At 34.7% G+C, this 144,179-nt stretch overlaps 1 protein-coding gene across 2 annotated transcripts; it reads left to right on the top strand.

Annotated features, from left to right (window-relative positions):
• Positions 1–47,593: 47,593 nt before the first annotated feature.
• Positions 47,594–139,532, top strand: LOC101893076 (uncharacterized). 2 transcript variants are annotated; one of them, XM_005181417.4, is made up of 7 exons: positions 47,594–49,234; positions 105,788–106,010; positions 113,076–113,278; positions 119,917–120,127; positions 123,294–123,421; positions 123,530–123,698; positions 137,680–139,532. In XM_005181417.4, exons 2-7 carry the CDS (start codon positions 105,941–105,943, stop codon positions 138,021–138,023), a joined length of 1,125 nt encoding a protein of 374 aa, XP_005181474.2. In that variant the 5' UTR covers positions 47,594–49,234; positions 105,788–105,940; the 3' UTR covers positions 138,024–139,532. The 2 variants fall into 2 exon arrangements, with proteins under 2 accessions (XP_005181474.2, XP_011291651.2); XM_011293349.3 differs by having other exon boundaries at positions 137,662–139,532.
• The last annotated feature ends 4,647 nt before the right edge of the window (positions 139,533–144,179 follow it).

Here is a 144,179-nt window from a genome sequence, read left to right as displayed (position 1 = left end):
GTCCGAGCTCCACATGAAGAGCGACCTCAGTACCACATTTCAGATTTCAAGCACTGGTTGTTTACCCAATACCAAATTTAACTAAATGTTATTTAGTACTTTTCGTGCACTCGTAATACTCAATTTCCCAAACCAAATCGCAATCCCAACAGAGAACTCAGTATTAAATTTCAAAATTTTATCTCTATCCCATCACTCAATACCAAATTTAGTACCACTTAATACTTGTCGTAAGAAAATAGTATACATTTCCGAAACCACCTCCATATCACAATTCCATATACCAACAGAGACCTCAATATCAAATTATAGCACACATTTCCGAAACCACCTCCATATGTCCAGGCTATATATGAAGAGCGCCCTTAATGCCAAATTTAAGAATTTAAGCATTACATGTTAATCTAATATCAAATTGTTCTTAGCATAGCACAATTTGTACTTTTCTACTAACTCTATTTTCCGTTCACATAATTCTGAATGGTACCAAATTAAGTGAATTTTAGTACTTTTGGCATTAGCATTGTTAGAATTTTGAATAAGCCTTTTGTTTGTCTTATCTACAGAACATCAAAGTCTCTCATTCCAAGTTTAACATTTCCCGCTCTATTCCCCGAATACATTGGTACACATTCTCAAAAAAAAAAAAAAAAAAAAAAAAAACAGTAAAGAAAGTCTTAAAGTCGGGCGGGGCCGATTTTATGATACCCTACACCACTTTGTTAAATAAGTAGAGCTCCATAACAATTAAAAGTTTTTATGGGAGAATTCAATCATACAAGCTATGATTATTATAATTATAATTTAAAGTTCAAAGGACTAAATATGCCGAAGCATTTGTATCTTTTAAATTCGGACTTGTATTGCCCATTTGGTGCACAATTAATTTGAATTCGGATAAAAATATATATAGGAGCTATATCCAAATCGGCACCGATCTCTATAAAATTTGGCAAAGATATTTCTAAGCTCTATTTGATATATTTCCCTGAATATCGTTGTTACGGACTGCATATTACGGCTGTGGGTAACAAATACAAGAAATCTGATGAACTATATGTATGGGAGCTATAGCTATATCTGAACCGATCTTCACCAAATTTGGCATACTTGGACAAATATTAGACGTTTGGAGTACAATAAAAGGTAAATCGGACGAAGTTATATGGGAGCTATATCCAAATCTGAACCGATCTTGATAAAATTTAGCACATGTATTTCTGAGATGTGTTTGATATATTTCCCCAAATATTGTTGTTGCAGCGTGCATATTACGGCTGTGGAGGACAAAATAACAAATCGGATGAACAATATATATGGGAGCTATAGCTTTGTCTGAACCGATTTCGATCAAATTTGGCATACTTATTTTCAGGCCTAATTTAGGTGTACATGCATAATTCCATACAATTCGGGCTGATATTACACGTTTGATGCACAATAGAAGGCAAATCGGACGAAGATATATATGGGAGCTATATCTAAATTTTGACCGATTATCTCCAATTTCAATAGGGTTCGTCCCTGGGCCAAACAAATGATATGTGCAAAATTTCATCTGGATCGGGCAATAAATGCGACCTGTACTTTGTTTACAAAAATACATGGACAGACGGACGGACGGACATGCATAAATCGACTCAGAATGTGATTCTATGCAGATCATCAAAAGGAACTATGGGTCTATCTCGTTTCCTTTTGCCTGTTACAAACAAATGCACAAAGACATAATACCCTGACCACCTTGTGGTGTAGGGTATAAAAAGGTAAAAAACCTGTAAGTTCGGCCGGACCGAAATTTGGATACCCTCCATCATTTGAAACTAATTTGGAAATTTGCAAAAAAATAAAATCCCTTAAAAATTCTGTTAAAATCTGACAAAATGTAGTCGTCATATTAGGGCCTAAGGCGAATAGGGCGAAACTTGAAAAAAATCGGTGAATAATGAAGCTAAAACCATCAATATAGTGAGGTACTATTATATGGGGGCTTTACAGACAATTTTCTGCCTTAGGGTACAATATTCATAACGAACCTCAAATACCACATTTGAAACAATGCCTATGAATAATGTCGCTAATATCATCAAAATACCGAATGTCGGGAGGTACCGTTGTATGGGGGCTATACGAAAACGTGGACCTGCACAGACAATTTTCTGTCCTAGACTGTAGTATCTACTTCGAACTTCAAAATCCAAATTTAAAAGATTTCCGGTTAATAATGTAGCTAAAATCATCAAAATACCAAATATCGGAAGGTACCGTTATATGAGAGCTATACCAAAACCTGGATCTACATGGCCCATATTCAATACCAAAAGCCCTGCTTAGACAATATACATTTGACTAAAATTTTATCAATCTACTTCATTTCGTTCGGAAGCTCGAGAGATTTCCACAGACGGACGGACATAAAACGACGGACTAAAACGACATAGAATTTTACGCTGGGATCTTATGTATTCGAGGTGTTACAAACGGAATGACAAACTTAATATACCATCCATACTAGGGTGCATGGTTTAAACAATATTCTTAAGCAACCCGTAATAACTGATTGTTTGACTGATTGAGGATCGAATTTTAAGGTTAAGAAAAGTTCTTAAATATTACTGAACTTCTATAATGGTACCATTTGGTATAATATAAACGGATATAGTAAAAATTCTGAAATTTGGCATGAGAATTAAGGTTGGAAAAGTATGGTACTTAATTTGGAGAAGTTTGGTTTCGCGTGAACGGATAGAGCTACAATTTTGAAATGTTGTATTGGGGTCCCTCCTGTCGGTATAAGGTTTGTGAAAAATATGTGGTTTGGAAATGGGTACCACAACTGCACGAAAAGTATTAAATAGTACTTCATTTTGTATGATTTAGTATTGGCTGAACAGATGGTGTGTCAAATCTGAAATTTGGAATAAGGGCTGCTGTTCACGTACAGCCTGGAAATATGGAAGTGGTTTCGGAAATTATATAGTGCTATAATGCTACGAAAAGTACTTAATTTTGAAATTTAGTTATATTAACACTACTGCCCAAACTAAAATTTTATATCAAACTAGCTGAACCCGGTGCGCTTCGCTACCCCTTTTGATTTTATATGCATTCAAAATTTTATTTACGAATATATGTTGGATAAAGAAAAACAAATTTAAAAATTAAAAAAAAAAAAAAAATATTGCACTAATTTAATGCGTTAATAAACAAAATCATTACAAAAGCAGTAACATGACATGCATACACGAAGGGTTTGTCCTTTGGATTTATTTATTTCATAGCAAATACCAAGCGTGCAGGAAACTGCAATTTTTTTAAGTAGAGTGGTTTTTCTATTGCAATTAGTGAATTCGAGATAGCAACATACTTCGCCGTAATAAGCGTATTTCAAATAAATTGTTGTGTTGTTTTTTAGTGTTAGCCTAAGGCGTTGTGGGTCAATGGTTCTTATTAAAATCATACCCCAATCTGATCCGATTTAAATATAATTTTAAAAAAATTACTTTTACACCAAACTCCGCCACACCTTTCATATTTCATTGAAATTGGTGCGTCAAATATGTGAAATCGGCCAAGAATATATATATGGGAGCTATATCCAAATCTTAACTTATTTCCAATTAATTTATCACATTTATTATTATAAACAAATTCCACCACACATTCTGAATTTCATTGGAATCGGTCATATATATCGTGTTTGGTGCATAATATGTATGAAATCGGCCGAAATATATATGTTAGCTATATCCAAACCTCAACTGATTTCAATATAATTTGGCAATTTTTCCTGGTGCCAGATTTTGTCTCTCTCGCTTTGGGTGCATCAAATATGTGAAATCGGCTGAGTATATATATGGGAGCTATAATCACATCTGAGCGTATTTGAATATAATTTGTCAAATTTATTTTTGTACCAAATTTAGCCACTCATGCCGAATTTCGTTGGAATCGGAAATACGTATCGTGTTTTGTGCATCAAATATGTGAAATCGGCGGAAAATATGTATGGGAGCTATATCCAAATCTGGACCGATTTTAATATAATTTGACAAATATATATTTATTTTAATTTCCGCTACACATTCCAAATTTCATTGAAATTAGAGATACATAGCGTGTTTGGTGCATCAAATACATGAAATCGGTCGAAAATATATATGGGAGCTATATCCAAATCTGAACCGATTTCCATTTAATTTGACAAATTCATTTTGGCTCCCAATTCTGTTACTTATTTTAAATTTCATTACAATTGGAAATACATGTCGTGTTTGGTCCACCAAATACATGAAATCGGCCGAAAATGTATATGGGAGCTATATCCAAATCTGAACCGATTTCAATATAATTTGGGAAATCAATTTTTTAGATAAAATCTATCACACGTTTCAAATTTCATTGAAATTGGGGATACATAGCGTGTTTGGTGCATCAAATGCTTGAAATCGGCCGAAAATATATATGGGAGCTATATCCAAATCTGAACCGATTTCAATATAATTTGACAAATTTATTTTCGGATTAAATCCCGTCACACATTCCAAATTTCATTGGAATCGAACATTCATATTGTGTTTGAGGCATCAAATGAACGAAATCGGTCGAAAATATATATGGGAGCTATATCCAAATCTGAACCGATTACAATATAATTTGGCAAACTTATTTTTGATTCAAATTCCGTTACGTATTCCAAATTTGGAGACTGTATCTTCAACCAATCAATAGATATGTGCATATAAAATCTAAATTTTTGGGAGGTACCTCCGATTCTGATGCTATATCTCCAGTTCCAAGTGGAAATTCAAAAATGTATATAGCCTATGTTACTTTCAGGCGATGTTGCAGTATATATGGACATTTTCAGGAAAATCTATTCAGCGGTTTTCGAGTCCATAAATTACAAACAAACAAACAAACATACAAACATTTTCCTTTTTTATAGATATAGAAGATGGCAAGATTTTAGCTGTATCTCTTCACATAATACCAATACGTACGAAATTTAGTTTAGTAATTTACTTTTTTAGTACTTTTAGCACACTTCTTGTCCGAATTTCCAAAGACCAAGCCTTTTCCCACCCTTACACATCAGCATTGACCCACTTGCGAAATTTCCGACCCACTTGCGAAATCCTAGCTATAGCGGTTTAGCCTTAGTGTTAATGAATCAGTCAGTCACTTAGCTTTTACTCCTTTATATATTTGATGTTGGAGGTTCTCAGAGAACAAATTTTAGCTACCGTGCTTAAACTATTGAATGTTACAGATTCTTATTGATTTTTTCTCAGACTTTAAATCTGAAATTAAATGTTCCATATTTTTCTTATAATAAATCGTATAGAATTGTCCTCTTAACAATATTTTATTTGGTCTACATCGATGTATGCAGCCAATAAAAGTGTCTAGTATTTCATTCATATTTACGGCAAACATATAATGTATTCACTCTGTATTTTTTCTCAATATTATGAAAATAGCATTCATGCATATACATGTGTACATGCATACCTACTACTACTTCCATATCTATTAGCATAATATCGTATTCAATAAAGCAATTGAGTTTCAATTCTAGCATACATTTCACATGTATGTGTACACATTCACATTGAGTACAGGAAACCATTGAATCTCCAAATGATAAGAGTTATTGAAATTATTTTCCTCTTTCTATGGAAATCTACGGAAAATGACAATGGGAGAAGAAAAAAATCTTATTTTGTTTCTCGTCCTGCCATTAACCTTTCATAAGCCAAGAAGGTTTCCAGAAAAAATAAACTATAGTCTCGCTATCTCTCTTTCCCACAATCCCGTTTTTATGCCCGGTCTTGCCATTAAATATTGACATTTTAAGCTTTACACTTATTTTCCCTTTTGCTGCTCAGGGATTATGCGCCAAATTGACTTAGGTAGCAGTTAACTGTCACTACTAAGATTTTCCCCATATTGGCATATTCCCATATAGTACATAAATCTCTTTTATTCATAAAATTTGAAAGTGAACGTTTGCCCATAGAAGCCATTGGCTTCTACTGATCACAGACATAATGGCAACAGCAAAGGAGAAATGAGAAAAACAACAAGTAAGAAAAATGTGGTGAGCTAGGTCGAATGTCTGAGGCTATACCAATAGCATTAAAGTGTATTCACATTTGATAAGCAGATTCAGTTTATGGGGTTCAAAGAATATTCGAATTTTTAAAATTTAAGGAATCTTACAGGACCATATGAGCTTCGAACTACAATTGTTTAAAAATAATTTTAATGACTTTCAAATGGGAATTTTAAAAATTATTTTTAAAGGACTTTCAGAGTTATAATCGTGGATTTTTTAAAAATTATTTTAAAGGACTTTCAAAGGTATAAAAGTGGATTTTTTAAAAATTGTATTTAAAGAACTTTCGAATCTATAAGCGTGGATTTTTTAAAAATTAGTTTTAAAAGATTTTCAAAGCTATAAACGTGGATTTTTAAAAATTATTTTTAAAGGACTTTCAAAGCTATAAATGTGGATTTTTTAAAAATTATTTTTAAAGGACTTTCAAAGCTATAATCGTGAATTTTTAAAATATTATTTCAAATGGGAATTTTTAAAAATTATTTTTAAAGGACTTTCAAAGCTATAATCGTGAATTTTTTAAATATTATTTCAAATGGGAATTTTTAAAAATTATTTTTGAAGGACTTTCAGAGTTACAATCGTTAATTTTTAAAAAAAAAAATTGTAAAGGGCTTTCAAAGCTATAAAATTGATTTTTTAAAAATTGTATTTAAAGAACTTTCGAAGCTTTAAGCGTGGATTTTTTAAAAATTAGTTTTAAAAGACTTTCAAAGCTATAAACGTGAATTTTTTAAAAAATTATTTTTAAGGGACTTTCAGAGCTATAAACGTGGATTTTTTAAAAATTATTTTTAAATGACTTTTAAAGGACTTTCAAAACTATAAATGTGTATTTTTTAAAATTAATTTTAAAGTACTTTCAACACTATAAACGTGGATTTTGTTAAATTAATTTTAAAGGACTTTCTAAATTTTGTTAAATTAAGTTTAAAGGACTTTCAAAACTATAAACGTGGATTTTGTTAAATTAATTTTAAAGGACTTTCAAAACTATAAACGTGGATTTTGTTAAATTAATTTTAAAGGACTTTCAAAACTATAAACGTGGATTTTGTTAAATTAATTTTAAAGGACTTTCAAAACGATTTCAAAAATTTTTTAGGGATTTTTAAAGGACGCTCAATGCTTTAAAGGACTTTTTGAGCTATAAACGTGGATTTTTTAAGGATTTTTAAAAGACTTTCAATGCATTAAAGAACATTTTGATCTAAAATGTAAAAATAATATTTAAAGGACTTTTAAAGGACTTTCAAAGCTTTAAGAGACTTTTTGAGTCATAAACGTGGATTTTGTAAAAAAAAAATTAAGAATTTTTAAGGGACTTTTTGAGCTATAAACGAGAAATGTATAAAAATATTTTTTTAATGATTTTTAAAGGACCCTCAATGATTTAAAGAACTTTTTGAGCTATAAACGAGAAACGTATAAAAATATTTATTTTAAGGATTTTTAAAGGATCCTCAATGCTTTAAAGAACTTTTTGAGCCATAAACGTGAATTTTTTAAAAATAATTTTTAAAGGTCTTTCAAAGCTTTAAGATGTTTTTTTTAAATGTAAACGTGGAGTTTTTTAAAATAATATATTAAAGAATTTCAAAGCATTCAAGTACTTTTTGAGCTAAGAACGTGGATTTTGTAGAAAAAAAATTTAAAGACTTTTTTTTTTTGGATTTTTTAAAAAATAATGTCTGAGCTATGAAAGTCGATTTGTCAAGGATATTTTTTAAGAACTATGTATCTGAGATCATCGGTCTAACTGTTACAAACTAACTGAAAAACTAAACTTACCTCTTTCGATTCTATCACTGCGGACATCAAAATATTTACTTACTTTCCGGCTGCCTTTCCTCTGGCTGGTTGGATTGGCTATATTATAGTAGCGTATAAATTCCACAGGCTTGTTTGTCAATGCGACATTATGCATTCCATCGACAAGATATGTGAATATGTAATGAGAAACCAAAAAAGGAAAGAAAACTTAACTATTGAAACGAAAGAAATTCACCCTCGTCAGTCATATATTTAATAACAATCAGCTGCGGGAGGGAGAGAACGAGAGACGATGAAGAAGGTCTACTATATTCAATAGGTTTTTGACATCAATATAATGGGGATTATTTACATCAGCCTGAGCTTTACGGGTGCAGACTATGATTTTAGCCAAAGCTAAAAATATAAAAACGAGAGCTATATAAAAATAGATAAATAATGTGAAAGTAAAAAAGTCTTGGGAATGTGTCATAAAATCATCTAATTTAAAGCTGTTTTAAATATTTATAAAGTCGTTCAAACATAACGGAAGTTTTGCAGTTTGTTTAGTCTTTATGAAAAGTGTTGCAAATTCTTACGGAAATTTTGAAGTTTTCAGTAAAATATTAATGAAAAGTTAAGTAAAGTGTAATGATGTATATTTTCGGAGTAGTACAATTTCTTTAAAGGTAGAAAGAAAAGCTGAATATTTTATTCTCATTCCGATTGCAGATGTTTTTTTGTTCTTTGAATATCAATTTAGTTAAAACTTTGGAGCAAAGATATTTCTGTGACAAAACATACAAATAACCTTTATGACCCTAAAATGGTTTCTCAAGCTCATCAAATTCAGTTTTAAATAAGATATTCGATCAAAGTTATGGGAAAACAGTAAATAAGGTACAACTATTGCGATATAGACATTTTGCGAAATCGGATCTACAGGGTGAGATAAAAACTGCAACAAAGTCAAACGCCATAATTTTTACATTTTTATACCCTACACCACATAGTGGTAAGGGTATTATGTCTTTGTGCATTTGTTTGTAACATGGAGAAAGAAGCGAGATAGATCCATAGTTACTTTTGAGGATCTCCATTAGAATCACTTTCTGAGTTGATTTATGCATGTCAGTCCATCTGTCCGTCCGTCCATATGTCCTTGTGAACAAAATGCAGGTCGCATTTATTATCCGATTAAGATGAAATTTTCCAAACAGCATTTGTTTGGCCCAAGGACGAACCCTATTGAAATTGGTGACAATCGGTAAAAATTTAAATATAGCTCCCACATATATCTTCGTCCGATTTGCCTTTTATTGTCCACCAAACGTGTAATATCAGCCCGAATAGTATGGAATTTTGCACATACAACCAAATTAGGCCTGGAAATAAGTGTGCCAAATATGATCGAAATCGGTTCTGATATAGCAATAGCTCTCATATATATTGTTCATACGATTTGTTATTTTTGTCCTCCGCAGCCGTAATATGCACTCTGTAACAGCAATATTTGGGGAAATATATCAAATGCAGCTCAGAAATACCTTTGCTAAATTTCATCGAGATCGGTTCAGATTTGGATATAGCTCCCATATATAACTTCGTCCGATTTACGTTTTATTGTGCACCAAACGTGTAATATCAGCCCGAAGAGTATGGAATTTTGCACATACAACCAAATTAGGTCTGGAAATAAGTGTGCCAAATTTGATCGAAATCGGTTCAGATATAGCTATAGCTCTCATATATTGTTCATCCGATTTGTTGTATTTGTTACCCACAGCCGTAATATGCACTCCGTAACAACGATATTCATGGAAATATATCAAATACAGCTCAGAAGTATTTTTGCCAAATTTTTACGAGATCGGTTCAGATTTGGATATAGCTCCCATATACATCTTTACCGGATTTCAAATTAATTTTGCACCAAATGGGCAATACAAGTCCGAATTTAAAAGATACAAATGCTTCGGCATATTTAGCTTTGAACTTTAAATTATAATTATAATCATAGCGTGTATGATTGAATTCTCCCATAAAAACTTTTAATTGTGATGTGGAGCTCTACTAAATTAGCAAGGTGGTGTAGGGCATCATAAAGTCGGCCCGCCCGACTTTAGGACTTTTTTTATTGTTTTTTTTTTTTAATTTTTTTTTGAATGAAAGCAAAAAATGTCGAAAATTGCATCAAATTTTTGAATAAGTTTAGATTTGTTCGAATAGGTCACATTTGTCACCTTATGGCCGTCAAACGGCCAATGAAACCGTCACACGCTGCCCGAATGTTGCTCTGCGGTATTTTGGCCCATTCCCGGCCAAGCGATTGCTTGAGGTCTTCGACACTTTGATATTTTTAGTGCCAAACTTGCTTTCCAAAATACTCCAGACACAATAGTCCAACAGCTTGGTATCCGGAGATTTTGGTGGTCATTGTGCGCTGGAAATGAAGCGAGGAACCTCTTTTTTGAACCATTCAAATTTAGTACTTTTCGTACACATAAGTAAAAATTTCGAATATCCCAATTCTACTCTCCGCAGTAATGGTAATTTCATATCCCGGATTCCAACTCCATCCGTTCTTTCAACTCTATCCGTTTCTCCAACTCCATCCGTTCCTCCAAATTTAAATTGTACTACATTTAGTACCGTTTAGTACTTTTCGTATTCGTGGGTACAAACTTCCAAAACTACCTCCTTACATCGTCTCTACTTCTCAACCTTGTTTCCCATTCCAAATTTTTCGCTTTAACCATACGAAATGGTACAAAATATAAGACATTTTAGAACTTTTCGTACAATTAAAGTACAAATTTCCAAAAATCTTTTGGTACATGTGTCATAAGCTCCAACGGCGACCCTCATTTAAAATTAAAGAGTTTTAGGTCTACTGATTCCTCAAATACAATGGGTGCCATATTTAGTACCTTTTAATACCCTTCGTACCGTTATAGTAAGAATTTTCAGCCTTATATGACCCCTTCGGATCAAGAAGTACCCTATCCCACAATTTCAGTACATGAAACCTTGTTGACCTTGAAAATAACATTCCAACAGCACAGGTTATGTATACTAAATTTGATAAGGCAATTTATCATTGAAATGTACCCCCCCCATTTCCTTTCACCGCATTTTTCCCAAATCGAAGCAATAAAAACTATTTAAAAATACTACATCTCCTTGAGATGTAACCTTTCCTTTCCTAACATTTTTCCCCCAAATCGAAGCTATAAGATATATTTAAAAATACTCATTTCAACTGAAATTAGTTTATGAAAGATACCCCGCCTCTAATAAAACAAATAACAACATTTACATTTCGCGATATGACATCTGAAATAATACACACAAAAACCCCCCAAAAAATCCGCCGTGTCAAAAATGATAATTTAAAACTACAAAAGGCACAAATGTTGTGTCAACAACAGCAAATCCGAGAAGAAGAAAAAACAGTCCTCTTAAAAATGAACATAACCGGCAAAATATTATGCAAATTTAAACAGTCATGAACAATGTTCTGGCCTGTAAGGCGTACAAGCGACCAAACACACGCACACACACACACAGCCACTCACACAAGAACAAGCAAAACAGAAACAACAATAATAAAGGATTTTTCAATGCCTTTTTGGCGTTTTTCGTTCTTTAAAGTTCTTTGCCAGATATCCTGCTGGGCATCTTTCTTAAATGGCAATGCAAATAATCAGGGCAAAATGTAGATTACAAACACCCGCAGTACATATACAAACAAACACCGGGGAAGAAGTAGTAGAAGATGAAGAAAAAGAAAGAAAGATGCCGTAAATTCAATGTTCGCAAGACACCAAGAGCACACTTTGTTTGTTTGCTTGTTACGAACCAATCTTAAAGGCACACTGCAAGGTTTTATATTTTTACAGACAAAAATAAAATAATGTCTGGACCATTCAAGATGAAGAGCAAGAGATAGCAGGCAATGGCAAAAACAACACTAACAACTTTAGCCTCAAAAGCATTTAATATCATTTATTTAAAGTTCTTGCCCGAGAATGCAGAGAGATTAGTTAGATTTGAATTAGCCACAACAAACACAAAAAAAAATTGAAAAAAAGAAAGGATTTCTAGGTAACATGTCTGCAGCAAACACAATGCCTATGTAATATTTCCAACTAAGCCTGAACAATATACAACGACAAGAACAAAAAATCGCAAGGGAAAAATAGAAAACGTTTTTGCAAATACGACCTTTGCTTAGATGCTTCTCTCGATAGTTTCTGGCACAGCAGACCAGGTGGAAGAGACAAATGTTATTCTTCTGCTTCGTTTTTTCCTCGTTCACAAGGAAGCTTTGCAATGAGTTTATCCTGCCCTATTAACATTTAGGCTTACTGAAAATAGCAAATGCTGATAAGAAAGTAAAACAGAGAACGACAAAAAAAGTGTAAGAGGAAGAAGAAAAAAGAAACGTACATTAAGAGGTTGTAAACAATGGTTGTGTGCCTGGGCGATTTCGAAAGTAAAAATTCAATTTAATTGACTGCTAGCGTGAATTTTAGAATACGAGAGGTGCACATTAAATTCAGAAGTTGTAGAATAAAATTTACTGAATGAAAAAATAATGACAAATTCCTCCGGGCTCTATATTTTAAAATCACAGCTTTAAGAAAAATAAACCAATTTTTTTAACAATTTCCATTGATCTGTTTTTATTTATTTCGAATCGTAGGAAATTGTAATAAATTTGATATATAGTGTAACATTGGTATTGGGATCATATTGAGTGTGTAGCTTTTGGATGATGAGGTAGTTTGAAAATGCGTATTTTATGAAAAAATTCTAAATTGTTCTATATTTGGTATATAATTTGGTAGGAAAATCCATAGAATTGTGAAATTTAGTTTTAGGATCACTGTAAATATGAGGCGTGGAGGTGGTGGAAATTCCCATCATACCAAATATAACCCAAAATTTATATGAATGGACCAGATCACCTCATGTTGATTGTTAAGGGTGTTTTTTAAGCCCGAAATTGTAAAAAATAACACAAAAAATTAAATTTTTATCAAACATTTTTTATTCGAAAGACCAATACGTGACATTAACTTTTGAAAATGTTTTCGGGCATATGGGCAGCGCGGCTGTTCTTGACGAAGTGCATTCTCGACGTCCAATTTTTGGCCACTTTTTCGAGCACTGCTGGCCGTATGTCACGAATAACACGAACAATGCTGGCCTCCAATGAATCAATAGTTGCTGGTTTACAAGTGACTTCACGTAGCCATACAGGAAATAATCGAGAGGCGTCAAATCGCACGACCTTGGATTCCAATTGACAGGTCCACTTCTCGAAATCAACTTATCGCCAAATTTTGATTTCAATAAGTCGATGGTTGCGTTCCCCGTATGGCACGTAGCGCCATCCCGTTAAAACCACATCTCCTCCGGATCAATGTCATCCATATTATAAAAAAAAAAAAAAATCGTTGATCATGGTGCGGTAACTATCTCCATTGACCGTAACGCGAGCTCCGGCCTCATTTTTGAAGAAATACAGGGTTGCCCATATTCGACGGACCCATCTGGCAACGCCATAACTTTTGACAGAGATGTCACATCGCTTAATGACATACCGCGTTTGAAGCGTCAGTCCAAGCAGATTTTTACCATGAACCAATACACGCCAAGCGAGCGCTCTGAAATAGTCGAAATTTACATTCAACAGATGAAGTCAATTGTGAAAACTCAACGTGCTTTTAAAACATTAAAAAATGTGAGAAGTGCGCCTTCTAAGAACACCATTAAGCGTTTATACGAAAAATTTTCGACTGATAAGGCTCTTTCTAATCCGAAGAGGCCATATAAAAGTCGACCAAGGCGATCGGCCGAGAATATCGATGCCGTACGAGCCAGTGTTGAGAGATCCCCAAGAACACGCCATTCTCAGCAGCTGGGCATGGCTCGGTCCACTTTACAACGGATTATTCGCATTGATTTGCATTTGTTCCCGTACAAAATGCAATTGACGCAAAGAATGTTGCCTGCGGACAAGCCTCGTCGATTGGAATGGGTCATGGGTCCGTCGAATATGGGCAACCCTTTAAGGTCCGATGAAGCCACCAGCGTGAAAACCGCACCATACGATGCATTTTTCTGGATGTAATGGAGTCTGTAGGGTCTCTTGTGGATTAGTCTCACTCCACATGCGGCAATTTTGTTTATTAACAAACGCGTTAAGCCAAAAATGCGCCTAATCGCTGAACACAATTTTGCGATAAAACAACGGGTCATTTGCCAACTGGTCTAGAACCTGATATTCAAAGTAAATTTGGATAATTTTGTAGCGTTGTTCAATCGTGAGTCTATTCATAATGATTTGTCAGAGTATACAAACTGAAACAAATAAAAACCAGTAAAGAAAGTCTTAAAGTCGGGCGGGGCCGACTTTATGATACCCTGCACCACTTTGCTAATTTAGTAGAGCTGCGCATAACAATTAAAAGTTTTTATCGGAGAATTCAGTCATACACGCTATGATTAAAGTTCAAAGGACTAAATATGCGGAAGCATTTGTATCCTTTAAATTCGGAGTTGTATTGCCCATTTGGTGCAAAATTAATTTGAAATCAGATAAAGATAAATATGGGAGCTATATCCAAATCTGAACCGATCTCGTTAAAATTTGTCAAAAATACTTCTGAGCTGTATTTGATATATTTCCCTGAATATCGTTGTTACGGAGTGCATATTACGGCTGCGGGTAACAAATATTACAAATCGGATGAACAGATGAACAGGGAGCTATAGCTATATCTGAACCGATCTTCACCAAATTTGACATACTAGCTTCCAGACTCAATTCGGTCGTATGTGCCAAATTGCCCAATTTGGGCAAATATTAGACGTTTGGTGCACAATCAAAGGTAAATCGGACGAAGTTATATATGGGAGCTATATCCAAATCTGAACCGATCTCGATAAAATTTAGCACATGTATTTCTGAGATGTATTTGATATATTTCCCCAAATATTGTTGTTGCAGCGTGCATATTACGGCTGTGGAGGACAAAAATAACAAATTGGATGAACAATATATATGGGAGCTAAAGCTATATCTGAACCGATTTCGATCAAATTTGGCATACTTATTTCCAGGCCTAATTTGGTTGTATGTGCAAAATTCCATACTATTCGGACTGATATTACACGTTTGGTGCACAATAAAAAGCAAATCGGACGAAGATATATATGGGAGCTATATCTAAATTTTGACTGATTATCTCCAATTTCAATAGGGTTCGTCCTTGGGCCAAACAAATGATTTGTGCAAAATTTCATCTGGATAGGGCATTAAATGCGAATTGTACTTTGTTTACAAATCGACTCAGAATGTGAATATATGCAGATCATCAAAAGGAACTATGGGTCTATCTCGTTTCCTTTTGCCTGTTACAAGCAAATGCACAAAGACATAATACCCTGACCACCTTGTGGTGTAGGGTATAAAAAGTTTCATCAAAATCTAATTTTTTGTGTTTTTTTTTTACAATTTAAAGTTCTACCTAGCTTAAAACCACCCTTTATCTGGAAGTCTTACTAAAAAAATTTATGATTTCGTCTTTAATTTTTTTATACCCTACAACACTATGTGTTGAGGTTATTATAAGTTTGATTGAACCGAAAAAAATATGTAACACCTCGAAATATTAATCTCCGACATAAAAAACTATATATGGATCTTCCTATCTCGGCAAGCTGAGTCGATGTAGCTACGTATGTCCATGTTAATTTGTAATCAAACTACATGTCGCAATTATGGCCCAACCTCACGGAATTGAAATTTCCTGATTTTAGGCCAAAATAATAAAGCAATCGACACGGATTTTTTCATGGCATTAGAGTTAAGGGCTGGCCAGAAGCCTACCAATTTGGATGGCCATCGGACAATATTTAGCGGGTTGAAAATAACCTAACTTTTTTGAGTGAAAATACGAAAATTTTCAATAAACAGCAAATATCTTCAATCCTGCCAAAATCTGAAAGACACGTAGAAGTCACTTCTGACCAATTTATATTGATGCTGATATCCAAAAATCGGAATATAGCAAGTTAGGTACAATATATATGTAAAAGAAATTGAAATTGCTGGGCTGATTTTCATAATTCTCACCAATTTGGAATGGCCTCATGCCAGAAAAATATGAAATTTAAGAAATTCGCTGAAAATATGCCCAGAAAAGTGTGCATATTTTATGTTACATTGTCAACAACAACCACGATACAGCCCACATTATTTGACGTAGAGCGCCAAAAATTAGGAGAGCAATTTGTATTGTGTCTAGGATGGTTGGTATTGAAAATGTGATATATCGGTTCACGTTTTGGTATAGCCTCCATACAACAATACCTCCCAATATTCGGTATTTTGATGATTTCTGACACATTTTTACACGGATCTGTCTAGGTCATAATAGGTTCTAGCTCGCATTGTGAAACATTATATGTATAGGTCCACGTTTTGGCATAGCCCTCAAAATTTGTATGTATAGATCCACGTTTTGGTATAGCTTTCATACGACGGTACATCCCGGTATTCGGTATTTTGATGATTTTTGCCACACCGAAGCCAATTCGAAAAGATTTGGACTAAGAATCACTGATGAAGTGCAGGATAAATGTACCAAAGACTTTTTGGACTTTGGACCAAACTTCAAAAATGTACCATTTGGTATAATGTGAACGGATAAAGCTAAAAATCTGAAATTTGACATACGAATCAAAGTAAGTTTTATATCGGAAGGTGGTTTTTGGAAATGTATGCTAAGTAGGCGAATTGTATTAAATGGTACTAAATTTGGAACAGTATGGTTTAGGTTGATTATTAATGGATTATTAAAATTATTTAGTGAGGTTTGTGATAAAGAGGTGGTTTTGCAAATGGGTACTACACATGCACGACAAGTACTAAATAGTACTTTATTTTGAAAATTTGGCATTGGGTGAAAATTCGCCTTTGATGCTACACATCAACATATAGAGGTGATTTTTTTAATGTGTACTATAATTGTACGCAAAGTACTGAATGGTATTACTTGTTGTGTTGAGAGAAGGTCTAGCGATAGCATTATGATATTTCTCATTTAGATTACTGATGGTATTGGTGTTTCAGATTTAGCTGTGTTTTGAAAATGTGTGCTTTAATTGTACGAAAATTAATTTGGTATTGGGTGAAGGAATAGAGCTGAATTCCTGAAATTTGATAAAAATGTCACTGTTGGTGTCTGTGGTTGATTTGATTTTGAAGAACGCGTACTATGAACGTACGAGAAGTGCAAAATGTGCCGTTAGGTGTTGGGTAGATTTAGAATTCTGAAATTTGGTATCGAAGTCACTATTGGTATCTAGGGAGAGAGGAAGGTGGGTTTGGGTAGTAGTTGAGGCTCAGGATAGAGCTGGAATTCTTTAATTTGCTATGGAGGCTACGGTGGTATATACTTTTGTTGAAATTGTTTTGGCCAGAAAAATTGGATGCGGTAACATTGTGCAAGGGTTTCAATAATATCCTCTTCGGTAAACTTAAAAACGAAAGATTTTTAAGACTTTTTGGTGCAAAATGTAATAATTTTTCGATTAGTCTTTTAAATAAAAAAAAAAACTGGAATATGAATCGTGTATTCGAACTGATGCATCTGAAAACTTAGTACTACTTATAAAGTTTTGTTTGGAAATTTTGTCCACTGAATGAAGAACAAAACCTGCATTTTGAGTAAAAAAATAAGTAAAAAACATTAAGTTCGGCCGGGCCAAACTTTTAATACCCTCCACCTTACTGTAAAGGAAATATTAGAAGAAATGTGGCAAAAACCATTAAGATGCCGAATATCGGGAGGTACCGTTGTATGTGTCTATACCAAATCGTGGACCTACACATGCAATGTTTCGCCAAAGGAGCTAGAACCCGTTATGACCTACAAAAACCAATTTTCAGACAAATCCGTGAAAAAATGTGGAAAAATCATCAAATTACCGAATATCGGGAGGTACCTTTATATGGGGGCTATACCAAGACGTGGACCTATAATTACAATGACTCGCCACACGAACAAGGACCCATTATGATCTACAACTACCAATTTTTAGACATATCCGTGAAGAAATGTGTTAAAAATCATCAAAATACCGAATATTGGGAGGTACCGTTATATGGGACCATACCAAATCGTGGATCCATACATGCAATGTTTCGCCACCGGAACTGGAACCCATTATGACCAACAAATACCAATTTTTAGACAAATCCGTGAAAAAATGTGGAAAAAAATCAAAATACCGATTATCGGGAGGTACCTTTATATGGGAGTTATACCAAAACGTGGACCTATACATGCAATGTTTTGCCACACGCACAGAAACTCGTTATGACCAACAAATACCAATTTTCAGACAAATCCGTGAAAAAATGTGGCATAAATCATTAAAATACCCAATATCGGGAGGTACCGTTATATGGGGACTATACCAGAACGTGGACCGATATATGTCATTTTCAATACCAACCATCCTAGACACAATAAAATTGCTCTGCTAAATTTTGGCGCTCTACGTCAAATAATGTGGGCTGTATCGTGATTTCAACAGACGGACATCGTTAAATCGACTTAGAATTTTATGCTGATTATGAATATATATACTTTATGGGGTCTACGACCAATATTTAAGGATGTTACAAAAGGAATGACAAAGTTAATATACCCTCCTTTCCAAAGTGGAGAATATAAAAATGAACTGGTGGAACGAATCCATTTTTTTAGGGTGGTATATATATTTTGAAGGTCCTAACGTCGCGTCTTTAACCTTTAGACCTCCGTATTTTTACAGGTTTTGACACATAGTCGGTGTCATGGTTAAGCTTCTAAGGTTTTCCGGCATGTACTTTCTGAATACACGATCAGTTTTCCGAAAAAATCTTTTTAAATACTTTTATACCTTTAACGACCTACCTACCTTTAAAGACGAAGAGCATATTAAATTTGTCATTCCATCTAAAACTCCTTTTCATTGGATACTCGATGTAGTAGACCGATGGATAAACCGACATGCATCTATACAGAGGATGGAATTTTCAAAATAAATGAATGAAATTTTCCACAGATGTTTGTAGATTTTTGGGATTGCAAGTAAAATGTATCCACAAAATAGATCCACATTTAGGTGTAGCCCCCATATAATGGTATTTCGAAAGTTTCTCCATATTTTCGAAATTTGAAGCTTTTTGTGATTAGATTAAATTCTTTTCTAAATATATTCTATTAAAATATTATATCAATCTATTAAATAATTTGAAATACGTTTTTTTCACAACAGCAAATGGTGCACTAAACACGATATGACTTAAAGCTCAAATGGTGGAAAGCATTCAAAATTTGTCCTAGGCTAGTCGGAAGCTTTTTTTTTTGGGAATCCTTATTATAATTTGGCACTACAAAAACTATTTTAAGCTCAGTCCACACCTACAATATAAATTATTCTAATATTTGGGACTGTAAGCCCCTGTTATTGTGTCTCTGAAAACAACAAGAACGAAGGTTACGGAAATAATGTCAAAGTTCAATATCATACTTATGTTGGCTAATAACAAAACAAATGCATCCCACTCACACGTCTAGTATGTTATTGCTCAGGGGTAACATTTCAAATTTTCCATTTCCATTAATTTATTCTGCAAAAAAAAAAATATCTCCATTGTTTTCAAATCTTTCAAAACAATGCTATCAACTAAGAAATGAAAACTTGTGTGTTCAGTCAGACATCTGTGCAACAACCTACAACGACTGTTCATCACCCTCGGGTATTAAATGTCCAGTCAGTTGAAATTATATTTTCCATTGCAAAATGTCTGGTGCATTACGGAGGGAACCTTGAAGATTTTTTTGTTTTTGCAAATGGCAAAGTGGTCGTTTCAAGGTCTTTTGTGAAATCAAAACTCACACACACATACAGCCAAACACAAAAGATGACACAAATATGCTCGGGAGATTTCATGTTGGCGCGATAACAATAGTGTCACATCTTTAAAAATCATAAGCTTGTTTAAAATGAGTGTTAACATACATATGAATCCGTTCTAAGAAAGAAAAAAAAAACAATAATGGGTAAATAAAAATAAAACAAGTTGGGAAGTACCATATGGACGAGTATATACTAATATATTTATACATACAAAGTATATAAAAATTTCGCGATGGTATGGCCTTTAAGTTTTTGACACCCAAAATTATCTTTTTTATCAAAAAGTCTCTAAAATGTTTTAAATTTGTTGTTTACGTTGTTGGGTTACTTCAAAAAAAAAAAAAAAAAAAAAAAAAAAAATAAATGTTTAAAGAAAGTTCCCGCTGAATTTGCTGAATTTTATATCGGAAATCTCAAATATGTATGTACTAAAATGTACAAAGAAGTAGTAAAAATGTGTTATTGGGCTACACCTCTGCACTTTTAGATCTGGAATTTTAAAAATTTAGCATATGGTTAAATTTATATGTGACACTTTAGAAAAGGTGGTCCTTTTGGAGATTAGGACTATAAACTGTTGGTCTAAAGTCCATCCTTTTAGGGCTAGAATTGTCACATCTTGCATGTAGCTCACAATTATGCCGGAATCTTTGAGGTGGTGTTTGTACCTAAAAAATGTGCTAAAAATAAAAAAAATATTGGTCACTAATATCAGTGCGTGATACTAGATAAGCAGTTCCTTGAACTTTACTAAAATTAATTTAATTCTGAACTTATATGGTCTGAATTGTGAAATTTGACGTTTAGGTCAGTTTTGATGCGGGATATTAGATAAGGCTGTGTTTGTGCAAATTGTAAAAATTCTTACTTAACAATATACTAAAATGTATTTTGTATTGAAATTTTAGAGCCAGAATGGTGAAATTTGATATTTAGATCACTGTGGCTTCGGGGTATTGGACAAGGTGGTGGTGGTGCAGTTCACTTTTCGGCCAAGCTAAGCAAGTCTTTGGCTCCTTTGAGTCTATTTTCTTTCTCTTGCGGTGTAAGTTCTTCCACTTTTTGGAATTTCAATGGCTTTACACCGAGCTCACTTTTCAATATTGGCCGAATGGAATATTACGATATATTCAGCTCACGAGCCATTTTTCGGCCATTGCGACGCAGGTTTCAATCAAGTTGCTACTTTACTTTTCGAACCATTGTACTGATGTTGCTGTTTTCTTCCAACAACAACTTTTTTTCTGGAAAATTCTCAGCAAAATGCTTCTGTACGCTTGTAAACAATATAATAATTTTAACAGCTGTCGGACGAGTGGCTTAGAAATGACAGTAGTCTGAACTTGGTTGCAGTTTTTTCATCTTACCCTGTATATAGCCCATTTTCAATACCAAAATTTATGCGGACCTAAAATGAATCTCTACACAAATTCACTAACCTTCTTCTTTTCGATTAGAAGCTACGAATCTAATTTCCAAAACGTCAATACTTTATTTTTGTTTTGAAAATAGGAAGTTTTGTTGAAATGTCGTTCTTACACCCACCATGTATTTTGCCGTGCTGAGTTGTCTGCACCACTCGTATGCTTAGTTTAATTTGTACAGCTCGCAATTATAGCCCAAGGCAGGTCTATTGTCAAAATTAAAAACTAATACTTTTGGAGATGATGGAAAAATATTTGAGGGATGGACTTATTTTTTTATTTTTTTTTTTTTTTGTTTTTGATTTTGTAATTAAAACAAGTTAAAAAGTATCAGTCGGTATTGCCGCCAGAGATATACCCTCAGCCTATGTTCGATTATCTAAATATATTTTGACTAGTGATAAGGTTATACAAACGTTTGACCCTCTATGGAGCAGATCCCGAAGGAATGGGCCAATATTACCCATTTCCTATTGGACCCAAAATATGATATAAATATTTCGACAGATGTGCCAAGTCTAAATGGAATCGGATGTTAATTTGGCGATTTATGAGCTTCATGCGTACTCAAAATTTCAAATTCGGATTAGACTTTCTCTTTCTGTGCAAAGAATATATTTATTGAAAATTTCGACCTTTTGTGGGGGAGGTACCAGAAGGAGTGGGCCGATATTGTTCATCTTAACACAAGACCTTGGGTTAATATAAATATTGGGATATGTGAAATTTGAAGACAGTCGGACTCTTACATAACATTTTATGAGAGTTGTAATTATTCAAAATTTTTAACATTTGTGGGGGAGGTACTTGATGGAGTGGACCGATATTGCCCATTTTCACACTTGACCTAGCACTGACGCAAATATTAGGATTTGCAAAGTTGGAGCAAATTCGGATTATCCTTTCTCTTCCTGTGCAAAAAATATATTTTTTGAAAATTTCGACCTTTTGTGGGGGAGGTACCAGAAGGAGTGGACCGATATTGCCCATCTCCGAACTCGATCTAAGTTTGACAAAAATATTACGATGTACTAAGTTTGGACCAAATCGGATACTCCCTTCGAGAGTTATCGTGCGCACCAGCCAGCCAGACAGACAGACAGACGGACGGACGGACGGACATCGCTAGATCGACTCCAAATGTTCTGAAACGGATTTGGTCCAAAGAGATCTAGGGTCTAAAACCGTTATTTCGACTAGGCACGTTTTGGCCGTATCAAATGATATATACCCTCTGTAGCCATATGGCTGAGGGTATAATTATTGTTCAATCGAATTTTTAATGGAATAAAGTTTAGAACGGAGAAAAAGCCTACCATTAAGTGGTGAAATGAAATACCAAAATTTATGATCAACCTCGAATATTTTTGATGGTCAGTTTTCGAAAAAAAACCAGTAAAGAAAGTCTTAAAGTCGGGCGGGGCCGACTTTATGATACCCTACACCAGATTGCTAAATTAGTAGAGCTCCACATAGCAATAAAAGTTTTTATGGGAGAATTCAATCATACACGCTATGATTATAATTATAACTTAAAGTTCAAAGGACTAAATATGCCGAAGCATTTGTATCTTTTAAATTCGGAATTGTATTGTCCATTTGGTGCGAAATTAATTTGAAATCGGATAAAGATATATATATGGGAGCTATATCCAAATCTGAACCGATCTCGATAAAATTTGGCAAAGATATTTCTGAGCTGTATTTGATATATTTCCCTGAATATAGGAGTGCATACTACGGCAAATCGGATGAACAGTATATATGGGAGCTATAGCTACATCTGAACCGATCTTCACCAAATTTGACATACTACCTTCTAGACCCGATTCGGTCGTAAGTGCCAAATTCCATCCCATTTGGACAAATATTAGACGTTTGGAGCACAATAAAAGGTAAATCGGACGAAGTTATATGGGAGCTATATCCAAATCTGAACCGATCCCGATAAAATTTCGCAAGTGTATTTCTGAGCTGCATTCGATATATTTCCCCAAATATTGCTGTTGCAGAGTGCATATTACGGCGGCGGTGGACAAAAATAACAAATCGGATGAACAATATACATGGGAGCTATAACTATATCTGAACCGATTTCAATCAAATTTGGCATACATATTTTCAGACCTAATTTGGGTGTATGTGCAAAATTCCATACAATTCGAGCTGATATTACACGTTTGGTGCACAATGAAAGGCAAATCGGACGAAGATATATATGGGAGCTATATCTAAATTTTGACCGATTATTTCCAATTTCAATAGGGTTCGTCCTTGGGCCAAACAAATGATCTGTGCAAAATTTCATCTGGATCGGGCAATAAATGCGACCTGTACTTTGTTTACAAAAATACATGGACAGACGGACGGACGGACATGCATAAATCGACTTAGAATGTGATTCTATGCAGATCATCAAAAGGAACTATGGGTCTATCTCGTTTCCTTCTGCCTGTTACAAACAAATGCACAAAGACATAATACCCTGACCACCTTGTGGTGTAGGGTATAAAAATCTGAAATGTGTTCTTATGATTTTTGCAGGAGATGATGCTATGTTTGATAAGAATACTATGCTTTACCAAGTTTGGACCCAATTGGATAGTGCTTTCAAGATCCTATAGAAAGTTGAAGACTGTGTCTCCAATACATCCCTATGGCGGTCATATGTGATCCCTCCGCTGCTTAAAACGCTTTGATTAGAATATAGAGATATGCGTATTGCTACCTATCGATCATTGTCAATTATTTGTTAAAATTGTATTTCCTAAAATATGGAATGTAACACTATTCCAGGTGATTAACAATAGTATTCACAACAACCACATCATAACACAACCTACACATGTACATCCATATGCATTTATCAGCACCATCTAATATTCCACCTCCCCTCCACTCCTGTGTGGTTTACTATCCAAATGTCAACATGGAATTCCTGCAACGATGGTAACACTATTCCAGGTGATTAACAATAGTATTCACAACAACCACATCATAACACAACCTACACATGTACATCCATATGCATTTATCAGCACCATCTAATATTCCACCTCCCCTCCACTCCTGTGTGGTTTACTATCCAAATGTCAACATGGAATTCCTGCAACGATGGTTGTATGTGTGTGTTTGTATGTGTGTGTAGATACTGACCATTAGAAAATATCAACAAATACGCGGAAATCAACATGCAAAAGTCTCAACAACACGGGTCAATATGGCATCCCGCAAACCGTAAAACATTCTACGGCAATCTCAGTAGCCAATGGCTATTAGAGATGAGAATACAAATGCCCACATTCCCCACTGATGTTGTCCACAGAACAGTATCAGTGTCGTACCACAGAATTTCTGGTAAGTACAACTTCTATTTGGTACAGACGTACATGTATGTATGTAGGTACATGTATGTTTGGACATGGCTTGGGGCTAAATCCCTTATCACTCTACGTCATTTGAATTTAAAGTCTCGGCCGGCGCGCACACGTCCCCCCTGGTCACTGATTAGAGTTACGTATGAAATATTTTCGTTATTTTAACATGCATCAACATGTTTGCATTGCAAAACATTGCCCAGTTGTGGGATCGATGCTTGTTTTGTTTCCCCGCTATGGTCATGACAACAAAAACAGCAACAGCAAATACTCTGTGGTTTTCACATCTTGTTGCACTTTTCCACATCCATATATGTATGCATATGTAAATATGTATGTGTGTAGAATGTTTACTTTGTTGTCTTTGTGTGTGTGTGTGCATTCGCAGTCGTTTTAAATGTTTTGTGAAAGCGTTTAATTTTAGCGCGAATAGATTCCCCTCGTTTTTTTTTATTATTTTGTATAAAATAGAAAATATGTAAATATTTTTTCTTTCGGAAAAACCGCATCGCTTCTCAAAGAAAATTCAATTAAAACGCGCATTTCAATTTCCGCACAAGTAAATAAGGCAATTTGTGTGTAGTGGTATTTTGTGGTACCGACAAAATTGTTTTTTTTTTTTTTTTTTTTTTTTTTTTTTTTTTTTTTTTTTAACGGAAAGCGATATTTGTTCTAGACGGGATAGAGGGGGTTTTTATAGACGAGGTGGGGGTGAAAACCTTCTTGACGAGATTAATGTGGTATTTATATGCCGGCCTGAGCGAGTCAGGTTTATAGCCGAGCTGAAAGGAATATGACGGAGAGAATGTGAGATGGACTGAATGTGAGTCTTTGCAGATGATCGGGAGAGAGGCTTTTAGGGTGAACCGGACATACCTCAAATGTGAACTCGACAGAAGCTTCAGGGATGAGCTGGAAAAACGCTTTAAAGTCGAGCTAGGGAGAAGTTTAAAATATGAGCATAGATCGGCTTTTTTGCCTTTAAAGTACAGACTTTAAAGGCCAGTTGGAGGGAGGCTTCAATGACGAGCTAGAGAGATATGCTTTAATGGAGAGCTAGAGAGAGGTTTTAATAGCAGTCTTGCTTGGTGGTTGCAATTTATTTTATGCTCCATTTAACTTTAATTGTTTACATAATGATTTAATGCAATTATTAGTTTTTTATTTATGAAACTCTAGTCTTTTATTTATTTTGTTCGGTATTTTTTGCGTAGAATAGATAACAGTCAGTTAGGGTCCGTTGTGTCAGCTGGGAATGGCGTTTGATGGCATATTCTTTGTTTTAAATAATAATTTATGATAAAATATTTCAAGTTTATGTTAGGGTGAGATGAGTGCCAGGGTAGAACAAAAAGTCAAATAGCATGATATGGATTAACTCTTTTATGGCAATTTATTCGTATTTCTAGTGGGAATTAAGGAACAAATTAACTGATTTGAAGTTGTATGTAATTTTTTATTGTCATTTGCGAATGCAGCAAAGAAAAAAATATAAATAAACGTCTAGACCTAATATAACCGCGCCCAGCCGAAATATTAAAAATGGCTCCCTCTATTCCAAGAACATGTTCTCCTCAGTGCACCAATCTAATTTTTTTTAGTTATTTTTTTTTTTTTTAATCTATTTCCATGACCTTTCTACTCAACATTTTCTTGTAGATTTAATTATTTTTTTCTCTCTAATTACGTTCCATTCGATCAGGGTCGACTGGCAGACAGGCAGCACTTAATGAAATAACTTTTCTAAACTTTTACAAAACTATTTTAATTTTCATTAGTTATTTGTTTTCAGTTCCTTTTATACATACACATGCACACACATACTCACCGCTTCACAGATGTTACGGATTGATTAGTTCTTTTTTGTTTAAATAAAAATAAAAAATAAAATAAAACATCCTCATGAATATATTTAACTGGCAAACAAGGAAATACAGTGCGTATTTGCATTAAAAATAACAAAAAAGGATAACTGCGTTTTTTTCTCTTTTGCATACACACACAGACACACAAATGTGAAATCGGATTAATTATAGTTATTATATATTTTGTGAGAAGAAATGTATTTATTTAATTAATTAAGGCTTTAAAAATATAAACATATTTTCCCATACGGATATCAGGTCAAGTGTGCAGCGCCGGCAAAAGATAACTGGATAGGAATAACAAAAAACGGACTAAGTTTTTTTTTAAATAACTCTTTTTTTAATAGAAACACTTTTAATTGTTATGACAAAAGCTTAAATGGACAGCATGCAAATGAATAGGAAACCATTCATTTGTATATAATGATAAAGGACATCGGAAACTTTATGATTGCCGGTTATAAAAATAGGTAACTAAAAAAAGCTATTCTGGGATAAATATTTGGAAAAGAGATTTTGGTCAGGTGACATAAGGATGTCATCTATGCGGAAAAAGAAATGTTATCTCAAAACAATTTAGAAAATATTAGACGGTTTTGCGACAGGGTATACACCCACCGCCAATGTTTGATTATTAAGATATATACACTTTGACTTCTGTTATGATTATTCAAATTGTTGCCCTCGAATGGGTCAATATTGTCCGAACCAAATAAATATGTTATAAGTATTATGGCGTGCCAGATTTCGACTATATTGATTACTTACTTCGCTTTATATGAGATACGTGATACTTTTTTGAAAACATTAGAATATGTGTAAGTTACCAGATATAGTCGATCGAAGTATTCCATCATTTAATACAGATAAAAATCTTGGTATGTGCAAAATTACAAGAAAATCGAACATTTATCTCCAAATTTATGAGAAATTACAAATTCCATATTCATGTCAGGTTTCTGAGTGAAATATTTAGATATAGCAAGAATGATAGATAACAAGTAAAAAAGCTGTATGTTAGGCCGGGCCGAACTTTTAATACCCTCCACAATTTGGTACAAATTTGGCAATTACCAAAAAAAAAAAAAAAAATAAATAAATAAAATCCGTTAAAAATTCTGTTAAAAAAACCAAATTTGGGACGATTTCGTTAAATAATGTCGCTAAAATCATCAAAATACCGAATATCGGGGGCCCTTATATGGGGGCTATATGAAGACGTGGACCTACATGGCTCAATTTTTGAGTTTGGATGTAATATTCATTACGAATCTCAAATACCAAATTTGAAACAATTCCGGTGAATATTGTATCTAAAATCATCAAAATACCGAATATCGGAAGGTGCCGTTTTATGGGGCTATAAGAAGACGTGGACCTGCACAGACAATTTTCTCTCTTAGGCTGTAGTATCCATTACGAACTTCAAATGCCAAATTTGAAACAATTCCGGTGAATAATGTCGGTAAAATCATCCAAATACCGAATATCGGGAGGTACCGTTATATGGGGGCTATATGATAACTTGGACCTACATGGCCCATTTACGAACTTAACCTGCCTACTGGCAAAATATACATGTGTGCAAAATTTTAGCCTTCTATCTCAATTTGTTCGAAAGATAGCATGATTACAACAGACAGACAGACAGACGGACATGGCTAAATTGTCTTAGAATTTTATTTGTATTTCGAGGAGTTACAAACGGAAAGACAAAATTAATATACCCTCCATAGTATGGTGGAGGGTATAAAAATATTAACAATTGTAACTCTTTGTGGGTGAGGTGACAGAAGGGGTTCGCAGATATATATCGTTTTCAAAATTTTAGTATGTGTAAAACATTTTTAATAAAATTTTTATTTTCAAAATCTTGAACCCTATGTGGGCGGGGTACCAGAAGAAATGGTCCGATCTCTACCATTTTTATAACAGATCCTGTGTTGATAGAAATATTTAGATGTACCAAGTCTGTATGGAATCCGATGTTAATTTCGCGTTTCATGAGCTTCATAGTTATTCCAAATGTTGACCCTTTGTGGGGGAGATACCAGAAGGAATGGACGATGTTGGGTCAACAAGACCAGACGTTGAGTCAACGAAAAAAAAATTTGGATATGAGCACTTTAAAGACAACCGGACTCTTACGTTATATTTTGTAGCAGATATGATTATTCAAAATGTTGACCCTTGGTGGGGGTGGTATTTGATGGAGTGTACCGATATTGTCCATTTTCTCACGTGAGCTAGCACTGATGCAAATATGATGATTTGGAGCAAAATCGGATTATCCTTGTCTGTCTGTGCAGTAAAATATATTTTTGAATATCGGTCCTTTGTATGAACACTCCGCGTATGGGTGATATTAAATTTATGAAATCACTCATACGTTAGGTGTATTGAGCAATGAACTAGATTGACACAGCTCTAATAATAAATTATTTGTTCTTAGTTTATTAAGGATTTTTTATTTCGTGAAATGAACGAGTCACCATGACAATAACCATACCAGTCATCGACGTCTAATTGCAGCGAAATAGGAACGAAATACAGTCGATATCCTAACTTTAAGTCTGCACTATCGATCTGTAAATTACATAAATGACAAGGATCGCTTAATTTGTTTTTAATTTTCCTGGCTAAAACCGAATTTTTGTTATTATAGACATCTATTTATATAAAAGAGTAGTGAAATAGCTCATTGATCTAGAATCAACATCAAGACGAAACGACTGAAGCTAGAATCTTGATATTTTGCACGATGTTTAGTCTTGGTACGTAGGGCTGCGTTTTTGGAAATTCGTATTAAAAGGGTACAAAAAGTACTACAATGTACTAAAATTGAATAGATTGTACTTGAGATACAGAATTTGGTAGAATTTTACAATTTTCATTGAAAGTCATTGATGGATAGCAGCAGAGATATACCAAATTGGTTTTGGCCGTTCGAATTTCAAGTTACAAAAAGTTCTAAAATGGTACTGTGCTGTATTATGTGAAGGAATATACCTAAAAACTTGAAATTGGGAAAGTATGGGTGTATATTTCGTGAAAGGATGAATGGATCGAAAAGTACTAAATAGTACTAAAAGTGGTATTGGTGAAGCAAAACTCCTGAAATTTAATATAGATCTCACTGTTGGTATCTGTGGATAAAATGTCGATGAAATGTATACTATAATTATTCGAAAAGTACCAAGTGGTACTAAATTGGGTATTAGATGTAGGGATAGAGCTGGAATCCTGAAATTTAATATTGAGGTCCTTGCAGGTAGTTATGGAAATGTGTACTTTAACTATACGAAGAGTACTAAATTTGGTACTGCGTAAAGGATTAGAGCTGAAATTTGATAAATATACCGCTGTTGGTGTCTGTCGTTAAGATATGGAGGTGATTTTGGAAATGTGTTCCATAATTGTACAAAAGGTGAAAGAATTGGGGTGAAATCGTCAAATTTGATATTTAGATATCTGGAATTGCTTTGGAAAATGTGTACTATAATTGTACGAAAAGTACTACATTTGGTATTGGGTGGAGGAATAGAAATTTGATATTGCCATAACTGTTTGTGCATGGGATTGAGATATAGAAGTTTTTTGCAAATGAACACTAAATTTATACGAAAAACAAGTAAGCAAAATGTCACAAAATGCTACAAAATCTATAATAACACCGTTATTGGCACATTTTTAAGCGATTTTTTTTTAGATTTTATTCTCTTATGCCAAAAGGGCATTCTGAATTGACAAAATTTGTCAAAATCGGTTCAGCCATTCTTGAGATATAAGCATTTTAGCTAACATCCCCTTCCTTTGTATATATGTATTGTACATATTTCGCTATATATATCCGATATATTTACTATCGGCATCTACGTAACGGTCAGGATTGACCTGTTTGTCTTTTTGTGATTTCGCCGGGATTAAAAATATTCGCGGTTTAATGGGAAATTTGATTTTATTTAACACAAGTGTCATGGCCTTTTCACCCACTAAATACTTCCAAAATTGGAAGACTTCTGCCCAGCCTTAAGCTCTAGCCACATGCTAACTTCCACATCTATTGGTCTATAACTGTGACCTGTAGAGCAACTGCAAACTCAGGAAATTTTTCAGTATTTGGTCCATTTCAACCCCTAAATATAATGAGATTATCTCCAAAAGAAATAGGGTTCTATTCTGGCCCAAACCCCACCTTCATTCTAAATTTCATGAAGATTGGACTATAATTGCGACCTGTAGAGTGATTACAAATTAACGTGGACAGACGGACATACATAGCTAGATCGACTCAGTTCGGCGAGATAGGAAGATCCATATATACTTTCCTATGTGGGAAACCAATATTTCGTGGCGTTACATAATTTTTGGCCCAATCAAACTTATAATACCCCCAACACATAGTGTTGTAGGGTATAATAAATTTGTAATGACAAGCTTAATATACCCTCCATTGAAAGGTAGAAGGTATAAAAAGGCCAGTTGAAACGAATCTAAAACTATAAAATGGACTTTTCGTTGACGTAGGGGCAGGCACTTGCTTGTCTTAAATATTTTGGGATCCTGTCGTGAAAAGTAAAACGAAAATAGCCTCAAAATATTTGAAGACGTGGGTGTGGCGTCATCCTAGGACACCATGATTTATAATTGTAGAACGAACTTTTTTTGTGTATATTTGTGAAGGAAGAGTTTCATTTATGTTTGTTAGCGGACTAAAGCATTTAGTGTATGCAAGGTGTGGAGTAACATTCTTGTGGGAAACTACTTCAGAGCATCTTTCTTTCAGGCCATTTTTTCATTGCGATTAATTCCGTGTCGTATTAAGGATTATATGCAGTCAGAGGCTTGAATAGAGTATTCAAAGAATACTTCACATTTTGATATGAATATTGAATGTTTATTTCATAATACAGAGAGAATTTATGCCAAAAATTATGAAAAATATTGTGTTTTTCACTTGTGTACCTCTAATGGTTACTCTCCATGTCCATCTATGATAGTTTTATTTGGACTTTATCATCATCAAAATTTATTTACATAGAAGAAACTTGCCGGGCCCTTAGACGTCAAAGTCCGTTTTTGGACCAAAACTATTATTGTTAAATATATGCCTTTGCCTCAATTTCAAGACACCTCTTATACATACATACACTACACTTCACATACCAACACACCAACGCAATTGCAGAAACACACACCCACGAATTGACGATCGTCATTACAGTATCCATGTTAATTATGAATATTCATTTCACTAGAACATCATCCATCCATCGACTCTTCTATTTCAGGTGATTAATTATGATTCAACAAGAAGTGTCGTCAGCCGGCTATGCTGCTGAAAGGGAAAAGCCACCTCATCGGCAAACTCAATGTTGGTTGGTGCGAAATGTAGATTTGGCAATTTCTGAGAAAATTGACACATGTTCCATTGAATACGGACGGCCCTGGATATATGTGGCATACGAATTCATGACTTGGTTTGAGACATTAACACGTTTGGTAAAGTGTTCATCAAATTGAAATCCGTGTTCGGCAATAAGTCAGTGAAAATGATGTGATTTTATGAATGATGACGAATGGGCTTAAATTTCATGGCAGATTTAAATTCGACTTAAAATCATTAAAATATGTTTATACATAAGTATGTATGTAAGTATGTATTTATAGTTAATTGTTTGTGTAAAGAGGATGCACCATCTTTTGTGTCCCTATGCTACTGGTATTCCGTACCCATTTGGTCATGGTCAATTAAATCTCGACCAACCACTGCATACACGACCACTTGCACTTTCACTGTGGCGACCTCCACAACAGATTTCCTTGAAATTTAAGTACTTTCCATTGAAATGTGAAAGGATTTTCCAGCCATTGCAAGTGTGCGAGTGTTTGTATGTGCGTTGTGGTAATTCTTGTTATCTATGCCACAGTGTATAACCATAGATGTAAACCACTCCCATACAGCTGCTATTATCATATAGATGAGTAATATTCGTTCATGATATTGTGCTATTTAAAGAAAATTTCAAGAAGCAGAGTAAGACTTCCGTGGTGAGCATGAAGCCATACCAGACTTGGTGTAGTTAGTTTCCACTAATTGAGAGTTTTTTTCTTCTAATGAAGTTTGTAAAGACTTCGTTAAGTTATGAAAGAAATCTAATAAAATTTTCTATAAACCTACATCATGCAGAGAGTGAAAACAAGGAAATGTTCATAATTAGGAAGCTGTTGGTGGTAAAACGGGGATGATCGATTTAATAATGATATTTTTAATTAATTCTAAATGACAGTCATACATGCACCGGAAGGGAGAACTTTCGGTCTAATCTTTTGTGAGGACGTAACCTTGAAATTATATCCGTTTTTTTCCCCAAAATACAAGAGCTTGATTTGCATAACAAGTGGTGTCAACAAGACGGTGCCAAATGCCGCACAACAAGCTTAACAATGGACTAACTGAGAAGCGAGTTCAGTGAACATTTTATCCTTATAGGATGTTTTTTTTTCACGAACTAAAATGTTCGACAAAAATAATCCCTGTATTTTTATACCCTACAACGCTATGTGTTAGGGGTATTATAAGTTTGATTGGGCCAAAAATTATGTAACAGCTCGAAATATTGGTTTCCCACATAGGAAAGTATATATGGATCTTCCTATCTCGCCGAGCTGAGTCGATCTAGCTAGTATGTCCGTCTGTCCATGTTAATTTGTAATCACTCTACAGGTCGCAATTATTGCCCGATCTTTACGAAATTTAAAATGGAGGTGGGGTTAAAGTCAGAATAGAACCCAATTTCTTTTGGAGATGATTGCATAATATTTAGGGGTTAAAAAGGACCAAAAACTGGAAATTTTCCTAATTTTACAGTTGCTTTAGAGGTCACAATTATAGACCAATCAAAGCGCAAGTTAACATGGGGCTGGAGCTTTGGGCTGGGCAAATCCTTCCAATTTTGATGGTCATCGGGCTATATTTAGTGGGTGAAATAGACCATAACATTTGTGAAAAATAAAAGTCAAATGTACCATTGAACCGCGAATAATTTTGATCCCCGCATACCGAAACCACAAATAGACGAACAGGTCAATTCCGGCCGTTACGTCGATGCCGATAGTAAATATATCGGATATATATAGAGAAATATATACAATGTGTATATACAAAGGAAGGGGAGGTTAGCTAGAATGCTTATATCTCAAGAATGGCTGGTGCGATTTTGACAAATTTTGTCAATTCAGAATGCCCTCTTGGCATAAAAGAATAAAAACAAAAAAAAAAAAAATCGCATTAAAAGATGCCTATAATGATGATAATATAGATATTGTAGTATTTTGTGACATTTTTTTATTTTTTCATATTATTTATCGCATGCGATTTTTTCAATTTGACTTAAATTATGGAAATGTATATTTTGTGATATTTTTTCACCTTGCAACACAGGTTGGGATTATTATATACAGATTTCAATTATGGTCCGATCCTCACGAAAAGGGTAGGGTTAGGCTCAGAAGGGCTAGGCCTAGTGTTTTCAAAGATGCCCGCAATATATTTAGGGGTTGAAATGGACCAACAACTAAAAATGTTCCAGATTTTGCAGCCGTTATAAAGATCACAAAAAGAAACCAAAGTACACCAAATCTCGCATGAGGTTAGAGTTTCGGACAGCGGGTAGAATGTACCACTACTTTTGTGTGTAAAAATACCAACATTACTTACAGGCGATATCCGAAATACACAAATGGCGAACTTCTGGCTCTTTATGCTGATTTCGTTGACGAATATAGCCAAATATCGTAGACCAGCAAATCATATAGATAAGCCTAAATTGGGAGATACAGAAAGACATCTTGCTTTTGGAGAGGTCTCAAAATATTTAAACAGAAAAAATGCTTGATCACACAATTGAAGCCACCTGGGAAGAGAGTTAAGGGGACAGGGAAGAATTCTAGCATTTTGGATGATAATTGGATTATATTTAGCTGTAAATGCTCAAAATGCTAAGGGTAATATCTGGGCAGTGCTCCGTGATATAATTTCTAAAGCGAAATCTTCCAAAATAGATTTAGATATAAGGGAGCTTCTAACATATTGTAGTATTGTAGGGTATCACATGGTCGGCTCGCACGACTATAGCCTTTGCTTATTTGTTATCTGTAATATTACCAAACCTAAAATGTATCATGGCTCCCTCCATTTAGGTTACAAATCGTCGATTCACGTGTCTTCAATTTTTAGCCCTACTTTCATGAACTGCTGGATTTTTTCTGGACTTTTGTCATATGTTAACAACAGAGTACCTTATATAACTTTCTCAAGTCGTTGATGCATGTAACTTATCAGCCAGTCGCAACTATAATTAACTGCACGCTTGGAATTATTAGCTCTATGCCTTCGAGACCATGTAAGCCATTATTGTGAAGTTTCCCTTTTTATACCCTCAGCAATATGGATATAGAGGGTATATATCATTACATACAGCCTAAACGTGGCCAATTACTTTATTAACCCAAGGTCTGGTTAAAGGCGGAATACATCAGCCCACTCCTTTCTGGTACCTCCCCCACAAAAGGTCGAAATTTAAAAAAAAAATATATATATATATATTTTCTGCATAGAAAAAGAATCAATAATCCAATTCTGATCCAACTCTGCAATTCCTAATATTTACGTCAGTTCTAAATCAGCTGCAAAATGGATAATATCGGCCCACTCCATGAAGTGCCTCCTCCACAAAGGGTCAACATTTTCAATAATTACAACTCTTTTAAAATGTTATGTAAGAGTCCGTTTGCCTTCAAATTTCACGCATCACAATATTTTTATAAGATGGACTATATCGGTCAGCTCCTCATGAAGCGCGAAATTAACATCCGACTCCATTTATTTTATTTTGAATATTTCTATCAACGCAGAATCTGTTATAAAATCTTTAGAGATCGGACAATTCCTTCTCCCCACAAAGGGTCAAATTTTTGAGTAACAACAACGAAATAAGCATCAGGTTCTCCTTATATTTCACAAATCCCATTATTTCTACTAACACAAGATCTGTTATGAAGATGGGATATATCGGTCTACTCCTTCTGGTAACCTCCACACAAAGGCTCAAAATTTTGAATATCCATGAAGCTTATAAAACGCGAAATTAACTTCTGATTCCATTCCATTCCTGGCACATCTCAATATTTGCATCAACACAAAATCTGTTATAAAGATGGTTGAGATCGGAACAATTCTTTTGCTATCTGTAGCATAAAGGGAAAAAGAAACGAAATAAGCATCAAACTCTCTTCAAATTTCACACAGACAAACATTATTACTAATACAGGGTTGCCCATATTCGACGGACCCATCTGGCTACGCCATAATTGTTGACAAAGATGTCACATCGCTTAATGGCATACCGCGTTTGAAGCGCCAGCCCAAGCAGATTTTCACCATGAACCAATACACGCCACGCGAGCGCTCTGAAATAGTTGAAATTTACATTCAACAGAAGAAGTCAATTGTGAAAACTCAACGTGCTTTTAAAACATTAAAAAATGTGAGAAGTGCGCCTTCTAAGAACACCATTAAGCGTTTATACGAACAATTTTTCGACTGGTAAGGCTCTTTCTAATCCGAAGAGGCCATATAAAAGTCGACCAAGGCGATCGGCCGAGAATATCGCTGCCGTACGAGCCAGTGTTGAGAGGTCCCCAAGAACATCCCAAAAACTCCGTTCTCAGCAGTTGGACATGGCTCGGTCCACTTTACAACGGATTATTCGCATTGATTTGCATTTGTCCCCGTACAAAATTCAATTGACGCAAATGATGTTGCCTGCGGACAAGCCTCGTCAATTGGAATGGGCCCAAAGAGTCATCGAAATGGCCGAAGATGACGAGCTATTTTGGAACAAAATTATCATGTCCGATGAAGCACATTTCACATTGAATGGGACCGTAAATAAGCAAAATTGCCATTTTTACGCCACTGAAAATCCTCGGGAGATTCAAGAAGTGCCTCTTCATGACGAAAAAGTCACAGTTTGGTGCGGCGTTAGTGCGAAAACGGTCATTGGGCCGTTTTTCTTCCAAAATAAAAGAGCCATGTTACCATCAATCAGGACCATTATCGCGACATGATGACCAATTTTGTGAAGCCAATTATTCGTCGAAAGCGTATGAGACAGTTCTGGTTTCAACAAGACGGCGCTCCACCGCACACAAGTCGCATAACAATCGATTTTCTGAAAAATTTGTTTCCGGGCCGTTTGATGTCGAAAATTGGTGATTTGGACTGGCCACCGCGTTCGCCCGATTTGACGCCGCCTGACTTCTTCTTGTGGGGATATTTGAAGTCAAAGGTTTACGCTAACAAGCCAAGGACCGTAGAAGAGCTCAAGGACAACATTCGTGAAGAAATAGCCGTTATTCCGGCCGAAATGTTGGCAAAAACGATGGAAAATGCAGCAAAAAGGGCACAATACGTCATCAACGCCAGAGGCGGTCATTTGAGAGATATCATATTCAAAAATTGATGTAAACAAATCTACTTGGAACAAATTAAATGATTAACATTGCCAACCGCCAAATTTTTATTTTTTTCTTTGATTTAAAAAAAAAAAAAAAAACATGGGTCCGTCGATTATGGGCAACCCTGTACAAGATCAGTTGTGAAAATGATATATATTTGCGAACCTCTTCTGGTACCTCACCCACAAAGGTTTATAATTTACAATACTTTTATCTGTTATAACTTGCGATAGGAGTCAGCGATTCTTTACAATTAAATGTTTTCTCAACTTGAAAACTGAGATTAATATGGATTTTAGTGTTTCGTATAAAATGGAATATAAACGTTCGATTTTCTTGTAATTTGCGCAAAGCAAATATTTTTATCTGTATTAGCTGAATTAAGAAGATGGAATACCTCGGTCCACTATATCTGGTCCATCACGCACATTTTAACATATTCTAAATATTATCACATATCTCATATAAAGTGAAGGAAGTGGTCGATTACATCATATTTATTTAGATCTGTTAAAAAACGGGCAATATTGAACCATTCCTGCAGAAGCTACACCATAGTGGGTCTATATTTTGAATAATCATAGCGGAAGTCAAAATATATTTAAATAACCGAATATTGGCTGAGGGTATACATCTGTCGGCAAAACCCACTAAAACTTTTTAATCTGCTCGAACCTAATTTCTATTAATTAAGACTAAAATGTCTATGCACCACATTACACTTGCTACAGGGCATCATGTATTTGTTCGTTTGTTTGTAACATGTATATGAAAATGAAATAGGAAATCAAAATCTCTTCAAGCAGCACTATTCCCTAGTTTTAAAATATATTCCTAGGCGTGGATAATCTTAAAATCATTCCCTGGTTTTTAGATAATTATTTGTGTTTGTACTCATTAAATATTCACCAGTAATATTTGCATGGAGTTAGCTAGAGCCTTTGAATAAACACGAATCCCTTAACTAGCTGCAGAAAAAGAAATTATCTCCCCATTAAAAGCAAAATCTCTAAAATTCTCCTCCTTTCAACTGATAAATAGTCATGTTATTTGGCCTTAAATTCAATTTTAAACCACCATGGACTTAATCCCACACAACTCTGACAAAACCTGCCCAAATTCAATAAATACAATTTTCAAAGCCATGAACGAACAACATCCTACGAGTACATAATTGAATAAGCTCTGACTTTCCACAAGTATTGCTGTATTGAATAGCAAATTAATGAAATTGTTGCAAATTGTTGCCCATTCAAAAGTGAAATTTATTTGGCGCCAATGACAATCGCATAAATATTCAATTGGTTGCTGTTGGAACAGAATTCGAATAACGTCATTACTACCGCTATTATTATTATTATTATTATGATTATTCGTGTTATTACAATTATCGATCACGTTGACAAATAGACGGCTTTTAATCCGAAATTGACAAATGGACGCCGACATGAATTTTAAAAGTATTGTGTGTAATCAATCCTACTGTTGATGAGCAGCATAATTGGATTGCTTTATGGCTGGGCTTCAAGGGTGGTTTGTATTCATCGCTGATGACGCATTTCATTATAACTTACAATTTATTGCATTAGAAAACAAAATTTTTGTTGTATAGTGTAATTAGTCGTATCATCAAAATAACGACATTTATCTGCATGTTAGTGATATGTAAATATGAAAATTGTTTGATATTGGCGGCGGTGTGGGTGAACGAAGTTGTTGTGGTAGATAATGAAATAATCTGAAATTGTAGTGATTACTTTTTCGCTTGTCTGAACTTTAGGATAGCATGCATCATGTTGAACACAGTGGTGTCAAAAAGAAAAAAATATTGAAATAAAAACAACGACTAAAAATATTACAATTCCAAAAATTTTGAAGTTTCGTTATATGAAATATATACAGGATGAGATAAAAAAGGTTCAACAAAGTCAAAAGCCATAATTTTTACATTTTCCTATAAATTTTGTTGAATGAAAGTAAAAAATTCGGAAATAGCATCAAATTTTAGAATAAGTTTAGATTTGTCCGAATTGGTCACCTTCTGCACGAATTATGGCGTTCAAACGGCCAATGAAACCGTCACACGCTACCCGAATGCTGCTCTGCGTTATTTTGGCCCATTACCCGCGAAGCGCTTGCTTGAGGTGATCGACACTTTGGTATTTTTCAGTGTATTTAGTTTTAGTGCTACAGACACAATAGTCCAACGGATTGGTATCCAGAGATATTGGTGACCGTTGTGCGCCGGAAAATGAAGCGATTTTTTTGATTTTTTTGCTGAGTGCGATCTTGCTGAGTCCTGTTAGAATGTCCAAGGTCTGCGGTCGATTAATACGAGCGGAGAGCGACCATCGGCTTTTATGGCGGCCCACACCATCACCAACGCCAGCGCTTGAGTTTTGGTGGCCACGATCATTCTGTTTGTTTACAAACTGCAGAACAACGTATGTTTTCTCATCGGAGAAAACCAAATTCGACAGTTCACCACTTTCGGCCAAGCGAAGCAACTCTTTAGCTCTTTTGAGTCTATTTTCTTTCTGTTGCGACGTAAGTTCTTGCACTTTTTGGAATTTCAATGGCTTTACCCCGATCTCATTTTTCAACATTTGCCGAATGGAATATTGCGATTTGTTCAGCTCACGAGACATTTTTCGGCCACTGCGATGCGGGTTTCTATTAAGTCGCTTCTTTACTTTTCGAACCATTTCTGCTGATGTTGCTGTTTTTTTCCGTCCACTTCCTTGACGTCGGGCAACGCTACCTGTATCACGGCAACGAGCGATGGTACGAGACACAAAAGATTTATTCACATTAAAATGCAGGAGTTCTCTAGCGATAGCCACACGCTTGAATTCCCCCACGAATAACTTTTTTTCTGGAAAATTCTCACCAAAATGCTTTTGTACGCTTGCAAACAATATAATGAGCTGCCACTGGAATAATTTTAACAGTTGTCGGACGAGTAGCATAGAAATGACAGCAGTCTAAAGTTGGTTGCAGTTTTTTCATCTCAGCCTGTATATACTGACAGGCGTTGTAAATATTGACACTTTTAACCTTTTATGGGTTAGGTTCCGAAACGGTTGGCTGACATTGTTCATATCGTATCTGACCTACACTGGTGGCCAAAACTAAAGCAACTGAAATTATAAGGAGAATGAATGCTCTGTAACTTTTTAAAAAATTAGGAAAATGAGAAAGTTTTTTGTAACTTTAAATTAGGCACTTTATGCACTTTTACAAACTTAAAACAAAAAATCAAAATTAATTTTTATATAAAGAATAATGTATGATAAAGTCAATTAACCCGATATTGGCGTGGACAAAACAAAAGCAACTCTTTTGAACATTCGTATGATCGCTGCAATTTCAGTTGTTTTAACTGTTATATTTATCGTTTTTTCTTCTCTCAACAATTTGGCTTGTCATAAATCATTTTTGAATTTTTTTTTTTTTACAACAACACGTGTTTGTTTTTGCTTTTTAGGTACTAATAAAAAGAGTTTAAAAATGGCTAGAAGCAAATGCTGTATATGAATAAAACAGCAAATTATCAGTGTCTATGAAAACAAGTTATCGCAGAAAATGATTTCCGAGAAATATTTAATAAATATGTCTATGATTTCTCGTATACTAAGTCGGTTTTATGAAACTGAATCAGTAGTAACAGTCTTTAACGGATGAAGGCCGTGAAAACTTCATCCCGTTCTGATCAACAAATTGTGAGAGAAATAAAAAACAAGAGTTCAACTGAATTGGTGAGAGAGCTATCATTGGATATAAGCTCGAGATCAGTGCGTAGACGAGTAGTAGCAGCTGGTCTGCATGCCCGTAAGCCATTTATATCTGAAAACATCGGAAAGCTGGGATGGCTTTCGGAAACGATATTATTAATAGGAATCCTGCTCAATGGAAAAACGTTTTATTCGACGTTTAATATTAAAGGCTCAGACATGAAAAATTTTACGATGAGAAGACCAAAAAAAAATGAAAGACTCAAGCCGCAGTGTTGCAAGGGTACAGTGAAGCATGAGGGAGGTTTAAAATGGTGTGGCGCTGTTTTTCTTTCTATGGACTTGGACCTGTCCATGAAATAAAGGAAGTTATGGATCGGTTTGTTTGCAAAGATGTGTTGAACATCACATTGTTCCTTTCCGCTGAGGAAAATATTCGGCTTATTTGGGCGTTTCAGAATGACAATGATCCCAAACATGCATCAAAACTTGTCAAAGATTGATTGCGGCAGTCAAAAATCGGTGTTTTGTCATGGCCGGCACAATCATCTGACCTAAACCCCATAGAAAACCTTTAGAGTATCGTAGACAGGAAGATCAAGCTAGATTCGGAAAGAAATAAACACAACATTTTCCAAAGAATTCAGGGTGCCTGAAAAAGCATACCCAAGAATCGAATTGAGCGTGTTATAGATTCAATGCCGCGTAGGGGTGCAGCTGCTATCAAAAATAATGGATGCTATCGACTACTAGTCAAAATTTAATTATTTTAAAATAAAAAGTTAAAAAGTTGCTTTAGTTTTGACCATGCAAAAATTGGATCATGTTAATTTTCCATATATTATTTTTCATTCATTATTATTTTTTTATTTTTATTTTCAGTTTTTTTAAAGTGAATTTCAAACTGGAAAAATAATTACGATTTATTTATTTTTGTAAAAGTTACAGGGCATTTATTGTCTTTGCGATTTTAGTTGCTTTAGTTTTGGCCACCAGTGTATGTCTGATAAAAATGATTACAACGAGCCAGATTTGCCCTATATCGACTACTTCCCGTACTTTACATGAGATTTGAGATAATTTCTGGAAAATGTTCACATGTGCGCTATGTACCAGATACAATGTACCAAAGTATGCTGATAAAATTATAGGAATGTCCAAAATTTAAAGAAAATCCAACGCTTATTAACAATTCTATAGGGATAATTGTTACTCCAAAATTTTACCATAAGGAGTGGACCGAGATATCTAGTAGGTCTATGGTTAACAGAAATATACAAGAATATACACGAAGTTCGATAAAAATCACTGATTTGTTTCGCACGTTATAAGGGATATAACTATTCGAAATGTTGAAAAGTTGTAAGGGAAGTACCGGAAGGAGTGGACCGATAAATTCTATCTTTACACCAAATTTTTTATAGAATATATAAAAAATTAGAATGTATGAAACTCAGAGGAAATCGGATGATTTTTTCAGTTTATTCCAAATTTGGTGGAAGTACCAGAAACAATAGTCCGATATATGTCACTCTCCACCGGATCTTCGGATATTGGGATGTGTTAAATTTGAAGACAACTAGATGCTAATTTGCATTTTATGAAATATACAATTATTCAAAACTTTTACCTTTGTAGGGAATTTAAAAGAAGAAGTGGGCCTATATATCCCACCCTTACAAGATCTTGTGTTGATAGAAATATTGAGATATGCTGAGTTTGCTGGGATTCGGACATACAGATGAACGGATACCCCTAGATCGACTCCAAATGTCTTAAAACGGATTTGGTCCAAAGAGACCTAGGGTCTAAAACCATTATTTCGATGAAGCAAGTTTTGGTCATATCAAATGATACGACCTGCTAAAGCTAATTAATAAAAAGCTTCAATGGCCTCCCAAAGATCTTCTTGTAGTTATAGATATTTTAAAGGTCTTTATTGATAGGATACCTTCTACAAAACTTTAATAAAATCATCCTAAAAATTATTTTCGAATATGAAAATATTTAAAACTTTATATTCAAAAATATTCCTTATTCAGAACTGCTTCATGTTGTTGTCTATTGTTAGAAGACTTTAAGTGACTGTCTATAGATAGCTTCAATTTAAAAGGTTTCTAAAAGTTGAAGATCTTTAATATATTTTCTACGGATAAAATAACTGAATACAGAACCTTTTAAGGGTCTTCCATTAACAAAAGAACTTTCATAAATCTTCCATGAATAGAAGATATTATAAAGAGCTTCTATGGGTGGAGGCCTTCCAAAGTTCTTCATTAGCTAAAATACCTTTGAAAGATTTTTTACGTACATAAATCCATATAAGGGATTTTATGAATAAGATAACTTCGAAAGATTTTCTATGACTAGAAGAACTTCTCTGAGATTTCGCTGAACAATGTTAAGTTGGATAGAAAAACTTTCACAAATCATTTTTTTAAGAGAAGACCATATATAGACCATATTTATAGAGAAAGCCCTCAAAATGAATTTTTATGGACACATGACTTACTACACGTCTTAGGTAAACGAACTCCTTAAAATCTTCTATGAATATAATAACTTTTTACATTTTTTCTACGTATAGAATACCTCTTAGGGGTCTTCTATGGATAGAAGAGTTTCCAAATGCCCTGTGTGAATTGAAAACCTTTTAAGGGACTTGTGTATAGAAAAGATTTTCTAAATGCACTTCGTGGACTGAATGCCTTCTATAAGTCCCGTGTAACTAAACCACTTTTTTATCGATGAATGAAGTTTTGAACGTGTAGACCAATGGAGGAACTGGTTTGGATTGAAGATCCTTGAGATGATCAGAAAATCCTTGAAGATTTTCTATGAATCGTTTTTATAGAAGAATTTCTAAATGCTTACTATGTTTGGGAGATTTCTATAAGTCTTCTACGGACGTATGTGCTTCGATGTATGGAACCCACAAAAGATATGTCCACCGAATGCCTTTAATTGATATATATTTGATAAAAAGTTATCCTTAAATAGTTTTAACGTCTAGAATATCAATTAAAGGCCTTCAATGGATATATCTTTTATGGGTCCAGAAGATCTTAATATACTCTTCTTTTAACCTTAGCAGTGGAAGATATTGCGTTTTTATCCACAGGATTTCTCATGACCATAACTGCAATTCATTTCTTTTTATTTCCAATGTATTATCTTATTTTTTTTTTTTTTTTTTTTTTAAATCACTGTGCTCCCTAACAGAAATGACGCTACGTCTGTGCAAGACAAAATTGAAAAATAACAAGAATTTTGTAGGAAATATGCACTTTTAGATATGCTAGTATCTTCTACACGAACTCGTATATTTCCGGCGCAGAAAATCCGGGGATAAGTGAAATATAGGGACACATAGTGTAATACATAATAATTATATTACTCAACCAGACGATTTTTAATACAGCAAAAATTGAATTTATTTTTAACGCCATGGCTTAACTTTGGAAAACAGCATGTGATATTTGAGAGAGTTTCTGTACGAGTCATTGTTAGAATCCATAATAATAAAATGTCTACAATCTAATAAGGTCTGAGGCTAGACGCAATTGTGTAAGTATGTGCATGAATATGTCATCCTGCAAATGAAAGTCAGTTTTGGTATATCAAAACGCGAAATTCAGATGGTGTTGTAACTTCACTGACATTTGTTTCTAACACATCAGCATTTAGTGTTTTTTCATTGCAGCCAAAATATTATTTGCGCCCAGATAAACTTAAATTCATTTGAGTTTGTTTGTCAGCAACATGGAAAATTGAGTTTGACCAAAACAAAAAATATATATGAATATAATTAAAACTCTAAACAATTTACCGAAGCCTTTACAATTTTAAACAAACATTTTGTAATTTTTTACTACATGGAGATTCCATGAAAACTGTTTTTGGTTCGTGACAACAAGACTCCGAATGGAATTTTTTGTCACACAACCAGAGTTAAATTACTGCTGGTATTGGTGTCCATTTTAAAAATTTTATTCAATTAAAATTTTGCAAGTGAATAATTTCATAGAAGAATTAAAATTGATTTTGAAATACTTTGTTTAGATGATATCATAAATTGACAATAAAGCGATACAAACTTTGAAGTTAATTTTCAGGTGGTTTGTTGAAATTGGGGTTTTCAGTAATTCTTTGTATTTGACATTGGGAAAAATTCTGTGGAAATTGCATTAAACGTTAATAATAGAGTTTTTGATGTACTCCATTCAATTATGTTTAAAGTGATTCAATCGTGCGTATAAGTATACGGGTCATATCTGTGCGTTAATAATACGGCACATGATACCCAAAAATAGCCTTATAATATAAATCATACATATATCTTCGGTTTTATGCGTTAGTACTGCATACGCTATTTACTTGATAATATAGAGAAGAGAAGTAACTAATATAATCATAACTTATCTAATCCAATTTTTAATATCTATTTTTGACATAATATGGTGTATTGCCTAAAAATGACACACAAACATTTGTCTAAAACCGAGACATACAGGGTGAAATGAAAAAACTGCAACCAACTTCAGACTGTTGTCATATCTAAGCCACTCTTCCGACAGTGGTTGAAATTATTCCAGTGACAGCTCATTATATTGTTTACAAGCGTATAAAAGTATTCTGGTGAGAATTTTCCAAAAAAAATATTCGTGACGGAATTTAAGTATGTTTGTGTGATTTCTTTATATTTGGCTGGAAAACCACAAGTGGCTATCCTTTAAGCACGCCCGCATTTAAATGTGAATAAATCTTTTGTGTCTCGTAGCATCGCTCGTTACCGTGATACTGGTAGCGTAGCCCGGAGTCAAGGAAATGGATGGAAGAAAACATTAACATCAGCAGAAATGGTTGGAAAAGTAAAAAAGCGACTTGATCGCCCGCGTCGCAGTGGCTGGAAAATGGCTCGTTAGCTGAACATATCGCAATATTCCATTCGGCAAATATTAAAAAATGACCTCGGTCAAAAGCCATTGAAATTCAAAAAGTGCAAAAACTTACACCGCAACAGAAAGAAAATAGACTCAAAACAGCTAAGAGGTTGCTTCGCTTGGCCGAAAGTGGTGAACTGCCGAATTTGGTTTTCTCCGATGAGAAAACATTCGTTGTCCAGAATTTTGTAAACAAACAAAACGATCGTGGCCAGCTTAAAATGTGCACCTTCGGTTGGCCACCAGAACTCAAGCGCCGGCCATGGTGATGAAGTGGGCCGCAACAACTGCCGATGGTCGCTCTCCGCTCGCATTAATCGACCGTGGCATCAGAATAAATTCCGAATATTACCGCGAAAATATTCTGGAGGGTGTATTATAGCTTTAGGCACGCAAATATTTTGGCCGCAGATCTTGGACATTCTAACAGAACTCAGCACCATCGCACTCAACACGCGCCAACCAAGAATGGTTACAAAATGAGGTTCCTCGTTCTTCATTTCCAGAGCACAATGGCCACCAAAATCTCAAAATATACCAATCCGTTGGACTATTGTGTCTAAAGTATTTTGGAAAGCACTAAAAAATACCAACATTTCGATCACCTCAAGCAAGCGATTCGCCGGAAATGGGCCAAAATACCACAGAGCAACATTCGGGCAGCGTATGACATTTTCATTGGCCTTTTGAAGGCCATAATTCGTGCCAAAGGTGACCAATTCGAACAAATCTAAACTTATTCTGAAATTTGATGGTACTTCCGACATTTTTTGCTTTCATTCAATAAAATTAAAAGTTATGGCATTTGACTTTGTTGCAGTTTTTTTTTATTTCACTCTGTATATCTGTCGAATTAAATTACGTTTGAATATGAGACATGTCGGCTCATTTATATAGCCTTAGCCGCATGAGTACATTTAATAAGGCCGAAAGGTGCCTTATCGAAATAACAGTGTAAGGCTCTATGTCTCATTGGACAAAATTTGTTTCAGGATATTTAGAATCGATCTAGCCGTACCCGTTCTTCCGAATGGCTGGTGTGAACGATAACTCTTGAAGTAAATATCCGATTTCATTTATAATTGGTACACTTAGATCGAGTTTGGAGGTGGACAATATCGTTCCACTTCCAAGTGAGCATTAGATTCTTTTAATGGCATGTATAGAAACACTTCTTCCGGTACCTCCTTCACAAATGGTAAATATTTGGAATAATTATTACGCTGAAATGAGCATCAGATTCATTCCATACTCGGCACATGCGAATATTTCGACCAACACATGATCTGGTATTAAGCTGGTGTACAGTAGACCATCCCCTCTGGTATCTCCCCGCAAATGGCCACCATGGATGGTGTAGTTCAAACCTTTATGGTACGTCAAAAAAGGTTTACATAAATGGTCAAATAAATTGAACAAATTCAAATATCACATATAATTCGGATGTGTTTATCGATCAAATTCAAGCTTAGCCGGTTATAAAATTTCCTCGGCTAATACGCTCTTAGATTTTTTTTGTTTCACAGTGCATTGTTTTTAATTCATTGAACTTACCCTAATGTATGAAAGTGGAAAATTCCCCATTATTCATATATACATTGGAAATAAAAATCTAGATAACTCAATTGCAGATAAAAATATCTATAAACCGGCATTTATAGCAGCAAACGAGAGAATATATTCCCATACATAACTAAAAATTTTATTTCAAAAAAACTAGAGCGCACATGCGCATTTGAATTTTCCATGAAAAACAATCTCATCTCTCCCTAACAAAAGGTACCATGGAAAATTATAGCAAACTGCTGGCTTCGCTCAGGCAAAAACAAGTAAACAGAATTTGGGTTTAGTATTGAAGACGGTGACTGAGAGTACGTTGCGTATGAGCGGATTTAACGGAAAATCTACTGAAACCAGATTCATATTTTTGCATGAAGTGAAACCAAAAACGTCTGCATAACAAATAATAAAAATTGTAATAAACACCAATAAGCGTTAATTTATGCCAGAAAAGAATGTTCACGAAAGTGTCGTAAAAGTGGAAATAACAGCTCTTGAAGTAGAACAACAAAAGTGAAAGAAACATAAAATAGATAACAATTGTAAAAGTGAAATGTGGAGGCTTCAAAAAGCAAAAGCATAAAAGAATAAGAAAAAGAAAAACAGCAACAAAGTTAATAATACCTTGGTAAACATAAGCGTAATGCTGCTGCTGCTTCCAAGATGGTGATGATGATGATGAAGATTGTGTTCGAAGAGAAATACACAAATATTTGCCAGAGAATGGCCTAAAGTAAACACACATCTCTTGCCAGTGAATAACACAAAAAAGCAGATGCCAAAGAATAATCAGAAAAAAAGTTCACCGGCTGTAAATGAAATGAAAAAATAAATGTATTTTGAAGTTTAACTAAAGATTTTTTTGAATTGAGAAAAGTATTCCAAGAAGAAAAAGAATCGATAAGAATTGTTTGCTTTTGTTTGGACCTTGGCCAAGGGTGAGGACGAGACACAGTGTAAACACAAATCCTTTTCCATTCCTTTTCATTTCTACGTATCTAAACAAATATTTAAAAGCAAACATAAATAAGAGCCCCAACCAAAAAAAATGTTTTGTGGAAATGGAATAAAATAGAAAGAAAATTAAAAAAAAAAAAAAATAAGTAAAGAAGCAAAACAAAACAACCACGACAAAAGTCCTTTAAAAATATTTGTAAAGTGCGAAGAGAAACCAGCAAAAAAAAAAAGTTTACCAACACCAAAACATGTCAAGTATGAAGTTATAGTTGTTTTCCATTTTTTTTTCGTTGCGAAAACATGTGAGAGTACACACAGTAACAATAATAACAGTAACAACAACAGTAACAGCAGCAACGGCAACAAAAACAACAAACATACAAAGTACACTTGCCTGCGTTGGCATCAAGTTTGAAAACAAAAGGGAAAAATAAATGTTATGCATGTGCTATCGAATCGGGTCAAAAGTTCGCAAAAATAGCAGCAGCAGTGGCAACAACAACAACAGCAACAGCAGCAATGCCAAAAAGTGAATAAAATACAGATGACTAACATTCAGCTGTTGTTGTTGTCTTTTTTGGAAATCGTTATCACAGTTGTGCACGCATACAACCCACCCACACGACCACCCAACGGCCAACTCCCACACCCATACTCAACGAAAACACACACACACAATGACTGTGCTTTGTCTGTCGTCTCGATGTGAATTCCTTGGCAAAAAGGATATGTGATAATACCACTAAACACCAAGTAGATAGGTGAATTTGTTTCCAATACAAACGATTATTGTTGTTGTTGTACTTTCTTGTTCTTGGCTTTGACTAGAATAGTTTCTTTTGCGACAGTGTTCGGTCTGTGAGCTTGGGCGTGTGTGCGTGTGTGCATGTGGATGACATGTAACTACAAATCTTAGCCAAAATAAGGACAACGACAACAGAGGATACTGCTGTAGCTGTACAGCGTGTGAGTGTGTGAGGTTGCTTGTGGTACGTATCGTCTTATGTATGTATGTCCCAATGTTATTTTGAAATGGCAACAGTAGATTTTCCAGTAAAAGGATTTTTCAAATGCTTCTCTAACAAGATGAAAATATATGAGATTATCATCGACGAACGGTTAGTTTGGTAATATTTTTACCCAAACGAAAAAAATATGTTTTGCTTGTTAGGTGGTTTATTTCCCCTTCGAAGCTAGTTCGGGTGTATTGTGATTAATGTTTTATATCGAAAGTAAATAAAAATGGATAAGTAAGTTCTCTATGAGAACAATGATGGGAAGTAGATTAAAATCATGTAATGGGTTAAAATAAAACAAAATTTGAATTTTTAAGACTTAATATATAGTAAGACACTGTTGGAGGGACAATATGAAAACGTGGTAGAATGATGATATGCATGTGACCGTCTGCTTGTCAGTTTTGCCGACAATTATATACCCATTATCTATGTCTTATACACAGATCATGTGAGACTATTGCGGAAATGATACTAAGAAATCATTTTAATGAACGTTTTCATTCATCATTTGATTTCCTTTCTTCGGAAATCACTAAATTTTAAAGAAATATACTTCTTTATTACATTTCATTTTTTAAACCCTACACATACATAGTATGGAGTTAACAGGGTTGCCCATATTCGACGGACCCATTTTTTTTTTTTTTTTTTAAATCAAAGAAAAAAATAAAAATTTGGCGGTTGCCAATGTTAATCATTTAATTTGTTCCAAATAGATTTGTTTACATCAATTTTTGAGTATGATATCTCTCAAATGGCCGCCTCTGGCGTTGATGACGTATTGTGCCCTTTTTGCTGCATTTTCCATCGTTTTTGCCAACATTTCGGCCGAAATAGCGGCCATTTCTTCACGAATGTTGTCCTTGAGCTCTTCTACGGCCCTGGCTTGTTAACGTAAAACTTTGACTTCAAATATCCCCACAAGAAGAAGTCAGGCGGCGTCAAATCGGGCGAACGCGGTGGCCAGTCCAAATCACCACTATTCGACATCAAACGGCCCGGAAACAAATTCTTCAGAAAATCGATTGTTCTGCGACTTGTGTGCGGTGGAGCGCCATCTTGTTGAAACCAGAACTGCCTCATACGCTTTCGACGAATAATTGGCATCACAAAGTTGGTCATCATGTCGCGATAACGCTCCTGATTGATGGTAACAGCATGGCCATTTTCATTTTGGAATAAAAACGGCCCAATGACCGTTTTTGCACTAACGCCGCACCAAACTGTGACTTTTTCGTCATGAAGAGGCACTTCTTGAATCTCCTGAGGATTTTCAGTGGCGTAAAAACAGCAATTTTGCTTATTTACGGTCCCATTCAATGTGAAATGGGCTTCATCGGACATGATAATTTTGTTTCAAAATTGCTCGTCATCTTCGGTCATTTCGATGACTCTTTGGGCCCATTCCAATCGACGAGGCTTGTCCGCAGGCAACATTCATTGCGTCAATTGAATTTTGTACGGGAACAAATGCAAATCAATGCGAATAATCCGTTGAAAAGTAGACCGAGCCATGTCCAACTGCTGAGAACGGCGTTTTTGGGATGTTCTTGGGGACCTCTCAACACTGGCTCGTACGGCAGCGATATTCTCGGCCGATCGCCTTGGTCGACTTTTATATGGCCTCTTCGGATTAGAAAGAGCCTTACCAGTCGAAAATTTTTCGTATGAACGCTTAATGGTGTTCCTAGAAGGCGCACTTCTCACATTTTTTAATGTTTTAAAAGCACGTTGAGTTTTCACAATTGACTTCTTCTGTTGAATGTAAATTTCAACTATTTCAGAGTGCTCGCGTGGTGTGTATTGGTTCATGGTAAAAATCTGCTTGGACTGACGCTTCAAACGTGGTATGTCATTAAGCGATGTGACATCTCTGTCAAAAGTTATGGCGTTGCCAGATGGGTCCGTCGAATATGGGCAACCCAGTATTTTAAGTTTGTCATTCAGTTTGAAATTCGATTATTAATCGAAATAATCACGAAGTATATTTTTATACGTGAATGTAGAATTCACACTATTGTCCACGTTTTCCTATAGCCGCTATATAACGGTACATTCCCATATTCGCCATTTTGATCAGTTTAGCCGCAGTTTCTAACGTATTGAAAAAAAAATTCCGTACTCACAGCTCACAATGGGTTCTACCTACTGTGGCAGAACATAGCCCTCACATAACGACATTTCTCTCTATTCGGTAAGCAACACTTTCTAACGAAATTAATTAAAATTCGATATTTGAATCACATAAAGGGTTCCCTACAGTTATTGCAGAATTTCTTTTATATAGGTCATCGTTTTTCCATCACATCCTCCCGATATTCGGTATTTTGATAACTTTAGCCTTACTTTTTGAACTGTTGAAATTTGGATTTCATGTTTCTATTGACAGAAAAAAAGAACAGACATATTTTTAAAGAAGTAAGCAAATGCTATCGTCGTGCGGAGCCGACCATGTGATACCCTACAACACTACAATATGGTCTTTATAGAAGTCCCCTTATGTCCAAATCCATTTTGGAAGATTTCGCTTTTGAAATTATGTCAGGGGGAACTTCCCTTAGCTTTTCGAACAGGGACAGGTCAGGATCTTTTTTCTGTTTTTGGTGCATTTGAACCCCTAAATATTATGAGATCATATCCAAAAGCAAGAGGCCCTTCTGTATCTCCAAAGTTAGACTCATCTATATGATTTGTTTGCCTACGATATTTGGCTATATTAGTCAACGAAATCAGCAGAAAAAACAGAAGTTCGCTTTTGGTGTATTTCGAATTGCAATCTGTATACAAAACCCCAACCTGTGTTGTAAGGGGAAGAAATATTACAAAATGTACACTTCAATATTATAAGTCAAATTTAAAAAATCGCATGCGATAAAAAATATGAAAAAATAAAAAAATGTCACAAAATACTACAAAATCTATTATAACATCATTATTGGCATATTTTTCTGCGACTTTTTTAGATTTTATACTTTTATGTCAAGAGGGCATTCTCAATTGACAAATTTTGTCAAAATCGGTCCAGCCATTCTTGAGATATAAGCATTCCATCTAACATTCCTTTCCTTTGTATATACACATTGTATATATTTCGCTATATATATCCGATATATTTACTATCGGAATCTACTTAACGGTGAGAATTGACCTGTTCGTCTATTTGTGATTTAGCCGGGAAAAATCAAACTTATAATACCCCCAACACATATTGTTGTAGGGTATAATGAGCTCTTTTCCAACTGGTGAAATGTATTAGAAATTCGGCCCGGCTGAACTTAACTTTTTATACCCTCAGCCATATGACTAGAGGGGATATATATTATTGGATACGGCCAAAACGTGCATAGGCGAAATAACGGTTTTAGACCCTATGTCTCTTTGAACCAAATCCGTTTCAATACATTTGGAGACGATCTGGCGATGTTAGTCCGTCCGTCTGTCTGTCTGGCTTGTGCGCACTATAACTCTCGAAGGGTGTATACGATTTGATCCAAACTGGGTATATCGAAATATTAATATCAAACTTAAATCGAGTTCGGAGATGGGCAAAATCGGTTCACTTCTTCTGGTACCTCCACCACAAAAGATCAACATTTTCACAGAAAATAATTTACCACATAACACGAAAGGATCATCCAATTTTATGCAAGCGTTGCAAATCCCAATATTTGTATCGGTTCTAGGTAAGGTGTGAAAATCTAATATATTGGTTCAACATAAACCTCCCACACAAAGGGTCAAAAATTTTGAATTATTATAACACCTATAATATGCGAAATAAGCATCCGATTATCTCCAATTTTCGCACATCATAGTACTTCTACTAACAAAAGATTTCGAACATGGACTATGTCGGTCCACCCTTTCAGGTACTTCGCCCACAAAGGGTTACAATTTTGAATAACCATAAAGCTCTTAAAACTCGAAATAAGCAACCGATTCCTTTCAAATTTCACACATACCAATACTTCTACTTAAGCAAAACCTGGTGTGAAGATTGTAGATATCAGATCACTCCACCTGGCAACTCCACCACAAAGGGTCAAAATTTTGAATAATTATAAAGCATATAAAATTTGAACTAAAAGTCCGATTATCTTCAAATTTCGCACATTTCAATATTTCCACTAACACAAGGTCACTGATTCTAGAATCTCCGCCACAAAGGGTCAAAATTTGGAATAGCCATTAAACACATAACACGTGAAATGAACATCCGATTACTTTCAAGCTCTGTACATCCCAATACTTCTATCAACACAAGATGTGTTGTGAAGATGGAAAATATCGGACTGGTCCCTCTGGTACCTCATCCACAGCGGGTGCAAAATTTTAAAATATAACACTCACATATAGAGTGTCGATATAAAAATGGCTTCCAATGTGGGGATTCAATGTTTCTTTTTTTAGCACTTTAAATGGTGAAGATATGATATTGGTTTGAAATGGCGCCCGACGTGGGGATACATTTTGTGTTTTGTAGAGATACTGATTTTATCATAAAAATGGCTTTGATTTGATGATTCAGTGACAGAGTTACTATGGGAGTGGAAGTAATGTGTGAGAAAGAGGATTATATGATCACTTGAAAAATGGCACCCAATGTCAGGATTCAATATTTCTATTTTTTGCAAATGTCTTCGATTTAATGATTCAGCAACACGTGGGTGGCGATTTAACGGGTTTTCTTTTTACACTTTAAAGGGCGAAGATATGATATTTGTTTGAAAATGGCGCCCAATGTGGGGTCTAAATAATATGGTATATCTTCTATGGAGACCCTGATTCTATCCATTTTATAAAGGAAAATTAATTTGGCCCGTATCAAGTGGAGGTGGGATTTATGTGATTAGTAATAAAATGGCGCCCAATATGATTCTTAATAGTTTAAGTCGAGTAGTCGATATAAAATCCAAATATTATACGTTTAATAAATAATGGTCCACTCTTCGGAACCTCTCCCAAGAAGGTCTAATAGGTCTAATTTTGTGCAGATCTGAAACAATTTTGACTAGATTTAAGATCCCCCTAAAATTGAAAATCCACATAATAAACGCAAAAGTTGAATCTAATTACTCATATTTTAAATAATCGCCATAGATCTGGATCTAACATCTTCCAAGGACGTACAATCTAATACCCACATCGCTTTTTCGGAAAAAAAATTTATGATTCCGATATATATCAGAGGTGCGCCCATAATGTTTTGAGATTATTTTAATTTTGGTAATTTCTGGCATGCAATTGTGGTTCATTTCACTAGCTAAATATTTTCCGATTCTCTTCCAAATTGCTTAGCTTCAAAGTTGTCCTAAACTTTAACCTCATAAAAAAGTCCATGTATATTGGCCCTTAGTTGAAAAATGTAGGCCGGCTCCAAAATCTAGAGAATTTTTCAGGGTTTGGTCTATTTAAACCTTACCCTATATTTTATATTTTTAACAATGGACCAATTAATTTTTTGAAAATTGTCAAAATGTCGCCAGGCGTTTTTGAGTCATAAGCGGTCTAACTAACATTACCTCCTATAATATATGAAATTGTATATATTTTGTTATACATGCAATATCTTGGAAACGGTCACTTCTGACCTTTACAGTGATGTTGGCCGTAAAGGTCAGAAGAGAACTTTTCGTGTATTTGTGATTTCCGCATATTCGCATTTTTTTACAAAAAAGTTATGGTCCTTTTACTTGCTAAATATTATACGATAACTATTCGAAATGATAGGCTTCTGCCCAGCCCGCCATGCAAAATCAATAATATTTTCTGTTTTTAGTCTATTTTAACCGTAAATAAATATTTTTCGATCATCTCTCTCAACAATAGGCTTCTACTTTCACCATAGTTTAAAATTTCCATTCCATTGTCATTCCACACCAAATTATAAAATGGTAATTTTTTTATTTGGTATATAATTTTTTTGGTCATTTAACATTAAAATATTATTTCGGGCATATGGCCACCACCCGTCTTATTTTCACAAATGTCATTCTGGGGTCGCATTTTCGATCAGGGCGTATTTAAGCAATGACACCATGAATACTGACGTTAATCGTTGATGATTCGTCAACATATCCCCAGAAAAAATAATCGAATGGCATCAAATCCCACGAACGCGGATGCTAATTAACCGGTCCATTTCTTGAAATTATGTTGTCGTTGAAATGTTCAAAAAGTCCATTGTTTCTCTCGCATAATGGCAATCAACCCATAGACCACACCAGACAGTACCTTAATAGGGATGAATTGGTAATTCTTGCTTCAAATACGGCAATTCGTATTAATTACGTTCTTTATGGTGTTTTCAGATAAACGCTTATGTGCACCATTAAATTCACGAAGTGAAAGCGTTCTTCTAGAGTTAAACTATCCATGACGACTTGCCAAACAATATTGAGTAGAGACGTCACTTAAAATTTTCAAAAAACGAATTAAAAATTTTTGCCGACAAATATTTGGCTGTACCCTCAGCCAATATTCGATTATTTCAATATAAGGGTGTTTTTTTTAAGCCCGATAGAACTTCAAAATGTACAAAATACCGCAAAAAAAAATAAATTTCAATCAAATTTTTTTTTATTCGAAAAATCAATATTTGACATTAACATTTGAAAATGATTTCGGGCATGTGGGCACCGCGGCTGTTCTTGACGAAGTGCATTCTGGACGTCCAATTTTTGGCCACTTTTTCGAGCACTGCTAACCGTATGTCACGAATAACACGAACAATGCTGGCCTCCAAGGCTCCCCAGGAAATAATCGAGAAGTATCAAATCGCACGACCTTGGAGGCCAATTGACAGGTCCACTTTTCGAAATCAACTTATCTCCAAATTTTGATTTAATTTTTTTTTATTTAATTTTTTTTTGTTTTACTTTTTACAATTTAAATTTCTATCTAGCTTAAAAAACACCCTGTATATTGACTTATTTTATGATTATTCAAATAGTTGACCCTCTATGGTGCAGGTTGAAATGATGACCATTTGTGGGTGAGGTACCAGAAGGAGTTCGCAGATATATATCATCTTCGCAACAGATTTTGTGTTAGCAAAAATGTTTATGTGTAAAATTTCAAAAGAGTGGGATACTTATTTCGGCGTCTTTGAGCGTTTTGTTTTTCCAAACCTTGAATCCTATGTGGGTGAGGTAACAGACTTAAAAGTCCAATCTCTAAAATCTTTGTAACAGATTGATGGAAATATTAAGATGTACCAAGTCTGAATGAAATCGAATGTTAATTTCACGTTTCATGAGCTTCATGGTTATTCAAAATGTTGACCCTTCGTGGGGGAGGTACCAGAAGGAGTTCGCCGGTACATATCCAATTTTCAGAGCAGATCTTTTGTTAGTATAAATAATGAAATGTAATGTAATGAAATATGAAGAAAACCGGATGCTCATTCCGTATTTTATGATCCTTTTGTTTATTCAAAACTTTGACCCTTTGTGTGGGAGGTACCCGTAGAAATGGCCCAATCTCTTCCATCTTTAGAACAGATATTGTGTTGATGATATTATTGAGATGTGCCAAGTCTGAATGCAATCAGATGTTAATTTCGCGTCTTTGGAGCTTCATTGATATTCAAAATGTTGACCGTTTGTGGGGAAAGAACCAGAAGGGACCGATAAATCCCATTTTCAAACCAAACCTTGGGCTAATAAAAAATATTGCGATGTGTCACATTTTATAAGAGTTATAATTATTCATAATGTTGACCCTTTGTGGTGGAGGCACTTGATGGAGTCGGAGCTAAATCGCATTATCGTTTCTTTTTCTGTGCAGCAAAATATATATTTTTTTAAATTTCGACCTCTTATGGCGGAGGTACTTGATGGAGTGAACCGATATAAAAATCTTCTATAGTGTGGTACTAGCTTTGGCAAGAATATTGCGATATACTAAGTTGGGAGTTATCAAGCGCACCAAGCGTCCAGATAGACAGACTGTCGAACACGAACATGTATGTCGAACATGAACATGCTGCACTTATTTCGCTGTCCAGCCAAGCCTATTCACCTAACTCCAGTCTCGTTATGGACACAACCCATACAGGTTGCATCGTTTTTGCGACTGGACTTAGAGGTATAAACTGATTGAATGGAGTCAGAAAAATGGAAACCGAACGAACACAGATGTATGAGTTGCTACAACAACAATAGGTAGACTGTCAGACTAGATCGACTCTGAATGTCCTGAAACGTATTTCGTCAACATAGACGTTTGATTTCTAGGTAAAAAAGGGATATTGTTCTAGGGTAAAAAAGTGATAGTTCGTATTATGATATATACCTCCTTTAGCCAAAAAACTGATTGCTCTTAACCTATTTGGTATTAGATTAGGGTCTTCGAAATAGAACCAATTTTAAGCATGCTCCAAAATCTTTCAGAACGACATTAATCAGGATTTTCCATATTTGTGATTCGTACCAAAAATTTATTAATATTGTAAATTATATCCTTTGAGAAACTGACTCGTAAAATCACAGTTTATTTAGTTAAAAATCTTAATTTGGTAGATGGCACTGAATGGGGCCAATATTGACAAGTTTTCATAAAAATAGAACCTCTGAAACAATTATTGTAGCGAAACGCAGGAGTCACCCTTATATGGGGCTATACCTAAACGCGGATCGATGTAGCCCATATTCAATGCCAATTTTAAAGCTACAAAAAAAGTAAAATAACCTTCCCTAGATTTTAACATACCGCAATTTTTCATTGAATTTATCAAGCGCATACCTTTCAGCTTGTTTCCTTACTCATACAATCTTCAACGCACCATTTCGTTGTCCACATCCCGTCTGAATGCATAATAAACTACAGTAGAAAAAAAGTTCCTGTTTTTAATTTAACTTTTTAATTCGTGTTTTTTGATAAAAACAAAATGTGAATAGCAAAAAGTCGCTCTAAGCTAATTAATTTAATTATAAATTCCAGTCATTTTCTAACACAACTACAAACGTTGTTTTTCCCCACTGCCATTGTTCTAGATTTAATTAAAAATATTATGATATGTGCAATGAATAATGTATATTGATAAATTCCATTGGTTTCACCAAATACCCGGCAACAATGCGAGCACTGTAAATCAATTCCCTCCCCCACTACTCTTTGGCATTTTTATGGCTAGATTTCATTAACATTTCTATGTTCTACCGCATTAGCTTTGCCAATGAGCCATATCCTGCTCAGCAGAAGGCATGCCATGCCATCGCCCGCAAATGTTACAATGGCCACCATTATTATTGTTAATTGTTATTGTTTTAAAAAAAATGAGGCAACAGCAACATTGAAGTGATTAAAATTTAATTTTACGAAGGAGCTGGAAGAGAGAGGAGTAACATTTTTTTTAGGAAATTATTTTAATGTTTTTTTTTTTTTTTTTTTTTTTTTTTTTTTGAATGTAAAGGAAACAAAGAAGTCCACATGGAATGTTGAAAAACAGACATTGTTAATAATTTCTGAAATTATTGTCTATTTTTCTAGTAATTTCCAGGAATTTGAAAGAAAAATAAAAATATTATAAATTGAAACAATTATATTTAAAGTTAGTAGAATACCCAATGGTTACTATGAAGAATCGGCGAGCTCTTTTTTTCCAAGAGATGTTCAGCAGACTTAAAACACTAAATATAAAATCAAAACCAATTAATTGGAAATTGCTAAAACGTATCAGTCGGTTTTGCTGACATATGTATAGCCTCAGACAATGTCTGTTATTTAAATATATTTTGACTTCTGGTATGATTATTGAAATTGTTGCCTCTCTATGGAGTAGGTTTCGGAGAAATAGGCAAATATTGTCCAGTTCGTATCGGATCTAAATATATATGATATAAATATTGTGGCTTGCCAGATTTGGAATATGTGATAATTTTTTAGAAAATGTTAAAATGTGCGTGATGTACCAGATATAGTGGACCGAAGTATTCAAAATTTCGACCCTTTGTGGGGGAGGTACCAGAACGTCTTGTATTAGTCGAAATAATGCATGTGTGAAATATGAGGAGAACGGGATGATTATTTCGGATTTTATAATCGTTTTTTTAATCAAAACTGTTACATTTTGTGGAGGAGGTACCAGAAGGAGTGGACAGATATCTACCATGTTGAAACGGACCTTGTATTGATGGAAATATTGAGATGTACCAAGTCGCAATGGAATCTGATGTTAATTTCGCGTTTTATGAGTTTCATGGTCATGTAAAATGTTGACCCTTTGTGGAGGAGGTACCAGAAGGAGTGAACTCATGTATCCCATATTCGCACCAGACAATGGGTTCATAAAAATATTGTTATGTGTGTAATTTGAAGATAATCGGACTCTTACATCACATTTTATAACATCTTTAATTATTAACAAGTAGAAAAGCTGTAAGTTCGGCCGGGCCGAGCTTTTAATAACCTCCACCATTTGGCACAAATTTGGCAATTTCCAAAAAAAAAAAAACGAAAAAAAATCCGTTAAAAATTCTGTTAAAATCTTAAAAATACCGAATATCGGGGGGTACGGTATATGGTGGCTATACGAAGACGTGGACCTACATGGCTCATTTTCTGTTTTATGCTGCACTATCTATTACGAACTTCAAATACCAAATTTGGAACGATTCCGTTAAATAATGTCGCTAAAATCATCCAAATACCGAATATCGGGAGGTACCGTTATATGGGGCCTATATGAAGACGTGGACCTACATGGTTAATTTTTTGATTAAGGATGTAGTATCCATTACGAACTTCAAATACCAAATTTGAAACGATTCCGGTAAATAATGTCGCTAAAATCATCAAAATACCGAATATCGGGGGGTTATATGAGGGATATACGAAAACGTGAACCTGCACAGATAATTTTCTGTCCTAGGCTGTAGTATCCATTACGAACTTCAAATGCCAAATTCGAAACAATTCCGGTGAATAATGTCGCTAAAATTATCAAAATACCGATTATCGGGAGGTACCGTTATATGGGGGGTATATGATAACTTAGACCTACATGGCCCATTTACGAACTTAACCTGTCTACCGGCAAAATATATATTTGTGTAAAATTATCTATCTCAATTTGTTCGAAAGATAGCGTGATTACAACAGACAGACAGACAGACAGACGGACATGGCTAAATCGTCTTAGAATTTTACGCTGATCAAGAATATATATACTTTGTTGGGTCTGACATGAGTATTTCGAGGAGTTACAAACGGAATGACAAAATTAATATACCCTCCATACTATGGTGGAGGGTATAAAAACTTTAACCCTTTGTGTAGGAAGGTACTTGTTGGAGTGGACCAATATTATCCATTTTTGCACAAATACAAATACTAGTATTTGCAAAGGTGGAACAAAATTGAATTATCCCTTTTCCATCTGTGCACTAAAATATTTTTTTGATATGTTCGACCCTTTGTGGGGAGATACCAGAAGGAGTAGACCGATATTGACCATTTCCGACCTCGATCTAAGTTTGATAATAATATTACGATGTACCACATTTGGACCAAATCGGATACTCCCGTCGAGAGTTATCGTGCGCATCAGGCAGCAGACCGAGGGATGGACGGACACCATTAGATCGAATCAAAATGTCATGAAACGGATTTAGTCGAAAGAGACTTAGGGTCTAAAACCCGTTTTTAGATGAGGCACGTATTGGCCGTATCAAATGATATATACCCTCTCTAGCCATAAGAGTGAGGGTATAACATTTTTAAAATTGAAAATATTGCAATTTTAGTAGTAACCATTCTATCAAAATTTGTGTATCTCTTTTTATTTTTTTTTTATTTTTTTTTTTAAGAGTTTCATCCGACTTAAAACACTGAATATTAAATCAATGTTTATTTATTGGAAATTGTGAATTAAAAATAAAGTACAGCCACAAACATGTGGATTTCAACTTAAACATCCTACAAACGAAGGCATTTATTTCCAAATTATGTTAGGATTGAAAAGAATGTCTATTGTCGAAATTTTTTGCACCATTACCTTCACATAAAGAACAAATTTCTTTTATTTCTCCTGACAATTGCTTCCATTTGAATATTGCAGATAAGAGAATGTCTCTCTCTCTCTCTTTCTGTGTGTGCTGTGAAATCCCCTTTATAGAGCCAGCTAAAATAAATATTAAGCATATCGCACTCTTTCACTCTGTTAATAGCCATGGAAATGGCCACCATAAAAACACATCCTAAAAAATAGGCTTTTACCTAACTAACACAAATTCTAAAGAACGAAACGGAAAAAAACCCTAAAATACAATTGTATGCAAATGAAGATGCATCGGATTTATATTTTCATAACGACACGACACCATCAACGAATAAGAAAAAGTGTATGGCAAAAAAAAAAAACAGAGAAGAATACATGAAAGGTTTCTGTATGAACAAAATTCAAAGCAATTGAGATTTCGTTTTTCCTTTCTGTTCACATGTTTCTCAATTATGTTGTTGGCAGTGTTGCCATTTTTTTCAGAATTATTTTGAAGATAAATGCAAAATATTAAAGTGGATGTATTAACATTATGAAAATACTTGAAAAATTTTGAATTTGTATGTACTCCTAAGGACAAAAATATTGTGTTATAAAACCACATTTCTTTCAACTTTTCCTTTCTAATCATTGGGCCGATGGGTCTACTAAGAAACCAAAATTATGTCAAAATACCTTATATATCTCAAAAAAAAAAAAAAAAAAAAAAAAAAAAAAAAAAACAGTAAAGAAAGCTTTAAAGTCGGGCAGGCCGACTGTGTGATACCCTACACCACTTTGCATATTTAGTAGAGCTTTAAATAACAAATACATGTTTCTATGGGGAATTTGTGAGAACTAAATTATACCAACTATAATTATAGTTATAATTTAAAGTCCAAAGGAACTTATATATCGGAAGAATATACTCCGCTGAATCAATTTCTACTAAATTCGTGCCTTTACAATTTGTTTTATCCATTTGGTGCACAACAAAAAAGTATTTCTGAGCTATATTTGTTATACTTTCCCGAATATTGTTGTTGCAGAGTGTATATTACGGCTGTTTAAGACAAAAATAACAAATCGGAGGAGCAATATATATGGGAGCTATAGCTATATCTGAAGCAATGTTCACCAAATTGGACATTCTTGTTTCTAGACTCAATTTGGTCTTATGTACCAAATTCGATCCCATTTGGTCTAAAATTACACGGTGCACAATAACAGGCATATCGGATGAAGATATATATGGGAGCTATCTCCAAATCTGAACCGATCTTGATAACATTTATCAAAGGCATTTCTGAGCTGTATTCGACATATTTCCCCAAATATCGTTGTTGCAAAATGTGTATTACGGATGCGGAAGACAAAAATAACAAATCGGATAAACAATATATATGGGAGCTATAGCTATGTCTAAGCCAATTTCGATCAAATTTGGCATACTTATTTTCAGGCGTAATTTGGTCGTATGTGCAAAATTTTGTAATATTTGTGTTGATATTACACGTGTGGTGCACAATAAAAATCGGACGAATATCTCCAATTTCAATAGGTTTCGTCCTTGGATCAAATAAACGACTTGTGCAAAATTTCTTTTGGTTCGGGCAATAAATGCGACCTGTACTTTGAATACATGGACAGGCGGACGAACAGACAGACGGAAGGACGGACATGCACAAATCGACTCAGAATGTGATTCAATGCAGATCATCAAAGGGAACTATGGGTCCATCTCGTTTCCTTTTGCCTGTTACGAACAAATACACAAAGATGTAATAACCTGACCACCTTGTGGTGTGGGGTATAAAAACAGGGGATGGATTCCAGTTCTATGAAAAGTTGAAATGGAAAACCTTTTCATTATAATACTTTTCATTTGCCAAGATATTTTCCTTATAAATGTTTCCATTTATTTTTTTATTGAAAAAGAATTTTGTCCCACGGGCGACAAAATTTCAAATGTTTAGCACACCAAAATTTCTGTCGTTTTGTTTTGCTTTGTTGGCCTGACTTACATCTTAACAATTCTAGGAAAGGTTGCAGATTTTGGGTGAATATATATCTAAAAGTAATAAAATATTTCATTCCGGTTGTTTTGTGCAACATCCCTTCTGGTCGGATTTCATGGAAAAAGTTAAGAAAAATTTAAAAATCCTACCAGCAACACTGTCTTCTGGTCGTTGTTTTTTTTTCTTTCTAACAAAATAATGAAAACAGAGAAAGGAGGAAAAAGAAATGGAAAAACAAAAAGGCAAAACAGCAAAAGTCAACACTACATCTGAATAAAGGACATAAACAAAGGGTTTGCATGAAGAAACCTGTGGAAAGGGACTCAAATGTTGGGCTGCAGAAAAAGCGAGCTTACAACACCAAGCAGGAACACCAACCAACCAGAAATACAAAAAGAACAGAAAAGTGCAAAAATGAAACAAACATTCCGTCTTTGTTTAAAACGAGGCTGAAGTGAAAGACGAAACCAGACACATTAACAAAAGAATCGTAAAAAAACATTTTTTCTCGTTTTTTTTGTTTTTGTTAAGATTAGGTGGTAAACAAGGACCAGTAAATTTTACAATGCACAAGATTTAGGCCATTCAGCCTAATTGGCACAAACACCATTAGTAAGGAAATAAACAAGAACAACAGCCACAGCAGCAAAAACAGAGGAAAAGATGAAAGTCATAAATGCTATTCATATCTGCTGGCAAGTGAGGATAAGAGAAATGAATGAATGATATGATTTTTGGTTTTTAATGAACACAAACACACACAAATGTGGGCACAAATTCCATTATCATTTGGATGAACAGAAGTAAATGAAGACAGATTTGTTTTTAGGGAACAGAGAGGTATATTTGAAATCTTTGATTCATAATTTTTCATCTTTGGCATGTTTAAAATATTTTTTACCTACAATAATGGTACAACAATAGAAGCTATTCGACTGTTTATACCACAGACACTATGTGTTGGGGTTATTATAAATTTTGATTTGGCCAAAAATTATGTTACATCACGAAATATTGGTCCACGACACAGGAAACTCTATATGGATCTCCCTATCTCGTCGAGCTGAGTCGATCTAGCTATGTGCTTTAGCCGTAGGTCTGTTTATGTTAAATTGTAATCACGCTGCAGGTCGAAATGAAATGGCCCAAAAACAGAAAAACTTCCTAATTTTGCAGCTACTCTACAGATGGCAATTATAGATGAACCGAAACGGAATTTTGCGTGGGGCTAGAGTTTAGGGCAGGGCAGAAGCCTAATACTCTGTTTGGTCAACGGACAGTACTTAGCGGGTAAAATGTACCATAAATTTAGGTACAACCTATATGTATAAGAAATGGATGTTAGTTACTCTGCTTATAAGTCAAAATAAGTCGAGTACTCGCCAATTCGGAATAGCTTATTGCTAGAAAAGGATAAAATCTAAGAAAATCGCGCAATATGTCAATAAAAAAGTAATATAAACATACAGGGTAAGATAAAAAAACACCAACAAAATGTTTACATTTTTTAATTTTTTTTAAATGAATGCAAAAAATGTCGGAAATAGCATAACATTTTAGAATAAGTTTAGATTTGTTCGAATTGGTCATCTATGGTCTTCAAACGGCCAATGAAACCACCACACGCTACCCGAATGTTGCTTTGCGGTATTTTGGCCCATTCCCGGCGAAGCGCTTGCTTAAGGTGATCGACACTTTGTTATTTTTTGGTGCCAAACTTGCTTTCCAAAATACTCCAGACACAATAATCCAACGGATTGGTATCCGGAGATTTTGGTGAGGAACCTCATTTTGTACCGATTCTTGGGTGGCGCGTGCTGAGTGCGATGGTGCTGAGTCCAGTTGGAATGTCCAAGGTCTGCGGCCGAAATGTTTGCGTGCCCAAGGCTTTAATACACCCTCCAGAATATTTTCGCGATAATATTCGGTATTTATTCTGATGACATAGTCGAATAATACGAGCGGGGCGACCCACACCATCACCAGGCCGGCGCTTGAGTTCTGGTGGCCAACCGAAGGTGCACATTTTCAGCTGATCTCTTTGGCAAGTAAACACGATCAATTTGTTTGATTACAAACTGATGGACAACGAATGTTTTCTCATTGGAGAAAACCCAATTCGGCAGATCACCACTTTCGGTCAAACGAAGCAACTCTTTAGCTCTTTTGAGATACGTTCTTTCTATTGCGGTGTAAGTTCTTGCACTTTTTGGAATTTCAATGGCATTGCCGCGAGCTCATATTTTAATATTTGTCGAATGGAATATTGCGATATGTTCAGCTCACGAGCGACTTTTCGGCCACTGCGATGCGGTTTTCGATCAAGTCGCTTCTTTACTTTTCGAACCATTTCTGCGGATGTTGCTGTTTTCTTCCGTCCACTTTCTTGACGTCGGGCTACGCTACCAGTATCACGTCAAATTTAGTGAAAAACGAAACGAAACTATAACTGTTCTACAGCCAAATATTGATATGTTACGGGACCTTTACTAAGTATGCATAGTGGTGTAGGGTATCATATAGTCGGCCCGCCCGACTTTTGACTTTTCCTTACTGGTTTTTATCTAAAATTATTTTGAAAACCATTCAGCACGGCAAAGATGGTAGTTTTTCTTAGATTAATTTTTTCTTATTTGGCAAAAGTTTGTATGGAGATACTCTTGAAGTCATTACTACTCCAAATTATGTACTTATTTACCTAGGATCCACCTTTCCTCTCTTTTGTTTATATATCCTCAAATACTAAACGTAGTATTTGGCTTCACAGATATAACATACTTCTAATTTAATTTTAATGAACTGAAAATCCCATTAACACATTTCCTAGTAGTCTCTCATTCTCTGGTATCCAGTTGATTTTTTTACACATCAAAAATCGCATTTGGTTGGTCAAACAAACTTCTGCTAATGTTTCACTTTCCAAATTACATAGAATAATAGAATCGACGGCTAGGCACAAAAACTGCACGGTTAGACGGTGCAATTCGTGATAATTACTTTTTTTGGTTAATATGTTTGCAATGGCAAAAATATATTTACACAGAGATTGAAATGGAAAGAGGGATGGATACTTGGCATACCGAATTTGTTATGCAAAACGCTAAATTACATGCTTCATGCGATTGAAATATACCCACTTCATAATCCAACTGAGTTGGAGATCTGAGTATTTATCTGTGTATTTGTATGTCCTTAAAATATTTTCCTTTAAAATAAAAAAATAAAACAAGTAAGCAAAGGCTATAGTCGTGCGGGGCCGACCATGTGATACCCTACAACATTACAATATGTTAGAAGCCCCTTTATGTCCAAATCAATTTTGGAAATTTTTGCTTTTGAAATTATGTCACTGAGCACTGCCCAGATATTACCCTTAACATATTGACTAGGGATATTTGCTCAATATTTACACACTCCGTCGTGCTGTTAGTTTTTGTGGCCCATTCTACAGCTAAATATAAACCAATGATCATCTAAAATGCTAGAATTCTTCTCGGTTCTTAACTCTCTTCTCAGGCTTGTCGATTGGCTTCAATTGTGTGATCAGGAACTTTTTTCTGTTTTTGGTTCATTTGAACCTCTAAATATTTTGCGATCATCCTCAAAAGCAAGACGCCGCTTTGGATCTCTAAATTTAGACTCATCTATGTGATTTGTTTGTCTACGATATTTGGCTATATTCGTCAACGAAATCAGCATAAAAAGCCAGAAATTCGCTATTTTGGTATTTTGGTTTCGCTACCTTTCGAACGAATTAAGATAGAATGCTAAAATTTTGCACACATGTTTATTTTTTCCAGTAGATAGGTTAAGTTCGTAAATGGGCCATATATTCATATAGGCACCTCCCGATATTCGGTATTTTAATGGTTTTAGCGACATTATTAACCGGAATTGTTTAAAATTTGGAATTTGAAGTTCGAAATAGATACTACAGCCTAAGACAGTACCTCCCAATATTCGGTATTTTGACGAGTTTAGGTACAATACCCACCGAAATTGTTTGAGATATCGTATTTGAAGTTCATAATGGAAGCTACAACCTATAACAGAAAATTGTCTATGCTGGTCCAGGTCTTCGCACAGCTCCAATGTAACGGTACCTCCCTATATACGATATTTTGATGATTTTAGCTACATTATTCACCGCTTATATTAACTTTCGATTTTGAATATGGTAATTACTTAAGACAAACAAGGCCTATGTAGGTCCACGTCGTATAGACCCCAATATAACGACTATGTTCAGTATTTTTAAAATTTTAACAAAATTTTTTGAGGATTTTATTTTTGGAAAATTTCCAAATTAGTTCCAAATGGTGTAGGGTATTTAAAGTTCGGCCTAGCCGAGCTTACTGCTTTTTAACTTGTTGAGATATAAGCATTCTAGCTAACATCCCCTTCCTTTGTACACACATTGTATTTATTTCGCTATATATATCTAATATATTTACTATGGGCATCTAACGTCAGAATTGACCTTTTAATCTATTTACGATTTCGTAGAGATTAAATATATTCGCGGTTTAATGGAAATGTTGACTTTTGTTTAAACCAAATGTTATGGCCTATTTCACCCACTAAATATCACCCGATGACCGTCAAAATTTGAAGGCTTCTGCCCAGCCCTAAGCTCTAGCCCCATTCTAACTTCCGCTTCGATTGGTCTATAATTGCGACCTGCAGAGCATCTGCAAAATCAGGAAAATTTTCAGTTTTTGGTTCAACCCCTATATATTATGCGATCATTTTCAAAAGCAATAGGGTTCTATTCTGGCCATAACCCAACCTATATTCTAAATTTCGTGAAAATCGGGCCTTAATTGCGACCTATACAGTGAGTGTAGCTAGATCGACTCATACAAAACAAGTTAAAAAGCAGTAAATTCGGCCAGGCCGGGGCGAATATTGTAATTTTTTTAAAAAAAGAAATAAATAAATAAAAAAATAAATAAAATTAAAAATTTGGTAAAATCTTAAAAATATCGAATATGGAGTGTTATAATTGTATTGTGGTTTATACAAAGACATGGACCTGCATAGCCCATTTTTGTCATAGGCTATTACAATATTCTAATACGGCATTTGAAAGAATGATGGAGAATAATTTCGGTGAAATTATCAGAATACCGAATACATCGAGATACCGTTATATGAAATATGAAAAATTTGAAACAATTCCGTTGAACAATGTCGCTAAAAAAAATATTGAATATAGGGGGTACAGTTGTAGGAGGACTATACCTAAATAGATATGTCCGCGAAGAAGGCGAATTTGATTATAATTCTCTATATGTAGTCTTAATGGGTTCTGCCGACCGTTATTGGGGTTTTCATTACTGGCCGAATTTTTTATTAAATTTGGTATATATAACTCGCCATATAAAACATTCTTTCCAAGAAAATTGTTTATATAGGTTCACGTTATGGTACTGCGGCCATTGTATTTTTTAAAATTTAATTCCATTCTCCTACAGATATCACTGGTGTTTTTATAGCTTAAATTGGAAACCGTTTAAATACAGATGGTTTTATTCAAAAATGTTTTTTACCTAATTGTGGAAGGTGTTGAAATTTCGGACCGGCCGAACTTAATTTTTTGATGCCTTTTTGGTTAGTTGAAATTTCACAATTCTACTGACCGAAACTTAATTGTTGACGGTGCTTTACCACAATTTTGCTGCTAGCTGTAGCTAGTAACACTCTTTTTTGAACCAGCAATGTCTGCTGAGCGAGACCTGCTAGATTTGGTAATATGATATTGTCATCATCTGCCGTTAGTATTCGTCACTTGGGGAATAACAACTCCCTCGCCACTGATACAATAAAAAGTCTAAAACCTCTTCGCTCGCAACCAACCCCTTTTCCAACCCCAGCCTTTATAATCACTCAAGCATTTGTTGTTGCTAATTTGCGGAAATTGCCAGCCATTAGAATTTTATAACCTCAACGCCATACCATTAACGATAACAGAATCAGTTCAATTTGGCCACTTCCGGTGGCAGTTGGTCAACTTATAATTTGTCTTCTTATTTTTTTTACAGCAGCTAGTTTAAACTTTATATTAAATTTAATGTTTGTTTGTTAACGCCCAGCAGCAGCAACAGCAACAACAATAGCAATAACAGAATAAATATGCCTTCAAGCGGAAATAGCTCACCTTTGACAAAACTAGCTATAAAGCAGGAAATGAGTTTTCTCTGAAAAATACAAAGCGACAACGAAAACAACAACAAAAATGATGACAACAATAAAATTTTTCGAGAAAATATCCAAAGAACAAAAACAAAAATGGGATGGTTAGTTGAAATAACTTCTTAAATTGTTGAACAAAGCAAAGGAAGAGGTAGTTGTTGCTGTTGTTGTTGTCAAAAATTGTTTTGACCTTCGTTTTGCAGCGCAATTGTTTGTCGTTAAATCATGGACGATGGGGGTATGCGGGAGACGTTTCTCTAAATAGCAAAAAAGCTGTGGTATGGTTGGAAGTATTCAAGAAATAATCATATTCGTTTGAAATGAAAGTATTTGAAATTCTGATGATATTTTATGCTCTTCTAATATTGCATTACGAAAAAGGGACGCGACAAGGGGTTGAAAGTAATTTGCAAACGGAAATTGTTCAATTTTAAAAATTCAAATTGCTGTAAATATTTAGAACTAGAAATATAGATATTAAAATTTTGATAATTATGGAGATATTTGTATACCCTTCCCTGCACATACAATATTTGAATTTTATATTTCAATTTAACAGAAAACACTTTGCCATTGTATTCTAGAAATCTCAATAATTTTATTTTACAAATGAGCAACATATTCTTCATTGCTCCGCTCCACTGCCTACCCGCCCAGCAATAATCACAAAAGCCAAAGGATGTTCTTCGCCATTATCGCTTTGCTCGGAAAGGACTATTATTTATTTGGGCAATTTGTAAAGAGCATTATTGTTGCCATGCTCTCGTCATGGCCTTTAGAATTTCCAGATACTTCAACTTTTTGAAGAGCCATTATTGTTTATGAATCCTTTCATCCAGCCAATTCAGGTATTCGTGGTGAATGATGAAAACAATTTATAGCAATTTTTTGTACGCCCTGCTTTTTTGCTACAAGAAAACAAAAGGCAATAAACTATTCCTTTGATTTGGGAAGCAGAGAAAAAATGGAGCCTATGTTAGTTCACTTTAAAAAAATCACAATTGTTACCATTTTCATCTTTTGTGCTGGTTACCATTAGAAGTGGGGAGTACAATTTTTCGCAAGCAATGGACATGTTCCGGCATAATATTTTACTTCCTATTAATGTTAATTAAGCTATTTAAATTCCATGGTTATTCATCTCTGTGGAATAACATAATGAAATAAGACACAAATACAAAGGAGAAGTAAGCATTTTCATTTAGTTCTTAAATACAAAAAGATTCAAAGCAAATCTACAGCATCACAAACATTTTTTTTTGGGCTTGCCAGACAAATAAATTCGGGGTTCTACGCTGAATTTCGACCTTACATATCGGTGGAAATTCAGCGTAGAAATTTCAAAATGTATACTTTCAGTCTATGATCAAATTCAGATTCCAAATAAATTCTTAAGATATCAGGAAGAGTGCATCTGCATAATCCATATTTACTCTAACTTTTATAATTTTATAAATAGTAAATTTACTATTTAAGTTGAAAAAAAAAATATTTTTAATTAATTTTTGTGTGTTTCAAAATATGTTAAATTTTTATACCCTTCAACACTATGTGTTGGGAGTACTATAAGTTTGTTTGGGCCAAAAATTATGTAACACCTCGAAATATTGATTTCCCACATAGGAAACTATGAATATGGATCTTCCTATCTCGCCGGGCTGAGTCGATCTAGCTATGTATGTCCGTCCGTCCATCTGTCCATGTTAATTATTAATCACGCTGAAGGTCGCAATTGTGAGCCGACCTCACGAAATTGAAAATGGAGGCATGTGGCTTTTGGAAATGATCGCAAAATATTTAGGGGTTGAAATGGGCCAAAAATAAAAAAAACTTTCTTGATTTTGTAGTTGCTCTACAGGTCGCAATTATAGACCAATCGACGCGGAAGTTAGCATGAGGCTGTTGATGAGGGCTTGGCAGAAGCCTTCCAATTTGGATGGTCATCGGGTAATATTTAGTAGGTGAAATAGTCCATAGCATTTGTGTTGTTGTTAGTTTTAATCCTGGCGAAATCACAAATAGACGAGAAGGTCAATTCTGTTCGTGACGTAGATGCCGATAGTAAATATATCGGATATATATAGCGAAATATATACAATGTGTATATACAAAAAAGAAAAGGTTAGAATGCTTATATCTCAAGAATGGCTGGACCGATTTTGACAAATTTTGTCAATTCAGAATGCCCTCTTGACATAAAAATATTCGCGGTTTAAAGAAATAGGCTTCTATTCTGACCCAAACCCCACCTTCGAGCAAAATTTCGTAAGGATCGGGCCATAATTGCGACCTGTAGCTTGATTACAAATTAACATGGACAGACGGATGGACGGACATACATAGCTAGATCGACTCAACTCGGCGAGATAGGAAGATCCATATATACTTTCCTATGTGGGAAATCAATATTTCGAGGTGTTACATAATTTTTGGCCCAATCAAACTTGTAATACCCCCAACACATAGTTTTGTAGGGTATAAAAAGGGGTATGGCAAGGGGTTGAAAGTAATTTATAAACGGAAATTGTTCAATTTGAAAAATTCAAATGGCTGTAAATATTTAGAACTAGAAATGTAGATATTAAAATTTTCATAAATATGGAGATATTTGTATTCCCTTCCCTGCACATACAATATTCGAATTTTATATTTAGATTTAACAGAAAACACTTCCCCATTGTATTCTAGAAATCTCAATAATTTTATTTTACAAATGAGCAACATATTCTTCATTGCTTCGCTCCACTGTCACCCGCCCAACAATAATCACAAAAGCCAAAGGCTGTTCTTTGCCATTATCGCTTTGCTCGGAAAGGACTATTATTTATTTGGGCAATTTCTAAAGAGCATTATTGTTGCCATGCTCTCGTCATGGCCTCTAGAATTTCCAGATACTTCAACTTTTTGAAGAGCCATTATTGTATATGAATCCTTTCATCCAGCCAATTCAGGTATTCGTGGTGGATGATGAAAACAATTTATAGCAATTTTTTGTGCGCCCTGCTTTTTTGTTACAAGAAAACAAAAGGCAATAAACTATTCCTTTGATTCAGGAAGCAGAGTAAAAAATGGAGCCTATGTCAGTTCACTTTAAAAAAAATCACAATTGTTACCATTTTCATCTTTTGTGGTGGTTACCATTAGAGGTGGGGAGTACAATTTTCTGCAAGCAATGGACATGTTCCGGCATAATATTTTACTTCCTATTAATGTTAATTAAGCTATTTAAATTCCATGGTTATTCATCTCTGTGGAATAACATAATGAAATAAGACACAAATACAAAGGAGAAGTAAGCATTTTCATTTAGTTCTTAAATACAAAAAGACTCAAAGCAAATCTACAGCATCACAAACATTTTTTTTTGGCTTGCCAGACAAATAAATTCGGGGTTCTACGCTGAATTTCGACCTTACATATCGGTGGAAATTCAGCGTAGAAATTTCAAAATGTATACTTTCAGTCTATGATCAAATTCAGATTCCAAATAAATTCTTAAGATATCAGGAAGAGTGCATCTGCATAATCCATATTTACTCTAACTTTTATAATTTTATAAATAGTAAATTTACTATTTAAGTTGAAAAAAAAAAAATATTTTTAATTAATTTTTGTGTGTTTCAAAATATGTTAAATTTTTATACCCTTCAACACTATGTGTTGGGAGTACTATAAGTTTGTTTGGGCCAAAAATTATGTAACACCTCGAAATATTGATTTCCCACATAGGAAACTATGAATATGGATCTTCCTATCTCGCCGGGCTGAGTCGATCTAGCTATGTATGTCCGTCCGTCCATCTGTCCATGTTAATTATTAATCACGCTGAAGGTCGCAATTGTGAGCCGACCTCACGAAATTGAAAATGGAGGCATGTGGCTTTTGGAAATGATCGCAAAATATTTAGGGGTTGAAATGGGCCAAAAATAAAAAAAACTTTCCTGATTTTGTAGTTGCTCTACAGGTCGCAATTATAGACCAATCGACGCGGAAGTTAGCATGAGGCTGTTGATGAGGGCTTGGCAGAAGCCTTCCAATTTGGATGGTCATCGGGTAATATTTAGTAGGTGAAATAGTCCATAGCATTTGTGTTGTTGTTAGTTTTAATCCTGGCGAAATCACAAATAGACGAGAAGGTCAATTCTGTTCGTGACGTAGATGCCGATAGTAAATATATCGGATATATATAGCGAAATATATACAATGTGTATATACAAAAAAGAAAAGGTTAGAATGCTTATATCTCAAGAATGGCTGGACCGATTTTGACAAATTTTGTCAATTCAGAATGCCCTCTTGACATAAAAGCATAAAATCTGAAAAAATCGCAAAAAAGATTACAATAATACCACTTTTGTGGAAAAGTGAAATTCTTACGTTCATGGTAAGCCTTTTTAAACCCACCTCTTTTTTCTCAACTGCACACACCAACTGTGCCATAAATATCAAATTTCATGATTTCAGCTCTATCCATTCACATAATACCAAATTTAGAATTTAGTTTTTCTCCTACACTTAAAGTACGCATTTTCAAATCAATATCCCTCTCTCAATCTTAGATACCAACAGTGACCTTAATATAAAATTTAAGAGTTTCAGCCCTATAAATTCCCCCATTACAAAATCTAGTACTATTAAGTACAGTTATAGTACCCATATACAAATTTAGATCCTTCTCACAGACACCAAAAGTGTCAAACACATTAATTTTTAGGATTCCAGCTCTATACCTTCATCCAACACCAAATTTAAGTCAATTTAGTACTTTTCTTACAATTATAGTACACATTGCCAAAAACACATTCATATTTCAACTCCAGATACCGGCAGAGATCTCAATTTTAAATTTGAGGATTATGGCTCTATTTCTTCACACAATTCAAAATTTAGTACCATTTAATACTTTTCGTTCAAATATAAGACGCATTTCCAATACCACCTCCATATCTTTAACACACAACCAACGGTGATATCTATGTAAAATTTTAGCATTTCAGCTTTATTCCTTCACCTAATACTAAATATAGTACTATTTAGTACTTTTTATATAATTTTAGTACACACAAACCACACAGTCTAGGATTTCACCCAATACTAAATTTAATACATTCAATTTAAATTGCAAAATTTATAACATGCATTCAAAAACCACCTCCATATCTCAGTTCCAGATACCAACAGAGACCTCAATATTAAATTTGAGGATTCCAGCCCTATCCCTTCACCCAATACCAAATTTAGTACCATTTAGTAATTTTCGTAAAAATATAGGAACCAATTTCCAAACCACCTCCATATGACCAGGCTACACAGGAACAGCGACACACATTTCAAACACTATCTGTTCACCCACTATTATTTGCAAACCACCACCAAATCTCGTACAAAGATACAATCGATAGTCTAAGAAAATGCAGAATTTTATGTCTATCCCTAAACTCAATACCAAATATAGTACCATTCAGTACTTTTCATAAAATTATAGTATACATTTCCGAAACCACCTCCATATGTCCAAGCTCCACATTAATAGCGACCCTAATACCAAATTTCACATTTCAAGCACTATGTGTTCAACAAAAACCAAATTGTACCACATATAGTACTAATTAGTACTTTTCGTGCACTTGTAGTACACATTTCCAAAACCACCTCTTTATCACAAACCCACCTCCACTGTTCAGCCTAAATCAAACTGTTACAAATTTAGCACTAGTGACTCTCATTCCAAATGTCAGAGTTCTAGCCCATTCTGTTTACCCAATTCACAGTATTCAGTCTTAGTACATTTTATTACTTCTCGCACTCTTTTAGTACGAATTAGAAATTACTCAGCCTTATTACACCCCCCAAAATTCTAACTTCAGCCTTTGTTTAAGTTGCATTTTATGTTCTCTGGAACATATGACTTCAATTCTAATTAATTTCAGTGGGTTACAGTAAATATTAAAGGTACTTTTCGATCTTAACCCGTATTTTTAATACTGCGTAATATTTTAAATTCTTGTACTACTTTAATTTATAATCCATTTATACCCTACACCTCAAGGTGGTTAGGGTATTATGTCTTTGTGCATTTGTTTGTAGCAGGCAAAAGGAAACGAGATAGACCCATAGTTCCTTTTGATGATCTGCATAGAATCACATTCTGAGTCGATTTATGCATGTCCGTCCGTTGATCTGTCCACGTATTTTTATGAACAAAGTACAGTTCGCATTCATTCTCCTATCCAGATTTTGCAGAATTTTGCGCAGATCATTTGTAGTTGCTCTACAGGTCGCAATTATAGACCAATCGACGCGGAAGTTAGCATGAGGCTGTTGATGAGGGCTTGGCAGAAGCCTTCCAATTTGGATGGTCATCGGGTAATATTTAGTAGGTGAAATAGTCCATAGCATTTGTGTTGTTGTTAGTTTTAATCCTGGCGAAATCACAAATAGACGAGAAGGTCAATTCTGTTCGTGACGTAGATGCCGATAGTAAATATATCGGATATATATAGCGAAATATATACAATGTGTATATACAAAAAAGAAAAGGTTAGAATGCTTATATCTCAAGAATGGCTGGACCGATTTTGACAAATTTTGTCAATTCAGAATGCCCTCTTGACATAAAAGCATAAAATCTGAAAAAATCGCAAAAAAGATTACAATAATACCACTTTTGTGGAAAAGTGAAATTCTTACGTTCATGGTAAGCCTTTTTAAACCCACCTCTTTTTTCTCAACTGCACACACCAACTGTGCCATAAATATCAAATTTCATGATTTCAGCTCTATCCATTCACATAATACCAAATTTAGAATTTAGTTTTTCTCCTACACTTAAAGTACGCATTTTCAAATCAATATCCCTCTCTCAATCTTAGATACCAACAGTGACCTTAATATAAAATTTAAGAGTTTCAGCCCTATAAATTCCCCCATTACAAAATCTAGTACTATTAAGTACAGTTATAGTACCCATATACAAATTTAGATCCTTCTCACAGACACCAAAAGTGTCAAACACATTAATTTTTAGGATTCCAGCTCTATACCTTCATCCAACACCAAATTTAAGTCAATTTAGTACTTTTCTTACAATTATAGTACACATTGCCAAAAACACATTCATATTTCAACTCCAGATACCGGCAGAGATCTCAATTTTAAATTTGAGGATTATGGCTCTATTTCTTCACACAATTCAAAATTTAGTACCATTTAATACTTTTCGTTCAAATATAAGACGCATTTCCAATACCACCTCCATATCTTTAACACACAACCAACGGTGATATCTATGTAAAATTTTAGCATTTCAGCTTTATTCCTTCACCTAATACTAAATATAGTACCATTTAGTACTTTTTATATAATTTTAGTACACACAAACCACACAGTCTAGGATTTCACCCAATACTAAATTTAATACATTCAATTTAAATTGCAAAATTTATAACATGCATTCAAAAACCACCTCCATATCTCAGTTCCAGATACCAACAGAGACCTCAATATTAAATTTGAGGATTCCAGCCCTATCCCTTCACCCAATACCAAATTTAGTACCATTTAGTAATTTTCGTAAAAATATAGGAACCAATTTCCAAACCACCTCCATATGACCAGGCTACACAGGAACAGCGACACACATTTCAAACACTATCTGTTCACCCACTATTATTTGCAAACCACCACCAAATCTCGTACAAAGATACAATCGATAGTCTAAGAAAATGCAGAATTTTATGTCTATCCCTAAACTCAATACCAAATATAGTACCATTCAGTACTTTTCATAAAATTATAGTATACATTTCCGAAACCACCTCCATATGTCCAAGCTCCACATTAATAGCGACCCTAATACCAAATTTCACATTTCAAGCACTATGTGTTCAACAAAAACCAAATTGTACCACATATAGTACTAATTAGTACTTTTCGTGCACTTGTAGTACACATTTCCAAAACCACCTCTTTATCACAAACCCACCTCCACTGTTCAGCCTAAATCAAACTGTTACAAATTTAGCACTAGTGACTCTCATTCCAAATGTCAGAGTTCTAGCCCATTCTGTTTACCCAATTCACAGTATTCAGTCTTAGTACATTTTATTACTTCTCGCACTCTTTTAGTACGAATTAGAAATTACTCAGCCTTATTACACCCCCCAAAATTCTAACTTCAGCCTTTGTTTAAGTTGCATTTTATGTTCTCTGGAACATATGACTTCAATTCTAATTAATTTCAGTGGGTTACAGTAAATATTAAAGGTACTTTTCGATCTTAACCCGTATTTTTAATACTGCGTAATATTTTAAATTCTTGTACTACTTTAATTTATAATCCATTTATACCCTACACCTCAAGGTGGTTAGGGTATTATGTCTTTGTGCATTTGTTTGTAGCAGGCAAAAGGAAACGAGATAGACCCATAGTTCCTTTTGATGATCTGCATAGAATCACATTCTGAGTCGATTTATGCATGTCCGTCCGTTGATCTGTCCACGTATTTTTATGAACAAAGTACAGTTCGCATTCATTCTCCTATCCAGATTTTGCAGAATTTTGCGCAGATCATTTGTTTGGTCCTAGGACGAACCCTATTGAAATTGGAGATAGTCGGTCAAAATTTAGATATATATCTTCATATATATCTTCGTCCGATTTGCATTTTATTGTGCACCAAACGTGTTATATCAGCCTGAATAATATGGAATTTTGCACATACAACCAAATTGTAAATAAGTATGCAAAATATGGTCGAAATCGGTTCAAATATAGCTATAGCTCCCATATATATTGTTCATCCGATTTGTTATTTTTGCCTCCGCAGCCGTAATCTGCACTCTGTAACAACAATGTTTTGGGGAAATAAAGCAAATACAGCTCAGAAATACATTTGCTAAATTTTATCGAGATCGGTTCAGATTTGTATATAGCTCCCATATATAACTTCGTCCAAATGGGATGGAATTTGGCACTTACAGCCGAATTGAGTCTAAAAGCTAGTATGTCAAATTTAGTGAAGATCGGTTCAGATATAGCTATAGCTCCCATATATATTGTTCATCCAATTTGTTATATTTGTTACCCACAACCGTAATATGCACTCCGTAACAACGATATTCAGGGAAATATATCAAATACAGCTCAGAAATATATTTGTCAAATTTTATCGAGATCGGTTAAGATTTGGATATAGCTCCCTTATATAACTTCGTCCGATTTACCTTTTATTGTGCACCAAATGGGCAATGGCATATTTAGTCCTTTGAACTTTAAATTATAATTATAATCATAGCGTGTATGGTTGAATTCTCCCATAAAAACTTTTAATTGTTATGTGGAGCTCTACTTATTTAGCAAAGTGGTGTAGGGTATCATAAAGTCGGCCCCGTCCGACTTTAAGACTTTCTTTACTGTTTTTTTTTTTTTTTTATTGTATAACAAGAGAGTCGGTAAAGCATTTTTATAGTTTACATAAAAAGATCCATGATTAAAATCAAATTGACTTCAGAGAGAAAAAACAATCTTGCATACACAAAACGTACTCAAAACTTTCATTCCCCAATGGAATCTTCCTCTCCAGGACACATATAATTATAATCCCACATAGAATTATAATCCCACTTCATTTTGAACCTCATACCACTTGATATGAAATTTCCATTACCCTACTTAAGCCATGTAAAAACATATTTCACGTATAAATATTGATATTAATAATTTGCTCTTTCCTCCTCAAATCCAAAGCATGTGCTGTAACATTTGTTGTATCTCAACCCCCGACAACAAAAAAAAAATCCACTTGAAAACTACCACCAACACATTCATCAGGAACAAAATTGGACATTAATGCCTTCTGTACAACACTATTAGTCAAGATAAATGTCAGCGTTATGATGATACAGTGGGGAGTGAGGGGCGAATAATTTCTATATACAATAAATAAAGAATATATATTTTTTGGAAGATGAAAGCAAAAACCCACACACACACACACACTGACGCAAAACAAACAAACAACAGCTGTTGATTGGTTCCTTATGTTGGCAATGGTCAATTATTAAAAATAAATTGAAAATACTTCCATAAACAAATATTTATGGTCAACGTCTCTGTCTCCATCCGTATTCATTCATATATATTGTTTAATTTTTTTTTTTTTTTTTGGTACACTATTCTGTTCATTTTGGACGTGCCAATATGTCCATGTCATGTTCAAATTCAATAAACATACAAATGCCCATATATGTATGTATACAAACACACACACACGCACATTCACTCATACATATTTATTCTCTTTTGAACAACGAATGGGCAATAATTACAAAATATTTGGATGCCATTTCCAGTTTTCTTTATTTATTTTTGTGGCGATGACAGAAACATACAAAAACGTAACAATTTATATTAACATATACAAAAGTCAAGCATTATGTGAATGTCCTCACATCGAAATCTGCAATATGTACACATATTTCGATATATATATTCGTAGATGCCAATAAGCAATAAGCTTGCAAGAAAGTTTGAGTGAGAATTGATTGTTTTTGTTACTGCTAATACGCTCACATAAATACAAGTTGTAAGCTATTCATGACGTGGTCAAAGGAACTTCGATTGTGAAAATGAAACTAGATGAAATGAAATAATTAGAGCAGAAATCCTAGATTTAAAACTGAAGCACTAGTGATAGCACAAACTGTTTTCAATGTTTGAAAGTCATACAAAATTATCTAAACAAAATTGACAGGACATTTTAAGAAAAGTCCTTAATTTTAAATGGCTAAATGTTTATTAATCCATAACAGAATTCAGGACTTAAAACTACGAATTTAATCCAGGGCGACATCGAACTGAATATAATACATAAATTGGCATATATACAGGGTGAGATAAAAAAAATTGCAACCAACTTCAGACTGCTCTCATTTCGAAGCCACTCGTCCGACAGCTGTTAAAATTATTCCAGTGACAGCTTATTATATTGTTTACAAGCGTACAAAAGCATTTTGGTGAGAATTTTCCAGAGAAAAAGTTGTTCGTGATGGAATTCAAGTGTGATAGTGTTTTTTTATATTTGGCTGGAAAATCACAAGTGGGTATCGTTAGACCACTCCAGCATTTAAATGTGAATAAATCTTCTGTGTCTCGTACTATCGCTTATTACCGTCAAACTGGCAGCGTAGCCCGACGTCAAGGATGTGGACGGACTGATCGAAACCCGCTTCGCATAATCGAAAAATGGCTCGTGAGCTGAACATATCGCAATATTCCATTCGGCAAATATTGAGAAATGAACTTGGGGTAAAGCCATTGATCTTCCAAAAAGTGAAAGAACTTACACCGCATCAGAAAGAAAATAGACTCAAAAGAGCTAATGAGTTGCTTCGCTTGGCCGAAAGTGGTGAACAGCCGAATTTAGTTTTCTTCGATGACAAAACATTCGTTGTCCAGCAGTTTGTGAACAAACAAACTGATCGCGTTTACTTGCCAAAGAGGTCAGCTAAAAATGTGCACCTTCGGTTGGGCAACAGAACTAAAGCGCCGGCCATGGTGATGATGTGAGTTGCTCTCCGACCGTAGCATCGGAATAAATGGCGAATATTATAGCGAAAATATTCTGGAAGGTGTATTAAAGCCTTGGGCATGCAAACATTTTCGCCGCAGACCTTTGACATTCCAACAGGACTCAGCACCATCGTACTCAGCACGCGCCACCGATGAATGGTTACAAAACGAGGTTCCTCGCTTCATTTCCAGCGCACAACGACCACCAAAATCTCCAGATACCAATCCGTTGGACTATTGTGTCTGGAGTATTTTGGAAAGCAAGGTTGGCACTAAAAAATACCAAAGTTTCGATCACCTCAAGCAAGCGCTTCGCAGGGAATGAGCCAAAATACCGCATAGCAACATACAGGCAGCATGTGACGGTTTCATTGGCCATTTAAAAGCCATTATTCGTGCCAAAGGTGACCAATTCGAACAATTCCCACATTATTTTCATTCATTCAATAAATTAACAAAAAAAAAAAAAAAATAAATAAATAAATAAAAATTATGGAGTTTGACTTTGTTGCAGTTTTTTTATCCCACCCTGTATGCAAATAACATTGAGAAATCGCGTGATATTTGACTATTATTCCCGAAAGATATAAACAATGTAATATTTTTTCGAAATTGTTGTTTTATTTGGAAGCATAACTCTTCCGCGCTGCCTCGGATGGCTATGCAGTAATCCACACGATTGGTCCAATTTTAAGGCACATTTTCCAATATGCGCAGCTGTATTTATATTTACATTTAAAGCCTCAATTGTTTCTGACTTGTCGGCTTAAGATTTGTCTTCGACGGTTCCCCAGAGATCCGTGGCTGATAACGCGATCTTCAAAATCAGCGAGCAAGACATCAAGTGTAGCATCTTATTTTTTTGTGAGCAAAAATTCGTTCAACTTGGTCCGCTTGCTCATTTAAGAAAAAAAATTTCCAATTATGCTTCTAGACCAAAATTTGCAACCAAAAAGGTGACTCGCTTTAGGTGCATGGGCTTCTGTGCCACAAATGTAAATAAGATTGTTTACATACGGATCTGACGGTACGTTTCTTCTTCCGATGCTGTACGCAATTTTTGCACACATTCTGCAAATTTACCACGATATTTAAAGTTATGTCTTAATATTTCTTCCAGCATTGTTCAAGCGTATACCCAACCATTTTCATTGGGCGGAAGGAAAAAACTAGCTATCATTCAACGATACGGTACGATATAAATATTGCGATATTGGTAACTTCATCATAAAACCCATATTCATGCCAAGTTTCTGGTTGAGAGAAATATTTAGATATAGCAAATTATAAGGAATCGCTGACTTGTTTAGCAAGTGAGATATAAGAATTGTTTCGCAGATACGCATATTTCATCTTCACAACAGATTTTGTGTCAGCGAAAATGATTGTATATGTGAAATTTGAAGAGAGTTGGATGGTTATTTCGCTTTTTTTTGAGCGTTTTGTTTTCAAAATTTTGCACCCTATGTGGGGAGGTACCTGAGGAAATGGTCCGATCTATAGTATATTTTGTAACATATCTAGTGTTGAAAGAAATATTCGGATATGCCAAGTCTAAATTGAATCGGATGTTAATTTCGCGTTTTATGAGGGGAGGTACTAGAAGGAGTAGACCGATATATATTTCATCTTAACACCAGATCTTCGGGTTATAAAATTATTGGGATGTGTTAAATTTGAAAAAAATCGGACTCTTACATCACATTTTATAAGAATTGTAATTATTCAAAATGTTAACCCTTTGTGGGAGTAGGTACTTAATAGCGTGGATCGATATTTTCCATTTTCTTTCGGATTTGCAATGTTGGAGCAAAATCGGACTATCGTTTCTTTTTCTGTGCAAAAAATATTTTTTTGAATATTTCGATATTTTGTGCGGGAGGTACCAGAAGGAGTGGACCAATATCGCCCATCTCCGAACTCGATCTGAGTTTGACAATAATATTACGATGAACCAACTTTGGACCAAATCGCATACTCCCTTCGAGAGTTATGGTGCGCACCTGCCAGACAGACATACGGACGGACAGACATCGCTAGATCGACTCCAAATGTCCTGAAACGGATTTGGTCCAAAGAGACCTAGGCTCTAACATCGTTATTTCGACTAGGCACGTTTTGACCGTATCAATTGATATATACCCTCTCTAGCCATATGGCTGTGGGTAGGCATAACTAGCCATGTGACTAAGGGTATAAAAATAAAATTATTTTGTTGGAATATTAAAATTTGATAAGTTAAGATAATATTTGCAGTGCTAAAGTTAAACTTGTATTTTATTAGATTTTTTTTTTCATGGTGTGGGACCACTGTGCACAGTTACAAAGTATGTAGAAAATCGGCGAGTAATTTTTTGATAGTAATTATTGTCAAGATTTTAAATTCCTTTGGGAAATATAAGAGAAAGGAAGTGGTTAGGAAATGTCCGTTTATGTACACGAAGATAGGACTGATAGGATTTTCCAAATGTGGATGCGTTACTATAAAGAAAGAATGAACCGGTATTTTTATACATTTAATTTTTATAGTTAGAACTATAAAAATACCAATTTAAACCTTTCTGGGTATCCGAATATATTTCAGAATTCAAATGTTTGTGATTTGAGATTCTTAAAAACTCATCGTTGACATATTGTTAGAATTTCGATCAACTCAGGGATCTAAATTAATTTTGTCTCAAGATAGTGATAATGTAAGAGAAAAATCCTTGGATTATTACAGCTCATGTGTTTGCACTGATAGTACTGCATTGCGTATACATAATGTTTGAATACCTCATACGCAGTTATGGACGACTCCATTAAGTCCATACAAAGAACGATTTTATTTCTCTTTATTACATCGATAAAATCTTCGATTTTTGTTCATGAATTTCCTGATTTTAGTGGTAGTACTTCCTACATCCAATCAATAAATGCATTAATTGTATTTCTCTCTCTCACTTAATTGCTGCATTAATTTCCATTAACTCATTTCCTTGAGTGTACGAAATTTATTGAGAATTTTATGCATGTGAAACGTATTTGTTAATGGCTACATTTTGCCAATGTGTCATTGGGTGATCTTGTTGTTGTTTGTGTGTTTAAGGGTGCTTCATTTGTGTTCGGTACAAGCGTAACAATGTAGCCACAGGCATAAGTAAATATATGTGGACAAATAGGCTTACAAACATACATATGTATACATGTATGTATACGTGTGTGTACGTTTAAAATATAATGAACATTAAATTTTGGTACACAGAGACACGTTAATGTTAACATGTCTGGGCCCAACATGAGCAAATAAATTTCCACAAGCCTACACCGACATACACACTTCATCACAGATATACGTTTTCAGGCCTGTATCACCACATGAACATTCATCCATGCTATATACATTATTTCCATGTGGTTATAGAATAAATGTTTAATTGGTTTTGAAAAAGCCTCAATAATCCCTAATGAGGAAAGAAATTATGGCAATTCAAAAGGAAGTATTTGTGGGCAAAAATAAAAAATTAAAAAAAAAAAACACAAACCTTTTGTAAATACATTACAAACTTCTCAAACTCCAGTTCCGGCCAGAGAATGCAATTAAAGTTAATTATGGCAATAATAAATTTTAAATATAATTAACACAAATATGTATGTGTGTATGTACTTATGCCAGCAATTTAATGTTTATTTTTAAACATTTGGCCCATCCTCCCCACCCCACAAATACATAAATTGACTAAAGGTAACGACAGGACAATGCATTTGGGTGGACAATTAACATTTACTAAAATTAAAATATTGTAGAACAAACATTTTCTGAGGGGATTATTATTTGCTAATGTTCTTATGGCAATTAAAAATTTTAAATGCCAGAAAAATGAAAATAATGTAATTAAAATATTACGACAAAAATGTTCAATTGAGACATGATTGCATGTGCCAACATAAAACCTATTAAGAAAAGCTATTTATAAATCTTATGTACGAAACGTGAAGATTTTTTGCTACAGGCTATAATTGGAACGCATGACATATGAGATTAAAGTATCAATTGAAATTTTGAAATTCATAAATTTTAATTGCACTTAATTAGATACAACTCCACAGGGATGTTATTTTATTGTTTTTGATCATTATGTCATCTTTTAAGGTACTAAGGTATTATATTCTTTGATACGGTCAAATTATTCGCCAAGGGTTCTAGACTCCAGATTCTCTTGTAAGAAATGTGTTAGGATATTTGGTATCGACTTGGTCATGTCTGTCGGGGCGCACGATAACTTTCGAGGAAATATCCAATATGTTCCAGACTTAGTGCAGGAATCCTGTGCCCAACTTTTTTATACCCTCCACCATACTATGGAGGGTATATTAATTTTGTCATTCCGTTTGTAACTCCTCGAAATACTCATGTCAGACCCAACAAAGTATATATATTCTTGATCAGCGTAAACTTCTAAGACGATTTAGCCATGTCCGTCTGTCTGCCTGTGTGTCTGTCTGTCTGTCCGTCTGTTTGTCTGTCTGTTGTAATCACGCTAACTTTCGAACAAATTGATATAGAAGGCTAAAATTTTGCACACATGTATATTTTGCCAGTAGGCAGGTTAAGTTCGTAAATGGGCCACGTAGGTCCACGTTTTCATATAGCCCTCATACAACCGTACCTCCAGATATTCGGTATTTTGATGATTTTAGCGACACTATTCACCGGAATTTTTTTCAAATTTGGTATTTGAAGTTCCAAATGGATACTACAGCCTAAGACAGAAAATAATCTGTGTAGGTCCACGTTTTCGTATAGCCCTTATATAACGGTACCCCCCGATATTCGGTATTTTTATTTAACGGAATCGTTCCAAATTTGGTATTTGAAGTTCGTAATAGATACTGCAGCATAAAACAGAAAATGGGCCATGTAGGTCCACGTCTTCGTATAGCCCCCATATACCGTACCCCCGATATTCGGTATTTTGATGATTTTAGCGACATTATTTACCGGGATTGCTTCAAATTTCGCATGTGAGATTCGTAATGGATACTTCAGCCCATGTCAGAAAATTGTCTGTGCAGGTCCACGTCTTCGTATAGCCCCCATATAACGGTACCCCCTATATTTGGTGTTTTGATGATTTTAGCTACATTATAAACAGATTTTTCTTCAAGTTTCGCATTTAAATATTGTAATAACTTATGACAAAAGTTGCCTATGCAGGTCCACGTCGTCGTATAGGCATTCTTTATTTTTAAGATTTTAACAGAATTTTTAACGGATTTTATTTATTTATTTATTTATTTTTTTTTTTTTTTTTTTTTTTTTTTGGAAATTGTCAAACTTGGACCAAATGGTGGAGGGTATTAAAAGTTCGGCCCAGCCGAACTTACAGCTTTTTTACTTGTTAATGTTTTAAAAGGAGCTACTGCAAATGTGAAAATAAAATCCCTCCGATTAGTATGGAACAAAATTATCCAATTGGCGGCCTTAGCTGGGCATGCAGTAGTCTACACGATTGGTCCAATTTTTAAGCACATCATTGATTATGTGCAGTTGCATTTAAGCAACGGATATTATCTTTTAAAGCTTCAATTGTCTCTGCCTTGTCGACGTAACACTCATCAATTACGGCACCACACAAATAATAGTCCAATGGTGTCCAATCGCAATTCCGAGGTGGCCAACCGGCATAAGCTTTGTGGCTGACAATGCTATCTTCAAAAACAAGGCGCAAAACATCGAGTGTAACTTCGGCTGTATACACGTAGCGCCGTCCTGTTGTAACTAAATGTTTTTAAAATGGTCCAATTGTACCTCAAGAGCATTGGGTGCATTGGCTTTTCAATGCACCCGTATGGGTTTTCCATGACACGATTCCGAAAATTTTGTTGGCTTACATACGAAGGAGACGGTGTCTATTTCCCCTTACACAATGGTTACACTCCAATTTTTCTGGCCAAAACTATTGAAACATATTTTCATAATAAAAATTGACACTCACCATATCTAAATCCTAGAAACCAACAGTTACCTCATTATCAAATTTCAGGAGTCAAGCTCTATTTATTCACTCAACGGCAAATTTAGTATCATCAAGTACTTTTCGAACAATCATTTTACCAAATTCACCTCCTTCTTTCAAAATTATATACCAACAGTGGCCTCCATATCAAATTTCAGAATTCCAATTCTATCCTAAGACCCAATTCCAAATTTAGTACTCTTCATACAGTTATACTGCGCATGTTCAAAACCACCTTATTTTCTACATTCAAGTAACAGTCACTTCGATACCAAATTTCAAAATCCTATCTCAATTCCAACAACCAACGGCACATTTTGTGGCATTTTCACTTTCATTTCAAAAACCTTCTTCTTCTCTCAACTACAGACACCAACAATAACATCCATTTCAAATTTCAGGATTTCGGCTCTATGCCTTCACCCAATACCAAATTTAACTCAAATTAGTACTTTTTGAACAAATATACTACGCATTTCCAAAACCACTACCACATGTGAAACACTGATACAAACAGAGATCTAAATATCAAATTTTGAGGATTCCAGGACTATCCCCTCACCCAATATCAAATTAAATACCATTTAGTACTTCTCGTACACATATGGAACGCATTTTCAAAATCACCTCCATATATCCGTTACCTGGACATGTGAACACCGATCGAAATACCACCAAACGACATATTCTCTGGCATTTTGCAGTTTCATTTCAAAAACCTCATTTTTCTCTCAACTACAGACACCAACAATGACATCCATATAAAATTTCTGGATTTCAGTTCTATTTCTTCACCCTATACAAAATTTAGTTCAATTTAGTATCACTCGTACAATTTTAGTACATAGTTCCAAGACCACCACCAAATGTCAAACACAGATACAAACTGAGATCTAAATATCAAGTATGAAGATTCCAGTCCTATCCCCTCCATCAATACCAAATATGGTACCATTTAGTACTTTTCGTAAAAATATAGAACGCATTTTCGAAACCACCTCCATGCTACATGTAAACAGCGATCGAAATACCAAATATCAGATTTTCAAGCACTATTTTTCACCCAATACCGAATTGTACGAAATATGGTACCACTTAGTACGTTTCGTACAAATTTGGGACACATTTCAACACCACCGGCAAACACAGACAACATCAGTAATCTATTTATCAAATTTCACAATTTTATCTTTATCACTTCATCCTATACAACATATAGTACCTTTCACTAAATTTCGTAGAATTATGGTACACATGTCCGCAACTACATCCATATGTCCAGGCTATACATGAACAGGAACCCAAATACCAAATATAAAATTTCAAGTACTATATGTTCACAGAGTACCAAATTGAACCAAATATAGCACCATTTTGTACTTTTTAATGCATTTTTGGTACACATTTGGAAAAACCAACTCTTCATCAAAGACCTACCACAAAGAGCAACCTCCAATATCAAATTTAAAAATTTCAGTTTCATACATTCAACATAAACAAAATTTGGTATCATTTAGTACAGTTCGCACACTGCTCAAAACCACCTTCAGATATAAAACTTACTTTCCAACCTTGATTCTCATACCAAATTTCATGTTTTTAGCTCTATCCGTCCACATAATTCCAAATGGTACCATTATAAAAGTTTTGGAAAAATTTAGAGCTTTTCGTAGCCTTAAAGTTCGGATTTCCAAAAATTTATTTATACATCTACCCTACACTCCATCAGTGACTCTCATTCCAATTTTCCGAATTTTACCTCAATCCTTTGTCCAATACAAAGTAATTAAGTTTTAGTGCACTTTAGTACTTTTCGTACCCTTTTACTATGGATTTCCAAAAATCCAGCCTTATCACATGCCTACACACCAAGATTGGACGTCGTGCAAAAGATTCAAGCTTCAGCGCTGTGCTTTGATTCTCAGTCAATCAGTTATTTATTATTGTTAATTATGCAGGTACGATCCTTTGGTACAGCCCCGAAAAAGGGGATACATAAATATGTGATTAGATGTTGAGGGTATATAACTGTTGGAAAACCGACTAATTAGCTTTATTTAAAAAAAAAAAAAAGCAAGTCGGGCCGGCCCGAACATTTAATACCCTCTACCTTAGGGTAAATGAAACATTAGAACCCATTATCACCCACAAATACCAATTTTTAGACATACTCTTGGGAATATGTGCCAAAAATCATCAAAATACCGAATATTGGGAGGTACCGCTTTAAGGACCTATACAAAAAAGTGGACATATGCATACAATGCTTCGCCAACGGAGCTAGAACCCATTATGACCTACAAATACCAATTTTTAGACAAAATCGCGAAAAAATGTGACAAAATCATGAAAATACCGAATATCGGGAGGTACTACTATATCAAAACATGGACCTATACATACAATGTTTCGCCACCGTAGCTAGAACCCATTATGACCAACAAATACCAATTTTTAGACTAATCCGTGAAGAAATGTGGCAAAAACCGTCAAAATACCGAATATCGAGAGGTACCGTTATATGGGGTCTGTGCTAAAACGAGGACATATACATACAATGTTTCGTCACCGGAGCTAGAACCCATTATGACCAACAAATATATATTCTTAAACAAATCCGTGAAAAAAATCTGCGAAAATTATCAAAATACCGAATATAGGGAGGTAAAGGACTATACCAAAACGTGAACCGATATAGTATCTCATTCAATTAATGAGGGCTGTATCGTGATTTCAACAGACAGACAGACGGGCATCGTTAAATCTACATACAATTTTATGCTGATTATGAATATATATACTTTATGGGGTCTACGACGAATATATAGGAATATTACAAACGGAATGACAAAGTTAATATACCAAGGTGGAGGGTATAAAAATTACTGCAATTAACTGAGTTGAACTTTTCCCTCACGTCACCATTTTAACTAACGTAACAATTTTCATTTATTACGAAACTCCATTTCCCATTTTAACAATGTTCGATTCCGCCGCAGCAATTAACCCAAACTATAGAGTTTTCACAAAACCTGCCACGTAACGCAATTTTTATATAAATGGATTAGTTGCATTGTAATTAATTGAAAACTTATGAGTCACATTGTTACGAGTTATGATTGGCATAATTAAAAATGCTTTATTTTGAAAATATTATTTTCAGTCGATGGTGGCGGGGAGAGAACGCAAGGCAATCTATTCTAATTTCATGTCAATTGATTAGCCTTGATGCATGGAAAACGTCTGGTCATGTTTGAGACGCAAATAACAAATCTACATAGTGAACAGGAGTATAAATACATTATATAACATGAACTCACTTGTCACCACCGTGACATGACTTTGAAGTAAACATTATAGTAGGTACGTCATGCTTGACTTATTCAAGGATATAATAACTGGCAAACGTCAACGCGACCGTGAGACCCTCAGACGGGCAGACTGTCGATACATTACCTAAATGAAAGACATAAATAAATATACAGATGGTGTGGAAAATTGGTACATAGTTTATACATGCAATAGGAAAATAAACCTAACGGCATGTTTACACATCACATTAGAATAATATATATCCTTTTTTCTTAACTATTTGTCTTTTTTAGTTCCGATAAGTTAGCTTTTAATTGTTTACTCAATTGATAAATTATGTTCTATGTTTTGACTCTATCGGTATAGTCATACAACACAGTCACACAATGTTCTCCATGGTCAAAAGGGCATTATAAGAGCACGAGCCAAACAACTTGATTTAAGTGATGTCATTTAGAAGCTTGTTTACAGATGAATATCCATAACAATTAATCAGAAAGTTGTGGTTGTGGCTGCGATGGTGGTGGCCCCGTATCGTTAGTTGTCTAAGTAAGCGATTATTCACAGCTAGGGAGAGGTTAGAAATACCAATTCCATAGCTAAGTTTGTAAATGTGAAGATAACTAAGATGTATGACATACATCATATACACTCCATCACATAAGCGCTGATTTATGGAAATCTGTGTAAAATTTTAATAAATACGTGATTGAGTTAATTACAGGAAATTGTGAAATATTTTCTTAGGAGAATCTAAGGGATGAATAGTATATTTATATGAATTATTGGAACAATAAAATTAAATTCAAATATTAAATAAATTTCGAACATCATAGTTATTCGAGTCATATTAAGGGTTTTATATAGAGTGTACATCAGACAAGGTGTAGACTTTTTACAGACTCTACAAATAAATGTTTAGCAGCAGACTTTAAATTATATAAAAATAGTTTTGTACACCCTGTGGGGTATTTTTGCAGGAGAAACTCATTCGAAAATTTAAATTGCACAGTAAACGTTTGGAATTCGTTCCATTCAGATATATAGTGTCTGCGGAAATACTATAGATAAATATAAGAGGACTATTTTTATAAAAAATGTTAACCGTCGAACGAATGTTAACCGACGAACAGCGGGGTATTTTTAGTTTTATTTTTTAAATATTGCTAAAAACTCCTTTTAACCGCCGTTTAAAATATATATTTTCCACAAAGTTCATTATACAGGGTGAGATGAACAAGCTGCAACCAATTTCAGACTGTTGTCGTTTCTAAGCCAATAGTCCGACAGCTGTTAAAATTATTCCTGTGACAGCTCATTATGTTGTTTACAAGCGTACAAAAGCATTTTGGTGAGAATTTAAAAAAAAAGTTATTCGTGATGTATTACAAGCGCGATAGTGTGATTTCTTTATATTTAGCTGGAAAACCACAAGTCGCTATCGTTAGAGCACTCCAGCATTTAAATGTGAATAAATCTTTTGTGTCTCGTACCATCGCTCGTTACCGTGATACTGGAAGCGTAGCCCGACATCAAGGAAGTAGACGGAAGAAAACAGCAACATCAGCAGAAATTGTTCGAAAAGTCAAGAAGCGACCTGATTGAAACCCGCGAAAATGGATCGTGAGCTGAACATATAGCAATATTCCATTCGGCAAATATTGAAAAATGAGCTCGGTGTAAAGCCATTGAAATTCCAAAAAGTGCAAGAACTTACATCGCAACAGAAAGAAAATGCACTCAAAAGAGCTAAAGAGTTGCTTCTCTTGGTCGAAAGTGCCGAACTGCCGAATTTGGTTTTTTCCGAATAGAAAACATTTGTTGTCCAGCAGTCTGTAAATGGTAGCTCTCGTGTTTACATGCAAAAGTGGTCAGTTGAAAATGTGCACCTTCGGTTGGCCACCAGAACTCAAGCGCCGGCCATAATAATGGTGTGGGCCGCCATAACAGTTAATGGTCGCTCTTCGCTCGTATTAGGCGACCGTACATCAGGATAAATGTCGAATATTATCGCGAAAATATTCTGAAGGGTATATTAAAGCCTTGGGCACGCAAACATTTTGGCCGCAGTCCTTGGACATTCTAACAGAACTCAGCACCATCGTACTTAGCAAGCGCCACCCAAGAATGGTTACAAAATGAGGTTCCTCGCTTCATTTCCAGTGCACAATGGCCACCAAAATCTCCGGATACTAAGCCGTTGGACTATTGTGTCTGGAGTATTTTGAAAAGCAAGGTTGGCACTAAAAAATACCAAAGTCTCGATTACCTCAAGCAAGCTCTTCTCCAGGAATGGACCAAAATACCGCAGAGTAACATTCGGGCAGCGTGTGATTGTTACATTGTCCGTTTGAAGACCATAATTCGTGCCAAAGGTGATCAATTCGAACAAATCTAAACTTATTCTAAATGTTGATGCTATTTCGGACTTTTTTTGCTTTCATTCAATAAAATAAAAAAACAAGTAAGCAAAGGCTACAGTCGAGCGGGGCCGACCGTTGAATACCCTACAACACTATAATAAACGATACAGTTTATATAGGCGAGATACTCGAAAGAATTCCACAATATATTGTGACAAATAATCAAAGAAAACCATCAGGTTTCGTTCTCTAATTTTCGAATAATAGCAACTTAAACTAATTAGCTCATTTCCAATTTATTGGAAGATGTTGCACATAAATGGTCTTCCTAGATCTGGATCCAATATTTCCCAAAGACCTATAATCTCTCAGAAGTGGCAAAAGATTAACAACTGCTTGGCTTTTGCAATGCCCGTAACCCCCATTCAAATGTGCGTGAAGATCGGGCAATAATTACGACCTGCTAACAATTTTGCAGTTTTTTTTTGGTCCATTTCAACCCCTAAATATATGGCGATCATCTCCAAAAGAGTAGGCTTCTATTCTGACCCTCATCTGATCCCCATGCAAAATTTCGTTAGGATCGGGCCATAAATGCGATCTGTATATGATATCCTCATATCCTAACTACTTAGTTTTGTTAGCTGTAGAAATATTACCAAATGTTTAATTCAAAATGAAAATATGCCAAAAATATGACAAAATTGAAAAAATATGAGAAAATTTTAAAAAATCAATATTTTCATCTTTAGAGAGATGTTTTTATGCGATTTTTTTAGACTTTTTTCCTTTCCTGTCAAGAGGCCATTCTGAATTAATGAGAACTGTCGAAATCAGTTCAGCCGTTCTCGACATATAAGACATCTTTCAAGCATATCTTCTTTGGAAGACATATATATCGCACATATTTTGCTATATATCCGTTTTGTTGGATGTTAACATCAATGTAAAGATCAGGAGTAACCTTGTCATGGCTTTGTGATTTCGCCGGGATTTAAAATATTCGCGGTTTAATGAAAAATTTTGAACTTTCCAACAGAAAAGATATGGTATATTTAACCCGATAAATATTATCCGATGACCACCCAAATTGATAGGCTTCTTCCCCGCCCTAAACTGTAGCTACATGCGAAATTCCGCGTCGATTGGTCTATAATTGCGACCTGTATAGCTACTGCAAAATCCGACATTTTTTCAGTATTTGGTCCATTTCAACCCCTAAACATTTGGCGATCATCTCCAAAAGAAATAGGGTTCTATTCTGACCCTAGCCCCACCTCCATTCTAAATTTCGTGAAGATCGGGCCATAATTGCGACCTGTAGAGTGATTACAAATTAACATGGACAGACGGACAGACGGACGGACGGACATACATAGCTAGATCGACTCAGCTCGGCGAGATAGGAAGATCCATATATACTTTCCTATGTGGGAAATCAATATTTCGTGGTGTTACATAATTTTTGGCCCAATCAAACTTATAATACCCCCAACACATAGTGTTGTAGGGTATAATAAAAATTATGAACTTTGACTTTGTTGCAATTTTTATCTCACCCTGTAATGGATGGGAAAAAACTTTAGGACAGGACTGAAGCCCACCAATTTGAATTGTCATCGGATAGTATTTTGAGTGGGAAATGGACCAAAACTTTTGAGTAAAAAATACCAACATTCCAATTAAACAGTGAATATGTTTAGTAACGGTAAAATCACAAATACAAATACAAAATACCACCAAGACATCAGATATATAGTAAAATATTTAAAATCTGTATATAAAGGAAAATGATTTTAGTTTATACACACATAGCTCAAGAACGGCAGGCTTGATTTTGGTAATTCTCACCAATTCAGCATGGTCTGTTGCCAGAAAAGCTTTAAATCTAAAAAAAAATCTTAAAACGGAAATAACTCAATTGACATGCATTCGCTACTTATATTTGTAATAACATATCTCATAAGTATAAAAATCGAGTACCAGATATAGTCCAAGCTTGGTCCGAGGTAATATTTATCTTAAAATTAGGACAGAAACTATCATAAACAAGTTATAAAGTTTCGGTCGGTTTTGCCGACAGATATATACCCTCAGCCAATGTTCGATTATATTAAAATTTTTTGAGTTCTGGTTTGATTGATAAAATGTTTAAACCTTTATGCAGTTGGTTCCGAAGGAATTGGACAATATTAGCCATTTCTTGTCGGACCTAAAAAAATATGATATACATATTGCGACGTGCTAGGTTTGGACTGTGTTGTGTTAATGGAAATTTTGGGATGTACCAAGTCATGAATAGAAACGGATGTCAATTTCGCTTTTTATGAGCTTCATGGATTTTCAAAATTTTGAGTCTTTGTTGGGGGAGGTACCAGAATGAGTGGACCGATATATCCCATCTTCGCAACGGATCTTTTGTTAGTGGAAATAATGGGATGTGTGAAATATAAAGAGAACCTGATTTCGGGTTTTATAAATGCTTTGGTTATTCAAATCTTTAGCCATATGACTGAGGGTATAAAAGAGGGAGTGGACCGAATACTCCATAAAAGAGTGATTGTGCACCCCTGCCAGCCAGACGGACAGATGGATGTAGCCATATCTACTCCAAATATTCTGGAGCCTATTTCGCCCAAAACTTGAACGGTAGTTTTGACCAGAATTTTTTGCACCCATATTTTATTTGAACTTCAATTAAGTGTTTTGCATTAAATTATACTTCATTTCTTTAATATTCAAGGTTTCCAACCTTACGATTTTAACTCCCAGTGAGTACCAGACTATATTAAATTTTGACATTAACTCTTGAATTTTTCCGTAGACAGTGTACCTTGCCCATTTTAATAAACCTTAGGACATTTTCTTTACTTTATTTATTTGTATTTGAATCTGCCGTCCCATATATTTTCGATATCATATAAATTTATAATCCAACGTTGACCCTTACACTAACACATACATATGTAGCTAATCAAATCAATTTAGTGTCGTCAACACTGATTTAGTGCCAATTAAGATAATATTGTAATAAATCATCCCTAACGAAATGGCAAAATAAAATTTATGGTCTTCATTAGCACCATAACTCAGCATTATGGGTATCTAGTCCTATAACGTATCTGAAAGAATATGTTTTTGTTGGGATTTAATATTTTGGCGCCATTAGTAAAGAATGAAAAGGATAAACGACAAAGCATTTTTCTTGGAAAACAAGGTAGAGAGATAGAGAAAAAGGGAGTAGATATTTGATTGATTTGAAATATTGGCCAATGTTCCATTAGCATTATCTTGTTAGACAGGCACAGATGAAAAGGCAGCAAAAGGATTTGACATGCTTGTTCATATTTCATTGTTTTGATTTGGTCCACTAGTTTTGACCAGCAAAACATCAATTTTTATTGAAGAAAATATTTTAGCAAATGGTTCTTTCTACTAAATAAAGTAAAAGTTCAAATAAAGACTACATTTTTCTCATGATACTAATGAAATTCCATTTATGAAAAACTATAAAACAAAGCGAAAAAAAATCAATAATCGGATTTTGTTTTACAAACATTCTGTAAGACCGTAACAAAGAGAAAGAACAAGAACAGCAATAAAAATCACAACTTGTTATTTGCCGAACATTTGTCATTTGCTCACGAGAAATATTTCAAAGAAGTGCTCTCCCAACCGTAGTAAAAATCCCAAGGAATATGGGATTAACTTTAAATTTTCCAAGAACAATATAAGCAATAATAAATTTTGAAAATATTTGGATACCTTGTGCAAATATTGAACACCGTAAATGCTATTTATGTTTATCTTTTGTAATGCAAACTGGCATGGGATTTATTTTCCATTTCAGAGAAATTTTCTTTCAATTCCATAGTAATGTATGTATTTTCCTATGAATTCTGTTAAATGAAGTGTTCAATGAATCCTACATAAGTTCAGTGTTATTCCAGAATAATGGTTATATTTTTAATGCATACGTAAATGTGATGTAAATTGTTTATATATGGGATTGGTCTACGGTTACTGAAAGTCGAGTCGAAAGAAAATTTCGGGATACAGATAAAGTTAAATAAAGAAAAATGGAATATTTAAAAAATATATATATTTCTAAGGGATAATAATTAGTTTTTAATATACGAAGTGAATATGATGATATTCTCAGTAATTTCCTAGTCCTCTTTCTAGGAGTGCCATTCTCGACTCTTGTTAAACAATGCGTGTTTTCATTTCTATATATATCTATCTATGTTTAAATCTTCCCGGTTTCAGCGAGATCGACTTGTATTCTCTCGGTTTCCTAGGAATACGCAAATAATTTTTCCACATTTTTCTACATCTCTATATGAAAGATTTTTCAAATTTCGTTCCGAAAGACAGTGTTACTGACAACAAAATGAAAAATATTTTGGTTAAAAATGATAAAAAAAGTCAAAATTGTCCAGAAAGTTGCTTGTCGTAAAGTGCCAGATTAGAGATAATTTTTTCCGTTGACCCTTTGTCGAGCTGATGCATGAAAGTAACATAAAATTTCATTTTCACCAAAAAGTGTCAAAAGAGGAAATATTCTACATTAAATTTCACTATAAATCTCAGCATAAGGTATACAGGGTGAGATAAAAAAAACTGCAACAAAGTCAAACGCCATAATTTTCCCTTTTTTTAACTTTAATGAATGAAAGCTAAAAATGTCGGAATTAGCATCAAATTTTAGAAAAAGTTTAGGTTTGTTCGAATTGGTCACCTTTGGCACGAATTATAGCCTTCAAACGGCCAGTGAAGCTGTCACACGCTGCCCGAATGTTGCTCTGCGGTATTTCGGCCCGTTCCCGGCGAAGCGCTTGCTTGAGATGATCGACAGTTGGTATTTTTTAGTGCCAACCTTGCTTTTCAAAATACTCCAGACACAATAGTCCAACGGATTGGTATTCGGAGATTTTGGTGGAAATTACGTGCTGAAGCATGAAACGAGAAACCTCATTTTGTAACCATTCTTGGTTGGCGCGTGCTGAGTGCGATGGTGCTGAGTCCTGTTGGAATATCCAAGTTCTGCGGCCAAAATGTTTGCGTGCCCAAGGCTTTAATACACCCTCCAGAATGTTTTCGCATTCGGCATTTATTCTGATGCCATGGTCGATTAATACGAGCGGGGAGCGACCATCGGCTGTTATGGCAGCCCACAACATCACAATGGCCGGCGCTTGAACTCTGGTGGCCAACCAAAGGTGCACATTTTCAACTGACCTCTTTGCAAGTAAATACGAGCATTATATTTGTTTACAAACTGCTGGACAACGAATGTTTACTCATCGGAGAAAACCAAATTCGGCAGTTCACCACTTTCGGCCAAGCGAAGCAACTCTTTAGCTCTTCTGAGTCTATTTTCTTTCTGAAATTACAATGGCTGTACTCCGACCTCATTTTTCAATATTTGCCGAATGGAATATTGCGATATGTTCAGCTCACGAGCCATTTTTCAACAACTGCGACGCGGGTTTCGATCAAGTCGATTCTTTACTTATCGAACCATTTCTGTGATGTTGCTGTTTTCTTCTATTCACGTCCTTGAAGTCGAGCTACACTACCAGTAACGTGCGATGGTACGAGACACAAAAGATTTATTCACATTTAAATGCTGGAGTGCTCTAACGATAGCCACTTGTGGTTTTCCAGCCAAATATAAATAAATCACACTATCACGCTTGTGTTCCATCACGAATTACTTTCTTTCTGCAAAATTCTCACCAAAATGCGTTTCTATGCTTGTAAACAATGTAATGAGCTGTCACTGGAATAATTACAACAGCTGTCGAACGTGTGGCTGGGAAATGACAGCAGTCTGAAATTGGTTGCAGTTTTTTCATCTCACACTGTGTACCATTTGCTTTAGGGCGGCAGTGGGTATATATCATTCGATACGTTCGGTATGTGTCCCATTAAAATAAAGGCTTTAGCGCCAATATCGCTTCAGACGAAATTCGTTTCAGAATATTTGGGTCGATCTAGTCATATCCATCCGCTGGTCTGTCTAGACGGCTTGTGCCGACGACAACTCACGAAGGGAGTATTCGATTGCATACAAAATTAGTAAAGCATAATAGTTTTACCAAAATATTTGTGGGAGGGGTTTACTTCCACTTTTTTGTGTTTCCCTAATAAATGTCCAAATTTTGCAAAAATAACAAATACAAAATTCATATAAATCGAAGGAAGTTCCGTATGTAGTTCTACTGTGTCCATTGAAATAAATTAAGAAAAACTTGTCCTTAAAACGTTTGCAGTTCCAATTTCTTCTGTAATTATTTTTAATGATCCTATAATTTCAGATCCAAAGCGTCTTATTGACGTTCTCAGAACATACTCTCAAATGTACATTTTTGAGTGTAATATATCAACAACAATCTAACATCTGAATAAACTTTTGCCTTTGGAAATACAATTTGCAAAAAAAAAAGAATCTTGTTTGCTTCACATAACACCCAAAATAAGTTGCGTTTCAAATATTTATGCAGCATGTCTGTGCAAATTTTATTTGCCATACCATTTCACTTAACGAAATTCCGAAGAAAAATATTTCTTATATTTATTTAGTTTTATGTTTTTTTTTTTTCTTACTTTGTGCATTGCTTTGGTGAAAAATTTTAGTAAAACTTGTCCAAGTCTCGAGATTACAAGGAGAGGAAAGCGGTCGGTAGGAGGCAAAGAAAATCGGTTGGAAGAAATAACTTATAATCGTTACTATGGCAGCAACATTAATTCCGTTGCGGGAAAAGTGGAGGCGCAGAGAGGGAGAGAGAGAGAGAGAGGGGGGAAAGCGGAGGTAGATTTAAGTAATATGGAAATGTTATGACTGACAAAACTAAACGAAATACACTTTGCGATAAAAAGAAATTTGCCACTGATGTGATTTTTACGCTTCACATCATCGACTAACAAATAAAATACCATCAAGGAGAGAGAGAGAGAGATAGAGAGTGAGAGAGAACACAATTTATATTTGTGTGATGTGATATGTGTGTGTGTGTGAAGGAAGGAAAAATGGAAATCGAATGGATAAATGCCCTTAAATTTTAATTCCAAATTGAAAATGTCATTTACCATTAGCCTTGTAGCGTCGCCAAAATGTAAATGCTACAAAATATAAAAATAAATTGGAAATTGAATTGAAATGGAAATTTTTGTAATGAGAATGAATATACGTAATATGTACGAAGGTTCATTCGGGTGTCTGTGTCTGTGTGTGTGTATGTGAGTGTGGCCTCCATACACACGTACACATTAGTTCGCTTTTGCCAAATTCATAATGAGACTTATTGGGATTTGGAAAATGACATTTATTACTATATCGATTTGCAATTATTCGCAAATATGTGTGTGTGTGAGTTTGTGTATGTATGACCATGTGTTATACATGGTATTTATATATACAGACATAATAACAATATTGCTGTCATCCATGGAATATTATTGTGTAATATATGAAAAAACTGAATTATAAATTCATTTTTGGACTCATTTCATTTGGCTAGATTTGTTGTTGGTGGTATTATTATAATATTGGTAGCATTATTATTATTTTTTGTTTTGTCTGTAATTGCAAATAGAATTATTGACTTGCAAAATAGCATGTTTAACATATGTTGATGGTTCTTTCATACAAAAAGGTTATTATTTCATTGAATATAAATAAATGTGTAAATGCGGATCATTTGAATACAAAGAAACAATGTTGTTAAATAATATGTAAGTGGGAATCTATAAAAATTAAATTGTTTGTGTGATTTGGAATTTCTTCAATGAAAAATGTATTGATGTTTCTAGAAAAATATTCTATAAAATATCACATTTAAAAGGAATATTTTTTATCACCTCAAATATTTAAAACAATTCCGGTGAATAATGTAGCTAAATTCATCAAAGTACCGAATATCGGGAGGTACCGTTTATACGAAAGTGGGGTATCGGGAGTACCGGTTATACGAAGACTTGTATCTGCACAGACAATTTTCTGTCTTAGGTTGTAGTATCCATTACGAACTTCACACATTAATTTTGAAACAATTCTGGTAAATAATATCATTAAAATCATCAAAATACCGAAAATTGGGAAGTACCGTTATATGGGAATTATAGAAAGACTTGGACCTGCACAGACAATTTTCTGTCTCAGGTTGTAGTATCCATTACGAACTTCAAATACCAAATTTGAAACAATTTCAGTAAATAATGTCGCTTAAATCACCAAAATACCGAATAAGGGAGGTACCACTATATGGGGGCTATACCAAAACGTGGACCTACATAACCCATTTTTAATACCATTTTTAATTCTGCAGACATAATACACATTTGAGTAAAATTTTATCAACCTACTTCATTTCGTTCAGAAGCTAGAGTGATTTCCCCAGACGGACGGACCTCGCTAAATCCACATAGAATTTTATGCTGATCAAGGATATATATATATTTTGTGGGGTCTAAAATGTGTATTTCAAGGTGTTACATACACAATGACAAACATAATATATCCTCCATACTATGGTGGAGGGTATAAAAACAACTTTAAAAATGTTCTTAAGCAACCGATCATAACTGATTGTCTGACTGAGTGAGAATCAACGCCAATACGAAACGGCTGAAGCTAGAATCTTGAAATTGGTTTTAGGAAAGTCGTACTAAAAGAGAATAAAAAGTACTAAAAGGTACTAAGGTTAAGAGACTGAGACTAAGAGAATCAAAGTTCGAAATAAGTCTTATATATGGAAGTGTTTTTGGAAATATGTACTAGGTGGGCGAACTGTACTGAATGGTACTTAATTTGGAGCAGTTTGGTATGGGGTGAACGAATAGAGCTGCAATTTTGAAATGTTGTATTGAGGTCCCTGTTGGTCTTAGGTTTGTGTGTGATTTTGAAAATAGGTACTACAAGTGCACGAAAAATATTAAAGAGTACTATACTATATATATATGGTATAATTTAGTATTGTGTAAACAGGTGGTGCTTGAAATCTGAAAATTTCGAATAAGGCTCGCTTTTCACGTACAGCCTGGAAATATGGAGGTGGTTTCTGAAAATAATTACTTTAATTCTATGAAAAGTACTGAATAGAGATAAAATTCTGAAACTTGATATTTAGATAGCTCTTGATATCTGTAATTGAGATATGGAGGTGTTTTGGAAAATTGGGTGTCTGTGGTTAAGATATAGAGATGGTTTTTTAAATGTGTACTATTATCGTTCGAAACGTACTAAGTGGTACTAAATTGGGTATTGGGTGAAGGGATAAAGCTGTAGTCCCGAAATTTGATATGGAGGTCTCTATTAGCAATTTGAATTAAGATATGGAGGTGGTTTTAGAAATGGGTTCCATAATTGTACGAAAAGTACTAAATAGCACAAAGTTTGGTATTGGGTGGAGTATTGAGCTGGAATCAGCTGATATAGATGTCACTGTAAGTATCAAAGGTTAAGATTTGGAGGTTGGTTTGGAAACGCGTATTACAATTGTTCGACAAGAACAACTTGAACTAGATTTGTTATTGGGTGAATGAATAAACGTGAAACCGTGAATTTTGTATTACGACAACTGTTTTTTTTTTTTTTTTTTCTAGAATTGTGATATTGAACGACTTCGTAAATGAGTACTAAAACTGTGCGTAAAATAAAAAACCAGAAATTACTTCGTCTTTGGTCCATTTAAAATATTTTTCGATTATGTCCAAAAACAATTGGCTCCTATTCTGACCTTATGCCCAACTAAAAACAAAATTTCGTGAGGATCGGATAGTTTTCTGACTTGTAGCGTGATTACAAATGAACATTGATAGACGGATGGACGAACGGACACACATAACTAGATCAACTCAGCTCGGCGAGGTAGGAAGATCCATAAAAAAACATCGTAAGTCTAGGAACAATTTTTCAGGGTGTTATAAACTTTTTGGCCCAATGAAACTCATTGTGCCCCAGCGTATATCTGTAACTCAGCTGGGCTTAAAAATGTTTTTTTTTTTTCTTAAAATTCATTTTTATTGGCCCTGAAAAATATTCCTGTCAAATTCCTGGATCATGTCTTTGATTGTCCTACAAAATTTCTTTAAAAATCCATCCTGTAAACACCTACTTTAAAAAAATCCACAATTTTGAACCTGTTGATGGATTTTTCACAATAATACACGATAAAGTACCCTTAGAATATTATTAAACAAAACAGAATCATAAATCAGATAGTGTTCTAAACTTTTCTTGAACAGCAGCAGCGGTTCAGGTGATCATTAAAAAGATATTCTTCAAGAATCTTCAATCATTGCTCTGCTGGTTTTTGGGTGCCTCACAAAAAAAAAAAAAAAAAACTATCATCTGTTTATTCTTAAAAAATATTTCTTGGATATCTATGACTATTGTCTTGATAGTATTTAAAAACAAAAGGGGAATATTTACATTTATAGTTTTGATTGTCCCCCAGCATATATTCCTGAAATTATTGAAAATATAATGGAAAAAGTTCTTCAAAAATATTCCTAGCTAAGATAGTCCTTAGTAACTGTCTTTTTTAAAAACTCACATATACGCATATCTCTTGCCAAATACTTAAAATAAACCAGTAAGGAAAGCTCAAAAGTCGGGCGGGGCCGACTATATGATACCCTACACCACTATGCATATTTAGTAGAGCTCTCGTAAAAAGGTGTATACAGGGCATTTCAGAGCTCTATGAGATATTTGGTACAAAATCAAAATCTATCTAATTCTATCGTGCATTTAACGAACTATAGCTATCTCTGAACCGGGTTTCTCCAAATTTTACGTATTAGCTTCTAGACTGGTGATTTGGGCTGATATTGACCATTTACTGCACATTTAACCCGAAATCGGATGAAGATATATATGAGAGCTATATCCAAATCTGAACCGATTTCGATAAAATTTAAAACAGCTATTCCTGTGCTCCATCTAATACCTGGTACCAAATATCACGGTTGTAGAGTGAGTATTACGAATGTGAGAGGCTTAAACACCAAATCCGATGAAAGATATATATGGGAGCAATAGCTATATCTGAACCGATTTTCTCCAAATTTGATATACTTGCTTCTAGGCCGAACTCGGTTGAGTGTGCCAAAATTCAGGTAATTTGGACTGATAGTGGACATTTGGTGCACATTTAACCCGAAATCGGATGAAGATATATATGGGAGCTATAGCTGTTTCTGAACCGATTTTCTCCAAATTTGTTGTATTTGCTTTAAGGCTAATCTCGGTCACATGTGCCAAAATTCGGGCCATTTGGGCTGATATTGGCCATTTGGTGGTCAATTAACCCGAAATCGGATGAAGATATATATGGGAGCTATATCCAAATCTGAACCGATTTCGATAAAATTTAAAACAGCTATTTCTGTGCTCCATCTAATACCTGGTACCAAATATCACGGTTGTGGAGTGCATAGTAGGAATGTGAGAGACTTAAAGATCAAATCGGATGAAAGATATATATGGGAGCTATAGCTATATCTGAACCGATTTTCTCCAAATTTGATATACTTGCTTCTAGGCCGAACTCGGTTGGGTGTGCAAAAATACAGGTAATTTGGACTGATAGTGAATATTTGGTGGACATTTAACCCGAAATCGGATGAAGATATATATGGGAGCTATATCTAAATTTGATCCGATTCTCACCAATTTCAATAGGGTTCGTCCTTGGATCAAACAAATATTTCATCTCAATCGGATAATAAATGCGACCTGCCTTTTGTGCACAAGAATACATGGACGAACGGACGGACATGCATAAATTAACTCAAAGTGATTCTATGGAGATCCTCAAAAATAACTATGGGTCTATTTCGCTTCTTTCTCCATGTTACAAACAAATGCACAAAGACATAATACCCTTACCACTATGTGGTGTAGGGTATAAAAATTATAAAAATATGAAATTTTAAATCCTTATTGGTGAAACTCACCTTAACAATTTCCAATTAAATTTAATCCATTACGAAAGAAAAATCCTTATGCCTCAGTCGTAATCATTTCATGTGAATAAATTGGAGTGCAACCAAAATATCCAATTTGCATTTATTTTTCCCCACTCCTTCCCTCACTGTTTTAACCAAAAAGGAAAAAAGTAATTAGTTGCAAAATTTACCCTCTAACGAGTTCTTATGAACTTTTCTCAGCTTCACGCAATTGTGTAAAACAGAAAAAACACCAATGTATGTGTGTACAGTATGTATGTATGAATAAATTTTTGGCACTTCATTCCTTTTCTCCTTTTCGTGCCAATGTATAATCCTGAGAATACACTTGCTATTCGAGAACAATTTTCGTTTTATGCATTTGCCTTGACTTGCCTTGTCAGTCGGTTATGTTTCTTCATTCGTTCTGTAAAAATGTATTCTCTTGTATTTTTTCGTACATAATTCAAAAGTATTGCCTCCCCCCTCTGCCCGCCAAGCATGACACCCTTGGGAATATCTTCTATCCATTTAAAAAATATTTTGAATATTTCTTTTGATGATAGTCTTGTTGCGCTCTTGTCAGACACTCTTAACAAACGTCATAGCGCGCCATGTACGACTTGGCTCGGCTACATGCAAATGGAAAGAAAACAGAAAGGAAAATGTAATTTGTTATGCTTCAACAGCTTTCCTAATATTTATTTTTGCATATCTGCCAATATAAATTTGTAATCGAAAATACATTACGACGAAAATTATGTTGTAACTGTTTCTGTTTCTTGGTTTGGTGGTTTTGTTGTTATTTGGAATGGAATACGAAGCTTACTCCCACCAAAAATGGAAAATTTCCAAAAAGTATGCACATGGCCCACAAGAAATATAAGTAATGCTGATACAGTTTATATGTAGCAGATTTGTTGGAGATTGGTTTTAAGATCCATGGTAGAAAGGATGTAAAATATAATCATGGCTTGATCTCTGTCAAAATTTGATAAAATAAATGTGACTTTGACAAGTCTTTTAATTTAATATGTAAGCTATACAGTTAAAACCAGTTATGTTAAGCAAATTCTATGTTCTCTTCTATTATATGAAATAAACTTTCATTTTTATATCTTTTCAGATTTCCATCCTTAATATGGCAGAATTACATAAATTCACAAGTACAATTGGATTGAACCGCAATCACCAATGAGTCAATAGCAAAAAAAAAATATTTTAAGCAATAACTCTAAACATAACTCGGAACGCTTGTGTTCCGACGAACTATCAAATCATGCCTAAAACACAGGGCCTAGTACGGAATATCGGCGAGACTTGTCTCCTGTTGGTAATCATAATGAGTGGTAAGTAGTACAAATAAATAATAAAATATGTCTATATCCTCAGGCTAGTCGAAATCCTAGGTCTAAGCACACGCACAACACAACATTACATCAAATCTGGGAAAAAGTGTACCAAATTTTCGTCAAACTTTGGCCACGCGGTTGAAATAAGCCCACAGTTATTAAAGAGTCGATTTTACTGGACAAAACCCAATTTTTTGACATCTCAGTTTTAAAATGATTCGATTTTTTTAACACAATTAAAACTAAAAATCCAAAATGTTTTATTGAAATATTTGAAGGTGTGAGCATGGTGTTTATCTGAAGACAACAATTTTTTATAGAGTTTGCAACTCCTCAAAAAATAGATTCTAGAGGTAGGGTAAGTGCGCCTAAGTTCGGCATGTCCTAGTAGTCAGCAGTTTTGAAATTTAAACTTTAATAACTAAGAATAGAATTGACCAAATAATGAAATAATTGCAAAAAAAACGTCAACAGTGTTCTCTGCTCTCTTTCTGTAAAAAAACAATGAGCTCCGATCATTTATTACGAAAGAATAACGGGTTTCGTCAGTGAGTGTCTTCCAACGCGTACGATAGTGCTAGTTTGTAAAGAAAAAAAAATTAGTAATGGCGTCAACTTAATAATCGATTTGAGTAAATTAAATTTAATACTTCTGGAATCAGCAATATTTTATAATAAACATTTATATTTTATAATAAACATTTATATTAATTAATGCCGACATTAGAAACAGAAAAAAAGAGATTTTCCAGTAGTCGGCCGATTACTAGAAAAATATCATTTTTGACCAATTTCACTAAAACTTGAGAAAATTATTAAAAAATAATCCAAAAACTACTCAAATAAAAAAATAGTTTTGAGTCGGCAGTTGCTTTTATTTGTGCTTTTTGACCAACTTTTCTAAATTAAGTAGGCTTTTTAAATCAGCTATTTGACGTTTTAGAGAGCGGTGGCATTTTTGAAAAAAAAAAAAAAAAAAATGTTGGCTATCTTAAGGAAAAAGATCAATTCACAAATTCCAAATATAAGAAAGCTACTTTTTTCTTTTTTTAATCTCATTTTTATTTTAAATGAAAATCCATACATTACAGAAAAAAATCCATACATTCTACCTATATTTTCTAACGAAATCAATTTCAAATTCTGGATTAAACTGTAATTTAGTAATGTTGCATTGTTTTATACTATTTGAAATAAAAAAATTGCAAAATAATATTTTTTTTTTACTGAAATATAATATGCCGACTGCTGGTAAATAGATATGTCGAGCATTGGAAAATGGTGCCGACTACTGACAAAAAAACTACTATTTTAGTAAAATTGCAAATTTTGCCAATTTAATAAAAACAAATTCAGTTTTTGTTTGTTATTTCGAAAAGTAAACAAAATTTGGAACCTGAACAACTTTATTTTTCTGTAATTTAAAGATTTCACTCAGAATGTTGAAAGATTGAAAAATCGAAAATCCTAAAAGTGCACTTACCCTATTATGTATTATTCCGAGAAGCATACAATTTTGCGTAGTCATCGGATGATATTAAGTGGATGAATTTTACCATCACTTTTATATGGAAAAATAAAAATTCCGTTTGACCTCGAATATCGAAATTTTCAAATATTTTTCCGAATTTCAGTATATAGAGTAATTACACAAAAAACAAGATATAAAGTAAAGTTTTGCCGACAAATGTACACCCTCAGCCAATGCTCGATTATTTAAATATATTTTGACTTCTGTTATGATTATTCAAATTGTTGAGCCTCTATGGTGTACTTTCCGAAGTAATGGGCTAATATTGTCCATTTCATATCGGTCCTGCATAAATATGATATAAAGATTGGGACATGCCATGGTTAGACTATATTGGTCACTTCCTTCAATTTATATGAAATATGTGATAATTTTTAAAAAAATTAAAATGTGCGTAAGGTACCAGATATAGTCGACCGAAGTATTCCATTTTCATACTTCATCTAATACAGATAAAAATATTAGTACGGGCAAAATTACAAGAAAACCGAACATTTTTATCCGATTTTATGCGAAATCATAAATTTCATATTCATCTTAGGTTTCTGATTGAGAGACACATTTAGATATAGCAAGTTGTAAAGAATCGCTGACTTGGGGTTGGCAGATATATATCATCTTCACAACATATTTTGTGTTAGAACGAATGTATGTAATGTTTGTATGTGTGAAATTTGAAGAGAGTTGGATGCTTATTTCGCTCTCTTGAGCGTTTTGTTTTTCAAAATCCGGAACCCTATGTGGGGGAGGTACCAGAAGAAATGGTCCGATCTCTCCCATATTTATTACAGATCTTGATGGAAATATTAAGATGTACCAAGTCTGAATGGCGTTTTATGAGCTGCATGGACATTCCAAATTTTGACCTATTGGAGGGATGTACCAGAAATAGATGAGCGATGTATCACATCTTCACACCAGACCTTAGGTTATTATATAAATTGTGATGAATGTAATTTGGACATAATCAGATCCTCTCATCACATTTTATAAGAGTTATAATTATTCACAATGTTAACCATTTGGAGGGAGGTACTTGATGGAGTGGACCGATATTGTACAATTTCGCACCTGACGAAGCACTGACGGACGTATTAGAATTTGCAAAATTGAAGCAAACACGGATTATTCTATTTCTTTCTTTGCAGTATTTCTTTTTAATTTCGACCTTTTTCGGGGAAGTACCAGAAACAGCGATATTGATAATAACAAAAACAAATACAAAAGCTGTAAGTTCGGTCGGGCCGAAGTTTGAATATCCTCCACCATTTGGAACGAATTTGGCAATTTTCAAAAAAAAAAAAAAAAAAAACAAAAAAAAAAAAAAAAAAAAACAAAACAAGTAAGCAAAGGCTACAGTCGAGCGGGCCGACCGTTGAATACCCTACAACACTATAATAAACCATACAGTTTATATAGGCGAGATACACGAAAGAATTCCACAAGATGTTGTGACAAATAATAAAAGAAAACCATCATGTTTCGTTCTCTAATTTTCGAATAATAGAAACTTAAACGAATTTGCTAATTTCCAATTTATTGGTAGATGTTGCACGTAAATGGACTTCCTAGATCTGGAACCAATATTTCCCAAAGACCTATAATCTCTCAGAAGTGGCAAAAAGATTAACATTCATTATTGGTTTTTGACTAAAACGCATCTATATGAGATACAGACATTTGACTATATTCTTCAACGAAATCAGCCTTAACGAAATAGTAAGAATTGCGTCTTTCCTGTATTTGTGAATTCTCCAAAAAGTCACTGGAATGGATATTTTCGTATTTTGTGTAGAAAATTTGGCAAACTATTTCACACATTGAATATTTTTGGATGGCCATCCAAAACTATTTGGCTTTTGCAATGTCCGGTAACCTCCATTCAAATTCGCGTGAGGATCGGGCGATATTTACGACTTCCTGACAATTTTTCAGTTTTTTTGTCCATTTCAACCCCTAAATATATGGCGATTATCTCCAAAAAGAGTAGGCTTTTATTCTGACCCTCATCTTATCCCCATGCAAAATTTCGTAAGGATCGGGCCATAAATGCGATCTGTATATGATATCCTGATATCCTAACTACTTAGTTTTGTTAGCTGTAGAAATATTACCAAATGTTTAATTCAAAATGAAAATATGCAAAAAATATGACAAAATTGAAAAAATATGAGAAAATTTACAAAATCAATATTTTCATCTTTAGAGAGATATTTTTATGCGATTTTTTAGACGTTTTTTGTTTCCTGCCAAGAGGCCATTCTGAATTAATGAGAACTGTCGAAATCAGTTCAGCCGTTCTCGACATATAACAGATCTTTCAAGCATATCTTCTTTGATAGACATATATATAGCACATATTTTGCTAGATATCCGATTTGTTGGATGTTAACATCAATGTAAAGGTCAGAAGTAACCTTGTCATGGCTTAGTGATTTCGCCGGGATTTAAAAAATTCGCGGTTTGATGAAAAATGTTGATTTTTTTTTAACACAAAAGATATGGTCTATTTTACCCGCTAAATATTATCCGATGACCACCGTAATTGGTAGGCTTCTTCCCCGCCCTAAACTCTAGCTACATACGAAATTCCGCGTCGATTGGTCTATAATTGCGACCTGTATAGCTACTGCAAAATCCGATATTTTTTCAGTAATTGGTCCATTTCAACCCCTAAACATTTGGCGATCATCTCCAAAAGAAATAGGCTTCTATTCTGACCCTAACCCCACCTCCATTTTAAATTTCGTGAAGATCGGACCATAATTGCGACCTGTAGAGTGATTACAAATTAACATGGACAGACGGACAGACGGACGGACGGACATACATAGCTAGATCGACTCAGCTCGGCGAGCTAGGAAGATCCATATATACTTTCCTATATGGGAAATCAATATTTCGTGGTGTTACATAATTTTTGGCCCAATCAAACTTATAATACCCCCAACACATAGTGTTGTAGGGTATAAAAATAAATAAACAAAATCCGTTAAAAATTCTGTTAAATTACCGAATGTACCCGTTATATTAGGGTGTGTACGATGACGTGGACCTGCAAAGCCAAGTTTTGTCATAAGTCATTACAATATTCAAATGCGAAACTTGAACAATATTCGTGGAATGATGTAACTAAAATCATCAAAATACTGAATGTAAGGAGGTACCATTATAAGGTGGCTATACGAAGACGTGGGCCTGCACAGACAACTTTCTGTCATAGGCTCTATTATCCATTACGAACTTTAAATATAAAATAAATTTGCAACAATTCCGGTGAATAATGTCGCTAAAATCATCAAAATACCGAATATCAGGAGGTATCGTTATATGAGGCCTATACAAAGTCGTGGACCTGCACAGACAATTTTCTGTCATAAGCTGTAGTATCCATTACAAACTTAAGGTACCAAATTTGGAACAATTCTGGTGAAAAATGTCGCTAAAATCATCAAAATACCGAATATCAGGAGGTACTGCTACATGGGGTTATACTAAAAAGTTGACCTACATGGGCCATTTTCAATACCAAAAGTCCTGCAGATATAATATACATTTGAGTAAAATTTTATCAACCTACTTTACTTCGTTCGGAAGCTAGAGTGATTTCCACAGACGGATGGACATCGAATATATATACTTTGTGTTGGTGGGTAGTTGTGAGATAAAGCTGGTTTTCGGAAATTCGGAGTAGTATGTACTAGAAGTACTAAGAAGAAAAATTTAATTCGGGTGCATTGTCTTCAATATCTTTACTAATTTTCTTCACGGTAAACTTTAAAATGAAAGAATTTGAAGATTTTTTGGTGTAAAAGTTAAACATCTCACTGAATTGAATTGAGCTTTTGGAGCAGTGAAAAGGCCTAAAACGAACTGGCCAAAAATTTCAGAATGGATTTTGGCTGACGAAGTAGAGGCACTTGCTATATATTGAAGCATTTTGAAATAGGTTAGGATGTAGACTACAATTTGGTATAATTTGATATTGGTATTTAATGACCTCCCATAATTGTCCATTTTTGACTTTATATGGGGTTCTATAAAAAATAGCCTCAAAAAAATCGATTATTTAAACAAAACTCTCGAATCATTTTAAATAAGATTATGGGAGAGTTTTGCATAAATTCACACGAATTCCTGGCGCTTAGTTACGATTTAGTCCGTCATCGTATTTTGGGATCTACAGTAGAATTTTATAATTAATATTTTTTTTTTTTTTTGATATTTTGATTTTCTATAATCACGTTTGACCGGAGATTGTTACTGACAAAAAAGACCAAAAGTGACACGTCTGGTGATTGCTTGAGAGTTAAAATTTGACATAAGAAATCCTCGTATTATTGCCAGTAATATTACCAAAGACATTATATACCCAAAATGCCAGGATTCCAAAGGGATCTTTATTCGAAAAATTCAAATAACGTGGAAGAGGGAGAATTGCCCTTCATATTTGAGTTAATTTGCGTGTCCTATATTTTTAGCTTTACTGAGTAAAATGTGTTTTTGTTTATTCCACGATTATGTGTGTAAGTGTATTTGGATATTCTAAGATATTTACATTTGTAAGCCTATTGGGATAATATGAAATATTCACTATTAAAAATCTAGTAGCCAAAACAGCTAATTATTCTTGCATATCCATCCACGGTTATGGTTCTAAAGGTGCAGGTGCATTGAAAGCTTTTTTACCGATTTAATTCATCGCCTGGCTTTCTCGTACAAAAATAAAGGAGTTTTAGGTTGATATAGATAATTTTTGGCCAGTAAATTATACTTGTTCTTCCCATGCTCCTTTGTTCTCCTACGAAAAACTGGGCGGTGACTTAAGCCAGCGTTTTGGGTTTTCTAACCCTAATGGTTTTGTTAATTTTTTTATCACCATTTCACTGCCAACTGATATTTTGTGATCTAGAATCCTGCAAAAAAAGTCAGCATTTTTGTTGCTTACCACCAAAAATGCCCGTCAAATACTTGTTAACTTGCATCTAAAAATATCTCCACCCACCCCAAAAATTAACATATTCTTTTGCGACTCATTCGAGTTCCCAGAATATTTTCACACAGAACACACAATTGAACAGATGACATACGACAATGTGTCTCTATAGATTTAAAATACAATTAATCACAATAACATTGACAGACCACTGACATCAATAGGGAGAGGGAGATAGATACATTTTTAACAATGTAAGACCCTATCGACGTCGCCATCGTCATCCTCGACAGCTGTGCAAACATCCAAAGAATAACATACATTAAAAATCCACAATCTTTTCCAATACACATGCAATGTATGCGGTGATGAAAACATTAGCTCAATGACAAGAAAATAAAACGGGAGATGAAGTCAATTTTATACAGAATATTAAGCATAGACAAGCTTAAGTGGAAAATGAAATTTTGGGCGAAAAAGGGCATAACAAAACGTAGACATAAATATAATAATAACGAAAGGATACTTATTTCTTCGATTAATGATGGTTGTTGAGTTTGTTATTAATATTTTTTATTTTTATAAATCTTTGCAGATGTAACAATAAGCGAAGTCACAGAGCCCTTCAATGCATTCAAAATCTACGAGGAATCATTGGCAAAATCAACAACACCATCCTACACACCGCCGCCTTGGATTGATCCCTATTTTGATCCCACCACACCGCGTAATGTAACGGCACTAATGGGAAAATCGGCATATCTCAGTTGTCGGGTACGGAATTTGGGAAATAAAACGGTGAGTAAAAGCATCTCAAAACTTAGATTTTAAGATTCTTTAAAATAATGGTGACAACCATGCGGAACACTTTCTTTATCTTGATCTGGGTCTAATTTTGTGTTGACAGGGCTGTTTAATAGTCTAGAAAATCGTCATAATTTTTTTTATTTTCAAAAAAAAGTCTAGCTTACTCATTATTATACTCTACAAAACAATGTATTGAGATTATTATATGTTTGACTGGGTCAAAAAGTTTGTAACACCTCGATATATTGGTGTAGACTTACAATGTTATATACCGATGTTCGGATTTCGACGAGATTAGAATGTCTATGTATGTGTGTCCATCTGTCCGTCTATTCATATTAATCTGCAATTATTCTATAGGTCGCAATTATGGACTGACCTTCCCAAACATAGTTAGGGTTAAGATTATAATAGAAACCCATTTTTTCGGAGATGTTCACCATCACATTTTCTGTAGGGGTTGAAATGGATAAAAAATTCTTTGCTGATTTTTCAGTTGCTCTACAGGTCGTTAGACTTTTGGATAGTATAGAAATCATTTTGGATGGTCATCAGATCATATTTAGCGGATGAAATGAACCACAAATTTTCTGTAAAAAAACAAAAAATATTTGTTGAATACTTTAAATGCAGAAAGCTTTCAAAGCTAAAAGTGAAATCGTAAAGGTCACTGCTGACCTCTTTACATTGACGTGTTAAGTCAGTTATTGGAGATATAGCAAAAAACTTACAGGAATCACGGCAAATGACTTTAATATAGAGCAAATGCAACGTTGCAGTGCTATATCTATTTCATTAAAAACCAATGCTTTATTTGTGTAACTTTTAGGGATCGCAGTCTTTTGGAAGATATTGGGTCCAGATCTATGAGGATTTTCGGAAAATAAAACCAACTAATCGCAACATCTTCTTGTAATTAAAAATAGCATCGCCATAATTCTGGCACAAATAATGAAATCAAAACCCTAACTTTCTTAAAATTTCATTGAAAAATGGTATATTTTTAACGGACCTACATTACCAGTTCTTTGTGAGTATGTTTTATATTGCTTTGTGATACATATTCGGTGGGAAATATAATGCCAAACTCCTGAAATTACTATCAAATATAGTCAATTTTGGAGCGAAGATCTGACAGAAGCATTGAAAAAGCTAAAATTTCACAATTTGGTATGGTTTTTGGACAGGTGGCATATATGGACCGTACGTCTTTAAAGATGCTGCGAACATTTCATAACTCAGAATGCTGAGCGTTACCAACTTTTTTTTGCCCAAAATACAGCAACGGACTTATTGAGAAGCGAGTTCGGTGAACATTTTATTTCACATTTGGGACCGCTCATTTGACCACCTAGATCGTGCAATTTAATACGTTTCTATGTCTATATCAATGTTAAAGCATATGTCTATACAGACGAGCCCGCTTCAATTGAAATTGAATTGAAGAAAACATGGAGGGTATATAAATTTCGTCACTCCGTTTGTAACTCACTGAAATAATAATTTTAGACCCAATAAAGTATAAACAGGGTGAGATGAAAAAAAAAAAACTGCAACAAAGTCAAATGACATGATTTTTAGTTTTTTTTTTTTAAATTTTTTTGAATGAAACCAAAAAATTTCGGAAAAAGCATCAAATTTTAGAATAAGTTTAGATTCGTTCGAATTGGTCCCCTTTGTCACGAACTATGCCCTTCAAAGTGCCAATAAATGTTGCTCATTCCCGTCGAAGCGCTTGGTTGAGGTGATCGACACTGGCATTTTTTGGTGCCAACATTGCTTTCCAAAATACTCCACACACAATAGTCCAACGGACTGGAATCCGGAGATTTTGGTGGCCATTGTGAACTGGAAATAAAGCGAGGAATCTAATTTTGTAACCATTTTTGGGTGGCGCGTGCTGAGTGCGATGGTGCTGAGTCCTGTTGGGAATGTCCAAGAACTGCGGCTAAAATGTTTGCGTGCCCAAAGCTTTAATACACCCTACAGAATATTTTCGCGATGACACGGTCGATTAATACGAGCGGGGTGCGACCATCGGCTTTTTGGCGGCCCACAACATTACCATGACCAGTGCTTGAGTTCTGTTGGCCAACCGAAGCTGCACATTTTCAGCTGACCTCTTTGGCAAGAAAACGCGATAATTTTGTTTGTTTACAGAATGCTAGACAACGAATTTTTTCTCATCGGAGAAAACCAAATTCGGCAGTTCACCACTTTCGGCCAAGCGAAGCAAATCTTTAGCTCTTTTGACTCTATTTTCTTTCTGAGCTCATTTTTCAACTGGCTACTGCGACGCGGGCTTCGATCAAGTCGCTTCTTTACTTTTCGAACCATTTCTGCTGTTGTTGCTGTTTTCTGCCTTGATAATGGGCTATGCTACCAGTATCACTGTAACGAGCGATGGTACGAGACACAAAAGATTTATTCACATTTAAATGTTGGAGTGCTCTAACGATAGCCACTTTTGGTTTTCCAGCCAAATAAAAAGAAATCATTTCATCACGAATAACTTTTTTTCTGGAAAATTCTCACCAAAATGCTTTTGTACGCTTGTAAACAATGAGCTGTCGCTGGAATAATTTTAACAGCTGTCGGATGAGAGCTTAGAAGTAACAGCAGCCTGAATTTGGTTGCACTTTTTTCATTTCACCCTTTATGTTTCCTTCCATTGTAAATTTAAGGTTTCTCAAAGACATAACACACAATCAGTAGCAATGAAAGGTTTCATACAGCAGAAAATTATATCTCCGTGAAATTTAGCTGAAACGAATTGAGATAAAGAGAGCGACACGGGCCTCCTACCAAATGGTTCATTTTAAGATTATTTCAAATAATTCTGCATTTAAATTTTAATTTTTTGTAAGTTTGACCCCCCACGAAATAGTTTCGAAATGCATTTCTGGCTGCATCAGTAGTCACCATATTTGAATTCCATTTGATTTGGAATTTGAATAGCTCTAAAATAGTGATGCGCTTTCAATAACGATCATAGTTGATATAATATATTTCCCATAAATTCCCAATATAAGCGTAAATTTTTTCGCTCGGGTATGCATAGTGGTGTAAAGTTTCATACACTCGGAGCAGCCCGACGTTTGTTCTTCCTTTTATGGACATAATTGCTAAAATGGTAACATTGAAGAATGTGTACACATCTGAGTTCCTTGAATACGAAATGTTAGCTCTCAGTTTTCTTCAATTGCAGGCGCGTCGAGTTTCAGGATTTCTCTTTAGAGAGACGTACGTTCATAAAACATCCTTTCTAATGTATGAGATATAAAATTTTGCAAAATTTCTCTATCCCGGCATGTCAACAAAATTCCAACCAAAATCTTCATTTACGAAATTCTCTTAAAAAGAAACTTTAAATTGTAACATGACTACAAAAGAGTATGTAATGGGTTTTAAATTTTCTTTTTCAAAATCTTAGACAGCCGCGTAGCAGGCATTCTACTGCATGTGAAGCAATTTCACATTGTAACATACATAACCTGGAGAAACTTCTTTCTATTGCACAAACTTTTCGAAATAAAACTCTGGTTGTTAAGTAACTTCCTTGATATGCGGCTGCTGTCGCTGTTCGTGGCGTTAAGTACAACCACGCACACACACACGCACGCACACCAACACACACATAAGAATTATTACGTTGAAACTTACAATGTTCTTGATATTTGTTAAACAAAATGAAACAAGCTGGAAGTTAATTAAGATGTCCTCAACATAAAATTTCACAACACAAACAAAGAAGAGAATAATGCGATTTCTTTGTTTTGGAGTGGAAAAGTTGTATACTTTAATTGGCCTATGATTATTGGCAGGAGAAAAAACCTTAACTATATATATTTTTAAATCTAAGTTATTCAGCTTAGCAAAATTCCAGCTGTGGAATTCACCAAGTTTGCCTTTAGCGACAAAAGTCGGTAACTTTCAAGCGAAAAATTTCCATGTGAAAATTAACTAAAACTTAACTTAAATTCCGTCGCTAACTTATTGATAAATAACGTTAATTAGCTAAAATAAAAACAACTAAAAGTTTGTTTTTATCAATAAATTTCGATAATCCTGTCTTGCCTTTCAGAACTACTAAAGCTTGAAATTTATTTCCAAAAATATTTGAAAAAAAAGTTAAAAAGTATCAGTCGGTTCCGCCAACAGGCTCTCCTCAGCCAATATTCGATTATTTAAATATATTTTGACATTTGACACTTGACCCTCTATGGAGGGAGGTCTTAAGGAATATTGTCCATTTCATATCAAACCTAAATAAATACGATATAAATGTTGCGACGTCCCAGGTTTGGTCTATATTGGTAACTTCATCATAAAACCCATATTCATGCCAAGTTTCTGGCTGAGAGAAAAATTTAGATAAAGCAAGTTGTAAAGAATCGCCGACTTATTTCGCAAGTTATGACAGATATAAGTATTGGAAATTGTAACCCTTTGTGGATGAGGCAGATGTATATCATCTTCACAACAGATCTTGTGTTAGCATTTGTTGGATTTGGATGCTTATTTCGCTTTCTTTAAGCGTTTGGTTTCTCAAAATCCTGATCCCTATGGGGAGAGCTACCAGAAGAAATGGTCCGATCTCTACCGTCTTCATAACAGGTCTTATGTTGATGGAAACATTGAGATAGGCCAAGCGTGAATGGAATCTAATTTTAATTTCACGGTTTATGAGCTCCATGGATATTTAAAATTTTGACCCTTGGTGGGGGAGGTACCAGGAAGAGGGGACGAGGGGGATATATCCCATCTTCATAACATATTTTGTGTTAGTAGAAATAATGGAATGTGTGATATACAAGGAGAACCTGATGCTTATCTCGAATTTTATAAACAATTTGGTTGTTCAAAACTTTGAGCTTTTGTGGGGGAGGGACCAGAAGGAACGGTCCGATCTCTACCTGCTTTATAACAGATCCAGTGTTGATAGAAATATTCAGATGTGGCAAGTTCAAATGGAATCGGTTGTTTATTTCGCGTTTCATGAGCTTAATTAGTAATCAAAATTTTGACTAAGAAATTTTATTATTCAAAACATTGACCCATTGTGTGGGAGGTACTTGATAGAGTGGACCGATATTGTCAATTTTCGCACTTGACATAGTAGAGACGCAAATATTTGGATTTGCAAAGTTGGGGCAAAATCGGATTATCGTTTCTTTTTCTGTGCAGGAAATATATTTTTTAACATTTCGACCGTTTTTTGGGAGAGGTACCAGAAGGAGTGGATCGGTATATTTCATCTTAACACCAGGCCTTGATTAGGACTCTCTCCAGCCACATGACTGAGGGTATTAAAAAAACAAGTAAGCAAAGTCTATAGTAGTGCGAGGTCGACCATGTGATACACTACAGTTTTTTGGAAGCCCTCTTATGTCAAAATCCATTTGGAAAGATTTCTTTTGAAATACTGTCTTAGAGCCCTGCCCAGATATTACCCTTAGGTTTTTGATCGGGGCCACTTCCCCAATATTTTAGCACTCCGTCAGGCTCTTAGGTATACAAAACAATTTGACACGAAAGTTGTGGTTAATTTCACATCTGAATATAATCCAATGGTCATCCAAAATGCGCGACTTCTTCCCGGTGCCTAGCTCTCTTCTCATGAAAAATTCCGTGTCGATTGGTTTTTAATTTTGACCTGTAGACAGGCTGCAAAATCAGAAAAAAATTAACTTTTTGGTCCATTTGAACTCCTTAATGTGCATCTTTATCTTCTAAAACAATAGGCTTTAATTCTGACTCATACTTTCGTGAGGATCGTACGATAATTGCGACCTGTACAGAACTTTAGAAAATTTACAATTCAAAATTGTAGGTCAAATCGAAAAATCGCGATTTTGTCAGATTTTATCCTTTTCTGGCAAGAGACTATTCCGAATTTATGAGAATTATGAAAATCAGCACTTATAATGTAATTGTGACTTCTTTGGGATTAAAAAATATTGGAGGTTTAGTGAAAAATTTCGAATTTTTTCACAAAAGTTATGGTCTATTTACCGGCTAAATATTGTTCGATGACCATCCAAATTGGCAGGCTTCTGCCCAGCCCTAACTCCTAATTCCATGCTAAATTTCGTCGTTTGGTCTATAATTGTGGGCGGTAGAGAAACAGCAAAATCAGAAAAAAATTCTCTATTTGGTCAATTTCAACCCATAAATATATTGTGCGATCATCTCTAAAAGCAATAGGATTCTATTCAGAACTAACCCCACCTACATTTTCGAATTCGTGATAAATGGGCCACATTTGCGACCTGTAGCGTGACTACAAATTAACATTGACAGCTCGGCGAGATAGGAAGATCCATTCCATTGCCGGGGACCAATGTTTCGAGGTGTTACATAATTTTTGGCCCAATCAAACTTATGATATCCCCAACATATAAAAAAAAAAAATAAAAGTAAAAACTTGAAAATATTTGTTATGTGATTTCTATCTTAATTCTATAAAATAACTGGCCATTTTGAGAATTTTTCCAGTTCAGCAATTTCACAAAAATTTCCATCGGCCACCAATTTTTTCTTTTTTTTTTTAATTTTCACAAATAATTTAATTGAACATACAACCTGGATAACTCATTTTGTTTGTTTTTGGTCATTCCGTTTTATAGGTTTCCTGGATTCGACATCGCGATATGCATATTTTGACAGTCGGCACCTATACATATACAACAGATTTACGTTTCCAGGCGATTCATCACAATGGCTCCGACGATTGGATGCTACAGATCAAATGGACACAAAAACGAGATGCCGGCATGTTTGAATGTCAAATTTCAACACAACCCGTTCGTAGTTATTTTGTGGATCTACATGTTGTGGGTAAGTGGGTGTCAATGCGAGTGTGTGTGTGTCTTTTTATTATTTACTGACAAAGAATTGCAAATTAAACTAAACGAGTGAACTTGCCTCGAGGAAACATTGAAAAACTTGCATGAGTTTGTTTCAAAAATTGAGATTCAGAAAGAAAAAGAATAGTTTTATAAAAAATGTTTTCATAAACATATCACTCTGGGCAATACACGCAAATAAATATTTTTAAAGATTATTTTTGTCTGTAATAAAGTTAAAAATATAGCAGTTTTTAAACATTTTTGACTGGTGGCGCAATACAAATTTAAATAAAACGAAGTAGTAAGAGGAATTTTTATTAAGCACCACAAAAAGAAAAACAAATAAAATTAATTTGATCGAACAGTGATGTAGTCGACTATATAAAAAACAGTTCACCATACAACAAGTTTTAATGTGGATTTTTAAGTAGCAACGCGATTCAGAATCGTGTTTTTATCACAATTCTGTAACTTTTGGACAGATAAAATATATGTTCATAAATGTTTTCTTTATGAACTGTTACTGTTTTAAGCAGTCTCACCATATTTCATAATTATTTGGCAAAGGCTATGGTCGTGCGGCGCCGACCATATGATACCCTACAACACTACAATATCTTGAAAGCCCCCTTATATCTAAATCGAATTTAGAAGATTCCGCTTTTGAAATGATGTCATAGAGCCCTGCACAGATGTTACTCTAAGCTTTTTGATCGGGTGCATTTTCCCAACATTTATGCACTCCCTCGTGTTATTAGGTATTCAAAAAATTTTAGTCGAAAGTTGTGGTCCGTTTCACAGTTAAATATTATCCAATGGTCATCCAATATGCTAAACTTCTTCCCCGTCCTTAACTCTCTTCTCATACAAAATTCCGTGTCGATTGGTTTTTAATTATGACCTGCAGAGTGACTGCAATGACAGGAAAATTTTATTTTTTCTGGTCCAATTTTAATTTTTCTGGTCAAAAAGAGTAGGCTATAATTCCAACTCTAACCCTACCCCCTACCATTTCATGAGGATCAATAATTGCGGCCTCAATACATAGTGCTGCAGGGTGTAGAAAAAACTTTAGAAAATTTGCAATTTTAAATTTGTAAGTCAAATTGAAAAAAAAAAAAAACACATGCGATAAAAAAATATAACAAAATCTTAAAAAAAATAATAATAATATTCACTTTTTTATTGTCATATTTTTTTGCGATTTTCTTAGACATTGCCCTTTTCTGACAAGAGACCATTCCGAATTGATGAGAATTGTGAAAATCAGTGCAGTGGTTCTTAACTTATAAGCGGAATAACTAAGATCTATTTCTTTTACATATATATTGTACCTATTTTGCTATTTATCCGATATCAGAAGTGACCTTTTAATGTATATGTGATTTGGCAGGGATTAAAATTATTCGCAGTTTAGTGGAAATTTTCATATTAAAGTTAGGGCCTATTTTACCCGCTGAATACTGTCCGATGACCGTACCAATTAGAAGGCTTCTGCCCAGCCCTAAACTCTAATTTTTCTGTTTTTGGCCAAAAACAAATAGGTTCCTATTCTGACCCTAACCGCACCTCCATTTCCAATTTCATGGTTCGTGATTACATATTAACATGGACGGACCGATATACATAGCTAGATCGACTCAGCTTGGCGAGATAGGAAGATCCATATATAGTTTCCTATGTCGGCCCAATTAAACTTATAACACACCAACACATAGTGTTGTGAGGCATACATATACTTCTTTGAAAAAGAAGCTTGGATTTTCAGGCGATATTTTTCAAAACCCCCATTACTGTAATCGAGAATTTTTGTGAGATATTTTACCAAAGACTTTTAATGGATTTTTTATGAATTTTTAAATAATACGATGCTCATACCGTGGACTAGTGAAAGAATATTTTCACCAAGGACCGTCGTGTTCGTGGAATATTTAAATAATTTTTTTCTCAGGGACCTTGATGTCTACAATTTGGATGTTTTTAATAATTTTACAGATGGTATATGTTCTTAAATATGGCCAAATGTGCTTCGCATATATAACGGTTTTAGACTCTAACTCTGTTTGGACAGAGTCGATGTAGCGGTGTTCGTTTGTCAGTCTGACAGATTGGCGCGCACGATAACTTTCGATTTGGTTCAAACATTGGCATATTGTAATATTATTATTAAACATAGATCTAGTTCGGAGATGGGCAATATGGTTGCCTACCTCCTGGTGTATACCTCAAAAAGGTCGACACTTTCTCAGAAAATGCTTTACTTCAGAGACCAAGAAAGAAGCATCCGACTGTGTTACAACTTTGAAAAACCTAAATTTTAAATCAGTGTTAGGTCAGGTGAGGTAATAGACAGTATCGGCCTACGCCTACACCTTCCAATACATCCCCAACAAATGATCAACATTGTGAGTAATCATATTACCTATAAAATATGAAAAAAGAGTCCGATTGTCATCAAACTTCACAATATTTTTTATCAGCACATGTTCTTGTGGGAAGATTGGATTTAGCGGACCAGTGCTTCTAGTACTTCGCTCACAAATGGTTAAGATTTTGAATGAAATATAACCCTTATAGCATGCGAACACTAAGAGTATCTCTAAGTTTCACTAATCCCAGGTTAGATGTGAATATGGAATTTTTCGATCCACTCCTTCTTCAATTTTTCCTTTTACTTCGGTTAATGCAAAATTTCTGCAAATCGCAAAATTTGTATCAGTGTAAGATAAAGTGTGAAAGAGGAACGCATGGCTCTTCTTTTTCTCGTACTACCCCACAAAAGTTCCATATATATAAGTATATACAACTATATCAAATAAAGTGAGGAAGTAGTTGATATATTCCAAAACTGGCTAGTTGCAATATTTATATCAGAATTAGGTCACATGCGAAATGAAAAATATTGGCCCACTTCTCTGGTATCATCCAAATAAAGGGAGTCATAATCGCAAGTCAAAATACTTTTTAAAAATTGATATACATATATTTTTATTTTTTTATTATTATTTTTTTTTTTCTTAAGTACCTCAAGAATATCATCGCGAATTTTAGACTTTTTTTTAAGAACATCCAATAATTTTAATTTTTAAAAGAGATTTTTCAAGGACTAGTTCTTTTAATGAAGTATCTTATCACAATTCTTCTCATTTTCACAGTGCCCACAGCAACCATCCATGGAGGTCCCGATTTCCATGTTGATAAAGGAAGTACCATCAACTTAACATGTACCGTTAAATTTAGCCTTGAACCGCCAGCTTATATATTTTGGTATCACCATGAAGAGGTAAGTCAATGATAGTTAATTTTTGGAAACTTTCATTATATCGACATTCTCAATTGTATTAAAAAAAACTTAATAACTAACAATTTTCTAAAATTATTTTCTTTGCAGGTCATAAATTACGATTCGACACGTGGTGGCGTTTCTGTCATCACCGAAAAAGGTGATGTGACCACCTCATATTTGCTAATTCAAAATGCAGATTTAGCCGATTCGGGCAAATATTCGTGTGCACCATCAAATGCCGATGTGGCCAGTGTTAGGGTGCATGTTTTGAGTGGTAAGTATTTAATAAGTAAATAGAGGAATCAATACAGATACTAATCATCACTGTTTCTGTTTCAACATTGATTATCTCCTTGAATTCCTTTTCTGGAATTAAAATTCCCCAAAATCATATTTCGCCCAAAATCTACTCCATTGGCTTTAAGAAACATGCAAATACAGTGGAAAAAATACCATTTGAAGTATATGCCCCAACAAATTTTCCGACCATATTTAAAATTTATCGATATATTAACACAGTATACACTCATCATTTCCTGTCAATTACGGAACTTGTTTGGTCATCAATCAGTCGATGGAAAACTGACCGCTTGCATGCCAAAAGATAATTCAAAGGAAATTGGAATTTTTAAGAAAACTTTTGGCCACTCATCGTTGGCGTCGCCATCCTCATGCTCATCCTCACAGGCACCATCCACATTTTCATCCCCATAAATAATGGGACAGAACTCTATCAAATCCATACGTTTCATCTTCCATGTGTACATATGTGTGGGTAAGCATGTATGAGTGTGTTTGTGTGTGTATGTTGAAGAATCAATACAATACGGAAAAACATGTTGGGATTAATGTTTACCATTAGCCAGCCTTGTGGAAATGTGTGTACGAAGATATGCCCCAGAATGGGAGGTGTGGTTGTGGAGGAGATTTGAGAATATGCATACGAATGCATTTCATTCAAATTACCCAACCAAATGGAACGGGACTCTGAGTTGTTTTTTTCCAGCTGTATTCATTTCTTGCACCATCGATTTGAGAAGTGGAGTCGAGCTGCTGGTAAATGCATTTCTATGGCCCGTTCAGAGGTTGTTTTATGCATTAACATAGTGTTGCAAAATATCTTTCATGGGCCATGATTTACGACGATGCTGCTTAGATATGAAATTTCCATTATGCTGGGCAAATAGCACATGGTCACTCGCTTGCTCACTCACCCACCAGGGGTGTTCGTCGATGTTGTTGAGCAACGGGATAAAAAGAACTGACACTTTGCATAAAATTTGCATAATAATTGAGCGTCTGGTTCAAATTGCAATCTACTGGAGTTTTCAATGAACGGACGTAGCTGAGTGGATGCAAACGCTTCCATTATAACGATAACGATAATGATGATGACGATGATTTTCTAGCTATTGAAATTGAAAATTGTTTTGTTTTCAATCAAATGCTATTCGCCGAAAGTTTATTTTTGGCTTCAATGGTAGCTTGATTAAATATGAACTGCAAGTGGGGGGATAGAAGAAAATCACTTTTATTCTAAGAGAAATTGGTCAGTGTTCCGTCGATTATCGCATAGCATAGCATTAAGCATAATAGCATTAAATGTAATTTGAAGATATTATTTGTAGTACTCTTGTACTGAGAAATGAGTACATTTGTAGATCAATGGCTGAGATTTCATTTAGGGTATTGACTCCCATAGAAAGTTTTGTGGGTTGTAAACGTTAGTTTATTGGAAGGGCGGGGAGTTGGTGGGAGGGGAGGTACAGGTATGACTGGACTTATACATTCCTATTTCCACCTGCCATATATTTTATGTTAATGTTACGATTTTTTAAGATCCAAATGCATCGGGTACTAATTTTGGTCAAATTGTTACCCCTTGTGGGGTGGCCCCATTGCTTTCTACAAGATAATTTATTTTTATTGAGAATGTTGACATTTAAGGGGGAAGTACCAGAATGAGTGAACAGAATTCCTCCATTTGCGAATGGGAACTTCGAAATTTGAATATATTACGATGTATCAAAATTGGCCGAAACTGAATACTTCCTTTGGGAGTTATCATGCACAAGCTAGCCAGACAGAGTCGGATACCACTAGGCCGACTCCATATCTCCTAAAACCTATTTCATGCACAGAGCTAGAGCCAAAACCCAATACATCAATGAGGCCGTATTAAATGATTTACCATCCTCTGTATCCATTAGGCTGAGGGTATAATAATCTAGGGCAACAGGTTTTTATATATATTCAAAGGGTTTATATTCTTAAGATCAATATTACATATTTATAGCAATTTGGTTATGGATCAATAAAATAAGTAGAATAGGCACCAGATTCAATCAGGGCTATATTTTTACTCCCACCTCTTTTAATCCTTCAAAATTGATTCTTGGGCCATATGTCAAATCTTGTTTAATATTGAATTACATTACATTCGGACTGTATCTGTATGACAACTTTTTGGGAATAGTAACTTAGAAAATGAGGCAAAAACCTTCCTTGGTTGGAGATTGCACTATGGGTAAAAAGCATGATTTTTTGGCATAAAGTCATTTTTTTTTGGTTTCATATTTTGAAATTTAACTGATTTCCTAAATGTAGATACCCATATTAGAAAAAAAAATGTTTAATATCAATATGGGTGGCAACCCTTTTTTGCTGGCGAGCTTTTAAAGTCAACTGTTTGAAAGTCACTTTGTTTTGGTACAACTGGCAGTAAAGATCAGCTAAGTTCAAGTGCTTCTGATTTGATAAAATTGAAAAAAATAAAGTGTGTAATTATGGAAAACGTTAGTGCAGGTATGTAAAATTTAGACGAGGTGCCCTTTTTGTCATAATTGTCTGTTGTTGTAATACTGTGAAATGTTTCGTTTATGTATAGCTTTATATAAAATCTATAAATTGTAGTTGTGTTCCGTGGAGTGTAACTTGTGAATGGCAAAGCATTGCAAAAAGGTATAAATGCCAAGTTATTAACAAAAGTGTGTTAATTAATGAGTAACTAGCCTTTTTTGTTCTATTTTGTGCCAACACGTGTTTTGCAGTTAAACATGTGTTTGTCCATGCAGCGCTTATTGAAATTTGGAGAAGCAACAATCGCTCAGAAGATGCACTTGTGAAATATGTGTTACAGAATATCAATAATATCAGTTTAAATGAAGACCAAATGCGTTTGATATCAAAACAAGTGAAAGATTTTGTTAATTATATAAAAAAGCATTTGCCAAAGTGCATCCGTAAACTAGAGCGATTTAAAACTAAACATTCAAAATGGCTTAGCAAAAGTATAATTATTGTAATGAATGAGCAGTATGTTTCTCCAAATCATCATAGCCGATCGGCCAGATCGGCTATATAGCAGCTACATGAAATAGTGCCCCAAATCATATAAAAATTCGTAAGTCATCTTGAGGGGGCTTATAAAATGAATACAAACCAAATTTCACTTCAATAGCTTCATAAACAAAAAAGTTGGGTCAAATCGGCTATATAGCAGCTATATGAAATAGTTCCCCAAATCATATGAAAATTCGTAGGTCATCTTGGGGGCATAAAAAATGAATACAAACCAAATTTCACTTCAATAGCTTCATAAACAAAAAAGTTGGGTCAAATCGGCCAAATCGGCTATATAGCAGCTATATGAAATAGTGCCCCAAATCATATGAAAATTCGTAAGTCATCTTTGGGGTATAAAAAATTAATACAAACCAAATTTCACTTCAATAGCTTCATAAACAAAAAAGTTGGGTCAAATCGGCCAGATCCGCTATATAGCAGCTATATGAAATAGTGCCCCAAATCATATGAAAATTGGTAGGTCATCTTGGAAGCATAAAAAATGCATACAAACCAAATTTCAATTCAATAGCTTTGAAATTAGAGTTTATGCCAAAATAAACGTAAAAAAACCCATAGTGGATTGGTCCAAAAACCTTCAAAATAACCCAAATCGAAAGATACCTACAGAACCATGAAAGAGCAAGTCCACCTGATTAAAACGCAAAAATTATGTTGCAGGTGATTTGGCTAGAAAAATTCAAATTACTGAAAAGGTACTGTTTTTGGGGTCTACTTCGTGTTGTTATTTCCAATTCCAGTCATTCTAGATATATCTACTTGTAAGAATGATGGTGATCAAGAATATATAAGCCGATAAGCCTATATACAGGGTAAAATAAAAAAACTGCAACAAAGTCAAACGCCATCATTTTTACATTTTTTTAAAATGTTATTTAATTAAAGCCAGAACTGTCGGAAATAGCATCAAATTTTAGAATAAGTTTAGATTTGTTTGAATTGGTCACATTTGGCACGAATTATGGCCTTCAAACGGCCAATGAAACCGTCACACTCTGACCGAATGTTGCTCTGCGTTATTTTGGCATATTCACAGCGATGCGCTTACTTGAGGTGGTCGCATGTTTTAGTTCCAACCTTGCTTTCCAAAATACTCCAGACGCAATAGTCCAACGGATTGGTATCCTGAGATTTTGGTGGCCATTGAGCGCTGGAAATAGTCCATCGGATTGGTATCCGGAGATTTTGGTGGCCATTGTGCCCTGGAAGTGAAGCGAGGAACCTCATTTTGTAATCATTCTTGGATGGTGAGTGTGGTGGTGCTGAGTCCTGTTGGAATGTCCAAGGTCTGCAGCCAAAATGTTTGTGTGCCCAAGGATTTAATACAACCTCCAGAACATTTTCGCGATAATATTCGGCATTTATTATGATGCTACGGTCGATTAATACGAGCGGAGAGCAACCATCAGTTGTTATGGCGGCCCACACCATCATAATCATGGCCGACGCTTGAGTTGTGGTGGAAAACCGGAGCACATTTTCAGCTAACCTCTCAGGTAAACATGATCATTTTGTTTGTTTACAAATTGCTAGACAGTTTGGCAGTTCACCACTGTCGGCCAAGCGAAGCAACTCTTTAGCTCTATTGAGTCTATTTTCTCTCTGTTGCGGTGTACGTTCTTGCACTTTTTCGAATTTCAATGGCTTTACCCCGAGCTCATTTTTCAATGTTTTCCGAATGGAATATTGCGATATATTCAGCTCACAGGCCATTTTCGGCCACTGCGGCGCGGGTTTCGATCAAGTCGCTTTTTTTTCGAGCCATTTCTACTGATGTTGCTGTTTCCGTTCCTCCACTTTCTTGAAGTCGGGCTACGCTACCAGTATCACGGTAACGAGCGATGGTGCGAGACACAAAATATTTATTCACATTTAAGTGCTGAAGTGCTCTAACGATAGGCTCTTCTGATTTTCTAGCCAAATATAAAGAAATCAGACTATACGGCTTCAATTCCATCACGAATAACTTTTTTTGTGGAAAATTCTCACCAAAATGCTTTTATGCGCTTGCAAACATTATAATGAGCTGTCACTGGAATAATTTTTAAAGCTGTCGGACAAGTGACTTAAAAAATGACAGCATTCTGAAGTTGGTTGCAGTATTGTCATTTCACCCAGTAATTACATATGGCCTTAGGAGATTGGTCAGTTAAGTTAAACCTAAATTATGCAGTGTCTTGAAAAAATCAATTCTATCTATGTTACAGAATAAATGAAAAACAAGAAAAAAATAAAAAGACAACCTTTATATGGGGGCTATACGAAGACGTGTTCCTTCATAAGTAAATTTTTGTCATATGCTGTAGTAGCCATTACTAACTTTCAATACAAAATTTGGAACAGTTCTGATAAAAAATGTCGCTAAAATCATCAAAATACCGAATATCGGTAGATACCTGCACATACACTTTTTTGCCACACGTTGTTATACCCGTTGTGAACTTCAATGAAATTCCAGTTAATTATGTCGCTAAAATTATCAAAATACCGAATTTCGAGGGGCATCGTTATATAGGGGCAATTTAAATACGTGGACCTAAACACGAAACGTTGTCGTAGGCTATAGTACCTATTATGAATTTTATATACAAAATTTAAAATAATTCCGGTAAAAATATCGCTAAAATCTTGAAAATACCGAATATTGGGAGGTACAGTTTTCTGAGGGCTATATGAAAAAGTGGACCACATGGCCAATTTACAAACCTAACCTGCCTACTGACAAAATTTTATTTATCTCAATTCGTTCGAAAGGTAGATTAATTACAACAGAATGAAAGACGGACATCGCTAAATCTCAGACTTAGAATTTTGCACAGATTAAGAATTTATATACTTTGTTGGGTCTGACATGAGTATTTAGAGGAGTTACATAGTATGGTGGAGAATATAAAAATAGAATTAACATATATGGTTAATACCTGCAAAAGATTTGTGACATTTTTTTCAATTCCTCTTTTCACAGGAAAATTTTCAAACGCAAACTTATTAAAAAACAAATAAGCAAAGGCTACAGTCGAGCGGGTCCGACCGTTGAATACCCTACAACGCTATAATAAACGATACAGTTTATATAGGAGAGATACTCGAAAGAATTCCACAAGACATTGTAATAAAAGAAAACCATCAGGTTTCGTTCTCTAATTTTCGAATAATACCAACTTAAACTAATTTAAATGGTCTTCCTAGATCTGGGACCTATATTTTCCAAAGACTATAATCTCTCAGAAGTGGCAAAAGATTAATATTTATTATTGGTTTTTGACTAAAACGCATCTATATGAGATACAGACATTTGACTATATTCTTCAACGAAATCAGCGTTAACGAAATAGTCAGAAGTGCGTCTTTCCTGTATTTGTGAATTCTCCAAAAAGTCACTGAAATGGACATTTTCGTATTTTGTCTACAAAAGTTGGCAAACTGTTATTCTGTTATTGTTATTAACTGTTATTAATGTTCAATGTGTAATATTTTTGGATGGCCATCCAAAACTGCTTGGCTTTTGCAATGTCCGGTAACCCCCATTCAAATATGCGTGAGGATCGGGCGATAATTACGACCTGCTGACAATTTTGCAGTTTTTTGGTTCATTTCAACCCCAAAATATATGGCGATCATCTCCAAAAAGAGTAGGCTTCTATTCTGACCCTCATCTTATCCCCATGCAAAATTTCGTAAGGATCGGGCCATAAATGCGATCTGTATATGATATCCTGATATCCTAACTACTTAGTTTTGTTAGCTGTAGAAATATTACCAAATGTTTAATTCAAAATGAAAATATGCCAAAAATATGACAAAATTGAAAAAATATGAGAAAATTTTACAAAATCAATATTTCCATCTTTAGAGAGATATTTTTATGCGATTTTTTAGACGTTTTTTCTTTCCTGCCAAGAGGCCATTCTGAATTAATGAGAACTGTCGAAATCAGTTCAGCCGTTCTCGACATATAAGAGATCTTTCAAGCATATCTTCTTTGATAGACATTTATATCGCACATATTTTGCTATATATCCGATTAGTTGGATGTTAACATCAATGTAAAGGTCAGAAGTAGCATTGTCATGGCTTTGTTATTTCGCCGGTATTTAAAATATTCGCGGTTTAATGAAAAATTTTGAATTTTTTCAACCCAAAAGATATGGTCTATTTTACCCGCAAAATATTATCCGATGGATACCCAAATTGGTAGGCTTCTTCCCCGCCCTAAACTCTAGCTACATGCGAAATTCCGCGTCGATTGGTCTATAATTGCGACCTGTATAGCTACTTCAAAATCCGACATTTTTTCAGTATTTGGTCCATTTCAACCCCTAAACATTTGGCGATCATCTCCAAAAGAAATAGGCTTCTATTCTGACCCTAACCCCACCTCCATTTTAAATTTCGTAAGGATCGGGCCATAATTGCGACCTGTAGCGTGATTACAAATTAACATGGACAGACGGACGGACGGACATACATATCTAGATCGACTCAGCTCGGCGAGCTAGGAAGATCCATATATACTTTCCTATATGGGAAACCAATATTTCGAGGTGTTACATAAATTCTGGCCCAATCAAACTTATAATACCCCCAACACATAGTGTTGTAGGGTATAATAAGAGAATCAAATTTTTATTTTAATTCGAACATTTTTAGAAATATTTTTTAAATATTATATTTTCCTTATAATACATCAAAAAATCTTGCATAGATTTGCTATTCTTCAATAGGAGATGAATCCCTATACAATAAATAAAATAATTCTGAAAATTGATAAATTGTGCTAACAGTTATACTAAACCTTTATTAAGTTATTTGAACTCCTGCCCCCTCGCGCCCTACATATATTTCGTTCATGGCCTCAATGACATACCGTTTTAACGCTTGTGTTTCTGACCAATGTCTAACCATTTTAGATTTGATAAATTGATCCCCATAAACGCTTAAACATTTTTTTGTGGTTCATGTTTTGTTTTTGAACATTTTCGTGATACTTTCAATTAGTGACAACTATTAAATTAATGGATTGATTCAATCTGATAAACCGCACAACGAATATTTTTGGTGTTAATGCTAAGCTTTCAATTGGACACTGTTATTATCTACATAGATACATACAACATGTATACATACATACATACATACACATATCGTGATAAATATCCATAAATGTTAAGCGTTAAGTGACCCATGAAAATGCGATATCATTTTAATTGCCAATAAAATTTGATATTGCTGAATCAGGTCGAAATGGAGTGTCACATTAAATAACTTGGTTGAAAAGAAATTTGCATTTGAGTAAATGGTTTCAACTTTGTTTATACATTGACATTCCATACGAAATTAATTCAAACATTTTAAAATATTAAATGATGTGATACCTTTTCATGTCAATTGGGTTGTGTTGTGTTTAGGGTGAATTGAAAGGTTACAAAGATGACTCAGACACAAACGAATAAGTTCAAAGGTGAAAATCGATTACTATTTGTTGGTCTCTGTTGAAAAGGTCTTTGCAGTTGTTCTCTAAATTTTCTGAAAAACAATATATTTTGGCATTCTTAGAAAAAGAAAATAGAAGATTTCTTATTATTAAATAAGAAAATGTAATCAGTTACCAAATTCTATGGAAAAATACGTGAAGATTTTATAGACTTCTATTAAAACAAATTATTTGTCTTCTATTAAAGAATTTTTTATACCCTTAGCCATATGGCTACAGAGGGTATATGTCATTTGATACGGTCAAAACGTGCCTAGTCGAAATAACGGTTTTAGACCCTAGGTCTCTATGGACCAAATCATTTTGAGTCGATCTAGCGATATCCGTCCGTCCGTCCGTCCGTCCGTCCGTCCGTCTGTCTGGCTGGTGCGCACGATAACTCTCGAAGGGAGTATCCGATTCGGTCCAAACTTGGTACATAGTAATATTTTTGTCAAACTTAGATCGAGTTCGGAGATGGGCAATATCGGTCCACTCCTTCTGGTATCTCCCCCACAAAAGGTCGAAATTTTCAAAAAAAAATATTTTTTGCACAGAAAGAGAAACGGTAATCCGATTTTACTCCAACTTTGCAAATCTTAATATTTGCGTCAGTGCTAGGTCAAGTGTGAAAATAGAAACCACCGGCCCACTCCATCAAGTACCTTCCCCACAAATGGTCAAAATTTTGAATAATTACCGATTGTCTTCAAATTTCACACATCCCAATATTTTTATTAACCCAAGGTCTGGTATTAAGATGGAATATATCGGTCCACTCCTTCTGGTCCCTCCCACACAAATGATCGAGATTTTCAAAAAAAATGTATATTTTGTGCACAGAAAGAGAATCGATAATCCGATTTTGTTTTAACTTTGCAAATCCTGATATTTACGTCTGGTGCAAAAACGGATAATATCGGTCCACTCCATCAAGAACCTTCCCCACAAAAGGTCGAAATTTTGAATATCCATCAAGCTCTTAAAACACTAAATTAACATCCGAATCCATTCAGACTTAGCACGTCTCAAAATTTTTATAAACGCAAGATCTTTTATAAAGATGGTAGAGATCGGACCATTCGTTCTGGTACCTCCCACACAAAGGACCTAAGTTTTGAATAATCAAAATGAGCAAAGAATCCGAAATAAACATCCGGTTCTCTTCAAATTATACACGTCCCATTATTTCTACTAACTCATGATCTGGTGTGAAGATGGGATATAACGGTCCACTACCTCCCCCACAAAGGATCAAAATTTTGAGTATCCATGAAGCTCATAAAACGCAAAATTAACATCCGATTCTATTCAGACTTGGATGATGTAGAAGACCGATTGTCTTCAAATTTCACATATCCCAATAATTTTATTAACCCAAGGTCCGGTGCCAAGATGGAATACACCGGTCCACTCCTTCTGGTACCTCCCCCACAAAAGGCCAAAATTTTTAGTATCCATGAAGCTCGTAAAACGCAAATTTAACATTCGATTCTATTCAGACTTAGAGCTTCTCAATATTTTCATCAACACAAGATCTGCCAACTTATAGTTGTCATAACTTGCGAAACAAGTCGTGATTCTTAACAAGTTGCTATATCTAAATATTTCTCTTAACCAGTATTCTGATATGAATATGTAATTTGTCGGAATTTATGTTTTCGCATAAAATTGGATACGAATGTTCGATTTTCTTCAAATTTTGCATATACCCATATATTTGATCTGTATTAGATGAATTATGAAAATGGAATACTTCAGTCCGCTATATCTGTTACTTGACGCATATTTCCGAAAATGTGCACATATCTCATATAAAGTACAAGAAGTAGTCGATATAATCCAAATCTGTCTCGTTCATAACTTAAGGCTGGGGGTATAAATCTGTCGGCAAAACAGACTGATACTATTTTACTTGTTTTGTTTCCGATTAAAGAATTTTTCAATAAAGGAAATTCACATCACTTTTAATGGAAGAGGAAATTCTAGCATTTGAATTAGGAAGATCCTTCAATTGAAAGAAATCTCTTTTAATTATAAAAGGAGTCCCCTTTGTCATCATAAAGGGAAAATACTCCCATTCTTTTGAAACAACAAACCTAGGTAAAAGGTATATTATTTCATGGCATGCCTATGGAAGAATGTATTCTGGTCTCTTGGATTTGCTAATATTCTGGAATTCAATTCCAGTATTCTTGTATACACTTTAGATTCTATAGAAAGCAATCTTCCAGTAAAACTTATCCTGTGGTCTACATTTAAGTACTTTGTAAAAAATGCCTTCAACTATTCCACTTTTATGGAAGAAGGCGGTTAGGTTTTGTCTAGAACATGCATTTTCTATGTAAATTTCCGTAGATGAGGGTCTTTTGCTCTTCTTCAAGAAAAAGAAATGTCTTTGATGGAAATTCTTCTGAGATTGTATGAAATAAGACCACAAGATCTACAGGTCATCCATTGGATGTTCCATAGAAAATGGCATTTTAGTTTTCCGCGTAGATGGATGATTTTATTCCATCCCTTAAGGTCCTCTACCGATTTTTAGTCTTCGGCAGAAGGAAGACCTTTGCGTATTCTGTAAAAATCTCCTGTAAAAGAAAGACTTTTGTTATCTTATTGAGGAATACAACTTGTCCAAAGAGGAAGAAGCAAAGAGGACTTCCAGTTGTTCTCCTATAATAGAAAACTGTCTGGTCTTTTATGGGAGAAGATCTTATAGTTTTCTATGGAAGAAAGTCTTCTGGCCTTCTTCTTTGGAAAGAAGATTTCTCCTATGAAAGAAGGCCTACAGTTCTTCTATGGAAGAAGACTTACAGATAATTTTTCGAAGGAGAACTGCAACGACAAGATTTCTCCCCTTGGGCCTCTGGTCTTCTCTGGAAGGAGACAAATATAAATCTACGGCAGAAGACCTACAGATCTTCTGTGAAAGAAGATTGATTGGTCTTCCATGGAAGAAGAGCCTACAGTTCTTCTATGGAAGGAGACCAAATTTCTGGAAGGAGAACTGTAACGACAGGATTTCTCCCCTCGGGCTAGAATAGCAGGGGTTCGTACAGAAATTTTATTTGTTTGTATTTTATTGAGGAGTAAACTATTACGCTTATTAAATGGTAAATAAATAAAAACGGATCCTAATAGTCTTCGGTCCGGGATTGGAAGTGGGTCTTCAACTCGAGACTTGGATAAGTACTCGAGACACGAGACCGGTACACAGGATTTGGGTGCTCAGGATTCGGTGCGAGAGACCTGGATATCTACTCAAGCCAACTACAAAGATATTCAAAGATACATTTGTGAGAGACCTTAATAAATACTCAAGCAGACTACAAGGATATTTAAAGCTACTGTATCAAAAGACCATAATAAGTACTCAAACAGGCTATAGGATATTCAAAGATACTGTTGTAAGCACCTTAAAAAATACTCAAGCAGACACCGCTGCAAGAGACCTTAATAAGTACTCAAGCAGTCTACAAGGATCTAGGACACTAGGACTACAAAGATATTCAAGGTTACTACCGGGATTCAAGAATTAGAGACCTGGATAAGTTCTCAAAGAAAGGATGTCACTTACCAAAGTTAGTGTTATCACGTTCAAGGTGTGGCACTGACTGTCTCGATTCTGCCATAAACTGCCCTTTTATACACTGCTGCACCACGTGTTCGCGGTGGAGTAAAGGGAACTTGTTTACAAAAAGTTGGCTATCACAACAACACTGCTCGTGTATATCACCGTCAATAGTGGCGATGAGTGATACAGTTCTTCTATGGAAGCAGACCTACAGTCCTTCTATGAAAAAAGGAAGACCTACTGGTCTTCTATGGAAAAACTTTGCTTATGGAAGAAGCAAAATCTACTGGTCTTCTATGGAAGAAGGAGGACTTACTAGTCTTCTATGTAAGAAGGAAGACCTACTGGTCCATTATGGAAGAAGAACTACTGGTCTTTTATGGAAGAAGACTTACTGGTCTTCTATGGAAGAATATCTACTGGTATTTTATGACAGAAAATCTAATGGTCTTCCATGGAAGAATATCGTGTGTTCTTCTTTCAGAAAAGACAAACTTGTCTGTTCTGATAAAAGTCCCTCCGGTCTTTCCTGAAAAAGCTTCTCGGGAAATAGACTTCCTGGTTTTCTATAGAAGTAAATCTCAAAGTTTTCTCTGGGAGAAGACCATCTTGTTTTTTAGGATCAAGATTTTCCGAGTTTCTATTGAAAAAGAACATTTGGTTTTCTGGAGTAGAATACTCCATAATATATGGAAGAAGACCCTCTTGAGTTCTATGGATGAAGACTTTCTGTTCTTCTATGGAAGAACACTTTCTGGTTTTCTATAAACGTATATGCCCTTCTTCTCCTGGGGAAGTAGAACTTCTGCCCTTGTCTATCAAAAAAGGACTTCTGTTCTTCGCATCTTTTATGGAAAAAGGCATTCTTGGGGTATGTGGAAGACGAACTTCTTGTCAATATAGGAATTTCTTCTGGTAATTAGAAGAAGAATACCTTCCGTAAACGAATGTCCTACGTTCATCTGTAGAAGGAATTTTTTCTGGTATTTTCTAGCAGTGTGTGTTCCCAATAAAAGGACCTTCTACGGAAGAAACGTGTTATAGAGAATTCTGCTGGGCGATTATAAAAACAGTCTTTTAAAAAAATTTTATCTATTATTATATCATCATCATCTTTATCCCAGAAAATACCTTAGGTTATCCCTTAATCTAGTTTTTTTGAGAATATATAATTGATTTTCTATAGAAAATCGATCTGGTGTAGGGAAAAATATCCTTATTTTTTCTCAATGAACATTTTGGCTGTCTCAGTAAACAATATTATTTACTTCTATGGGGGAACCTTCTTATATTGTAAAGGCCATCTTTCGTCGTCCTTTTTTTACTTAAAAAAAAAGATCCCTCTCTATACCAAAATGGTTGTAAATATTGGTATTACTTTTATAAATTTTGTCATAGAGACTATTACATAATTCTCCGCTTTTTTAATATTCATGTATTAAAGTGACACTGAATCTGAAACGAGTTTCATTGCCTCATTTTTAACTGCGACCTTAACTCTACTAACATGTCTTGCGGAGCAATATCCCAAATGCCGAGTTACAAGCATTTAACAAAAAACAAAAAAAAAACATTTTTTTTAAATTAAAATATTTTGCTTAAATTTTCATGAAGTGCACCAATAGAAATATCGATTAGAAAATTATCTAAAATCTGCCTTTATGGCCTACAAAATTAGCCACATTTATGCCAACCAGTTGTAATATATTCCATTTTATTTTTTGCTCCATCAAAAAAATAATCTCTTATCTAGTCCTAGTTTGGTGTGCCCCTTTTTTTAATTCATGTCATCCTGAATATTGTTAACAAAATCATTGAAATCAGTTCGTTCTCTCATTTCAGGCGAACATCCGGAGGCAATGCAAACAGAATCGGCTTCCGGCTGTCATCAATGTACATGGCTACTAACCACGGCCCTGCTCCTACTGCTGCTGCTCAAACAAACATTTCTCTGTAATCCGCTTTCTATGCGCCGGTGGTGGTGCTGGTGGTGGCAATCAAATTCACACAACAACACAGCGCCGTCAGAGCGAAGCAGAGAAACCACCAAAACCACATCAACAACAGATCACACTTCTACGCCCTGCAAGCGGATACATGAACAATTTGCGGCAAACAAAATCATCATCGATTTGCATAACAATCCGGATAACTATATGATAAAAAACCATAGAAATTGTTGCTGACACCATCGCCATGGTCATGAGAGCAGTCATCGCCATCATCATTCCCATCGACAGCATCCTCATCGTGACGATAATCACCATAATTGTCCACACCAGCATCAGCAATTGGAAATCTACTTTAGTTGATACAATCGAGAGGAGTAAGAAGTTAGTCAGTCATTCGGGTTTTTATATACAGATCTTGACTTGATTATTCTTGGTTAGGGAGATGGATAAAGGAAATCGAAATATATATTTATATATGTACCCATAGATAACTTAAGGAAAATAATAGCACATAAGTGAATTAAAGAAAGTAAGGAAGAAATTTAAAATTTTTTGTATAATAAGCTCTTAGAATCGTAAGCTATATTCATGCATATATCGGTAATATTAGAATAGTTTGAATACATTATGCAATGGAGGGAAAGGGGGCAAGTAATTCAATTAAACGCAATAGGTATCTTCAGATTTTTGGAACGTACGTGGGAAGAAATAAAGATTGTCTTTTTAAAAAAAAAATATTTGGAATATGCGAAAAATATTTCCATATGAGCAGATTTTCGTGGATTTATATAAGTAGACTTATTTTCAAAATTGTTCTGGTCTTAGTTGAAAAATGCAAAATATTATCAAAGTTTTGTGGGTGAACGGGAAAAAATTGGAACGGAAAGATAAGACATTTAATATAAAATTTCCAATTAAAGATTAATTTGGAGAACTGCCTTTTGGTCAATGTTAATATTTAAAATTTACTTTTTACCTATACCACTAACCATAAAATATGACAATTTCCAAGGTATTGATATTTGCAGTAGATATTTTAGATGTTTAGATAGGCAATATAGGGTTACTGTAAGATTCAGACCACATATCTACTGATTATCAGTCATTTAACCAGATCTCCTGCATTTCCGTTATTTCGGTTTCTTAGGGGATTATTTTGAGATCTCCCAAAATAGTCAAAATAGGTATAGCCCTTTATATAATGGAATTTCGACAAATTAGGTATTCTTAATGGGTAGGCGAATTGGCCAAAAAAAAATTTTTCCACGGTAAATAAAGGACCTATGTGTTGGAGATCCAGGAAGCGTTAGATTATCTTTCCGAAAATGTTTATTTACTTTGCTCATTTCATATGGCCAAAACATCAATCATCGAAATAACGATTTTAGATTTATCTTTGGACCAAATCTGTTTCAGGACATTTAGAGTCGATCTGGGGGTGTACGTCGGTCTGTCTGGCTGGCTGGTGGACAGGATAACTCTCGAAGAGAGTATCCGATTTGGTCCAGTCTTGATACAGCGTGCTATTATCATCAAACTTCGATCGAGTTTAAACAAATCGATCCGCTCCTTCTGGTAAAAAAAAATATTTCACTGCACAGAAGTAGGAAGTATCAAAAAAGTCCAAACCTGGCAAGTCACATTATTTATATCATACTAAATTATGTCCGATACCAAATGGACAATATTGGCCCATTCCTTCGGAGCCAGCTAAATAGAGGGTCAATAACTTGAATAATCATAACAGAAGTCAAAATATTATTTAAATATATTTTGACTTCTGTTATGATTATTCAAATTATTGACCCTCTATTTAGTAAGTTCCGAAGGAATGGGCCAATATTACCTTTGAATATACCTTTGTCCACAATACCGACTGTTACTTCTTATATTGTTTAAGTGGTATTTTTATCTTCTTTGTGTTTGATTCAATTTTATATCAATTTGAATTAAATCCTTAAGTGAGAACGAAATGCTGGACTCTATGGGTGTCATGTAAATTTTTTGAGGACGAAAATTTTCAGTAACTAAATACATATGGAAAACGGTAAAATTTAATTCGAATTACTTTTATTTCTCTAAGAAGTTTCTTCTGACGGTTTTGCCACTTTTTGAAGAAGGACCACACCATATAAATGTATATGAGTTTTCGATAATTTTATTGAATGAAATAAAAAAACTTCGGAAATAGAATTAAATTTTAGAATAAGTTTATATTTGTTCGAATTGGTCACCTTTGGCACGAATTATAGCCTTCAAACGGCCAATGAAATTGTCACACGCTGCCGAATGTTGCCTTACGGTATTATGGCCCATTCCCTTCGAAGTGCTTGCTTGAGGTGTTCGATATTTTGGTATTTTTTAGTGCCAACCTTGCTTACCAAAATAGTTCAGACACAATGGTCCAACGGATTGGTCTCCAGAGATTTTGGTGGCCATTGTGTGCTGGAAATGAAGCGAGGAATCACATTTTGTAACCATTCTTGGGTGGCGCGTGCTGAGTGCAATGGTGCTGAGTCCTGCTGGAATGTACAAAATCTGCGGCCAAAAAGTTTGCGTGCCCAAGGCTTTAATACACCCTCTAGAATATTTTCTCCATAATATTCAGCATTGATTCCGATGCCACGGTCGATTAATACGAGCGTAGAGCTACCATCGGCTGTTATGGCGGCCCCACACCATCACACACCACACCACACACCGCCGGTGCTTGAGTTCTGGTGGCCAACGGAAAGTGCACATTTTCAGCTGACCTTTTTGGCAAGTAAACACGATCAATTTGTTTGTTTGTAAACTGCTAGACAACGAATGTTTTCTCATAGGAGAATACCATATTCGGCAGATCACCACTTTCAGCCAAGCAAAGCAACTCTTATCTCTTTTGAGTCTATTTTCTTTCTGTTGCGGTGCAAGTTCTTGCATGTTTTGGAATTTCAATGGCTTTACCCCGAACTCATTTTTCAGAATTTGTCGAATGGAGTATTGCGATATGTTCAGCTCACGAGCCAGTTTTCGGCCACTGCGACGCGGGTTTCGATCAAGTCGCTTCTTTACTTTTCGAACCAACAACATCTACTGATGTTGCTGTTTTTTCCATCCACTGCCTTGACGTCGGTCTACGCTACCAATATTACGGTAACGAACAATGGTACGAAACACAAAAGATATATTCACATTTCAATGCTGGCGTGCTCTAATGATAGCCACTTGTGGTTTTCCTGCCAAATATAAAGAAATCACACTATTACGCATAAATCCCATCACGATTAACTTCTTTTCTGGAAAACTTTCACCAAAATGTTTTTGTACGCTTGTAAACAATATAACAGCTGTCGGACGAGTGGCTTAGAAAAGACAGCAATCTGAGGTTGGTTGCAGTTTTTTCATACAGGGTGAGATTTATTCTTGACCAGTGTAAAATTCTAAGACGATTAGCCGTGTTGTCCGTCTCTTGTGATCACGATAGATTCAAAACGAATAAAGATAGGTAGCTACAATTTCGCACAGATCAGTCTTTTGTCTGCAGGCATCTCAAGTTCGCAGATGGACTATGTCCGTCAACGATATTGTATAGCCCACATTAACGTCACACCCCGATATTCGGTATTTTGATGATTGTAGCAAAATTTTGCAATGAAATTGTCTGAAAATATACAAAAGAAGTTCCTTCTGAGTACTTTACTCTGTGAAAGTGTATTGTCTATATATGTTCAAATATCATGTATCCCCCATATAACGGTACCTCCATAAATTCGGTATTTTGATGATTTGAGCTGCATTATTGAATGGAATTGTATATATATATATATATATATATATATATATATATATATATATATATATATATATATATATATATATATTTATTTTTTTTTTTTTTTTGGCTAGAAGTATTTTTTCAAACTAATTTTTTTAAGATTCAAATCACTTTTTAGAGTTTTTCCGAGTGTATCATGATTGTATTTATGAGAATGGGCTGTATTACTCGATTTTTTCCAATGAATTGTGTACCACTGTGTACTTGCTAAAAATATCTAAAAGTAGAATATTGCAATGTGAAACTGAAGCCCCTTCCTTAGAATGATATAAAATAAATAATAAAAACTGTATAACAGTGATATACTAATTAGATATAGGTCATATTATGATATGTATTTAAGGTATACTCTAGAAAATACATGATATCAAATGTAAATATTAAGAAAATCCTCGAAGGAGATAGAGTAAGAATAAATAAGGTAATCCTCATAAATTTATTTGTTAAAAATTTATTAAGTTTTCACATATGTTTAATGTAAAATTATTAATTGTTTTAACAATCTTCTGAAAATATCACAATTTAGAGCGCCACAAATATTTTTTAAATCTCAAATTTATTTTAAGAATTAAATCCTCTTTCACATTTACATGCTCTTGGTTATAATTTTTTTACTATTTTTTATTTCATTTCACCATATTTGATTATCATAATATTGGCGTAATATGCAATATTTAATCGGATCATGTATGTTTTTAACAATCAGTTATTCGTGCAAATTGTTACATTTTGAATAATGATTTATTTATATTTACTCTCTCACATCAGTGTATAAAATTTTCACATAAATCAAAACTAAAATATATAAATACATAGATTTAATAAGATTTCGAATTCATATAACTATAGTTGTAAATTATGAATTTGAAAAGAAATATTTAATAAAAAGTATAACTACATAACGGTTAATTGTAAAAATATTTATTGTGTAATTTTTTTTTCAAACTGTAGCATAATAATGAGGTAAGTAAATATATAAACAAGTAAGCAAAGGCTATTGTCGTGCGGGGCCGACCATGTGATACCCTACATTCTAAATTTATAAAATTTGTCAAAATCGCTCCAGCCATTCTGGAAATATAAGCATTCTAGCACATCCCCTTCCTTTGAATATATACATGGTATATATTTCGCTATATATATATCCGATATTTTTACTATCGGCATATACGTAACGGTCAGAATTGACCTGTTCGTCTATTTGCGATTTCGCCGGCATTAAAAATATTCGCGGTTAAATGGAAATTTTGACTTTTATTTATCACAAATGCTATGGTCTATTTCAACCACTAAATGTTACCCGATGACCATCAAAATTGAAAGGCTTCTGCCCAACCTTAAGCTCTAGCCCCATGCTAACTTCCGCGTCGATTGGTGTATAATTATGTCCTGTGGAGCAACTGCAAAATCAGAAAATTTTTCAGTTTATGGTCCATTTCAACCCCTAAATATTATGCGATCTTCTCCAAAAGCAACAGACTTCTCTTCTGCTCCTAGCTAAATTTCGTGAAGATCACGGACAGACGGACATACATAGCTAGATCGACTCAGCTCGGCAAGATAGGAAGATCCATTTATACTCTCCTATGTGGGAAACCAATATTTCGGGGTGTTACATAATTTTTGGCCCAATCAAACTTATATAATAGTGTCGTAGGGTATAAAAATAACATTTTTATACCCTACGACACTATTTGGAGATGATCGTAAATTTATTTTAAAAAATTAGTTTTATGTCGTCCTATGAGTTATAATATGGAATTATTTAACATTCACCAATTCCTAGATTCAACAGCGAGGTATCCTGTGCTTTACTAGTATAAAAGTAGGGACGGTTTTTGCACGTAATTTTCCTATCCCGAAAAGAACTCACGGTTTAATCATCACTGCCATCTTCATATTGAATTACTTCAGCTCTACAAATGCTAAGTAACTGTTTTTTTTTTTTTTTAAGAAATATAAGAATAATAAGCTCGCATGTATGACTACCCGAGTTTGAAACAAGTAAAAAAGCAGCTAAGTTCGGCCGACCCGAACTATTTATACCCTCCACCATTTGGAAGGAACTTGAAAATTAAAAAAAAAAACTCCGAAAACTATCACTTAATGGAATGGCGTTATATGGGGACTATATGAAGACGTGAACCTGCTTACGATTTTTTGTCATATGCTGTAGTACCCGTTACGAACTTCAAATACGAAATTTGAAACAGTTTCAGTGAATAATGTCGCAAAAATCATGAAAATACCGAGTATCGGGAGGTAACGTCATATGGCGCCTATACGGACGGACGTGGACCTGCACAGATAATTTTCTGCTTTAGGCTGTAGTACCCATTATGAACTACAAATACCAAATTTGTTACAATTCCGGTGAATAATGTCGCAAAAATCATGCAAATATAGAGTATCGGGAGGTAACGTCATATGGCGCCAATATGTACGAAGATGTGGACCTGCATAAGAAATTTTTTGCCATAGGTTGTAGATCTTCCAATACAAAATTTGAAACGATTCCGGTGAATAATATTGCTGAAATCATCAAACAACCGACTATCGGGAGGTTGTACCGT

This window comes from Musca domestica, unplaced genomic scaffold, assembly GCF_030504385.1.
Source record: "Musca domestica strain aabys unplaced genomic scaffold, Musca_domestica.polishedcontigs.V.1.1 45, whole genome shotgun sequence".
In the NCBI taxonomy this organism is placed as follows: Eukaryota; Metazoa; Arthropoda; class Insecta; order Diptera; family Muscidae; genus Musca; species Musca domestica.
The sequence above is the reverse complement of the archived record's forward strand: the minus strand, read 5'-3'. Positions and strand labels throughout refer to the sequence as shown.

Bases quoted from the DNA above. Each gene is read 5' to 3' on its own strand.
- LOC101893076 (XM_011293349.3), top strand. From the start codon at position 105,941: ATGCCTAAAACACAGGGCCTAGTACGGAATATCGGCGAGACTTGTCTC. The intron at 113,279-119,916 runs GTGAGTAAAAGC...TCCGTTTTATAG, and splicing joins GGAATTTGGGAAATAAAACG to GTTTCCTGGATTCGACATCG. The intron at 120,128-123,293 runs GTAAGTGGGTGT...TCATTTTCACAG, and splicing joins TGTGGATCTACATGTTGTGG to TGCCCACAGCAACCATCCAT.